We start from the raw sequence: 144,179 nt of genomic DNA, 5'->3' as shown, positions 1-144,179 counted from the left end.
AACGCTCTGTATTCTCTAGTTCCTAAGTGCCAGAATTCCTGTCCATCCCATCCAAGCCACCTCAGTGCTTACTAGGATACGAAACTATTATTTTGAAAACACAAGAATCAAATAAAAAATTAAACATATATAGCAGTGTTTAAACTGAAATGTAAGAAAATGATTGAGGATAAAGTATCTTTGCTCCCGAACTGAAAGTCTATGAGAAAAAAAGTAATATATTTAAAATGCATGAAGAGAAAATATGAATGATTTCTGCCCTGATACACATCTAACCTTTCCTACAAAAAGTTTTCTTTAAATTCTCTATCCCAAGCTCTAATGCTCTACTAAATATTATAGAAATATAGAATATGAAATATCTGTTTCCTTTATATTCTATTAGAAGAGCAGGAGACATACATCACTTGGTAAAAGTATGCTTTAAGACTTGAAATAGATGCCCAGAATCCCTGAAGTAATCACATACTTGGGGGACAATACCATGGCTCAATGATAAAAATGTCTTGCCATCCTTCATCAGTTTCATCACTAAGTTACAGCTCAGAAAACAACACAGTGAATGGTATAAAATAAACTCCTAAACTTTATCATCGGACCCACCCATGTGCATTATGGCATGTAACAAAACATTTCACACACCTTTCAAAAAAAAGGTAATAAATGGAAAGGAAATGCTGAGCATAGTGGTTTCTACTTGTAATTCCACTGAGGAGGGGGCAGAATTAAAAGAATCCCTGGGAATTATGGGTCACCAACACAGGCCGAATTGGTTAGCTCCAGGTTCCAATGAGAACCTGGTCTCAGAAGACATTAGCATGTCTTCTGATGAAGAATAGTGAAAGTTCACCTATAGACTCCACATGGATGCAGCCACACATAAAAGCACACCTACACAAAGGCATGCCCCTGTGTACACACAAACAGAAACAAACACATCTGGAGACACAGCCACTCTAATACACAAACAGAAAAACCCCCACATACACAAACCCATACACGCACATTAAATTCTCTCAGGAGAATAAAAATAATGTTACATACACAGTGAGCATTCAATTACTACTTCAAATTGTCTTGGGATGTACTCATTTGTGACAATGAAAGGTTTTCTCATGTGAATCCACGTGGATTGTAATAATCACTAAAATACATAAATCGATTCCATTTGTGACCCAGGAAGAGCACACAACCCATTTCATAGCAGGAAATACTAAAGTACACAAGCACCCTGACTAGGTTTGGTCCCTGATCCTTACTCACATCCTCGAACTAGAGACACACCACAGCAGAGTAGGAAATTGAAGGCTAGCCTGGGCTATGTATCCATTAGCAGCCATAGAATTAAGAACTGTCAAAAGTCTTTCTTAGAAGTGGGGTGGGCAGGTTTGTTGGTAGAGCCCTTGACTAGCATGCACACAGACCTGAACTTGACTCCCAGTATAGTACAACATCAGGGAAGACAGCAACTGTCTTGCACCCTGGTCATCCTATGCCTGGTGACCCAAAGGAGGACAGCCACAGTACATGAGATCCTGTCTCAACAACAATGTCATGTTCATTAACATCTTTAGGACTTGACTTTCGGTATGTGGCTTTGGGGACATGATTACCTGCTGGTGCTAAGACTATAGTATATCCCCTGGTCGTCTCTGGCTCTGTTCCCTACTATCTGCCTCCTCTGTTCTCCTTGCTTTAGGTTTGGCTATTTTTGTGTCCACCCTTTCTGTAGTCCAGTGCTTTCACTTTGCTCCTCCCTTCACCTGTGTGCTGCTCCTCCCATTTCTATACCCTGCCCACCTTGCACCCCTATTCATCACATTGTGACATTCACATCAACTCCACACCTGGCCTCTGATTTACAGCTGCCCTGGTTAATGTACACAAAGTCCTGTTTGATTATCAGTGAGGCAGGATGGCAGGGAAAAGGCAGGGGATAAGGCACGGGAGCCCAGGGGTAATCATTGAACAGCCAAGTGGCAATCATTTGGAGCATGGGTTGGGGGGACTGGAGTCATTGGCGGGGCAGGGGCTAATCACTGCTTTTACAAACAACAAATGCACCATTCAAACGTTCATTCTGTGTTTTTATGGCACTTCCATAAATATATTGTTAGAAAGCAAGCCCCTGGCTGATGGTGGTAACACAACCTTTTAATCCCAGCACTCGGGAGGCAGAAGCAGGTGGATCTCTGTGAGTTCGAGGCCAGCCTGGTCTACAAAGCCAGTTCCACGACAGGCTCCAAAGCTACACAGAGATACCCCGTCTCACGAAATAAAACAAAATAGAAGTAATAAAAGGTAAGTAGCGCTCATTTCCAGCTGTGTGGTCCCGAGGGTAGAACTTAGCAAAAAACTTCATGTCATTTGGAAATACCCGCCATTTTAGTCCCCGCCCCCTTCAACAATTGTTATTCCCAGTGATGGTTAAGCTTCCCTTCTAGAACGCAGGGCTGCATGTAGAACAACAACGGGCCCAGGACCAGACAGGGTGGAAGGATGTCCTGAGGTGAAGACAACATGAGAACCAGGCACAAAGCCTCTCCCCGAGGCTCAGCACCACCAGGCGCCATTTTATGCAGCCTGTGTGGCGAGGCCGAGGCCTCCACAAAAGGACGCTTCCTGACCAGTGGGGACCCTGAGGACGGTGAGGAGCCCGGAGCAGGGCGCGGGGCCCAGAGGCTACATTCACAGAGACACAACTAGAAAGAACCAGATACCCTCACGATTTGTCGCCACGTTGGCACCACGACCTGGATTCCATGCCATTTCCAAGAGGAATGCACCCCGTGCAGAGGGAGGAGTCTCTTTCTGGACTTTCCTCCCGCTCTCCATGGTTGGCTAATGGCGCCCTCCAATCACCGCCCTTCCTGGCACTGTTGCCAAGGCTCACTGGGCAGACTTTAGAGTGTACAAGTCAGCACCAGGTTTCCAATCAAGAGGGAGGGGCGTGGCAATCCTGCTACAGCATGGCTACCACAGTGCTCTTGGGTGGCAGTTTGCACAAATCTTAGCAGGTAGCAACTCTGCAAGAAGAAAGAATCACACAGTTTTCCTACCAGTTCTTTAAATGTGTTCCCTAGTTTATATTATGGCAATGTCACCATTATTACTTCTCTCCAAATCCTACTTATTTATCTGGTTTTTTCATTATTTTTGTTTCTTTTCCTATTTTACTTTTCAATTTCATTCAAGATCATTTAGTGTCAATCTTTGTTATTTAAGCAAGTGAGTGCCTCATGCCTGTGCAGTCTAGAGGTGGCTTGCCATCCCTGGGAACCTGGAGACTCAGAGAGGTGTGAGTCAAATGGAGCTGAAAATCCATTGCGTGATGAGAGGGAACAGTTCAGTGTTCTTAGTCATGGAGCTGAGACTCCAGCCCCCTATGTAGTGTATGTATGCTCTCAATTCCTTCTGTCTTTCTCTGAACCGTGTGGGATCCAGTGTTGAAACTCAGTTTGCCAAGCTTCTTTAGCATCTGACTCATCTCAGCTACTCTTTATGCTCTTTTCCCTTGTACTTAGAATTCACACATGTGCCGTGTCTGCTTCACAGCCTGTTACCGAGAATGTGCAGAGGGTGTCGGGATTGATGACACAGAGACCAGTTGGTGGTGCAAAGAAAGCTTCAAGAAGGCTTCCCGAAGGCTCCTCAAGAAGGCTTCACTTTATTATTACCCTGGCTGGTTATTCTATGCCCTGACACCAGAGGCAGCAGTGGGTGGGTCAGGAAGAGCAGGTTAGTCATTGGAAAAGGTCAAGGTCAGGGTGTTCCTGTGGGCCAGCTCTTAGCAGGAACTTATTACTCTGGGCACCATGTTGTTTTTAGTAAACAATATGCCAGGCTGATGGGGAAGTTCCCACAATTCCCCTTTTTTATTTTCTAATGAGGCACTCTTAGATCAAGTATGGTCACCCTCCCTTACCCATCTTTGGGGATCTGACGACCCCTGTCTTAGGCAGCAGTTCTCTTCCCCACAGGTTGCTCGTCATCAGATAACCTCAATCATCTGTAACCAGACTTCATGGCTACTGCAATTGCCAGGGGCTAAGCTGAGCAATACTACTTGGTGATGGATCTGTTGCCTATGGAACAAGGCACGTTTGAACTCGGCATAAGGCCAGAATGCCTAATGCCACTGGCACTGTTGGGGTAACCCGAATTGAGGAGGGGTCCCCAAGCTGTATTCGTCACCCCAAGAATCAGGAGTCCACGTGCCAATTGATGCAACACGCAAGAGGCTTTAATTAGGCATCTGCAGATGGGCCTCTCGATCAGCTTTTAGACCGATTGGCCCCGAGGTTCAGTTACAATCAGCTTTTAAAGACAAAAATCACAAGCCTTTGGGAGGGGTCCCTATATTGTGATGGGGGGTACGTGACTACTGACAAGGGGAAGTAGATATCTTCCTGACCTACGCGTTGTAAATTCCTCAAACCTTGGTATGAGTTAATCATCTCTCCCTAAGTAAATGGTGGTTCCCACAAATCTTGTTTGCCCATCTCTGACGCCCTGGTCAGTTCTTCACAGGTGGTCAACAGCCTGGAATTGGCCTTTTGTGGGTTTATAGCCCTTCTGCAATTAAGGTTGCTAAAACATACATTCCATTCTGTGGTTTGGCCAGTTCCTGGGATGGGGTCCTTTGTTCATTTCCCAAGTTCTCTAGTGGGGTGCCCTCCCTGTTTAAGCTTATATTTTATTTCTATAAATTCGGGTTCTTTCAGCACCACTCCCAGGATCCCCATTGACATGGTGTCTCCCCATTGCTGTACCCATACCCCGATCTGGGCCATAGCATTTTACCAGCCTTCCTCTGTTACAAGGGTGACCCGCATATGATTTACAGTTATAGTTTAATGGTCAAAACAGTGACAAAGTTTACAATCATTCCAAGATCCACTAAGGAAAGCATTTAGAAGGCACACTTGCACAGATACATTAGGAATACTCATTGATGTTACACATATAGCATGGTAAAATGTGAACAAGAGGCTTGTTGCACTATCCACAGAGCACCAATTTGTTCCTGTAGTGATGCAGTTTGTTGATTTAACATCAGTAGCTCCAGCTGAATATGTGAATTGAGCGTTTTCTGGGTGGACAGCGCTTCACTAACTCTATCAGCAAGGCTGCTAACAGTCTCTGCTTTGGCGGATGTCTGGGCAATGACAATTCTGGCCAAGGCAGCCACAGTGGATGATATGGCAATAGCTGTGACAACAACGGCCATGGTGCCAAAGTCTCTTTTTTGCTGCATTAGGACAAGTTGCATTTCTCCAGAAAAATGCACTGGCATAGGTGCGATTCCAGAAACAGGAACCACCAAGGCTGATATTTCAAGTGGCCATGTGTCCTGTTCAAATACTGAAAAGGGGCTTTTGCCACCCGTCACGGTCCATACCAGTGTCCAATTGTTTTAAATGGGTCTTTTTCCCCAAAGGGAAAAACTGGCAAAATGAATTCTGTTGTTTCAACGTATGTCAAAGCCAAACTGTTATTCTTCCAGCTCTTGTTTGCATCAGGATGAAAACTCACAGATCTGGGAGGTTGTTGCAGCAGACCTGTTTGCTAATATCTGTTGATGCTGGACTATAACAGTATAAGGATTTATCTACCCTCCTTAGCTAATTATCCAGGTGAATTGGGATCATTATCTAAATTATTAGTAGATCCCCTTTAAAAAGGACATAACCATTTAATATTTCCCCAAAACTTTTGAGAATCATTCAAGGATTGCAAACTATACTATGTCCCAAATAACTTTTGAAAATTATTTGAAGTCTGTGAGCACTCCTTTTCCAATCTAACCAGTAGAGCTCTCCTTAGCTGACAAGGCCAAATTTGCATCTACACAGACACCTTTGGGATGGGGCCTGACTAAGTGGCTGTTCCCTGAAAAAATCGACTGGCTCTGAAGGCTTAAATCTTTTAACTTTTCTGTTAAGACAATAACCAACTGGCTGGATGTTCCTTTTGGCTATATCTAAAGCAATTTAGGTTCGGCGATGGTTGGTCCATCTTTCTCATGGCGAGCATTCCAAGTATCGGGAGCACTATCAGAGTCAACATGCCTGATGCACCCTTCAAGGACCTAAATGGGCTTCTCACTTCCTGGAGGGAAAACGCAAACAGCCCCTTGGACCCTAGCTAATAGGGGAGTAGGTGGCTGCCATTTTCTTATAATCAAATCTGTCTATCTTACCCATCCCAAAGACTGGGAGGGTTTGTTCCAATGTCTCTCCATAGCAGACAAATTATTACTGTCTATGGTCAAAAACTTTAAAATTTAATGTATGGTGGATAACTGAATATTGGGGGAGGTAACATACTCCCCCTTGTTTATTTTCTTAAAATATGGTTTCAGAGTGGCATGGGTGCATTCCACAATGGTCTGTCCCGTGGACTTGTGATGAATACCAAAAGAATGGACAATGTGATGTTCCCTGCAAAAGGCAGCAAAGCAATTGCTGGCACAGGCAGGGCCATTGTCCATTTTTAGGGCATCGGGATTGCCCATGTAGGCAAAGGCCTGCAGGCAATGAGAAATAACATCTTTAATTTTCTCTCCTGAGTGGAGAGAGGCAGAAATCAGTTTAGAATATGTATCCACTGAGACATGCATGTGTTTTAATTTCCCTGCCTGCGGCAGATGAGTGACATCCATTTGCCAGAGATGGTTGACCCTGAGGCCCTGGGGATTTACCCTCTCATTGGGAGAATTATGATAAGGGACAAAATCAGGGCACTGAGAGATAATCTGCGTAGCCATGGATAGGGGGCACTCAGTTTGAAATTTAATGGAATGGGCATTAAGATGATACTGCTCATGAAGCTGGTAGACAAGCTGCTCCTGAGTGAATAAGACCCTAGGGCTGGTCAAGGAGTCAGCAAATTGATTGCCCTGGGCAAGGGGTCCTGGAAGGTTGGTATGTGCCTGAACAAATCCCACATAAGCAGGGTAGATGCGCCGCCAAATAAGATGTTGGAGCTGAACTAATAAAGAACGAACCTGAGAAGTTGGAAGAACATATGGAGAAGTTTCTAAAGGTCTAACAATGTTGGCAACATAAACACTATCAGTATACAAATTAAAGGGCTTCCACTCAAACATTTGGAAGGCCATCAAGCAGGCAAACAATTTGGCGGCTTGTGCTGACATCTGCCCTATTGGTACCCTCTTCTGCACCTGAGAAGTATCCACCACCATGAAACCCTTGGAGGGGCTGTCTGTAAAGACTGAGCGAGCTCCAAATAGAGGGTTCTCCTTTAAAGCCTTGGGAAAAATCACAGGATGTTGTTTTAAAAAGGACATCAAGGAACTATTGGGATAATGGTTATAGAACTTGGCCCCTGTAGATGTAATAAACAGGGTCCACCCAACATGGAAGGTCTATAGATGTTCCATCTCCTCCTTATCATAAGGAAGAATAATTTTATCAGGACTCTTTCCAAATATTTGTATGCTAAACTTGCATGCATTCCACAATTGCAAAATTAGATCATAGTAGGGGGCCACTACCTTCTTAGGGGAGGTTGACAAAAGTATCCAATGAATAGAACCAGTCTGCCAAAACACGGCAGTGGGCGAAAAGCTAGATGAAAGTACAACCAGAACAAGGGGCTGCCCATAATCTATACGCAAAAGGTGGGCTTGCTATATACTTTTTAACAACAATTGTAGGGCATCCCTGGCCTATGGGTTAATCTGTCTAGGGGAAGTCAGAGCAGGATCCCCGGGAGGAATATCATAAAGGGTTTTAAGGGCTGCTGTTTTAATAGAAAGAGAAGGGTGAATCCACTTCACCTCTCCCAAAAATCTCTGCCAGTGATGAAGCGTTTTCAAACTTGAACAAGCAATTTGGAATCTTTGGGGTCGGAGGCCAGTTTGTTGAATTTGATGACCCAAATAAGTATAAGGGGGTCTCTTTTGAATCTTTTTGGGAGCTAAAATAAATCCGCAGGCCTCCAGGAGCTCCTGTAGATCTGCAAAGGCTATGTAACACTGCCTTTCTTTGGCTGCGGGCAAAAGAATATCATCCATGTAGTATATAATGTAGAGATCAGAGAATTTGGGCCTGAGAGGATCTAAACAGGCAGCTACATAAATCTGGCATATAGTTGGACTGTTAGCCATACTGTGGGGGAGCACCACCCATTGGAAGCAAAGGGCGGGCTCCCTGAAGTTAATAGCAGGAATGCTAAACACAAACAGAGAACTATCTTGAGAATGCAGGGTAACTGAAAAGAAGCAATCTTTCAAATCAATGACAATCAAATGTTAATCTCTACCAATTGCCAAAGGCGAGGACAAGCCAGGCTGGTGTGCCCCTATAGGCTGCATGGTCACATTCACGGCCCTCAGGTCTTGTAGTAACATCCATTTCCCTGAAGATTTTTTAATTACAAATATTGGGGTATTCCAGGGGGACGTGGAGGGGACCAAATGACCTGCCTCCAATTGTTCTTCAACTAGCTGGTGAGCCGCCCAAAGTTTCTCTGCCGGTAAGGGCCACTGGTCCACCCATACCGGATCATCCGATAATCATGTGATGTGTATAGGGGCTGGTGGTGCAACAGTGAGCCCTCATCAGAAATGGCCAAAGTCCTTCCTATCCCCTGGGGCCCTGGTATCCAAAGGGATGCCACCGTGCAAAATTCTCCCCGTTTTAGTTTACCTAGTCCCCTCCCCTGACTCCAGCCCAACCCTTGCACCATCTGGGGGGCCCTGCTTTTGAACTTGGGTGCCTGAATGGTGAGGACCACTCCCATTTCTTGCAGGAGGTCCCACGCCCAGAGGTTAGTAGGGAGGCCAGACAAAATATATCTTTGAAAAAGCCCTGTGTGGCCCTCAGATTCTTGCCATTTTAGAATTCTGAGGCTTTTTTGTGGCACAGCCTGTCCTATTCCCTGGAGGGTCGCTGTCCCTTCCTGTTTAGGCCAGGCAGAAGGCCATAATTTGTCTGAGAAGACAGAAACATCTACTCCAGAATCTGAAATGCCTTTGAAGGACTTGCCTTCTATCCTTAATGTAAGTTGGGGGCGATTCGCCATGGTGTCTAGCCAAAATACTGCTGGGCCGGTACTTACAAAACCTTGGTTACCGTTTTTCTCTTTAATTTATTGAGCCTCACAAGGAGCTGTAGGGAGAAGGAGGAACTGAGCAATCTGCTCTCCTGCTGGGATGGCATCAACTCCACTGGCCACTGATGTCGTTATTTTAATCTCGCTATCCTGGTCTACAACACCGGGATGTACTTGGATGCCTCGAAGGCTATTACTGGACGGTCCCATGAGTAGTCCAACCGTGCCTAGGGTCAATGGTCCATGTACCCCAGTAGGGAGGGCCTGGATCCCCATCTCGGGTGTTAGGACTGCCCAGGCGGAGGGACTGAGGTCCAATCCTGCATTCCCTGAAGTGGCTCTGAAGAGTTCTGAGAGATGAAGGGGTTGCTCTTAGGGAGAAAACGATTCCTTCCACTGCCCGGAACAGGGGTCATTGCTCTGTACTCGTTGGTTTTGGGGCCCTGGAGTGGGGCGTTCTTCCAGTTTCCCTGATTATTATTAGCAGGAAGGAAATTGCCCTCCAGGTCAGTTTTAGAGTGGCAGTCATTGGCCCAAGGATATCCCATTTTGTAGCAGGGGCATAAACCAGGTCTCTTGAGACTGGCAGTACTGTTTTGAGGACACACTCTACAGAAGTGTCCTTACCTACTGCAGCGAAACATGTTTTTCTCTCTACCTGATTAGGTCTTTGTTTCCCCACTTGGGGTTGAATAGCAGCAGCTAACACTTGGCCTTGGATGAAGTTACCGTCAATGTCCCTACAGATCTGGATGTAGTTATTTAGACTTTTTTTCAATAGGGACAAATGACCTCCTTAAAGTACTTATTTGCATTTTTGAAAGCCATCTGCTTGATGACTGGCATCGCAGGCCCAATGTCCCCAAATATTCTTTCTGCTACCTGACTGAGGCGATTTATGAAGTCTTGAAAAGTTTCGGAGTGTCCTTGAAGGACTTTGGACAGGTGATCCCCTCCTTCCTTGGAAGGCAATGCTGTTCAAGCACTTTGGGCCACTGCTGCCACTTGGGAATAGACTGTGATATCATATTGCATTTTTTATTGAGTGGTGGTGTATTGACCACTCCCAGTAAGCATCTCTACATTTCTCTGGGGCTGTCCGGACTGTGAATTTCTTTGGGCTGTCTGGCTGCATCTTTCTTGAAACCTACCTCTCCACATCAAATAATCTCCCCCAGAGAGAGCCACTAGGCAAAGCTGCTGCCAATCACTAGGTATCAAGTTAAGAGACGCAAAAGATTCCCTTAAGGAAAGTGTAAAGGGAGCCTGCACTCTATAATTTGGAGTTGTCTCTTTAAGTTGTTTTATGTCTTTGAAATTTAAAGGGTCATGATGCCAAATGACCTGTCCAGGATTGTTCGGGTCTAGAACTTCCATTACCGGGGCCACCAACGGGTAGCATTGGACCCCTCCTCTGGGTCTTCCCTCAAGGTCCAAGTAGGATTGGGTCATATCATAGGAGGACTCCCTTTTTTCAGAGTATGGAGGAGGGTTTCTCTCCCTATCCTGTCTTTTCTTAATTCAAGTCTTTTTTTAGTGCTTTTGTAAGTGCTGCGACCTCAGCAAGTAACCATACCTTCTCAAACTCTGAGTCCAAGCTACTTCCATTTTCTACGTCTGACAGAAAAGGATATAACCGATTCTGACCAGAGTCCTTCTTCTTGGTTACTCCCTGAGATCTCTACCCTTTTTTTGTTGTTGTTGTTGCTAAGAGACTCCTCCTTATCCTCACAAACTATGGAGCCTCTAGCTTTGGGCAGGTTCTCTTCAGATGACTCATCCTCACTCCTTGCCTCTGAACACAGGGAGGCTTGAGTCTCAGTCTCTTGTAACTCTGAAAACGCCTTTTTGTGGCCTGGACTACCTGGCAGTCTGGCAGTGGTAAACCTTATCTGTCAAAAGTACACCCCTCACTAATCTCCATAAGGAGAATGTGGATGGGGGGGGGCAAGGACTCAGGTCCCTCTTTTTGTAAAAGTTGATGAAGATCACGGCAAATCTCCTAATTTGGGATATTTAAGCCTCCCCCAGTAATGAACCACGGACTTGCTTGTTAGATCGAATTTAGAAAGCCTTCCAGGGTTTTAGCCTTGACTGTAGTCCTCTGTCCTTTAAGTAACTTTTTTACTTGATACTATAATTCAAGCTTCCCGGAACTATTCCTCATCATTTCTTATCATATTTTCCCCAATCCATCCCTGGCCTGCAAAAGGGAAGACCCTGTCCATTTATCTCGCTTTCACATCTTGGTGAGACTTCCAATTGTTGTGCCTGCTGCAACAGCCTGTGTCTGAGAATGTGCAGAGGGTGTTGGGATTGATGACACAGAGAAGCAAAGAAAGCTTCAAGAAGGCTTGCAGAAGGCTCCTCAAGATGGCTTCACTGTATTCTTACCCTGGCTGGTTATTATATGCCCTGATACCAGAGGCGGTGGTGGGTGGGTCAGGAAGAGTAGGGTTAGTCATTGGAAAAGGTCAAGGTCAAGGTGTTCCTGTAGGCCAGTCCTTATCAGGAACTTATTGCTCCAGGCACCATATTGCTTTTAGTAAACATGTTTTTAGTAAACATTGCCTTACAGCTGCCTGCTCCCAGGCTGATGGGGAAGTGGGCCTCTGACCAAGGTTTGTTGTTCCCACACACATGATATCAGTTTATGACTTCCGGTTTCATAATGTAAACAGCAATAAAAATTGACAGAGTAGGTAAATTTGTCTAAGATGTACTTCAGATGCAAAAGGGGAAGGAAACAGAGAAATAGTTATATAATCGAAGCACATTGTTCATTTCATTAAAAAATGATTCCTTGATTTTGTTTGTGAAGCAATATTACAGCTATCTTAACACTCAAAAAGTTAAGAGGAAGTATTTCTTTTTTTTAGATACACTCTGAGGTGTGCTGGAGAGACAGATCTGTAGGTAAAGCACTTTCTAAGCAAGTGTTAGATCCTCAATTGTATACCGAGTTCCTAGACAACATATTCTCCTATGTGCCAGCCAGCCTGATGGCTCAGTGGTTAAATGTACTTGTTGCCATGCCTGAATGAATAAGATTAATCCCTGCGAATAACATCGTGAAAGGAGGGGATTAATAACCATCAATTATTCTCTGACCTCCACACATGCATTATAGTTGGCCATAGAACCCCTGAACCTACACAAATTAAATAATAACTTTAAAAATATTTGAACCATATGGCTGTGTACCTGTAACACATTATCAAGGTTCAGAAAAAGATTGGAGAATCCTTGAGACTTACTGGCCAGACAATCTCGCCTAATGGATAAAACCCAGGCCCCAGTGAGAGACTTATAACGAAAAACATGTGGATGGCTCCTGTAGAAGATCACTCAAGACTAGCCTCCAGGTTATGCACAAACTTGTATAAGAATGCTTACATGTATAAGTGCTACTCTGTATACACAAAGAAACTTATGCACCTGTGATGATGGACCTGTACTTGTAATAATGCATCATGTACTGATGGACCTGTATTTATAGTGATGCATCATTTATGATTAATTAAAGTTTGCCTGAGGATTCAGAAAGCAAAGTCAGCTACAAGCCATAAATGTCAGCCATACAACTTTAATCCCAGCAGCCAGAAACTAGGAGGTGGTGGTATACACTATTAATCCTAGGACTCAGGGTTAAGAGATAGACAGATCTCTGTGAGTCCAAGGCTACTCAGATCTACACAAGAGTGAATCAGTGTAAAAGAGTAATATAGCTTACACCTTTAATCCCAACATTAAGGATACATACAAGACAGAAGCAAGGTCAGTATGAGGCATTCATTCCCCAGCCACCCTGTGGGGAATTTATAGCCTGAGGTTTGGTGAGTGCTCCTGGAGACATGAGCAGCCCATTCAGCCTGAGCTAGAGGTGAAAGCTAGTGGCTGGCTGCTTCGCTTTTCTGATATTCAGCTTGAAGCTTGAACCCCAGTATCAATCTCTGGGTCTTTTATTTTTTGTGCAACATGTACACACATTGACTCTCTTAGGAAAACAGCAAAAGAAAATTTTCTCAGGTACACAGTGTGTAATTAATTACTACATTTAATTGAATTGGAATGCAATCGTTTTCTTCCAGGAAAAGTTTTTCTCAGGTGTTTCCATGCCCTGTCACAAGTTCTCACTGGATTCTATTTGTGGCCCAGGAACAATGAAGCCCAACCCATTCCATAAAGGAAAAAGCAATGTAAAGCACCAAAGCTACCCTGCCTGGATTGGAGACCCACAATAATAAATCCTGGCAGTAGAGGGCAGCAAAGGCAGACTAGGAAATTGAAGGTCAACCTGTGGACAACAATGAGAACAGTCAAAGGGCTGCTTTTGAAAAATGTTGTTTAGAAGTGGGGAGGTCACCTTAGCTTTCAGAGTGCTTGACTCCCATGTACACAAACTCAGTTTGACCCTCAACACAGCAGAACATCCGGAGAGACAGCAACTGCCTTGGATCCCAGTCATCCTGGCTGCATCACCCAATGGAGAACAGATTTGGGTTGGCAGGATGCTGTTTCAAAACCTTATCATATTCACTAAAACACCTTATTTTTAAAAGGTTTTGCACATTGTTTTTGACACAAGGTTTCACCTTCTTGATCATAGTTCCCTAGAAAAAGAAAGAAAGGAAAGAAGGGAGGGAGGAAGGAAGGAGGGAGGGAGGGAGGGAGGGAGGGAGGGAAGGAAGGAAGGAAGGAAGGAAGGAAGGAAGGAAGGAAGGAAGGAAAAACCCTGCTTAACTTGTCTCCCTCCTCTGGATACAGGTGTGAGCCTCCATTCAATGCTTCATATTAAGAATTGAGGAAAAATGTGTCTGTTTACCTGAATTATCAAAGCTAACTTCATTTTGTTTTGTTTTGTAGAGACAAGGTTTCTGTGTGAAACAGTACAGGCTGTCCTGGAACTCATTCTTTAGGCCAGATTGGCCTTGAACTCACAGATATCTGTTTGCTTTTGCCTCCCAAGTGCTGGGATTAAAGGAGTGTTACCACCACCACCTTCCAGGCAAACCCAGTATCTTATGAATACCAAATAGTTTGTGTTGCATTGAGGCATACAACCTTATTTTTTAATATTTGAGGGAGGGGATTATAGACATGTACCACCCATCCAGTTTATAGAGTCTGGGAACCGAAACCAGGCCCTTTTCTGTGGTAGGCAAGTAATCTATCAACTGAAAAACGTTTTCAGTTCTGTACTCTCTTTTTTTTAGACAGAAAAATATGAGATTTTGTAATTTAATTCTCATATATACCTTAATATTTTCAACTGAAAGCATTTCTTATAATAATATTTTCTAGCTACAAAAATTTAAAACAGACAAGTTTCATACACATTGAATCACAAATCTAAAAGTATTTTAAATAGTAGACACCTCAAAGAATGTGATAGTGGAGGTATAGGTATAATTCAGCTACTGCGTGTGGGAGACCTTGGGTTTTAACACCAACAGTGGGTGGAGGTCAATTATTTGACATGTTCTTCACTTTCTGGGGGTTTCCAACTATACACACTTTTAGAATCCATAACACAATGGAAATTTTACACATTTGCTTAGTGCCCTAATTAGTTGGATATTTGAGAAGTTGCCATTGCTTTTTTATTAAAGTACAGAGTACACACTCCATTAATACTTGTGTATTTACACTCAAGCACATTTGCAATGAACACATTGTGACCAAAGTATCTCCAGGAGGAATGGGTTTATTTGGTGCTCTTCCACAGCATTGTTTCATCGCTGGAGGAAGTCAGGATAGGAACTCAAGCAGAGTAGGAACCAGAAGGCAGGAGCTGATGCAGAGACCGTGGAGTGGTGCTGCTTACTGGCCTGCTCATCATGGCTTGCTGAGCCTGCTTTCTTGTAGAATCCAGAACCACCAGCCGAGGCATGATGTTACTTTTAATGGGCTGGTTCCTCCTCCCCTATCAATCACTAATTGAGAAAATGTCCTACATATTGTTGTTACAGAGGCAACTTCTCGATTGAGGATCCAGCTTCTCTGATGACTCTAACATGTGTCAAATTGACATTAAAAACTAACCAATATAACTGATCCCTACAGGCCACGACCTTCAGCTGCTAATAGGGCTGCACCTTCACTCATGGCTTCTCCTGGTTTCTCACAGTGCCAAGCCTCAGATGCTTTCCATGACCCCCTTATGCTTTCAAAACCAGTACTACTTGGGTGACACTTAGCCTACCAAGTTCAGTTGCCAGCACAAGGTTCAGCCTTGGCCATCACTGGAACACAGCTTCTTTATGCTTTCAGGAAACACTTCCCAAAATGGTTCACCTGAACATTGCTGGCCTTTTCTTTTTTTCAGTTTTCCTGGTGTCTATGTGTAAAGACTGTTTCTTTTTTTATTTTATCTTCCAGTTTAAATTTAGATAAGAAACAAGGTTGCTTCACAAGTCAGTTCCAGGTCCCTCTCCCTTTCCTTCCCCTCCTCCCGTGCCCTCCCCCCAACTCCCCCCCCCCCCGTATCCCCTCATTCCCCCAGGGAGGGTGAGGCCCTCCATGGGTGTGCCCATAGTCTGTCATTTTATATAGGGCAGGGCCTAGACCCTTCCCCAAGAGTTCAGGGTGAGAGTGCACCTCACATTGTTCTATGGGAGTCCAAAGTCCGTGTGTATACCTGGCATGGGTACTGATCTGCTGCCCAAGGCTCAATAGATTACCTAGGCCTCCTCACTGACACCCAGATTCAGGGGGTCTTGATCAGTTCCATGCTGGATTCCCAGGCTGATGAATGCTGGCCTTTTCTTAACCACTGCTCATTTCTCAACTCTAGTTATTGCCCTGCATCGAATATTCCCTTTAGTATTTATGGCATCTTGTTAATCACATCTGGTCCTTCAGCAGCAGCTAGCCAGAACCACAGAATCTAAATAAGAAACGGTTCAGATAGTCTTTTAAACTTCCCTCTGAAGTTTCACAAGCCAGGCCCCATCTTCTGCATTGCCAGCAACATTCTTATCTTCTAAGCTCCTACAGAACAGCCCACTCAGCATTAAATACTCCATGGCATTTCTTTCTGAGATTTCCAAGTCCCTCCACATCCTCCCCAAAACAGTGTGGTCAGGTCTGTCACAGCAATATCCCACCACATTCCAGGAATCAAGGGTTGAAAAAGTGAATAGTTCCATTCACTATCACCCCTAATGACCACTAGGAGTGTTTTTGCTTCTTGTCCCTGGGACCTTAAGCTCTGCTGGCCTAGAAGTTCTGGTTTCAGAGGGGAGAGAGCTCTTGCCAGGAGCCACATTAAACATTCCATTGAACTGGAAGCTCACCAGCACAAAATAATTTTTGGTGGACTTTTAAAACATAGTTTTAACTAGTTGGACATTCTTACATGTAGATCTGACAAATATCCCAAAATTCACATATATCCAAGAATCAGTTAACCACCATTGCCATTCTCCTGTCTTACCCTCTTTCATGATCACCCCATCTCCTATCTTCTGTAATATGAACTATTAAAGAAGCCTCCTATCCCTCTGACTCTAGATTGTTCCCACTACAAATCTTCATTTACATTCCTTTCAAAGCTTGTATTGAGGCACACAATGCCACCACTTTTTAAGTAAGAATTTACTATCAGGAAGTTAGTGTTGTTCAACACACAGACATAAAAGTACACAATATATAAGAATACAACTATGTGAACACTCTGAGTTGGGCATGTGGCACATTCCTAAGATCTCAGCATTCAGGAGGTGCAAGGCGGGAGCATCAGATGTTCCAAGGGTGAAAGAATTCGGAAGGTGGCATGTGAATGTAACACACAGAGTTCAGGAGGTGGAGTGTGAAATGGAGCAGGGGCCCAAGATAAACATGGGCAGACTTCTCTCGGTTTGCCTCCAAGTTCTATAACCTCTAGATTAAATCATTTTCTCCACTTGCATTTCTTCGACTGCCCTTTCTTCAATTAGCCTAAAACATGAATAGGTTTTGTAGGGGTTTGTTTCACCATTTCTGAAGTCTCTTGACCTTTCTGTCCTTAAACCTGTCTAATAGAGATATGTGATGCTTCTGATGGAGACGAACAGTATCACTACTGTCTTCTATCATTTGACTGTCTTCTATCATTTGACTGGGTCGTTAGCCCTTTTCTGAGCCCTGAGTATGCTTCCTGTCATAGATCTCACACCCAGCATAGCTGTACTTTTTTTGTTCCTTCAGTCAAATCTAGTAATAACAGTTTCTAGAAATGTTGACAGTCTGCAATATCAAAAATGTAAAAAGTCTGTATTTCATTGGATAGAATGAAAGTTTGCATGAAAATGAAAAATATAACAAATACCACATTCTAAATATTTATTACTTATTACTTAACAGTTTCATATATTTTCAGGGTTTCTTTTTTCTTTCTTGAACACACACACACACACACACACACACACACATTTCCACTTACTGCTTTTTATGTTTAAACATATATCTAAGTTTGGCATAGTTAGAAAAACAGATTTTTGTTACAAAGAATATATAAGGCATTAAGATGATATTTAAAAATTGAAGTTACCCAAAGTTGTTAGTGTCGCATGCCTTTAAATCCAGCACTGGGGAAGCAGAGGCAGGTGGATCTCTGTGAGTTCAAGACTAGCCTGGTCTACAAGAGCTAGTTCCAGGACAGCCTCCAAAGCCACAGAGAAACCATGCCTAGACAACCAAAACCAAAACCAAAAAAAACAGGGAGGATCTTTGTAGATCAGGTGTAATTTTGTCATATAATACAATTAAATTAGTACCGTTTGTGAGCTATTATTTTTTGGTCAACATAATTTTTTTTGGCCTTACTGGGATAAATAAATAGACATGATGTTTTTCTGTGTGCAGATTTAAAGATTATGATTTCTTTTACTTTGTTTAATTTGAGTTAAAAACCATGTATTTTAAAGCATAACTTTTAGGTAATATTATCCTTTATGATATGAATCAGGAGATCAATTAAGTGCTGGGGAGAGGGTTAATTAAGTGATTTAAAATCATGATGGCAGAATTCAGATTCCCAGAACTTATGTAAAGAGCTGGACATGGCAGCACCCGACTATAATCTCAACCCCTAGAGGGAGAGACAGGAGGGACCTGTGGGTTTCCTGGCCAGACTGTCCAGCAAATCTATGACCTCCATTTTCTGTGAAAGGATCTGACTCAAAAACTAAAGTGGAGATTAATAGAGGAAGTCATTCAGTGTCAAATTCTGGCCTCCACACATGTACACATGCATTTATCACATTAGTGATAAATTCAGTAGCCAACAATGTTTCACTGTCACATTAAGGAAAGAAATCAAAGCAATTCCCCTCAAAGTCATTTAGCGGTGACTGAGCCCAGATTTGATTTATCTACTTTTCATTCCCAGAATCCTCTTCTGTCTTTGTTCATCTGTTGTATGGGTTTGAATCTATGCCTGCCTGAAGGCTGTCCTGTGAATCTGTCCCTGTGTTTTTATCTGTGTCTGTTTCTCTTCCTGGCAAAGGGCTTTTCCCTGTCTGTATTGAGCAACACAGAGAGCATCACATGGAGAAGGAATGAGGGATACTTTACAGAAACCTTTAACAGAGTTTCACAAGGGATTAAGTCGCTGACTCCAACTGACCCCAACTAGACTGATAACATACCATATTGCAAACATCATCATTTATCAAGCAATATCCAAATGATGTGTTCAACATATACAGTGGATATTCATGCTAAAAAAATATTGCTTTTAACCTCTGTATATGCTATTTTTAGAAAGTGATACACATGTATAACTCCGAGTCAGGGGTGTAAAACAATACCTAACTTAAGATTAGAGTTATGCATTAGCTTAAGTTGTAAAATTTGATTACATGAAAAATCAAAGGCAAATAAGGTTATCTAACAGTGTTCTCTTAAAGACAGGTTTAAACAAACAGGCTGAATACATGGTAGGATAGCAGTCTTAAGTGATTTATTGTCCTATGTGAGGTCCAGTCCCTTAGAAGGTAAAAATTCTTTTTTATATTATTGCAACACATACACAAACACAAGAAATTCATTAGTCTTGAAGACAATTCTGTATACTATTGTTGAAATCAGTTGTATGAGTTTTCTTCTTTTCTCTCTTCTCCTTTGTTCCTTCCCCCCCCCTTTCTTTCTTTCCACAGTGTCTCATGTAGCCCAGAGAGGCCTCACATTTGCTGCACACAGACGAATCTGGCTTTGAATACTCAGTTTTCTTGCCTATAGCTTTCAAATTACCATTATAGGAAGTGTGAGCTACAGCTGGGTGATGGTGGCTCATGCCTTTAATTCCAGCACTTGGGAGTAAGAGACAGGTGAATTTCAGTGAGTTCAAGGCCAGCATGGTCTACAAATCGAGTTGGAGTTCCAGGACAGCCAGGACTGCCACATAGAAAAAAGCTTGTCTTGCAAAACCAAAATAAAGAAATAATTAAACAAGTGTGATCAACTACTTTGTTTATGCAGATATATCTCTAATGTGGCCATGAAACATCAACTTCTAAATTTAAAATGTTAGGTATAGTAATACACACCTGTAAAGGTAGGACTCAGGATATTAAGTGTGGCTATTTCAAAGAAAATCGCCCCCGAATGGTGTGGCACTACTAGGAGGCATGGTCTTGTTGGAGTAGGTGTGGCCTTTTTAGAGGAAGTGTGTCACTGTGAAGATGGGCTTTGAGGTCTTATATATGCTCAAGGCACATCCAGTGTCTCAGATCACTTCCTGTAGCCTGTAAGTAAAGATTTAATAACTCTTAGCTCCTTCTCTATCACCATGTTTGCCTTCATGCTGCCTTCTTTCCCACCATGATGGGATTGTAAGAGAGCCAGCACAATTAAATGTTTTCCTTTATAATAGTTGCCATGGTCATGGTGTCTCTTCACAGCAATAGAAACTCTAAGATACTATAGAAATCCTATCTAGTGTGGGAGTATCAGTAGCCTGAAGGTCAGTTTGGGTTATATAGCAATTTCTGGGCCACACCCATCACCATCCTGTCTCAAACAAACAAAACTCCAAAGAAAACAATCAAAATAAATAAACACATAGATCCAATTGGATAATTTAAAGAAATCAACTTGGCTTTAAACATCATTTTGGATTTAATACTTGAGACACTGAATAATATACAGTGTGATAATATAGTACATAGGCATCATAATTGAACAATACACACAACTCTAGGCCTGTGAGACATTGAAAATGTTCCTTTGCTGGAAACCTGGAGTAGGATTCTGCACTGAATAGGACTACAAATTAACATCTAATTTGCCTTCTATGTGTATTTGACTTTTCTTTTCTTTTGCATGCTGGACAGTTAATCCAAGTCCTGTGACTACATAATGCTTTACCCAGAGTAACATCTCAACTTCCTCTGCGTATTTAAATGTTGTGCTATACTTTTAAAAGAAGTGATCACTTAGGAATCTGTTTTAATTTAAATTCCCTCCAAAAAGAGTTGTACTGAATGCTTTTGGGGTTTTTTTGTTTTTGTTTTTGTTTTTTGAGACAAGATTTCTCTGTGTATCTTTGGAGCCTGTCCTGGAATTTGCTCTATAGACCAGGCTGGTCTCTAACTCACAGAGATACGCCTGCCTCTGCCTCCCAAGTGCTAGGATTAAAGGTGTGTGCCAACACCACCTGGTTACTGAATGTTGCTTTTTTTTTTGGTTTTACAAGACAGGGTTTCTCTGTATTGTTTTGGAGGCTGTCAGTCGAGCCTGGCCTCGAACTCACAGAGATCTGCCTGCCTCTGCCTCCCGAGTGCTGGGATTAAAGGCATGCACCACCACTGCCCGGCCTGAATGTTGTTTTAATCACACCGCAAAATGATGTAATTATACACTACAATGTGAGTCTTAAGAAACCATGTCATTTAATTTATGTGAATTTGGATAACTCAAGTTTTTTTTTCTCAAATTTTTTAAAATTTTATTTTCCAGTTTAAATTTAGATAAGAAACAAGGTTGCTTCACAAGTCAGTTCCAGGTCCCTCTCCCTTTCCCTCCCCTCCTCCCATGCCTACCCCCAACCCCCCCCCCCCGTTATCCCCTCATTCCCCCAGGGAGGGTGAGGCCCTCCATGGGGGTGTCCATAGTCTGTCATTTCATATAGGGCAGGGCCTAGTAACTCAAGTTTTAAATTTGTATTCTTCACTAAAACTAATTTTGGTTTCTTTCTTTTTTTTTCTTTGATTTTTCAAGACAAGGTTTCTCTGTGTAGCTTTGTACACCAGGCTGGCCTCAAACTCACAGAGATCAGCTTGTTTCTGCCTCTTGAGTGCTGGGATTAAAGACATGTGTCACCACAGAATGGTCTAATTTTGGTTTCTAAAGCTTCTTTTCTTTCATTTCTCCATTGGTCTATGTAAAGTAGGCCTTACTTATAAATAAAAATAATAATTATAAAATGGTAGAAAATTTTACCATGGAAAAGCAAGCCAAGCATAGTTTAATCCAACTCTGCCACTTTAAGAATTTAAAACATGGCTTCATATCTAAATTTCAGTCTTCTCTGCCTGAGGGCTATCTACATATTGGTAGAAAGGTCAGGAGAGCAGCTGTGTCTTTGCAGGAATGTTCCTCAAGGGGCTTTAGCTTCTACATTATCTACTGAGTTAAAACAATAACATGTACAGTTTTGGTTTTTCTTGAGAATACATTAATTTCAGACAGAAGTATGCAAACATGAGACACAAAATAGCTACTATCCAAGAAATGTCTAAGAAAGATATACGCCCATAGTATAATAGTGATTACCCTTAAGAGGAAGGGAAAGGGTGTAATGAGGAAGGGATACACAGCTGACTTCAAATGTGTTGATAACATTTAATTTCCTTAGTTTTGATTTGACCTTTTTCTTCTCTCCTCCATACCCTATCCTGTACTCTTTTTTTCGAAATCTTTTTCCTTTCCTTTCCCTTTCCACTTCCCTTTCCCCTTTCCTTCATATTACCTTCTTGATAGAGTTTTACTACCCAAAATAATCTGGATTCAAAATTACTATGTGAATTTAAAAATGAAATAAAGGGAAGAGGACATGACTACTCCTCCAGTACAGAGAAGTTTTTTTATTGTAGATGTAAGGGAGAAAACATGTAGAGGTAGGGGTCCAGGCTGAACATGGCCAGCAGACTGAACCTCATTGAGAGGAGTGAGGGAAAGCAAAAGAGTAAGTAGCCTCTGACAAAGTAGGCCCTACCAGGGCCTAGAGGCCAAGAGATCATACAGCCAAAATGGCTGAGTTATATGGGGATCAAGCTTGGGAAAGGGAAAACAGAACTCAGCCCCTTGGAAGGAGAAGTTTAGGGTCTGAGCAAGGTGAGAAGGCTGGGAGGAGCCACAGGCACTGAGTGATGCTAGTAGAGCTAGGAGGAGCCACTGGTACAGATTGAATGATGCTGGGACAGCTGGCGTGCTCTGCTTTGATATGTTAAATAGGCCCCTCAGTTAGCCATTTGCCTCTGGTTTATAAGACCTAACACTATGTATTTTTGGCTGGCCTTGAAGCTTCTATGATTCTCCTGTCTCAGTTTCACCAGGGCTGTGATTACAAGCATATAGCACTATTTCCTAATTTACCATTTTTCTTCAACATATTGTTCGTGTGCCTGATTCAATACAAAATAAATACTTTTTTTCCTTTAAAAAGGTGAGCCAAAGAAAATCAAAGAAACAGTACCAAAGATTGGGTAGAGCAAGACAAGAGCACTGATTTCCTGAGTAACATTAAATTGCCTTTCAAAGAATCCTTGGGGGATAAAGATGATTTGATTGGCTATTTTAACTTTTTAATTCAATTAACTTTTAAAGCATATTCCAAGCATCTTAAAATTTATAAGATATGTCTAAGGAATTTCACATTGGAGTGAGAAATTTGCTATGATTTTGGACTATGCACCCTGAAATAAATGAGAGTGAGCATAAATAAATGTATAAAAACATGAAATAGGGCAAACAACCACTTGGGATTTTTAAATTATCTTTTATGTTGATTTTGGACATTAAAATACGCACATCTAAGACTTGGCCTAAAGCTGTCATGATCATCGTGCTTCACGTGTTCTTCCTATATTCCCCCCAAATCCCTCCTCTTCCCAACCCCCCCATACATGTTCTTATCTGTTTCCAGCTTATTGTCTTTGAGTCTTTTCTATTTCCACTACATTGGACAGCACTCTAACCCTTCACTTTCTCCAACTACCCCCACCCTACCAAGCCTCTTTTTTCCTTTTTTCTCATTAGGATTGCCAGTTTAATAGGTTCCATTACCTAAGCATATACAGAGAGAACAGATGTAATTGAGGTCCCTCTTAAAGAGTGCTCCTTCATCTTTTTCATAAAATGAGTAAGAACAGTTTGTGGCAGATCCCACTGTTTTCCTACCCTCTGATACACAGCTGGGGAATTGTTTAGCTCTCAGCTTGTAGCCTGACATGCATAAACTACTAGACCCCAGATCTGCTGCACAGTTTCTATTGTAGCTGTGAACAGAAAACTCACACAGCTTAATGTGGACATTGAGAAGAAAGGTAAAAATGCTTCACTATGACATATTGCAGTTTTTATGAATTCCTTATTAGATTACTTTATTTGTGGGAAATATTACAGTCCAAGTATCCACTTAACTCAGACTGCTGTTCCATTAATCAATTAATGAATTAAATTAGTCTTCTTGGAAGAGAATATAAAATATCACAGTAAACTTATTTTTGAACATTTAAAAAACTGTTGATAACATGATCAAACATGTACATATTTTTTCATCTTCTATAAATAGGCTACTGGAGGGTGATAATTTGTTGAACATGATAATATGAAAATGTACCACATGTTCATATGTCAAGAAAGCTTTAATTTTGGTGCACACATCAATCCAGCAAAGAAAATAATACTCCTTAGAATATTTTTATTTAATAAAAATTTGAGCAAAAGTAATTTAGCAGAGTCTATATTTAAAAAAAACCTATTTGATTAAACATCTTATTCTCTGAGTGTTCATCTTAGTGTTTTGCAATGTATTATGTATCTTAAAATTCCCACTAGATGTGGTATTTAAACAATTTTATTTGTGTTAAATTGAAGAAACAATTTTGAATAGTACAGGTAATATTTAGTTCCATCATATTTTTTATTGTGATATCAAACATCTTCTGCTTTGTGGGTTGAAAAATAAGCACACATTCAGTTAGAGAGTTACAGTCCTTGTTACTGTGATCACTGCATTATCCAGGATGAATACTGTCTATTTCTCTCATAGACAGATATTCAAGTAAATTCTCTACTTTCCTCAATGAGGCCTTAACATCTGTATATCAAGGACTGATATTTTCTTAAGACTATATGAATTCTCAACTTGTTAAGACCTTCTGCAAAAAACCAAGAAGGAACACTTTGCTGTTTCCCTGCTTTTATATAAAGAACCACATAATAATCATAACAACTATCTTCTTTCTTTCATTAAACATCCCACTGAAAATCCATTCATGCTCAAGTGCTTTTTGTTAAGTAAAATTACCATTTGTTCTGATTTTTGGTACAAGGATTTTGCCGTAATTACAGTCTTGTATATTGAGCTGATATTTTCCAATAGGCAAGGCAATTGCTGATTTTTGTATTCCAAACCCATAAAAAGAAGTAAAAATAAATGAACAAAGCATGTTTAAAATAAAGCAAATGTATGCCTGTACCTTTAGCTTTTGAATTTCATGATCAGGTCCCTTGGCTTGACCCTTTTCTTTTGAATGTACTGGTGCTTGCTTGTACCCCACATATTGCCATCTCTCCAGGCTTATGAGCCAATAATTTGGCAGTATTATATGTATTGCTCTCCAAGTATAGACGTCAGTAATGTTACTTGCATACAGAAAATTAACGCCTTTCACCTGGAAAATTTCAGGCAGCTTTTCCTTTCCCCCTAAACCTGATAAAGTGTTTATAGCTACCTCAGTTGATTTTGTGCAGAAGTCAGGGAATATATTTAACTCTATGTGAGTTTGACCTGTCTATGAATCATATGCTCAACTTGAAATTGAGTGTTTCTTTTGTGTACAAATAAAAAGCCTCTGCCATGTATACACATGCACCACATCTGTGTACATCAAGTTTTTCAGTGAAAGAACTGTATACCCAATGAACAGAAGTTGTACTTTGTGTCATTTGAAGTTTTCATCAGTGTCAAAATAACCCATGTAAATAACTTCAGAGGATGGAATCCATAGCCATTTGGTCCATGGGCTTTGACAGAATATTATGTTGCTGGAAGCAAGATACAGAAAGAGAGGGTGCCCGTTCTCTGAAACTTTACCTTTCCCTCTGGCAGTGAAACCAGTGTTTTTCTCTAGTGCATGGACTTTGGGAGCCCATTTTCCATGGAGGGATACTCTCTCAGGATAGACACATGGGAGGCCTCACCCTCCCTGGAGAGTGAATGGAGGTGGAAAAAGGGGTCGTTGGGGGGCATGGGAGGATGGGAGGGAGAGGGAACAGGGATTGGTATGTAAAATAATATTCTTTTTAATTTAATAAAAATAAAAAGCATTAAAAAAAGCATTGACTCACATTCCCCTGAAGGTCCAGGTGCAAAATTATTTTGCAAAAATATAATCATGCAGTTTATTTAATATGTTATTGCTATATAAAAGTAAAATGCATGAGCATCTAGTGCAACATAGATGAAAGCATGCAGATTTCTACCAGGAGCAAATGCTTTAACTGAGTGATCACTGTACTTAGTGTCTAATTATTATTTCAATCTCTGGCTGCATTTGTTGTAAATGTTTGGGTCATTTTCAGGAATATGTTTAAGAACAATGCTTGATGCATCTCAAGCAGGGTGTATGCTTAATACATGGGAAGTTCTGGATACAACTCGTGGCACCAAGATGGTGGAAAATTTTAATGCATTTTGGCAAATATCAAGAATAATCTAGAAAGTGTTAGCTCCATAAAATGTAGCAAATCATTTAAATATACACACATGTGTATATATATATGCATGCATACACACATATGGAAGAGAGATTTCACATGCATTTATACTATGTTTCTGGCTAGAAGCATCATCCCATGTGTCTCATTCATTTAGGTTCTGGGTCATGTGGGTACTGCATTGACTAAAGAAGAAAAAAACATTCCTCCTGGACCTTTCATTGTAAATAGAAGAGACAAATTATAAATAAAATAATAGTATATAAAGATAAGTACTGTGTAAAAAATAGCAGTGAAGGGGGAAAAGAAGACACGTGTGTTGTAGAGAGGTTGTATTCTTAAATAGGATGGTCAGAAAAGACCTTGATGAGGAGTAACATTTGAAAATACTGATGAGTACATCGACTATGGAGAAATATGGTAGAAGAGTATCACCAAGGGGACATACAGCCACTGCTGTGTGACACTATTCCCAAGAAGATACTAATAAGCGATTAGTCACACAGAAGGGAATCAAAAACAGGTGAAAGACAAACCACCATCAAAGTTCAACTGAGAGAGAGACACAATGAATTTTAATTTTTGGTTTTTTACAGGAATATTAGTGACAATTACTCCAAGACTTCACTTTATACATAGCCATTCCAGCATGAGTGAAGGCTCACTGCATGGATTTCAGGCAGCTCAACAAGTTAGGGAGTGCCTTTTTCAAGGAGCTCAGCAGGTCTGATTGTGTTCTAGGCAACCAAGCTTGTCACAGAGTATCTATAAACTGTCCTTAGAGCTTATATATATTTGGGAAGTGAGAGGCCTAGTAAATCTGGTCAGTTTCAGGGACTCCTTGAACCTTTGGAACTGTTACTTCCTGAGATCAAGATCTTTCCTGCAGATATACTATTCTGCCTCCCTGTAGACTACTGTATATCTTCATGGTGTCCCTCAATGTTGTAATTTTTTTCTCAGAGGAAACTGCCATATACCAACCACATGCAATCCTTGAGATTGGGAGAATAGTCAGTATGTTAGAAGAATTAAATAGCCTGAGACCTGTGAGGAGTCAGAAAGAGGGGCATGAGGTCATAAATTTAAGTGGGAAAAGAAATATTTAGGGTTGTCATGAGGTTTAAAATATATAAACTTTATTTATTTATTTGCTAATTCATTGTTTGTAGGTTATAAGTGTGTGACATAGCATACCCGTGGAAGTTAGAGGATAACCTGTGGAATCAGTTCTCTATTTGCATGATATGGGTCTTTGGGGACTAAACCCAAGTTGTCAAGCTACTGTTAGATGCTGAGTCATCATGCCAGCCCCATCAACAAGGACAAACAGAGAAGTGACATGGTTTATCTTCTTTTATTTAGTTTGTCATTTTTCTGACACAGTGTTTTACTATGTTGCTCAGGCTGGCTGACCTCAAGCTTTCAGTCTGCCTCAGCTTCCTGTGTACAGAGGAACACAGATAAGTAGCTTAGACTTGTGTTGCATTTTATTATTTAATGTAGCTTTATCATGCTGAAGGGAGAATCTAGGCCTTTGTGCATACCAGGAAGTCTCTCTATCACTGAGCTATACACCCAACCTTGTGTCTTTCTTAAGTGAATTATTCTGATGGAAGTTTTGAGAACAAAGTGTAGCAGACAAGAGTGGTCGTACAATGTAGGTCAGTTATGCACCATTTCAATATGCAGGCAACAAAGAAGCTAAAACTACACAATGGAAAAAGAAAGCATCTTCAACAAATGGTGCTGGCATAACTGGGTACTGGTATGCAGAAGACTGCAGATAGATCCATGTTTATCGCCTTGTACAAAACTTAAGTCCAAATGGATCAAAGATCCCAACATAAATCCAGCCACACTGAAACTTATAGAAGATAAAGTGGGAGATACTCTTCAGCGAGTTGGTACAGGAGACCACTTCCTAAACATAACACCAGTGGCACAAACACTGAGATCGACAATTAACAAATAGGACCTCCTGAAACTAAAAAGCTTCTGTAAGGCAAAGGACAGAGTCAACAAGAGAAAAAGGCAGTCCACAGAATGGGAAAAGATATTCACTAACCCCACATCTGACAGAGGGCTAATCTCCAAAATTTATAAAGAACTCAGGAAACAAGTCTCCAAAACACCAAAGGATCCAATTAAAATGTGGGGTACAGAACTAAATAGAAAATTCTCAATAGAGGAGGCTAAAATGGCCAAGAGACACTTAAGAAAGTGCTCAACATCCTTAGTCATCAGGGAAATGCAAATCAAAACAACTCTGAGATACCATCTTACTCCTGTCAGAATGGCTAAAATCAAAAACACCGAAGACAATTTATGCTGGAGAGGATGTGGAGAGAGGGGAACACTCCTCCACTGCTGGTGGGAGTGCCAACTCGTACAGCCACTTTGGAAATCAGTATGGAGATTCCTCAGGAAAATGAGAATCAATCTACCACAAGACCGAGCAATTCCACTCTTAGGCATATATCCAAATGAGGCAAATTCATAAAACAAGGGCATCTGCTCCACTATGCTCATAGTAGCATTATTTGTAATAGCCAGAACCTGGAAGCAACCTAGATGCTCCTCAACTGAAGAGTGGATAGAGAAAATGTGGTACATTTACACAATGGAGTATTACTCAGCAGAAAAAAAAACAATGGAATCTTGAAATTCGCAGGTGAATGGATAGCACGGGAAGAAACCATTCTGAGTGAAGTAACCTAGTCGCAAAAAGACAAACATGGTATGTACTCACTCACATATGGATTTTAGACATGGATCAGTATAGTGCCAGTCTGCACTTCCACTGATAGAGAGTCTGGGAAACAGGAAATAACCTAAAAGATATGCATAGTACCCAAGAGAAGAGGATTGAGACAAGATCCTCTGAATGGATGGGGAACACGGTGAGGGGTGGGGGGAGTGGGAGCTGGGAAGAAGAGAGGGGGAGAAGAGGAAGAGAGAGTAGGTCATTGGGGAACAGGAAGTTTGAGTGGGGGGGGTAGAAAGGAGGAAGAGTGAATCATAGGTTAGAAGACAGATCAGGCACCAGAGTGACCTCTAGTGATCTAAAGGGATGACACCAACTGGCAAGCTAAGCAATAATGGAGAGACCACCTCGAACGCCCATTCCTGATAATGAACTTGATGTCTATAACCATCCGGGAGCCTTCATCCAGTGACTGATGGAAGCAGAGGCAAACATACACAATTAAGCACTGAACTGAACCCAATGAACCCAGTGACAGAGAGAGGAGTGATGAGCAAATTGGCAAAGAATGGGCTGGCAAAACCAGCAGAGACAGCTGATCCAAACAGGGGAGAGCTCTTGGACCCCAGACCGACAGCGGGGAGGCCAGCATGGGACTGATCTGGACCCCCCGAATGTGAGTGTCAGTGAGAAGGCCTGGGTAACCAATGGGGCCCTGAGCAGTGGATCAGTGTCTATCCCTGGAATACAAGCAGTCATCGTGTGCCCATAGCACAAAGAGGGATGCTCTCTCAGCCTGGACTCTTAGGGGAGTGCCTGGACCTTACCCTGAGTGAAATGACAGACTCTAGGTATCCCCTATGTGGAAGGAATTGGTAATAGGGTGGGAGGATAGGGGGTATGGGGGAGTGCGGGAGGAGGGGAGAGAGAGGGAACTGGGATTGACATGTAAAACAAGCTATTTAAAATTAAAATAGAAAAATCAAAAAAATAAAATGAAGAAACACTATATGCTAAAAAAAAGAGATGGTGGGAATTTGGAAACAATGAGCAGTGGTTTAATGTAGTGTATTTTGAAGAAGCACAATTGAATGCAGAACTTCACAAAAAACATCTAGATTATCAAATGTTTTGTCTATCTATCTACCCATCCATCCACATTTTATTTTTAAGTGTGTGTGTGTGTGTGTGTGTGTGTGTGTGTGTGTGTGTGTGTGATAGTGTGCATGTGATTTCGGGTGCCCCCGGAGGCCAGAAGAGGGCGTCAGATTTCCTGGAGCTAGAGTTACAGGTGATTGTAAGTTGCTTACTGAGTTGGTCAGGGGAGACAAACTTAGGTCCTTCCTTTGCAAGAGATTTACACACTGTTAACTTCAAAATCATGTCTCCAGTTCACTCTGTTATAATTTTAAGGCTATTCTTTAAGAATTAGAGACATTTTTCAAAAAGTATTTATAACTGACTCACACCTAAAGCTCACCAAACTCACTCACATATAAGAGAAACACAGTGAATCCACCCATACAAAGGTTTAAAAATAACACGTCTACTTTCTAATTCCCGTGTTCTCTGTGCCAGTTTTTATACATTTCGCAGTTTTCTAAACAGAAAAGGGCTGTTTTTACATAAAATCTTCTTGATTTCTGCAATATTTTTGTAAAGCAAATTATTACAAGAGAGACTATCACAGTTGCCAGTTGTCTCAGACTGGCCTTGAATTCATGGTCCTCCTGTTTCAGCCTCTTGAATAGTTGGGATTATAGACACACACTACGCCGTGATGCCAGGTCAGGAACATTTCTGAAAAAGGAATTATAGAAGTCTGTAATTGGTGATAGTGTAACACATAAAATATATTTGTATTTTATATAAAATGACATGCAGAGAGTCTGGCTGGTTGCTTCTGCTGAAACATATAGGAAGTTAGTCACAAAACACACAGAGTATATTCATCAGAAATTTTGGTATCAATGTTCACAGTGAAAAATATTACTTGTAGGAAAACAATCTCCCTTACTTCAGACACAGGATAGTGTACTATATGATCTTAATGGGCTGTTGCAATCCAACTATAATTAGATGCATCCACTGCCTCTGATGGAGCTTCCAGGAACAGAATCCTTTCTCTTTCATATCAATGAAGAAAAAGGACAAATTGTTACTTTCAGTCCCTTGAAAACAGCTCTCAATCAGTCATCAAAACTATCTTTTTCCATTTGGATTCTCCATCATTTGTGTTTATTACAGACCATTGCTAGAGTTAAAAGGGATACATTCTTTTGAAGGCAGTGCTTCTGACCTACAGAATCCATAGTTCATTGGTAGCATACTTGGAAATCATGCCTTACAAATTGGCTAGTTTCCTGGGAATATTTGGCCAGAGGATTATTTTTCTTTGACTTGTCTTTTTTTTAAGTGCACAGCCTCATATGTCTCAGTCTGGCCTCCAACGAGCTTAGAAACTTGCTGAGGATGACCTTGACTTTAGATGCCCCCGTCTCTACATTCTGGTGCTAGGCAAGTGTTCTGCCAACTGAGCTGTTATACATTTCCAGCCCTCCATTTGTGTTTGGTGCTTTTCATTTTCAAGTTCAGACTGTGATATTTCCTGACCCCACCTAAAAATTCTGAAGATACATTGTATTTTGAGGCTATGACTTTGTTGACTGAGTATAATTTACATGGAGACATTTATTCTTTCAATATCTGTACAAGATTAATTTGAAACCACTAGATGATTGAGAGTTTCACATTTTCAATTTGACCTAAATGTATTCAGAATTTCTGCCAGGTCTCACCCACATGAAGGTATATTCAAAAACTGTTCATCTGGGATTAGTCTCATCTCACTGACTTTACTTACTGATTAACAAATGTGTAAGAGCCAGTTGCTTTAAGGCAACCAATCAGGTCTTTCTATGCATTTAACCAGTTTCTTAAATCATTAATATGAAATCTGCCAAAGAAGGATTTTAAATAGGAACCAAAATAGGTTTCTTTGGTTTCAACCCACTAAATTAAATCTTGTTCTACCCCTGTCTAGCCATTTTCTTATTGCTGAAAGGGTAACCAAAAACATGTTAGCAACATTCATCTAAAAATACTGCAATACTGCTACTCAAAGATACCAGCAATTCTTTCCCACTTACCTATAGTCATACTTTTTGTGATTACAATATGAGATATACTGATATGCTTTGAGAGCATTTTGCAAATGCTTTCAAGTTCTTCATTTTATGGTATAATTTCTTTGTAGAACTAAATAATTAAACAGCTGTGGATTAACTTATTTTGGCTAGCTTATATGTATAAAAATTCTCTGACAATATGTTGCTAAAATGTGAATTGGTTTAAACTTGTTTGGCAGTTCAGAAACCTAGCATTGCCCAAGTAAGTGGTTGGTCCCCCATTATATTTTAATGTACGAGCCTTTTAATGATGAATCTCCTAGCCGCTCTATGGGAGTTACCATGGACACTAAGAGGCACTCTACAGCCAAATCATGTGGAGAGAAAAACATGGTTTTTTTCATATATTTCAGGTATCTGCAGATTTTCAGAAGTGGTTCTATCACTAAATACATGGCATTTAGCTTTAATTTAGTAGAGTATTTTTCTGAGAGCATTTCAGCTACAGCTTTTTGTTTTGTTCTCTTCTGTACTGGACTGCATTTCATCTCTGTGAAAGACCTTACAGTGCAGACACATGATAATTTTAGATGTTAGTTAGCTCTGGCAGTAAAGCCTGTATGGGACTGATTGGACTGGCAGATAAGGAGAGATTTGCGTAAGGCTGTCACCCCCTCAGCAAGATCCATTAAGTCTAGAGGAGAAAGATTTATTTCTGTCTACACCCTTTCATTTGGTAAGTATAATCTTGCTTGTGTTTTTCTTGCATTTTGTGGTTGTAGCTATACATACTTTAAAGCAGTTCTTGGGAAGATCTTCTTTAGTAGGAATTATTGTGCTCCTGTTGATAGACTTTTGAGAGAGGGCTGTTTTTCTACGAGAGATTTAATGTACTGGGGAGATAGGATTATGTATTTACTATAACAATATTTTATCCTCTAAAATCTTTTAAGTAAAGGGTATTGTGAGTCCACTTTTAAGGAGAGGGCAGCATTAAGGTTAGTGCTTTAAAATTTTACAATAATTTCATATGTTTTTGTATTTCTTAAACATCTATGTAAATTTATCTTCATGTGCTACAATTTTGCATATTTAATAGACTTCTACAGTTGCTCTAGGTCATTGACTAACAAGATATTTTTAAAAATTAAAATACATCTTTTTCTATTTGTAGCCATATATATCCTTACCTTTGAGCGAATTAAAATTTTTACCATTAGAAGGCTTACACAAATTAAAGCCCCCTCCACACAACCTTCTCTATGTCTTTTTAAGGTTTTTCATTAAATATACATAACCAGCAAAATGTTGTATGATATTATCCTTTTCCTACTATATTAATTAACTTTATGCAAGCCACTTGTTTATAATTCCACCTACATTGGCAAGACTATTATTTGTTTTTATCTCTAGAAGAAATGCCCAACAGATACATTAGGAAAGTAGGTAGACAGCTGGTAAACAGACTGATTCTCTGCCTCAGGGCTTGCAAAGCATTTCACCAAATCCATCTTTCCCTCATTCATTTCCTACCATTCCAACTTGTAAATTGTCTGCTTTTGCCTTCTAAGCCCTTGAATGGCTGGAGTGTTGAAAGAAGATGGATGAAATCAAACTTGCTCTTCATCAGCTTTCACACCAGTCAATAGGTTTTCTTTTACTGTGTTCTGTAGCACATTTAAAAAATTATTGAATTGGAAAAATTGTAACTGACAACAGTTTCAAGTTTACAGAGAACAATATAAGGATATTTTCATTTATGTATATATTTTGTTATGTCTGAACCATGTTGAATAATATACCTATTATCTCATTCTTACACTATTTTTTGGTGAGATCATTTAAAAGCCACTAAAATTTGATTTCTTTACCTTTTTAATTTTAATAACATAATTTTGAAACACTTGTATTTGCTACCACACTGAATTATTATTTTTAGCATTTAATTTCAGTATAATTTTGGAATGACTTTTCTGGGTATTCCTCCCTTGGACACTCTCCCACTTTTGGGATTTAATTCTCACTTTTCCATAATAAATCTATATTTATTCTGCTAAAACTATTAATATTTGGAGATAAGGTGATATTCTTGAATAAAAAATATAAAATGCCATGAGGATCAAGATGGCCCCTCTTTGTGGGCCCTCATTGCATTCTAGGCACTGCATGTGGGGAGTAAACAGGATTTCAAGGCACTGCTGGAAGTTGGAGCAAGTGACTTATATACATCAGAGAAATTATCAGAAAAAACTATTTGTTTTCTTAAGCTAAACTCCTTGGCCACATAACAAGGTTCTGCTAGAATCATAAGCTTGAAATCCAGTTTTCATTCTGGCTCCCATTGACTGTTATGTGTAATCTGTTACTAAGTTCTATTAATGACAGCATTTTAATATTTTTCAGGTAATTTTCTTCTCTCAATCTTTAATGTCCTTCCATATACAGTTTTTAGAATTTGAAAATTTGATGATTATATTTTCTTATACACCTTCAGTGAAGACCAGGCACGGTGGTACATACATGCCATACCAGCACTTGGGAGGTTGAGGCAGAATGATCAGGAGTTTAAGACTGACATTTGTACATAGTGATTTGGATGTCTGTCTGGGGTAAATGAGACCCTGTCTGAAAAAAAAATCAACAAACCATCCCAAACACATTTACAGGAACCAAATGTGGTGTCATAAATGTGTAATGCCAATATTTGGAAGGTTAAGTCAGGAGGATAGTGAGTTCCAATTCTCTCTCTCCCTCCCTCCCTCTCTCCCTCCCTCCCTCCCTCCCTCCCTCCCTCCCTCTCTCTCTCTCTCTCTCTCTCTCTCTCTCTCTCTCACACACACACAAATAAATAAACTAATTCTTCATTTTGGTCTCCATTGCTAAGGGAGATTTTTCATACTTTTTTTTTTAACCATTTTGACCTCATTTTGTGTATCCCAGCACTTTCCTTCTGGCTATTTGTTGGGAACTTCCTTTGTTTATTTGAACGAGTGTGCTTGTCTGGAGCCTTTGCTCAAGCAACTCACTCTTTTTGTCCTGCTATCACTTGCTAATATTTTAGCTCCCAGTGTAGATAATTCCTTTCTCAAGAGCTTTCTCTGACTCCAAGTCTAGCTAGGTCAGCCCCTCTCTGTATTCCCTTCTATTTTCTCAACAATTCCTAGCATTCTGCAGTCGTACTTAGCCCATTTTCCTCATTGCACTATGAATTCTCTGATGACAGGAACACTATTGTTACCTGCTGACCATTGTTTCTCAGTCACTTTCACAGAGTTTAGCACAGCATAGTTACATAGGAATGTGTGCTAATTAAAGAAAATATTGATTAAACAAGAACATAAGTTTGAAAGTTATGGAACAATTTATCAATGGAAAAATTTGAGGATAAATTGGTTAGATATAAATGCTAAGAAGACTTCAAGAAACCAGTTGGACTAAACTCCCATATCATGTTAGAATCCGTACTGTATCTCTCCCCATGAAGCCTTCTATGTTCTCTTTATGAAAACTGCAAAGAAAAATTTTAAGACACTTTGGTTGTCTCGATATTATTATGTATTTATTTTTGTGCTGTAGTTAAATATTGGGACTTGTGTTTGTTGAATCTATGTTAAACCACTGTGTTGTATCCCACACTTATATATATATATATATGTTATGTATGTTTATGTATATATGTATACATGTGTATGCATTAAAATGTCTTCCTTGAATTTGAATCAGTTACTATTATAACTTTCATCCAGTTTTTATCTTTCTGACTTTCATCCAAGCTTGGCCTTCTTGAGCAAGGCAAAAACCAATGTTTTTTCCCCTTTACATAAAAGCATGCTCTCAAATGAGAATTGTATCCTTAAGTACTTCCTAAACAATAAGTTCTTTAGTTGCAGCAGCAGTTTTTAAGGAATACGTTCATGTAGACTTCTTGTGTCATCCCCTGAAACTCTGAGTCCATAATCGTCGTGGGGTTGATTATATGGATCAGCAATGATAACAGGAACCCTAGAAAATTTTGATGCAGTAATCCATGGACTGCATGTCAGAAAAAATGCTGTGCAAAAATAGTTTTAAGTCACTCAATTAATGGTATTTATAAAATCTGACTCTCAGCGTTCCCAGCTGTCTGTGGTTTCTTTAGTGTAGTCTTTGCAAAGGAGTGCAATATCCAGGGTTTAGTTGTTGTGACTTATTTTCTGGACAGTCCCATGAATCTAAAGCTGGCTTTGAATTCAACTGAGCCTAGACTTGAATTCCAGATCCTTTTGTTTTCATTTCCCAAGACCTGGAATTACAGGTGTGGGCTAACCTACCTAGCTTCAGTAAAATTTTAAATAATGTAAAGTGGAAATATGCCATGTCATTTAGCCTTATTTATGTTCCACAGACATTTTACACAATTGTTTCTCCAGTTTTTAGGAGACATCATTGACTCTGTGTCTCTGTTTCTGTCTCTTTGTCTGTCTGTCTCTGTCTCTGTCTGTCTGTCTGTCTGTCTCTCTCTCTCTCTCTCTCTCTCTGTGTGTGTGTGTGTGTGTGTGTGTGTGTGTGTGTGTGTGTGTGTGTGTTTGGCATTCAGGACTGAATCCAGGGCTTTATATGGTAAAAACCCCAGCTCTGTGATTGTGTTGTTAAGTAAAACCCGTTTGAGCAAGAATAAATGATGGGAAAGCCTTGAACCCAAGCTTACAGATAAGCAAGCAAGAACAAATGGGCTGAGATAACAGTACATGAAGGCATATCTTCAAAAGGAGTAGCGATGTGTCCCAGACCTACAATGTAATCTTTTTAGTATCTCATTGTCCCTGACTCACAACCAAAGGGAGTTTTCCCATTACTATTCATTTGTGAGAAGTGCTGCTCACTGTCACCTATTAATCTGCTTCATCCCGTATTAGGAAGCTGGTAAACCTTCTGTCTGTCCCCTTAACTCACAATAAGAATCAGCATTCTGTAACCATCATTTCCTACTTCAGATGATAGAAGCCTGGCATACTTCTTTGAAAATGTTTTTGTTCTTCAACAGATGACTGAGGGTAATCTGAAACTCTGAAAATAGTTACTAGCACAATCCTTCCACATGCATACAATTTGAATAGGTCTGGCAAGATTTATTTAAGTTCATTAAAGTGTCACTGAGTGTTATGAATTGACTTTACATGCCTCAGTACAGCCAGTGTACAGATTAGCACTTTCTATTATGACACCCAGACTCTGCCCTTGACTACAAACAGCAGGAAAAATTTATGAGCCAGGAAAACTTTCTTGGATTTTGCCTTAGGGAAGGAAAGAATGAAATTAATTTGCTCATAGTATGGGAGCATAAATCTCTGAAGAATCGGGGGTGGGGGATAGGGCAGTCACACTGGTTGAAAATATAGTTGATGAAATTAGTTCTTAATATCTTTAGATGTAATTACCAGTGTGGAGAAGAGAGTCAAGGTGGTAAATAAAACTTTGAAATTTAGCAGCTTTGTATTCAATTAAGGGATGGAGTGATGGTCTCAGCTATTATGTAGACCAGGGATGGTTTAGAATGTGATACTGAGAAACAAGGAATAATACTTCAGTGCAATGTAGAGTTAAATGAGTTCAGTTTTTGCATGCACAAATGCGTAACTCAAATGCTGTCTCTAGGAACAAAATATAGAAGGAGGCAATGTGGGGGCTTAGATAGCAATCACCATTGCATTTCTGTTTAACAGGACTATATTTTTTCAGTATCTTGTATGTAACAGAATATAAAAAATACATTTGATGCTGTCTCTGTCTTTCACGATTCCCACTAAAGTGAGAGCAAACAAGGCAGAAAGCAAGTGGTAATAGTGGGGTGTGGTGGCACTCACTGTAAACCTAGCACTTTAGAGGCAGAATCAACAGAATCACAAATTTATGGCCAGCTATGCTACACTAGGTGACCCTGTTTCAACAAAACTAAAAAGGATAGTGATAAGATCTGGCAGAGATAAGCCCAGATTACTTTTAAGAACTCACTGAATTTGAGGGCAGCCAACTGATGAGAATGTCATCACAGGCTTTTTTTTTTTTTGAAGTAGTCATGACTTGAATCCTGAAGGACCCTGCAGAGTTCCCTAACTGAAAGAATCTGGGGGAAGCCATCTGGATTAAGAGGAATAATAGGATATGTAATCAGTGTGGTATAGTGCTATCTGGAAGGAGATACAAGCAGACATGTGGTAGATGAAAGTGGAGAAATGGACCTCGACAGCATAGAAAGGCCCACATGCCTCGCTCAGGTAGCCAGGCGTTTTAAGCAGTAGTAAGAAGAATAAGACACTGTTTCTGGTGAGTCTCTTGGCAGCAGCATGGAGAATGGAAGTAGGCACTACCAAAAGAAGGGGAACTAATTAAAAGCTCTTTAATAATCAGGAGGGAGACTGAAATGTCCTCAACAAAGGCAGTAGAAGGAAGATGGCAGCATAGAATGGATTTGAGACTACTGGGGAACATTGTTCTTTTTGGTCATTATTTTGCATTGTTTTAATTCAAAGTTTATTTTCCCAGGAATTCTAAATGGTTGGTATGATAGCATCTGAAATAGGGGTATCAAAAACCTTGGAATGGTTGTATGGGGCCCTAATCCTAGCTCTTGGGAGGGCAAAAAAAGAAACTATAAGTGTGAGGTCAACTTAGGCTACATAGTGAATTTTAGGAAAGACGGAACTACACTGATATATATATTTTAAGCATACACAGTGGACTTTTATTCAGTCATAAGGAACAATGAAATTTGCAGAAAATAATGATGGATCTAGAAATGTTACATGAGGTAACCCAAACTCAGTAGGACAATACTGCAAGTTCTCACTCATATGCACATTCTAGCATGTGTGTATGAGAGAGACAGGGTGGGAAAGAGAGAGAACATATGTGCCTATGTGTACTAAATATTGTTCTGGAGGTTGTTCTTATATTCACTAACTTAGAGCTTCCCAATATCCCTCAAAGAAGTAATATTATTTATGTATTCATGTATGTGAGTGTATGCATGCACACAATTGTGTGTGTGTGTTTTCTTTGTGTGTGTGTGTGTGTGTGTGTGTGTGTGTGTGAAAAGGCAAGGAGAGGTCATGAAATGTCATCTTTTGTAACACAAAGATTATTCCTTTAAGGCCAAGCCTCTCCATGAACTTGTGGTTCTTGTTTTGTTTTCTTGGGTGGACTAGAAACCAGAAATGTTTAATGCCTCCCCCCAAAAAAATGATTCTTAGCAAGGTTATGGTAAGAAGTATCTGAGAACACATAGGTCAAGCAGTATATGGGTATGTGACATATTATATATACTGTATGTGTTTTTGATATTAGTAAAGTATACGTAACATTTAAGATGATTGTTTATATGCTATTGTAAAATATATATGAGTATTTTAAATAAAATTAATGAATATAATAAAACTTAATATCAATGGGAAAACCTGAAAGCAAATACATAAAAATATTACAGGTAAGTATTTGCCTTTGATTGTAACTGAGAAAAGATTATAGATAAGTCTTAATCAAAAGAAAAGAGCCTTTATTTATACACAGTTAACTGTTGCTAGGAAAAGCAAAAGACAATTTTCTTTCTTTTTTTGCTTACTAGTGAATTTAGAGTTTCTTTCTCCATCCTATCCTTCTTTATTACAGAAATTCTCAACTGATCCTCCGTTTGATTTGAAATATAAGGAATGAGAATTATAAAATGCAGTCTTTCTTTGTGATAGAAGTTCATTTTATTTATTTGGAAGAAAACAAGTTTACTGAGTACACTTCTTGGGATGGCAGTCTGTGCAGAGATACAGTAAAACCGGAAATTTAAAAAGGGGAGGGGCTGTTTGGGGTTCTTTTTGGTCCAGTATTGGTTACCAAACCCAGGGTCTTGCACTTGCTAGGCAAATGCTCTATATTGAGCTAAATCCCCACATCTTACCATTGTGCTTAATAAATCATTTTTATATGCTAATTCCCAGTATAAAAGTTTAGTTTCAGGCCTGTTCTTTTTGTGCTTCATGTACAAAATGAGTGCAGTTTCTCTTAGCATAATCATTCAAATTAACCCTCTATGGCCACAAAGTCATCCCGAGGAATTGCTTTTCTTCCTGCATTGTTTTTCAAAGTACCATCTATGGCAGATCAATTTTCTTGTGACAGAGATTCCTTTGAGACTGTGTGGTACACTGTTCAAATTCAAAGGTGTGACTGACACACACACACAAATGTTGAAATTAGTGATAAAGGACCATGCCAAAGCATTCTGGTTGTTTTCCCCAGTAACTTCATTGAGTATTAGTGAAAGGAGTTTAAAGACTCCTTGGGAGATGGTCATATAGTGGAAACTGGAGCAGCAGCTTAAAGGGCTCACTACTTAGCTGCCTAAATAGATTGGGTCAGATTATGGAGGCCCCAAGCCACCTCATAAATGACTTTCAGCTTTCCTTGGCTTCTACACTAGACGTCTATTTAAGTTGTAAGAAGGAACTCCTAAACCCCAAGATTGATTGACTTCAATTCCCAGCATTAAATCGTCAGAATTCCACTTAAATCAAACCTGTATCCCCCCAAAATACTTTCTAAGATTATTTGATGATCAAAGCGCTTTTTATCATACAATACTGACATGATGAGAAGAAACTGGACATATTTTGGAGTTGTTGGAACAACTTCAAAGAGTAAGAGTGCAGAATGTGGAGAGCTCTTCTTCCATGTTTGGAAGGCAGCGCATTGGCTGAGATTCTCTGTGAGGAGAAGCTGCCTTGAGAACATCTAAGGTCTTTCCCTACTTTGGGCTTCTAATGGATAGCGGGATTCACCTATGCCTCATTCTCCCTGCTTTACTCATAATTCTTCCCAATGCTTCTATTAGTATATTAGCATGGAAAGATGATTCCTGAGGCATATGTAGTAAGTTTCTCAGACGGTTGCCTCGCAATCCTCCCAAGAGCTGTTTCAATACATCTTGAAAGGAGTCTATTTATCCCCACCTCACACTTTTTGTTCGTTTTTTGTTTTGCAGAACGAGAAGAGGAAGCAATCTGAGAGATTTGGGTGCAGGGGGAGAAGGCACAGAGCCCAAGCGACCTCCCATTAGCCTGGTACCTCTTTGCTCAGACTTTGGTACCCAAAGCAAAGGACTCTGGATTTGGCATCCTTCCTTGTATCCTCGGTTTTCTTTAAACAAACGTTGAACACATTCCAAAGTCCTCTGTGTGTGCGCGCGACACCTCCTAGCCACTGGCCCAGGGCTCCTTCCCACTATCTCTCTCACCCCCGCTTCCACCCCCAGCCTGCGCATGCGTCCTAAGAACCCCCTCCACTCGCGGCCCAGACTCCGAGTATTGTCGGGGGCTATTCTCTCTCCCAGGAACATGGCGGCGAGTCAGGGAGGCGGTGGGAACAGTGCGGGCAACGGCTGCGGTGGAGGTGGAAGTGGCGGTGGCGGCGGAGGTGGCACGGCTGGAGGAGGAGGTGGTGGTGGTGGAGGAGGAGGTGGCGGGGCCGGGGCGGGAGGCGGTGGCGGCTGTGGCGGGACCGTGGCGGTGCCCATCCCGGTACCGACTCTTTTCGGTCAGCCTTTCCCCAATGGGCCGCAGTGGCACCCGGGGATCTTGCAGCCTCAGCACACGGTGAGGAGCCTGGACCGGGCCCTGGAGGAGGCGGGGAACTCTGGCATCCTAAGCCTCAGTGGCAGGAAACTCCGAGACTTCTCAGGCAGTGGCTACGACCTGACGGACACCACCCAAGCAGGTGACAGGCTGGGGGGAGGGGAAGTGGGGCCTGGAAGGAGGATGGGGAGTGGGTAGCTCCGTGGCTGCCTTGTTGGACTCTGTTGGGTCGGCGCGCAGAGGCGGCGGGAGTCCCCGAATCCTAGAGCCTCCTCTGACTGTGAGGGGCAATGCAGGCAGCCTGAAAGAGAGGCGCCAGCAGACCAGGGATGATGGAGAAGCTGGCTGGGATGTTGGGGCATTATTGTTAAGGAGTGTTGCACCCAGGCAGAAGGCACTTAGTGAAACCTTCCCTAATACACTTCCTTCAACTCTTCCTCCTGTCATTCCCCAGCTCAACCGTGAATAGGTGGGAAGGGGTGAGGGGAGTTGGAGAAGAGACAATGCAGAAAATCATAATCTCTACATATTCCTTGAAGGTATCCATGCCTGCAAGAATGGCATAGTCCTTTTCAGAATGAGGCTTGCTGTTTGTCTGTGTTCTTATGGTGGATTTGTTTAATCATCTTAAGATATTTTTGTCTTCTATTTTTTCTCACCTATGCCTTATAGAGTGACTTTTATTTTATTTTATTTTCCATTTTCCTGGTGTTGAGAGGTGATGTGGTTAGATTAGTGTATGTTGCACTAGCAAATTAAATCATCATTTATGTGTTTGTTACTGGGTGAAAGGTAGTCCAGTTTTGAGTGATGGTAGTTTTTATCTTTGTAGCAGAAAACTAAAATAAAAATGTATGGCAATTTTTGAGAAAAACTCCATTTCTTATGGAGTTGATGGTTAATGGATTATCCTATACTCTGTGTTAGTCTTTGTTGTGGCTGGAATTTTGTTGTTGTGAATTCACTCTCCTTCTAAACCAGTGTTTCTTATTTTTAGCTTTGTTTATGTTTGCTGAAAGTTTTCTTTTTACAATCTTTAATTTTTGTTTATGTGTCTCATCTCCTCTACTGAAATAAATTATTCACCAAAATATTCGAATTGAGGTAGTGATTTTGAAGCAGCATAAATTCGTGCATAGGGAGAAGTAGTAAACGCCTTATTTATAAACAAGACAATTTTAGTGCATTTAATTTCTAGACATCAAATCAGGATCAATAGGAGGAAAAAGTCTAAAATTGAAGCTTCCTATTCAGTAATTCTCTTAGGCAGTATCCAAATATCTATGAATGCATAATCAATACCTGATTTTGGATTGTGGAAAGCAGGTTTGAATATTTGCACCTTTAGTGAGAACAGATTTCCCAAACACACTAATCACAAACTCATGCGTAGATATTGGCCAGATGTGCGCCTTGGTGTGTACTTCAAAACCTTCAAGAAAAAATGGCTCCAGGATGCTTCATTGTAGGAGTATTTTTTCCTTATTCTTCTTTATAATCCATAAAGGTTCCTTCTACCTGTAGGCCAAAGTTTAAAAATCGGAGCTAGACATTTCAGGCTGTCACTGTCTGGCCCCAGGTTAATTACTGCAACCTTATCTCCACAAATGTTCGTACACTCTCTTGCAACTAGGCCGGCTTCCTGCCCCTCACATAAATATTTTGTGTAAGTTTGCCTCTTCTTTGTGCAAGGCTGTCTGCATACATGAGATTTTCCAAGAAGCTCTTTCTATAGGCCATAGCAGTCTTCTGTTTCTTTGAATTCCCATGGTACTTAATGTCTTTACCACTTATTTGACACTGCTGGCTTTGTTTTCCTTTTATGTTGTGCCTTGCTCCCCACCAGGATATGGAGAGCAACTTTAAAGGCATATACTTGTTCAGTGTTCCCATTCTATATTTCTTTTTTTTTGTATAATGATGCTTCTCACAAGCATGATCATCATTTTATTCAGTTCTAACCATTTGCTTTTAAACCTCCCTTGGGTTGGTTTTCTGAGGCAAACTTTAGCACAACCCAGAACCATATTTGTTCTTGCTAAACAGTTACTCACCACAATCTTTTTGTTGGTGGTGGTGCACATGCCGTTCAAGAACTCTGCATACCCAGACCCCTCCCATCTTAATCTTACTAGTGTTTATATGGCATATCTTTTGGAATGTGTACTTGTGTGTGTGCCAGTGTACATATGCGTGAGGGTGCATATGTAAATGTGTACCTTGAGTGCGGAGGTCAGAGGTCAACGTAGGGTGCAGTACACTTTTTTAATGGGGTCTCTTAACTGCTCTGAAGTTGTCAAGTAGGCTAGGCTGGTTGATTTGAGAACATTGGGAATCCATCTGTCTTCCTCTCTAGAGCACTGGGCTTACAAATAAACAACCATGACCAGGTTTTTACTTTCTTACATAGATTCTGGGGATTAACTTTAGATACTCATGCTTGCCTGACCAACATATTACCTACTGAGGAAGGTGTTTTTGTTTGTGAGTTTACTTCCTTCCCTTTTTCATTCTTCCCCTGCTTCCTCCTTTGTGTGTGATACTCATTTGCACAAACATGCACATATGAATGCAAGCACATGGATGCTATGACTAGCTTGTGGTGGTCTGAGGAGTACCTTGTGCATCAGTTCTTACCTTCTACCTTAAGATAGGGTCTCCTGGCCTTTGAGTATCCCGGGCTAGCTGGCCCACGAGCAACCTGGGATTCTGCTGTCTCTTCTATCTCCCTAAAGGAGAGCTGGGATTACAAACACCTGAGCTACTGTGTCTGTGCTTTATATAGGTTCTGGGGATCTGAACTCCAGTTATGCTGTTGACAAGACTTTACCCACCATGTGCTGCTCTCCCCACCCATGTTTTTTTTAAACATAGTCTGTGTTTCAGGCTAGAACTCAATTCACTTTGTATCCCTGGTTGGCCTTGAACTTCAGATAATCCTCCTGACTCCGTCTCACCGAATTAAAGGCATGAGCAATCACTTTGTAGGATTTCTCAAAATTACTCAGCTTTATTATAAGCTATGGTACACTTTGAGGGAGGATATGCAGATTTTCTTTCTGAGTTTGGGCTCTCATGTTTAATATTATGCTTTTCAAGTCCGCTACTTTGCCTGCAACTTTCATTTTTCTGAACAGCTGAATAACATTCTATCGTGTATGTGTACCACATTTTCATTATCTATTCATTTGTAATTGGACATCTAAGGTTTGTTTCATTTCATTGGTATTGTATATACAGCAGCAATAAACATGGATGTACAACTCTTTACATGTTACAGAATCCTTTGCGTATACACCCATGAATGGTATAGCTGGGTCATGTGGTTGGGTTTTTGTTTGTTTTAATTCCTGAGGAAATTCCAAGCAAATCTCCATAACTGCTTCGTTACTTTGAATTCTACCAGCACTGAATAAGGGTTACTCCCTGCATCCCTACAAACCTGTCGTCTTCAACATTTGCTCTTAAATTACTGGATGATAGCCATTGTCACTGGGGTAAAGTGAAGTCTCAAAGTATTTGAATTTGCATTTCCTGAATGAATATGGCTGTTAAGCACTTTAAAAAATACATGCCATTTGTGTCTCTTCTTTTAAAAACAGTTTCTGTTGATTTACTTAGCCTATTTGTTGACTAGCAGTTTTATTTCCTAGCCTACAATGTGTATGTATGTATATGTATATATATATGTATATATATATATGTTAACTGCTGTAAATATGGGTAGAGTTGTAGCATTAAGAAGGGTGACAAAGGCTAATATTGGGTGATGAGGAAGGATGGAATGCAGGTAAAAGGAAACATGGGTCATGAAAGAGGATATAAACACATTTTTTTCTGTTCTCATTTCAATTCTCTCATAGTTTTGCAGTTTTTTTGGTGTCCAGGTGAATAAAAATATAATTGATAATAAAAGTATAAATCCCTAAGTTAAGCTCTGTCACTTAAGAATGGCCATTCCAACTGTATGGCAGTTCACTGAGAAGGACAGGTTTTGAGACTGGGAAGTGTTTGAGTGGCTTCCTTAAATCAGCTGTGTTTATAAAAAATTAAAGTTTTTATTTGTGAGGTAATTAGAACAAGGTGATTTTATTTAAAATAGATAAAATGACAAATTAAAAAGGAAAGGAAAGTCAATCATTTAATATTTTTGTCATTCAAATGCATGCTCTTTTCGAGACCATATCAAGATCAGATAGAGTAAAGTAGATTTGTGGTATTACTGTATTTCATTTAAATGGTGTCAATACATGAGTCAGTTGTCCTTTGTTTTGAGAAAATGTATCCACGAAGTATTTAGGAGCAATATTTCTGAATACAGATATCATGCTCATTTTATGTAAATGAAAATAGGCACCTCAGATATGAAGAAAACTGAGTATATTTGAGGCATGCACACATACACAAAATATACATAACAATAGAAGCTATCTTCTTCAAGATAATTCTGTTTGATGGCATTGTTACACTGTATTTACAATGACTCTTAGTGGGTTAACGTTGCAGAACCAAGCTGATTATTTAGACAAGAAAGAGGTGGTTTATTGAATGGAGAAGAGACATGCAGAAGGGAAAATAGAAGAGATGCTATTCTGCTAATTAATCGGTAGTTGGAAAATGAGCTAAAAATAACTGAGATGCTATTCTGCTAATTGAGCAGTGGTTGGAAAATGAACTAAAACAATATTGACTTAAGGGAAATAGACAAGTTTCAAAGGAAGAAGGGGGGGTTTCTGCGTCATTTTACTGTCCCTATTACATGCATAATGTGGAATAGACCAGTGTTCCCTGCCTTGGCTAGACATTAAAATCCCAAAGGATTTAAAAAAAAATTTTAATGCCAACTCCTTATCCCCAGACCAATTAAATCAGGGTCTCAGTGGCCAAGAGACTTAAACAAAATCTCCCCAGGTGAGTACAATGTACAGTCAAGGTCACATAAATGTAAATACTTTCTGTTTGAGTGAGTGAAAATACAGACAGAAATTTAGTGATTTACCTAAGGTTCAAAACCCAAACTAGGAAGTGTTCAAGTTCTAATGCAGTGTTATTTTGTATCTATTTATCACAGTGTATGATATAAGCTTCCTAGGAACCTATGATTTTTTTTGATATCCCTGGCTTATAGCTCATCCAGTTTGTAAACTTTGAACAGGCTTCCCAAAATGTGTAGCCACAAAGCCTAGCTGCTTCTAACTGGTTTGCAGAGGAAAAAATGGAGAAAAGACAGCTGTTGTCAGAGTGGATGGATCTTTGGTGTCCTTTTACATTTTTCTCTGCATTTATGGTGTGTGTTCTACACTTATCTCTTGGTCTCTTTTCTCGATTCTCCTTTCAACCTCAGGTTCACCTTCCTCTATTACTGGGATGGATTTGATTACAATTTAAGAGGAGTTTCCACCTTTACTTGGTATCAGTTGGGGGTTTGTCCTCATGATTTTTTGAGTATATTCACTTGCTCAACTCTCCTTCATCAAAATTCTCACTCACAAAAGGGTATAAAAAGAAGGATCTGAAAGTTGTTTTCCTGTTTTGGGAAAGCCGCTTATTCTCTGTGTAATGTCTTCTTTCAGGCTCTCTGCTTACAGACATGTTATGAGCTTTTTGGATACTGTGATAATTTGTTGTTTTAGGGGAGGAGGGGAGGGAGAGTGAGCTGGGATTGACATGTGAATCAAACTTGTTCCTAAATTAATAAAAAAGGAAAAAATGAATTTATTGAGCGAGGCAGTGGTGGTGGCACATGCCTTTAAACCCAGCACTGGGAGGCAGAGGCAGAGGCAGGCTGATTTCTGAGTTTGAGGCCAGGCTGGTCTGGAAAGTGAGTTTCAGGACAGCCAGGTCTACACAGAAAAACCTGCCACAAAAACACAAACTAAAAAAAAAGAATTTGCTGGTTATTCAAGCAAATCTTGATCATTTTCACAGCTTCCTCTTTCACCATTGCTACAACTAAGTTGATGTGTCTGAGCCTATTTGCAGCTGCTCCATCTGATGCATTTTACAGTAACTTTTATGTGCATGAGCAGTAGGTCTGTAAAACAGATTTAGGAGTTCTTTTGCCAGATTGTGCTGTGTCCTGGATAATCACATGGTTTCCTGTAAACCAGGAATTGACTCTAGGATTTCCTACATGTGTTGGCTCACCTCTTCAACTGTAGGATATGGTACATTGTATTCGATTGTAAAAATGAAGACAGATAAACATAGCATCTGACTTGGTTTCATAGTTGAAAGTCCTGCCAGAGTATTTACTGGAACAAGCTTGCGATTTAATTTTTTGACCTGAATCAAGTATCTGCCTTTCTTCATTGAGTAACTGTCTTTATGATGCACATTTTTCAGAGTTGACTCATTCTAATAGCTTTAGATTATATTTTTGAGTTGCTGAACCTTGAACTGATTTACTCTGGAATGAATCCTATCATGATTCCTTAATTTCTTTCTTTTGTATGTTTGCAATTTAAATAAAATTTAGCTTGATTTGGAAGGTACAGTCATTGTTAGGCTAATATCCTTCATGTAGCTCTTCATATATAATACTCTATTTTATCCTAGGAAAAAAATCCTTTGATATTGGTAGAGTATATAATAAGTCCTTCTTGTGTTTGAGAGAGGTTCAGTGATTGCTAGGGAGGAGGGCATAGCAGAGCATCGGTTAGGATGTATCACTAGCCCAGAGATGTATACACTGTGAATGGTTTCCTCTTATTATAAAATTGTTAATGCAAGCATTAAATAAGTTACTTCTTGTGACAGAAAATACTTAGCTTCATGGATCATCACTGTCATGCTATGTTTTATTTACTTGCATAAACTTTCATGCCTTTATACGTGAAAACTGTAGAATAGAATAAAAAATCATTCTTAGAACTCTAACTTTGGTAATACAGCCAATAGACTAGAAAAAGACTAGCCTAGTATGTATGTAGATGTACATCTCAAATCCTAGACTTCTGAAGGCTAAGAGAGTAATATATTCTTTGTTCTTTTTTTGAGATTATAATATATTTACATCTCTTCCTTCCCTTTACTCTCTCCATACCCTCCTCTCTTTTAAATTCGTGACCTCCTTTTCACTATTATTATTATTGCATATATATATTTCAAAATATAATCTGTTCAATCCACATAATGTTACTTGTAGAAGTTGGGATGACATTTGATTGAGCTATTGGAATATCACAGGACGCTTTAGAAAGAATATGCAAGTTTGGCTTAGAAAGGGGATTACATAGCTCTGCATAGATGGAGGGGCCTCACTGAATATTGACATCCCAGAATTTCCTCAAACTCAGCTTATCAGATAATTACCTCCTGATGCTGACATTGGGCCTTATTCCCATCTCTACCCTTTCTCTCAGCATCACTACCAGTTGGAACCTGGTGCCTGTTCACTCTGGCTTTCAGATGTGTTTCCTTCCTGTCTGTCCTCTCTGCAATTTTTTTCAGGTTCCTGTCTTTCTCACCTTGAACTGGACCTTCAACAGTTTCTGATCTTTGTGCCTCAGCTTTCCTTCAATTTCAGTTTTTCCTCCACACTAGTTAGACCATGCTTTGCATTGTGTAATTATGATTTGTCGATTGTTACTAAAACTCATTTAAGTCCATAGGTTGTTTCCTAACAAAACATTTCAAAGTTTCATTGTCTTATTCTTTGTTTCAAAGCTTAAGAACATGAAACCTGATATTAAACTATGTTTCCTTTAACTATAGTAATTTTTATATTTTCTTACCCAGTAATAAGTTGCTAAGATTCATCTAATTTTTTGAGTGAAGCTGCAATTCATTTTTGGGTGGTAGCTACACTATTATTCACCTTATTTTTTAATCCACTTTCTATCTGATGACTATTTTTATGCTACCCCTATTTTCTTTTAAAAACAATTTCCCTTTTAACATTAAAAATCTCTTGTATATGCATAAAACTACTTCTTTTGTATACTTTGAATTCATATTTCTATGGATATCTCGTGTTTGTGTGTGTGTGTGTGTGTATTTGTCCATGTTTCTGTGTCCACAGTGTTCCAGGACATGAAGCTAGATGGATTCCCAGGAGTACATTGTGTAGTTGGCCAAGCCTAAATTGTAAGTTTTTGGTCCAGCCCCTATCTTAAAAAAGGTAGAGAGTGATAGATGAAAATACCTGATAGCTGATAGCCTCCTGTGGCCTCTGTATGTACACTCATGGGCCTACATCTGTGCATGTTTGTTAGACCATGTGTAAGTTGGATGACAACTTCACTCCTTTCATCATTTTGGTTCTATGGATTAAATTCGCTGTATCATTTGGTTAAGTGGCAGGAAACTTTATTTTCTTAACTAACTTACTGACTTGTGATTTATTATTTATTTGAGACAAAGTCTCTCTATACATCCATGGATTGCCACAAAGTCAGGTTCCTTCTGCTTCTGCCTTAAAAGTGGTTGCCTTACAGATGTATGCCATCATTCCTGGTTCATTTAGTACCAGTTACTGCAAAATAAATTTTCAGCCAGTTGTCTTGTCACTCTTGAAAATCAGTGGAAGATGACTATAAAAGTTTATTTTTGGACACTTAATTCTACTATCTATCTATATCTATATCTATATCTATATCTATATCTATATCTATATCTATATCTATATCTATATCTATATCTATATCTATATCTATGTGCCCTTACCCACGTAACGTATTATCTTGACTTTTGTAGGTATATAAATCTATGAAATTCTCTGTGCCTAGAGATTCGAGTGTTTCAACACTACTCTTTTATTTCTTTTTTGGGGTTATTCTGGAACTGCTAAATTCCCACTGAATTTTAGATCAACTTATCACATCCTGAGAAATTTCTAACTGTGATTATGATAAAGATTGTGTTAATTTGTATGCCAACTGGAGAGAATTTTTCATCTTTTAAAAATGTTTTGTACATTGATGTTTTTTCCTGCATGCATGTCTGTATGAGGGCATTGGATTGCCTAGGACCAGAGTGACACATGGTTGTGAACTGCCACATGGGTGCTGGGAATTGAACCCCAGTCCTCTGAAAGAGCAGCCAGTGCTCTTAACTGTTGTACCATCTCCAGGCCTCTGAAAAATTTCCTTCTTAATAATATTAAGTTATCTAATCCATGAATCAGGGATGTCTTTTATTTATTAATTTATATCTCAAATTCTTACGAAATATTTTGTAGTTTTCAAAAGAATTATTGAGGCTATTTTGACTAATGTTTTTCCCTTAATTTCACTGATATTTCGTTTGTTGTCAGTACATAGATGAGCAATTGATTTTATTACATAGTGATCTGTAACCTTCCATCTTGTTCTAAGAATTATTCATTTATTTGTTTGTAGTGCTGGGTATCCATGCCGGAGTAGCATTGAGATAAATGCTCTGCTACTGAACAACAGTCCAGTCATTTGTAATAGTCTTCTATTACAAATGCAAATAGTTTTTTTCTCTACAAGATTATGAAATCTGAAAGTTGAGATGTTTTTATTGTTTCATTCATTTTATTATTTGAGAACACTACCTTTATGTTTTGTGGTAGTTTGAATGTATTTGGCCCCATAAGCTCATAGGGAGTGGTACTATTAGCTGGCATGGCCTTGTTGGAGTAAGGATGGTCTTGCTGGAAGAGACTGGATGACTCATGCCTTCTTTAATCTGGAACTCGACGCTGGACAGACCACCTTCAATCTGGGCCACACCTTCTATTGGAAATGAGTCACTGTTGGGGCATCTTAGAATTTTTTTCTTCTCAAGCTTCACTCAGTGTCACAGTCAGTCAACTTCTTGCTGCTTTCTGGTCAAGATATAGCACTCTCAGCTCCAGCACCATGTCTGCCTTCATGCCACCATGTTGCCTGGCATGAATCCTCTGAACTCTAAGCAAGTCACCACAATTAAATGTTTTCTTTGTAATAGTTGCCATGGTCATGGTGTCTTTTCACAGCAATAGAAACCCTAATTAAGACACTTGCCAACTTCATTTCCTCTTTTTGTTTTAACCCAGAGTCTACTTAGTGCTGTCTGTATCTATTTGGGTGCAGGACCATTTACTGAAGCGTGGATGGCTTCTCAGAGGCTGCATCACGGAAGAAAACTTACTTGTTTTTGAATTAGGATGCCTTTTATTTCTGTTTCTTGCCTAGTGGTCCTGATTAGAACTTCTAGTACAATACTTAGTAGATATTGTGATAAAGGGCCATTCTTGTTTGTGTTTGGAAGGGGAATACTTTCAGTGGTTTTACCAGTAGATACGATGTTAACTTTGGTTTCTTATAAAAGACTTTTTCTGGTGTCTTAGTTAATTTTCTGTTGCTGTGAAGAGACACCATGACCAAGCCAAGTCTTATAAAAGAAATCATCTAATTGGAGCTGGCTTACTTACAGTTTCATATATTGAGTCCATTATTGTCACGGTGGGGGGGGGGGCAAATGGCAGCGTGCATGCAGACATGGTATTAGAGAAACTGAGCATTTTACATTGGATCCGCAGCAACAGGAAGAGTGAAAGACAGAGAGACAGACAGAGAGATATGGAGAGACAGACCACCTAGCTTGGGCTCTTGAAATCTCAAAGACCACTCCTAGTGACATACTTCCCCTAATAAGGCTGCTCCTACTCCAACAAGACCACATATCCCAATTCTCCTAAGTAGCACCACTCCTTGATGACTCATCATTTGAATATATGAACCTTCAGAGGTCATTCTTACTCAAACCACCACATCAGATTAAAGAAATTCTTTTGTATACTACGTGTTATAATATTTTAACCTTAAAAAGCATTGGATTTTGTCAAATGCTTTTTCTATTCATTGAAATAATTTTATTTTTGTTTTTATTGCACTTAACATGATGTAATATATTGATTTATTTTTTATTCACCTTGTATTCCTGGAGTCCCACACTTTTATTTAGTTTTAGTCTACCTAACTATGTTTTTTCTCAATATATGTTTTTATTTAAATATATGCTTCACATGTCGATCACAGCTCCCTCTCCCACCCCTCCTCCCTTGTCCTTACACCCCCCCCAACCCCATCCAATCCCCACATCATTCCCCAGGGAGGATGAGGCCCTCCTTGGGGGTATCTCCAGAGTCTGTCATTTCATCCAGGGCAGGACCTAGGTCCTTCCCTATGTGTCCAGGCTGAGAGAGCATCCCTCCATGTGGAATGGGCTCCCAAAGTTCTTTCGTATACCATGGTGAACACTGATCTACTACCCAATGCCCCTGAGATTTCTGAGGCCTCCTCACTGACACTACATCCATGGAGTCTGGATTAGTCCCTGTTGGCCTCTCAGCCATCAGTCTGGGGATCAAGAGCTCCCTATTGCCCGGTCAACTGTCTTTGTGGGTTGAACACTTTCTTAAGTGTCTCTCAGCCATTTTAGACTCCTATATTGAGAATTCTCTATTTAGTTCAGTCCCCCACTTTTTAATTGGATCCTTTGTTATTTTGGAAACTTGCTTCTTGAGTTCTTTGTAAATTTTGGAGATCAGCCTCTGTCAGATGTGGGGTTAGTGAATATCTTTTCCCAACCTGTGGGTTACCTTTTTGTCTTGATGACTGTGTCCTTTGCCTTCCAGAAGCTACTCAGTTTCAACTGTCTATCTTTCCATGTTTCTTTTTCAGTATTTCTTTTTTCCATGTTTCTTTTTCTATAGTCACTCTCTACTGACCAATCTATCAGGCATCATGACATTTCATCCTTCACATACAGTGATTACTTTAGGTCCTTTTTACAGCAGCTGTAATATTTTACTGCAATTAGTAGCTTTCTTCCATTGTACAGTTTAGGAACGTCATTATCTTTTGAGGCAGGGTCTTGTTTTATAGCTCAAGCAGATCTGGTACTCAGTGTATACGTCAAGTTAGCATTAAACTTCCAGTGAACCTCCTGCTTCCTGAGTGCTAAAATTGTAAGGGTGTGCCATCACAAAGAGCTTTATTTTTTTATTTTTTAATTTTTATTTGGTTTTTATGAGACAGGGTTTCTCTGTATTGTTTTGGAGGCTATCGGTCCAGCCAGGCCTTGAACTCACAGAGATCTGCCTGCCTCTGCCTCCCGAGTGCTTGGAGTAAAGGCGTGCGCCACCACCGCCCTGCCACAAAGAGCTTTATATTTCTCCTTTTTGCCTTTATATTTTCTTCTCTCATATAATATACTTTGACTGTGCTGTCCCCTTTCTCCACATCTCCCAGTATTTTCCCTCACCCAAATGCATTGCTCCTCCATTTCCCTTCAGTAAAGAGAAGATCTCCCTAATGATATCAACCTAATATGACATAAAAATGTGCAATAAGACTAGACACAGACTCTCATTTCACACTGGGCACAAGGCAGCCCAGTAGGAGGGAAAAGGTCCCAAGAGCAGGCAAAGAATTCAGAGACAGCCCGACTCCCACTGTTAGGCATCTCACAAACACCCCAAGTTAGACAACCACAACATGTGTGCAGAGGCCCTAGTGCAGACCCATGCAGGCTCAGTGATTGCTGCTTCAGTCTCAGTGAGCCCCTAAAGCTGGCTGGTCTAGTGCATACCTGCACTTCTAGAACTCTTAGGTGAGATGGAGGCCCAGACAAGAGAATTCCCAGGATCTTACAGGGCAGATACCTGGAGTAAAGAACCACAAGTGATCTTGTCTCAAATAAGAGGAAAAGTGTGACCCAACACCTGAAGTTGTCCTGTGACCTACACTCACACACACACACACACACACACAAACACACACAGGCAATGTGACACATATTTGCTTGAAATCACATGAAAATGTACACACACACATACACACACACACATACACACACATACACACACATACACAATCGCGCGTGCTTACACCAAAAATATAAAAACAGGTAAAAAGTGCTAGAAAACCCTAGTGGTAGTTTCATACACCCTTAATCCCGAAACTCAGAAGGCAAAGGCTGGTGTATCTATTAGGCCAGCCTGTTCTACAGAGTGAGTTCAAAGATAGTCAAAGATATACAGAGAAAGCCTGTGTGGGAAATAAAAACAAGCAAAGAATACTGAACTATAATTCCCAAGAGAAAAGGTAATAATAACCACGAAAGGTCTCAAATGTAACAAGGAGAAACATTACTAATAATAATGTTTTATTAAGATAATTTAAATAATGTTAATGCACTACTTTCATAATATATTATGTTCTTTTCCTTTCAAAAATGTTGTTACAAAGTAATAGTATAAACCCCTGTTGGATTTTAATTAACTTTATATTCATAAGCCATTATCTTAATATATTCCATTTTGTTTACAAAAAAAGACAGTTAAAATTACAGGAATTATTATTCTAACTGAATGGAATTAAAACAAAGCGTAACAAAGTAGAAATTAAACCTCTAACTATGACATAAACCTTAATTAAGTAAATCTGGTTCTAGGGTATTTTCCTATTCTAAATTTGTATAAATAAACTTCCTTTTAAAGCATTGGGTGACAGAGTAACATCACCAAAAGATACTATAACCACGGAAGGAAGCATAGGAAGTAAGGCAAAATAATTTATGCCTTAATTTTGTGAACTATTTCACAGTAACCCCATGTCACGTTTACCCTGAAAAGAATGAATTTAAACTTACAGAGATGTAATACATAAAACTAAATTGATTTAAAATTTTTATCTTGTGGTATACATGTAATAAAAGAGCTGTATAACGTTAAAATTATTTAATCACAATTGGCACTCAGGAAACTGGAATAACATAATAATGACTGTATGATTATACATTAAGCTGGTGTTTCAAACAGAGTTCCAGTAAAACAAATAAAAAGATAAATAAAGATTTCACCAAGAGCCGGAAAACAAACGAGTAATATATTCCTTAATGAGATTCGTTTCACAACAGTTTCAACATGTACCTCCTCAGGGAACAATAGAGACTTGGGAAAAGACAATTATAAAATTGTTCATGTTTTCATGATTAAAACTCATCATCTTTCTATTGTGAACTGAATGGTGTCCCTCATACCTAGTTAGGTCCAGTTACAGAACCTGTGTTTCGTTATATGTTAAATATTTTGCAAATATAATTAAGATCCTTGCCATATGGACATTACTTGGATCATCTAGGTGAGCCCTGTATGATATTACCTGTTTCTTTGTAAGAAAAAAGGCAGAGCATGCAGAGATCAATGGTACATACCTGTAATTCCAGCATTCTAAAGTTGGAAACAGGAGGATATCATGTTTGAGACCATTCTGAACACTGCAACTCACAGAAATGGGAAAGGGGAAAGGCAGAGGGAAATTAGACTGATACGTGGGAGGGAAAGACACATGAAGAGAGAGGTCATTATTGGAGTATTGTGTGCAGATAGGTTCAGCAGTCCCCTGAAGTTAGAAAAGACAAGACATGAAGTGTCTCCTCCAGCCTCCAGAGGGAGAATGGCCTTGCTGAAACCTTGGTTTTTATCATTAAATTCGCTTCAGAATTTTGTGATTCCCCAAACTATAGTAGACTCAGGTTATACTACTATGAACCATTAAGTTTATGATAATTTTTATAGAAACCACAGGAAACTAATAGATTCCACATTAATCATTTACTATTACTATTGAATGAATGCCTTTAAAATTTTTAAATGGCTGTGCACTGAGGTCTTTGGCAGCACATACACTAAAAAATTTACTGTGCATTCTTTCTTGTGCATCAGGGTGACACTTCATTTAATTAATATCCTTAGGAACAATCACACTTAAACAACTATACAGTTTTCCCTTTGTCTTGTTTCTAAACATAAATCATATCAACCATTATTGGCCCTGCATCAGCAGCAGACAGATTGTAGTTTACTGTTTTCTTCCTTTCTTATGAGACACTCCTTATAAAATGCTGGCAGCCTTTTAGAGATGTTAATAGACGCTCTGAAATAATCCGATGGAAATGGTGTTCTGTATCACTGCTGAGCTTCAAAGAACAAGGAAATTGGGGAAAGGAGGAGTAAGTCAGATGGAATGGAAGTCTGTTAGCTGCCTTCCAAGCTGTAGCCACAAGTGCCACAGATGGGTCCATCTGCTGCCCACTGTAATGCCTGGCTCATCAGCAACAGTTTTGCCAAAGTACAGAAAAAGATCTTCAGAAATTCTACTAACACTGTACTAATTATACTACTTATATTCTGATCTTATTCAGTGTATGAAAGAGTGTGATGTTTCTTCTGGAAGGGTTGTACAAATTTCCAAACTGTAAACTAGGAGAAATAATCATCTTTTAGTCAATTAATATTTAATAATACAGATTACCATGGTCCCTTATTTTTTAAAATCTATTAATATATGAAGCCCCGAACATTTTCTCTAGTAATAGTTCTAATATTTATGTAAATTGTTGGAACATATCTTCATCATTAATAGATATAAACATATCATCATAGATTTTCAGCTTATAAGGTATTTGAGACAAACCCAAATAAAACAATGGCATGAGACAGACAGAAAGAGGAGGAGGGTGGAAGAAAGAAAATAATTTTCTGCTTAAAGGAAAATAAACCATTTGAAATCAGAATTCAAAATTCTTATCAATGGGGCTGAAACACACACACACACACACACACACACACACGCACGCACACACACCATACATTAGATCAGAATCCATCCACTTGCCACAAAGTATTTCTAATCCTTATGTTAATTTTATGTGGTATTTATCATTCCTTTTTATACTTATGAAGTAAAGAATGCTTGAATGACATGTGCAATATAGGAAAAAACAACACTGACAACATTGGGGTTCTGAACTCAAATGGGACTTCAAAGCCCATGCTCTCTGTGTAATTTTCCTCTCCTCCACTAATAAGACTTCTTGTCTCACATTTCAAATATTCTGTCTCTTTCCAAACCACAAACCAGGGTCAGAGAAATGATAACTCTTCTAACCATATACATACCAAAGACTGCTTCTTGTAACAGGAAACTGAACACAAATATAAGTCCCAAATTCAGGCTCAGAAATTAATCAAAAGTATTATAAAGCCCTCAGCTGTTCCTGATTTTACCAATACACAACTGTTTGCTCTGAGATAAGATAAAGCCTTCTTAGCTATTAAAAGAATGAGCACTTAGTAACGTTTCAAAATTTTTAATCAATTCATTAAACAAGGATTAATGAAAACTAAGTAAACCAATTTATTCTATAGGAGGATAGCACAATAGACAAAACCATTGAATTTGTGTACAGGACTCCAAGGGATCTGAAATTTTTCCCTACTTGTAAGCCTGTGTATTAGCTTAAAGATGTTGCATGGATGCTAGCACAAGGCATGAGACTCTTGCGTGAAAAAGAAAAGATTTTAGAACTCATATCTCACATCTTGGAATGAACAGAATATTTGTATTTGTTCTACTTGCCCCTAAAATCCTGCTGGGCCAATGTAGATGTGTGTACTCAAGTTCATTATAGGAGATGAGTACCTACATCATTTACAGTAGTAAACGTAACTGCCCCATGAGTTAGTATATATGCTTATTTTACTGGACAGTAAGTGTGACTGTGTATTGCCCTAAAGACACAACAGCATTCTTCTTCGAAGGATGCAATCAGCCTAACCTTTTTTACTGAAGGAAAATATTGTGCTTATTTTGCAAGGCTGCTCACCACACAAACATCCTTGAAAAGAGTATAGAACACTAAGTACTTAATGCCTCCCATGGAAGATGTATGAAAACCAGTAGAGAACTGCCTCCAAATAATATCTTTCCACATTCCAGCAAGGTTTAGAAGTTGAAGCCTTCCGGGCAGTGGTGGCACATGCCTTTAGTCCCAGCACTCGGGAGGCAGAGGCAGGCAGATCGAGTGCCAGGATAAGGCTCCAAAGCTACACAAAGAAACACTTTCTCAAAAAAAAAAAGAAGTTGAAGTCTATAAACTGGGAATGTAGGTCGAAGGCAGAACAGTTATCTAACATGTATGAGCCCCTGGGTTCTGTCCATAGTACCAAAGGGAAAATGGTTGCAGCATAGCCAAGCCAGTAGTGCAAATTAATAACTAAATATTGTAACCATCAAGTCCTCTGTCGGCATTTAAGAAGATTCTGATAATCACCTTCCAAGACTTATTCTCCTATTTTCCAGGTAACCTCTTGAGTTGACTGACTGTCATTCATGTAACTGACTTCATTAAACATTAAGTAGGAATGAGGAACTAATTGTTAAGGTAAATACAAAGCTCAGGCACCAGCTACAGGCAATGCCAATTCTTGGTCCAACTCCAGCATCAAATGCCAACTTAGATAGTACTTGGAGTAATAAAAAATAATTCTCATTTATCACAAATAAAATTGTCTTTATAAAGGTCTTCTCATTGAACCATATGCTATCTTTCTTAGGGTGTACTTTCTGGGGGTGTACATTAAATGTCATAAAAGTTGTAGGAACTAAAATGGAAAGGTAACCTTCTTAGAGGAAAGCAACAGACTAGATCAGAACTCCCTTTTTGACTTGGTAGGAGACTGCCAACATTGCTTAACTCCTCACTATTTTAGTGCTACTGAAAATGAGTAGACAGCCTATAAAATCCCTAGAAAATATAAAGAGTAGAAACAAAAGGCAATTCATCAATCTGTACATAATGAATGGAAAATAAAGTTTATGTAGATACAAAAGAAAATAATAGAAGCTAGACTACTATGTTTGTTTTTGTGAATTGCATTGCATATAACAAAATTATGCTATAGGATAGTACGTAAAAATGAAGTTTCTTATTTTCTAACATGAAAATAAAAATAAAATTTTTACTATTTTTCAGGAACTGCCATTGATCACATGCAAGTACAGTTGCATTATGTAAAATCTGGTCAATATGCACTCAGACTTTCTTATCTATTTTTCCATCTAAAAGAACTGTCACAACTAGAAACAAAACCCAATGAGAAAACAGGAGGCAGCGCAGCTGCAAGACTGGAAAGTGTCTTTGAAATATTAGAGATTGATGCTGGAGCCTGATGGGAAATGACAACCCCATGGCTCTGGCATCTGTTTCCAACACATGCCCTCTCCAAAGACAGGTGATTTCTTGATTCAGTATTCTCTAAGAGTGTTGGGCTGCCATTCAGGACAAGATAGTAAACAGTTTAGTAGGTCTAAGCCTTGTTGAATGAGCAGAAGGCATGAGTCAGAGAACTTCTAATCTATTCCATGATTAAATAAAATGTGAACTATAGTGTAGTGGAGGGAAAGCAGTAACTTGACAAAAATGAAGAAGAGCTTCTTTAAAGCCAAAAATTACTAGAATCAATATGAAGCATCTAGGTTCACTGAATAACAAGAAACAGTGATGGAAGACTCATTCTACGACAGGCATGTTGAGAAGCAGTGGTGCAAACAAAAGCAGACACTGTAAGAAGAAACCACAGCTGCTAACTGGAGGGGCAGATTACATGCGTGCCCTGTGAGGGCAAGACTGTGAATCATGCATCAGTTAAATAACATGGAAGGACAAGACTTTATTAAATGTGGAGAGGGGGGCCGGGCGTTGGTGACGCATACCTTTAATCCCAGCACTCGGGAGGCAGAGACAGGCGGATCTTTGTGAGTTCGAGACCAGCCTGGTCTATAAGAGCTAGTTCCAGGACAGCCTCCAAAGCCACAGAGAAACCCTGTTTGGAAAAACCAAAAAAAAATGTGGAGAGGGGGCTCCATGCAACATTCTTCAGTTTCATCAAGAAGCAACGCTTAATGAATCAGAGTAATGACATCGAGCACCCAAGTGATGTTTAATAATGGCACTAGCCTTCAACTCATGTAAATTACATAGATGGTGAATTTGGCATTTTGAACTAGTGTAGTGAAATTTATGAAGTGGCTGTTGGATTAGCTTTGTATTTTTAAAAGACAAGAGATATAACTTCATGACATAACTTTCTAAAATCCACATGAAAAGAAACAATAAGAATGAAAACCACTTTGGAATTTTAGAATGGGGAAAGGCTTTTAAAGTATCACATAAAAATAAATCACTAACAAATGGATTCTAGATTTAGACCCATCTGAAGAAAAGTATCAGTATATTAAGAAACAACAACTATTATTTGTAATAGCCAGAACTTGGAAGCAATCTAGATGCCCCTCAACCGAAGAGTGGATAGAGAAAATGTGGTACATTTACACAATGGAGTACTGTTCAGCATAAAAAAAATGGAATCCTGAAATTTGCAGGCAAATGGATGGCACTAGAAGAAACCATCCTGAGTGAGGTAAGCCAGTCACAAAAAGACAAGCATGGCATGTACTCTCTCATATATGGATTTTAGACATAGATCTGGGGAGTGCCACTCTACAGTCTCATGGCCAGAGAGTCTGGGAAACAGAACCTTCATTCAGTGGCTTATGGAAGCAGAGGCCGACTCCCACAGCTAAACACTGAGCTGAACTCAAGGAATCCAGTGACAGAGAGGGAGGACTGATGAGCAAAGGGGTTAAGACTGGGCTGGTTTAACCCCCAGACAGCTGACCTGATAAGGGTTAGCTCTTGAACTCCAGACTGATGGCTGCTAATCAGTCATGGGACTGATCCAGACACCCTGAATGTGTGTGCCAGTGAGGAAGCCTAGGCAATCTATGGGGCCTTGGGTAGTAGATCAGTATTTATCCCGGGTATACAAATGGACTTTGGGTGCCCATCCAACAATGAGAGATGTACTCTCACCCTGGACTCTCAGGGGAGGGTCTAGGCCCTGCCCTGGATGAAATGACAGACTATGGACACCCCCATGGAGGGCCTCACTCTCCCTGGGGAAATGAAGGGATATTGGAGGGGCTGGTGGGAGGGCATGGGAGGAGGGGAGGGAAACGGAGAGGGACCTGGAATTGACATGTGAAGCAACCTTGTTTCTAATTTAAACTTAAAATTAAAAATAAAAACAAAAACAATGTCCATTAAAAAGAAACAATAACTAATATACACTAATAAAAATAACATGACTCCATCAATTATATCACAAATTCAAAAATGAAATTTATCAATAATAAGCATTCACATAACAAATTCAAATAATTTTTAAAGGGTTTAAACTGAAGTGTCCTTCGTAGATGAATAATGATGCTCCCAAAAGACATAGGTTATTAAATAAAAATCCAAGTTCCAGATATGGGATGCCTCCCTTAAGACTTGTTGGACCAGGAGGCCCCAAAAGCCCCATTCCCAAAGAAAACCCACCACAAATGATTGCAATTGCTCATTGGTAACCCCTATAACTAGATGGCAAGACCCTACTGATGAAGACACTACACACTTTAATTGCAGAACAAGAGAAATTAAAATATATCTGAACTGAAACTTTGCTCCTTGTTGGTTAGATTTTATAGTGTGGGAAGGTTCTATGTATGCTGCTTGGGAAAGCCATTAATGAGCCCTGCAAGTCACAATAACAACATACCAAGCAAGATGGGTCCCATGTACAATGATGACAAGTCTGGTATTGGGAAACAAATTGCTTTCTGATTGGGGTTGAGACCCATCTCACAGGAGGAGAATCTATGCCTGGTATGGTAAACCTAGTCAAAGGCATTTGGTTGACTATGTCATAGGCTCTATGGCTGAACCTTCTACTGCTATTTTGTTGAATGGACATGGGGTAAAATTTCCATCTAAATGTTTATGTTTATATCCATAGATTAGTGCTACTCTCAGTCTTTGTCAGAGAAGCTTCTGCTTGCAGATGTCAAGAGTTTTGTTTTGTTTTGTTTTGTTTTTGTTTTTACCAGACAGCATTTCTCTGTATTGTTTTGGAGGCTATCGGTCCAGCCTGGACTCGAACCTCCCGAGTACTGGGATTAAAGGCGTGTGCCACGACCGCCCGGCAGTTGTCAAGAGTTAATGCAGGGATACAATGGTCAAACTGTTGAGAATAAATAGAAGGATGATTGTTGTGGAATATTGCCCTATGTAAAGATGTATTACATTTGTTTATGTTGTAGAATATTATTTTAACTAAGCAAAGATGTGTTACACTTGTTTATGCTGCATTTGTTTAATCATGTGAAGATGTGTTTCTGTTTCACCTTGCCTGTCTAAGGCATCTGATTGGTCTAATTAAATGCTGAATGGCCAATAGCTAGGCAGTAGAGGGATAGGTGGGGCTTGAGGGCAGACAGAATAAGTATGAGAAGAGAAAAGGAGAGAGAGAGAATGAGAGAACAGAAGAGACCTGAAGGAGGGAAAAAGATGGGGAGATGCCCGGGACCAGATAGGCATAAAGCTACCAGCCAACTAGATGAGGAGTATGTACAGAAGGAAGAAAGGTAAAAAGCCTTGAGGCAAAATGTAGGTAAAGAGAAACAGGTTAAATTACAAGAGCTAGCAAGAAATGATCATAAGATAAGGCCGAGAATTCATAACTAATAACACGTCTCTGTGTCGATTTGGGAGCTGGTTGGTGATATAAAAGAAATTTGGGCACAGATGATTAATCAGACTGTTTTGGAAAGAAAAAATGACTTCATACTGTTTTAGATGTGCAGTTACTTCTTATTTCTCATGCACCAAAAGTCCTAGCATTAGTTTTGTCCAGTATTTCAATGAATTAACCGTCAGGGACACAAGGCTTAGTGTTCATGGAAGGAGTCTTTACACCCCCTTCAAATGGACTCCAAAAGACTGTGGATGCTATTCTGTAGTCTCCTAATATTTAGGACCTAGATGTTCTGTTGCAAGTGACCTGGTCTTTATTCAAACTGGATGACTAGCAGGTCTGGCCTGAAAAATGCTTCTTTTAATCACAGTGTCTTCTTCCATCTGTCTTTACTACCACCTATATGGAAACTAGTCTTCTATTCCCTTATTTAGGGATTCTTCAAAATTTTCAAGTATGATATTAATTGCTCCACTTGCAGGCCCTTCTTTCAACTCAATTCATCTCCCTTTTGCATTCAACTTCTGCTGACCTCCACTCTCGCTCTGATTATGCTTGTCAGGTGCCCCTGCATTCCAATCCTAAACCACTTCTTACCCCTAATCTGGAGATCATTCCAGTCTCCTAGCTTCCCCTATACCATACCCACTCTGGCCACCCCTTTCAGGCTACTGACTTTGGAACCACCTGCTTCTCTAAGAGGTACCTGGAGCCAAAAGTATTGTCCATATCTGTGTGTCTTTTCACGTCTGTGCTTTGTCAAATAGAAAGCAAATTAATAGTCAATCTCTACAATTCTTTCACAATTTACAAAAGAATTTGAGTTCTTGATAATTTCTTATGATATAGCTTGGATATATGTACACACACACACACATACACACACAAACACACACACACACACACCATCCAAATGAAAACCTTGTCCTTTTGCTTACCCTACCTTCATAAACTCTTCAAAAACACACTAGTCTTTACTTCATCCAGATTTAGCATACGCTAATCCTAGTGATGCACTGCATCCCTCCGTCAGCACCAATTACTAGAAAGAATTAGAAAGTGCTAGGAAAGTCAGCACAAAGTAAAATCTTATACATAGTCTTTGGGAGATTTACGAATCAGCATGCACATGAGAGGGAAGCCAAAAGATCAAGTCCACGAGAAGAGCCAAGATGGAAAGCAAGCTTATCAACCTTTTGCCTCTGCTATTAGTAGAGCACTTGGTGGGGGTCTCTTAGTTCCTGTTTTAGGTATAGTCAGCCTGGCCATTGAGTAAAATTGCCCCCAATAAGAGGCTTCCACCTAGTCTATCTTGACAAGCCTGTGAAAAGGTCTGACATAAGAACAATTATCCCCCCCCCAAATGAAGTGGGTGTCACACTCACCAAAATCTGACTAAGGCTTAAGGGAGTGGACACTTCTACAGTGGTGGATCTTCTGGGCTTCATGCAGGAGACTGACTGACACAAGCCTGCACCAAAATAGACCCCATTTTAGACTATCCAGTTGCCTTAGCCCATTGTAGCTCTCACTTTTCAAACAAGGACGCAACTTTTCTCTTAGATATGGACCCTGAATGTTCAAGCCCTGTTTTTCTGGTTTCTATGTTGGTGGATGAAGTTGATGCCATTTCTTCAACCAATAGCCACCCCTCTTTTGTCCTGTTTTCTTTTTTCACACTTGCTTTTGTATTTAATCGTTGTGTCTGTCACATCATGCATCCCAGTCCCTTGCATTCACCCTCTGCCCCTGCAGCTTCTCCCCCACCAAAATTTTTTTAAATTAAAAAGGAAAAAAAATGAAGGAAGAAAAGGAAAATCTTGTCATGGAAGCTGCAGTGTGATACATTGAGTTATGCAGTAAAACCCTTTATGCATACATCTTTATATGGCGTGTTTATTGCAAAGAATCATTGGTTTGGTTTGAGACCCCTGGTCTCTGCTACACTCTTGGCAATGGACCCTCACTGGAACTTTTCTTGGACATTCCATTGCTACCCTGTGTTGTGGTGATCCTGTAGTCCTGGGTCCACAGGACAGCCCCCCCCCCAACTTATGCTCCAGAAAATCACAGATGGGGTGAATGTTGGGGTGGGCCAACACATAGCCCTGGTTCAGGGCTTGGCTAGTTGCAGGGTTGGTCAGCCTGACATCCCTCCCCTCTCTTCACCACCAAGGTGAGTTCTCCAGCATTGTCCTGCCTAGTTCACCCCTTGCAGCAATAAACAAGGGATGAGATCAGTTTTCCGGTTTTCACATCCTCAGAGTCGGTTGCGCTACATCTACATCTTCAGGACGAATTCTATTGTGTTGCCCAGTTGAAGTGTGGGGGCCACTCTCCTGAGTGCTGCAGCTGGTGAGGGACAAGGACAGCTCTCCTGCTCTTATGACCTCAGGGCCAGCTCTCCCATCTGAGGTTGGGGACATTTCTCCCCTGCCCATGTTGCCACATGACAGATCATTACTGGGGACAGTTCTCCCACACTCATTATTCCGGGGCTGGTTCACCCACACCTCTGTCAACAGAGTTGAATCTGTTGTGAGCCCGGACCTGTGGTGCAGCTGGTGAGGGGCAGGGGCAGCTCTCCTGCTCTTAGGACCTCAGGGTCAACTCTCCCACCTGCCTCAGGCGTTGATGGGGGTGGGCATGTCTCACCTGCCCATGTTGCCATATGGTAGATAAGGGATGGGACCAGGTCTCCCTACGTTCACATTCTCAGTGCTAACTCACCTGTACCCTCATCAACAGGGCCAGCTCTTTTGTGTTGCCCAAAAAGGTGCAGGACCTGCTTTCCTGAATGTTACAGCTGCTAGAGGGGTCAACTCCATAGTCAACTGAAGGTGGTAGGGGAAAAGGTGAGATCATCTCTCCCACATCCCCTCCATCATATTGAAGAGAAGGGAGGCAGTACCAGATACGCCTTTCTCATGACCTCAGAGCTAGCTTACTCACATCCCTGTCTACAGGGTCAACTCTACTGTGCTGCCCAGGTGAGGAGCAGGGCCTGTTCTCCCAAGTGCTGCAGCTGTTGAGGGTTTGGGTCAGGTCCTCCACCTGTTGGAGATGTCAAGAGGTGAGGGGAGGAGGCCAGCACATGGTAGACAAGAGGGGTGCAACCTGCTCTCCCACCCTTATGCCCTCAGGGTCAGCTTACCCATGCCCCTGCTAACAGGTTCAGCTCTACTGTGCTGGCCAGGTGAAATGTAGAGTCCTCTCTCCTGAGTGCTTCAGTCGGTGAGGGGCAGTATCTGTTTTCCCTAGTGTTGCAGCTAGTGAGGGGCAGGACCAACTCTCTACAGCCCTATTCCCTCTCACTTTTGTGGTATCAAGGGCATTGGACATCAACACAGACTGTTGCTGTGTAAGGGCCATGAGCCACCAACAGCCCAGACCCAGACACCACTGTGTCACTGAGTAACAATCAGCCCGCTCCTCAACGCCATATGACTACAAGAAATGACCCCCCATAAAATAGTGTACATTTGCTCACCATAACAGTGCCACATTTCCAGGTGCCGTGGGCCCATGTTTTCTCCTCACAGACTTCTGTGGGCTTTCTTGTGGGTCTCATGGCACTGGGCAGGAGCATTCTAACACATTATTACAAGTTCCTGAATGCTAGTATCTTTAGCCCCATTGTCCCTATCTCAGTATAAGTACATTTTCATGTGATTTCAGGCACACATGTGTTACAGTGCATGTATATGTAGGTCACTGGACAACCTTAGTTGTTGGGTCACACTTTTTCCCTTATTTTAGGGTTTCCCCAGCATGGTCTTGACCCCTTTGCTTATCACCCCTCCCTGTCTGCAACTGGATTCCAGGAGTTCAGCTCAGTGTTTAGCTGGATAAAGGCTCTAGGATGGCATTTAAAATAGTCATCAATCTCATTATAGGGGAAGGACTTTTTTTATTTTATTTATTTTCTTTTTAATTTTTTTTAAATTTTATTTTCCAGTTTAAATTTAGATAAGAATCAAGGTTGCTTCACAAGTCAGTTCCAGGTCCCTCTCCCATTCCCTCCCTTCCTCCCGTGCCCTCCCCCCCGTTATCCCCTCATTTCTCCAGGGAGGGTGAGGCCCTCCATGGGGGTGTCCATAGTATGTCATTTCATATAGGGCAGGGCCTAGACCCTTTCCCAAGAGTTCAGGGTGAGAGTGCACCTCACATTGTTCTAAGGACTTTTAAGGTAGCCTCTTCACTATTGCTTAGATTCTTATTTGAGACAAGATCACTTGTGGTTCTTTACTCCAGGGTATCTGCCCTGTAAGATCCTGGGAATTCTCTTGTCTGGGCCTCCATCTCACCTAAGAGTTCTAGAAGTGCAGGTATGCACTAGACCAGCCAGCTTTAGGGGCTCACTGAGACTGAAGCAGCAATCACTGAGCCTGCATGGGTCTGCACTAGGGCCTCTGCACACATGTTGTGGTTGTCTAACTTGGGGTGTTTGTGAGATGCCTAACAGTGGGAGTGGGACTATCTCTGAATCTTTTGCCTGCTCTTGGGACCTTTTCCCTCCTACTGGGCTGCCTTGTGCCCAGTGTGAAATGAGAGTCTGTGTCTAGTCTTATTGCATCTTGTCATGCCATGCTATGCCATGGTGCTATTAAATGTGTGCACCCCCACTGCCTAGCTGACAGCCATTTTTGATATTTCTAAGTACTCTGCGCTTAAATGATATTTTCTGGCTCTATGATACTGTAGCACTAACTATATTCCTATAACTTCTCATTTTATTTATTCATCTGAGAGATCACCTTTGAGATTAATAATCATCAGATAAAGTTAATTACATATTTTGTATCCATATGTATTAGTACATACATATTAATGCTCTGAAGAGGGAATTCACTCTGTCGATGAATAAATAGGTCTCTTTCCTAACAGTGAAGTTGTTGAAAACTATTGATAGGAGATTTTTTTTTCTACCAAGAACAGAACAGATCGGTGGGCCAGGCTGGAATGTAAATATTTTCCCTGATACAGGTAATCCTTTTCTGAAGATTCTTATCCTTTAAATCAATTAAGTATAATAAGCTAGTACAATGATATTTCCATAAGGTACTATATTTGAGAATTACTTAGGTAGTTGAGAACCACTTGTATTTTATGTTTTGTTGTTGTTTTGTTTGTTTGGCAGTCAGCGATAGAGAGTGGATAACTACATTTATAGTGCTCAACATAATCTTGAACAACAGGTATTTATCCAAAAGTGTCTATTGTATTGATGTGGAGAAATGATATGTTTCTGGGTATTTTTTAGTCCATCATGAGATTCCCTAGTATTTTTCAAATTTTTATTCAACAAATAAACATCCAATAAAAGAAAAATGGTGAGATGATAGTATCACAGTTTTATTTTCATGAAAACTCAGTTAGAGAATATTTGTATATGGTTACAGAAATTAAGGAAAGAAAAAAGTGTGAAAATGAAGTTTCTTGCTTGATCAAACTTAACTAGTGGTTGTTGGTGACTGTGTGTGAAAGTAAAGAAGTAGGGTATAGAAAAATATCATCAGTTTAGATTTTTTTTGGTTTTTTCGAGACTGGATTTCTCTGTATTGTTTTGGAGGCTGTCCTGGAATTCGCTCTATAGACCAGGCTGGTTTCAAACTCACAGAGATACACCTGCCTCTGCCTCCCGAGTGGGATTAAAGGCGTGTGCCATCAACACCCAGCTTCAGTTTAGATTTTATGCTTTCAGAATTAGAGGTGCTTGAAAGATATCAAAACAAATCCTCAACATTAAAACACTGCTATTTAAAAAGAACTTTGTGGTACACACCCGTAATCCGGGATCGAGGAGATAGATCAAGGAGCATCATGACTTGAAGTATAGGCTGAACTACATAATGAGGCCTAGTTCCAAAAGAGTTCTTTGACCATACCTCATCTTTAAAAATACAACACAACAAAACAAAGTAGCAAAAAAGTTATCCAGATACTTTTAATTTGTTTCTTTTTCTTTTTTGGTTTTTCGAGACAGGGTTTCTCTGTATTGTTTGAAGGCTGTCCTGGAACTCGCTCTGTAGATCAGACTGGCCTTGACCTCACAGAGATCCGCCTGCCTCTGCCTCGAGAGTGCTGGGATTAAAGGCATGTGCCATCAACGCCCGGCTCCGACATCTTTAATTTGTAATTTGCCACTATATACATGTAATTTGGCCAACTCTCCCAGAAAGATTTTTATCTTAAGAAGGCAAGAGTGCTTTGTGTGATTGCTCTCAGGAAGTCCAATATTCATGATTCAGGTAGAAAATATCCAGCCAAAGAACCTAAGACACGAGACACATTAGTGGACTTTCAGAAAGGAATGGAAATGTTCCCAGATGTATGGAAATGTCAATGGCATGGAGGCAGTTGTTAACCTCGGAGCATGTGAGAATGAGTAGAAACCCAGGAGTGGGTTTGAAAGCCCATGGTGAATTTAGTTCTATAGTAGGTTTCTGTAAATTTAGCCATGAAGGAGAAAGAGAGAAATGGAAAGTTGTGTGCATTCAGAGTTTGGATAGGGTTTCTTTTTTCTTTTTTTAATTATTTTTATTTTAGAAGCACTCTTACAAATTAATCTTCCCATTCCTTCACCCTCCTATCCTCTCATGCTTCCCACCGACTCTCCAACCCACTCCCTACCCACACCCCAGAGATAGTGAGGCCCTCCACGGGAGACCATCAAAGTCCATCACATCATTTGGGGAGGGCCCAGGCCCTCCTTCCCATATCTTGGCTGCAATAGTATCCCTTCATAGGGAATGGGCTCCCAAAGTCCACTTGTGCTCTAGGGATGAACACTGGCTCCACTGTTAGAGGTTCCATAGACTGCCCAGGCCTCCTAGCTGGCACCCACATTCAGAGGGCTTGGTTCGGTCCAATGCTGGTTACCCAGCTTTACGACTAGTGTCTCTGTGCTTTCACTAGGTTAGGTCAACTGTTTCTCTGGGTTTCTCCATCACCGTCTTGGCTCCTTTGCTTATCCCTCCTCACTCTCCCCAACTGGATTCCAGGAGTATGGCTCAGTGTTTAGCTGTGGGTGCCTGTTTCTGCTTCGATCAGAAACTGGATAAAGACTCTAGGAATGGCAATCAAGGTAGTCATCAGTCTCATTATAGGGGAAGACCATCAAAAGCAGCCTCTCAACTACTGTCTAGATTCTTAGTTGGGTCATTCCTGTGGATCCCCTAACATTTCCCCTGTACCAGACCTCTCTCCAAACCTATACTGGCTCCCTCTATCAAGACATCTACTTTCTTGCCCTCCCCTATTCCACCCCTGTCTCTGTCCTCCTGTTCTTCCCCCCCCCATGCTCCCAATTTGCTCAGGGGTTCTTGTACCCCTCCCTTCTTCAGGGGACCATGCGTTCTTCTCTTAGGGTCCTCCTTGTTTCCTAGTTTCTCTGATGGTGTGGATTGTAGACTGGTAGTCCTTTGCTGTATGTCTAATATCCACATATGAGTTAGTACATACCATGTTTGTCTTTCTGTAATTGGGTTACCTCACTCAGGATGGTTTCTTCCAGTTCCATCCATTTGCCTGCAAATTTCAAGATTTCATTGTTTTTTTTTTCCAGAAGAAAAATATCTCAGAAGAGTAATACTCCATTATGTAAATGTAGCACATTTTCTCCATCCATTCTTCAGTTGGGGGGAATCTAGGTTGCTTCCAGAATATGGCTATTACAAACAACACTGCTATGAACATAGTTGAGGTAGGCTGATTCCCATTTTCCTAAGAAATTGCCATATTGATTTCCAAAGTGGTCATACAAGTTTGCACTCTCACCAGCACTGGAGGAGTGGTTTGCTTTCCCCAATCCTTTCCAGCATACTGTCATTGGTGTTGCTGATTTTAGCCATTCTGGCCGGTGTAAAATGGTATCTCAGAGTTGTTTTGAGTTGCATTTTCCTGATGCCTAAGGATGTTGAGCACTTTCTTAAGTGTCTTTCAACTATTTTAGATTCCTATAGTGAGAATTCTCTATTTATGCACCCCACTTTTTAATTGAATTGTTTGGTGTTTTGGTGGCCAGGTTCTTGTGTTCATTGTATATTTCAGAAATCTGCCCTCTGTCTGATGTGGGGTTTGTGAAGGAAGATCTTTTCACATACTGTGGGCTGCTGTATGTGACTGTGTCTTTTACCTTACAGAAGCTTCTCAGTTTCAAGAGGTCCCATTTATTAATTGTATATCTCAATGTCTATGCTACTGGTGTTACGTTCAGGAAGCCGTCTCCAGTACCGGTTTGTTTAAGGTACCTTCCAATTTCTCTTCTAAGAGTTTCAGTGTGGCTGGAATTTTGTTGAGGTATTTGATCCTTTTGGACTTAAGTTCTGGATCTATCTGCAGTCTTCTACATGGCAGCATCCAGTTATGCCAGCACCATTTGTTGAAGATGCTTTCTTTTTTCCACTGTATAATTTTAGCTTCTTTGTCAAAAATCAGGTGTTTGTCTGTGTGTGGGTTAATATCAGGGTTTTCAATTAGATTCCATTGGTCTACTTGTCTATTTTTGTGCCAATACCAAGCTGTTTTCAGTACTATAGTTCTATAGTAGATCTGGAAGTCAGAGATGGTGATGCCTCTGGAAGCTCCTTTACTGTACAGGGTGTTTTTGGCTATCCTGTTTTTTTTGTTTTTCCATATAAAGTTGATTATTGTTCTTTCAAGGTCTGTGAAGAATTGTGCCAGTATTTTGATAGGGATTGCATTGAATCTGTAGATTGCTTTTGGCAAGATTATCTTTTTGAGATAATCTTGTATCCTGCCACTTTTCTGAAGGTGTTTATCAGCTGTAAGAGTTCAGTGGTAGAGGTTTTTGGGTCACTTATGTAAACTATCATATCATCTGCAAAGAGTGAAAGTTTCACCTCTTCCTTTCCAATTTGTATCCCCTTGATCTCCTTTTGTTGTCGTATGGCTCTAGCTAGAACTTCAAGTACAATACTCAAGAGATATGGAGAGAGAGTAAAGCCTTGTCTTGTTCCTGATTTTAGTTTCTCTCCATTTAGTTTGATGGTGGCTGTTGTTTACTGTATATTGCTTTTATTATGTTCAGGTGTGTTCCTCTTATCCCTGATCTCTCCAGGACCTTTATCATGAAGGGGTGTTGGATGTTGTCAAAGGCTTTTCAGCATCAAGTGAGATGATCATGTGGTTTTTCCTTTTCAGTTTGTTTATATGGTGGATTACATTGATAGATTTTCATATGTTGAACTATCCCTGTATCCCTGGGATGAAGCCTACTTGATTATAGTGTATGATTTTTCTGGTGGGTTCTTTGATCTGATTTGCTAGTATTTTGTTGAGTATTTTCACATCAATGTTCATGAGCAATATTAGTCTGTAGTTCTCTGTCTTATTCTTTGTGTGGCTTGGGTACCAAGATAATTGTAGCCTTGTAAAAAGAGTTTGGCAATGAACCTCCTGCTTCTATTTTGTGGGACACTTTAAGGAGTATTGGAATTAGCTCTTCTTTAAATTTCTGGTGGAATTATGCACTGAAGCCATCTTGGCCTTGGCTTTGTTTTAGTTGGGAGAATTTGATGACTGCTTCTATTTCATTAGGAGTTATAGGTGTGCTTAAATTGCTTATCTGTCCTTTATTTAATTTTGGTAAGTGATATATATCCAGAATATTGTCCATTTCCTTTAAATTTTTGAAATTTGTAGAGTACAAGTTTTCAAAGTATGACCTGTAGATTCTCTGGATTTCCTCTGTGTCCATTGTTATGTCCCCCCTTTCATTCCTGCTTTTGTTAATTTTCACGTTCTGTCTCTGCCTTTTGGTTAGTTTGGATAAAGGTTTGCCTATCTTGTTGATTTTCTCAAAGAACCAACTCTTTGTTACATTGATTCTTTGAATTGTTTTCTTTGTTTAAACTTTATTGCTTCCAGCCCTCAAGTTGATTATTTCCTGGCATCTACTCCTCTGGGGTGAGTCTGTTCTTTTTGTTCTAGATCTTCCAGTTGTGCTGTTAATTCTCTAGTGTTACTACTCTCCAGTTTCTTCACATGAGCTCTTAGTGCTATGAACTTTCCTCTTAATACTGCTTTGAAAGTGTCCCATAAGTTTGGGTATGTTGTGTCTTCATTTTCATTGAATTCTAGGAAGTCTTTAATTTCTTTCTTTATTTCTTCCTTGACCCGGGAATGGTGCAATTGGGCATTGTTAAATTTCCATGAGTTTGTAGGGTTTCTGCAATTTGTGTTTTTCTTGAATTCACACTTTAAAACATGGCCTGATAAGATACAGGGTGTTATTTCAATTTTTTTTACATGTTGAGTTTTGGTTATGTTGCCAAGTATTTGATCAATTTTAGAGAAGGTCCCATGTGGTATTGAGTAGGTATATTCTTTTGTGTTTGGATGGAATGTACTATAAATGTCTGTTAAACTCAATTGGGTCATCACTTCTGTTAGTTCCTTTGTTTCTTTGTTAAGTTTCTGTCTGGTGGTCCTGTCTAGTGGTGAGAGTGGGCTGTTGAAGTTTCCCACTATAACTGTGTGAGGTTTCATGTGTGATTTGAGTTTTAGTAATGTTTCTTTTATGAACGTGGGTGCCTTTGTATTTGGGACATAGATGTTCATAATTGATACTTCTTCCCGATGGTTTTTTTCTGTGATGAATATGAAATGACCTTCTTCATCTCTTTTAATTGATTTTAGTTTGAAGTCTAATTTGTTTGATGCTAGGATAGCTACAGCAGCTTCTTTCTTTGGTTCCTTAGATTGGAAAAATATTGAGGGAGATTAAGGACCATTGAGTGTTAATTTTTGCTTGATTTGTTCTTGGTGGTGCTATTATTTGTGGATTTACTCCACTTTTATCTATTGCCTTTGTTTTTATGAGTGTAGTTACCTTCCTTTGGTGGTAGTTTTCCTTATGGTACTTTCTGTGGGGCTGGATTAGTGGATATGTATTGTTTAAATCTGGTTTTGTCATGGAATAACTTGTATTCTCCATCTATAGTGGTTGAAAGCTTTGCTGGGCATAGTAGTTTGGGCTGGCATCCATGGTCTCTTAGTGTTGGTAGAATATCTATCCAGGACTTTCTGGCTTTCAGAGTTTCCATGGAGAAGTCAGGTGTAATTCTGATATGTTTGACTGTATATGTTACTTGGCATTTTTCCTTTGCTGCTCTTAATATTCTTTCTTTATTCTGTATGTTTGGGATTTTGATTATTATGTGGTGAGGGGACTTCCTTTTGTGGTCCACTCTATTTGGTGTTCTATAGGCTTCTTGTACTTTCGTTAGCATGTGTTTCTTTAGGTTGGGAAAGTTTTCTTCTATGATTTATTAAATACATTTTCTGCATCTTTGAGTTGGGTTTCTTCACCTTCCTCTATCCCTATTATTCTTAGATTTGACCTTTTCACAGAGTCCCATATTTCCTGGACATTTTGTTTTAGGGGTTTGTTCGAGATAAGATTTTTTGCCGATGAATCTATTTCTCCTGGTGAATCTTCCATGCCTGAGGTTCTCTCTTCCAACTCTTGTATTCTGTTACTTATGCTTGCATCTGTAGTTCCTGATCATTTACTCAGCTTTTCTAATTCCAGTATTCCTTCATACTGTGTTTTTTTCACCATAAGTATAAAATTTATTATAACTCTTGTAAGTTACATGCCATTTTAGAATATTTTATTTTTATTTTTATATATTTTTATTTTTAAATTTAAATTTGAATTAGAAACATGTCCATTCCAGGTCCCTCTCTGTTTCCCTCCTCTCCTCCCGTGCCCTCCCACCAACAACCCCAATATCCCCTCATGTCCCCAGGGAGGGTGAGGGCCTCCATAGGGGTGTCCATAGTCTGTCATTTCATACAGGGCATGGCCTAGAACCTCCCCCAAGAGTTCAGGGTGAGAGTGCATCTCTCATTGTTGGATGGGAGTCCAAAGTCCATTTGTATACCCGGGATAAATATTGATCTACTACCCAAGGCTCAATAGATTACCTAGGCCTCCTCACTGACACCCACATTCAGGAGATCTTGATTAGTCCCATGCTGGATTCCCAGGCATCACATACTGTTTTATTTAATTGTCTCTATTTCAGCTTTTGAATCTTGCACTTTTTGAATTTTTTCTTGCAAGTTTTGGTTTGTCTTTTCTTCCATTTATTTAAAGAGTTTTTCTCATTTACTCTTTTAGTGTCTCTATCATCTTCATGAAGCTGTTTTTAATGTCATTCTCTTCTGCTTCATCTGTGTTAGGATGTTCAGGTCTTGCTGGTGTACAGTCCCTAGACTCTGGTGGTGCCATATTGGTTTTTCTGTTGTTGAATGTGTTCTTATATTGTTGTCTTCCCATCCCTTCTTCCAGTGAGTACAGGTGCTGTGTCTTCCTTTCCTGGTGGGTAGGAGTCCAAGGTTTTCTTCTGGTGGGTGCAAGCAGGTCTAATACTCTGATGGGTCTCATGATGGGTGTAGGTGGGTCTGAGGTACTCCCTCTCCTGGTGGGTGGTAGCTGGATTAGCACAGTGCTATCAGCCAACTGGAGGTTGCTTAGTCAAGCTGGCTGCAGTCCCCAGGCCAGGAGATCCCAGAGACAGTGTGTTCTTACACTGTAGTCTTCCCATCCCTTCTTCGAGTGGGAACAGTTGGGGTCTCTCCCTCTTCTCTAGTCTCCTGGTGGCAAATGCTGGCCAAGACTTCAGTGTTTGCAGCTATGGATGATGTGGCCTCTCCTGGCATTCTCCTCACTGAAGCAGAGGGCATGTGGCAGGGCAAGACTCAAGTGGAGGTTGAAAGGTGGAGGGCAGAGAGGGGTCAAGAGTGAGATCTCACCAGACTCAGAGTGGTCTTACCTACAGGGGCTGTTCCACTCTACTCAACGAACAGGTCCAGGAAGATCCAAGGAGGTGAATGTTGGAGTTGGGACCTGATCAGGGCACACATTCACCTCAAGCTGAGGGTGGAGGGCAGAGGGGGCTTCTTATTTTTAAAGATCAGAGAGGATTTCTTTCCTCATTTTTTGTATGTGGTGTGTGTATGTGTTTATATACTGCAGGGGATAGAGCCCATGGAATTCTGCATACTAAAATGTATTCTCCCACTAAACTATACCTCCCATTATTGGTATATTTAAAGATAAATAACACACTTGTATTTTCTAGACATTTAGAAGCATATTTTGTTAAAATTATTTTAAAGTAAATTTATGTTTATATCACTATATTAGAATATTTCTCAAGATATTAGTGAATAATATTTTAAAATATATTCAATAGTTGCTTAGTGTCTGAGTGAAAATGATTCTGTTCATTGCTGTATGCACATGTTGTATAATTGTTACTCAAACTTTGTTTTTGTTTTTCAGATCTTTCCAGAAATCGTTTTACAGAAATTCCTTCAGATGTGTGGTTATTTGCACCACTTGAAACATTAAACTTATATCATAATTGTATCAAAACCATTCCTGAAGCCATTAAGAATTTGCAGATGTTAACATACCTTAACATTAGGTAAGCAAACAATTTTTTAAAATAAATATTTTCAGGGTCTCTAAAGATGACTCAGCAGTTAATAGAATAGGTCGATGGTTTCAGAGCACAAGTTTGGATTCCAGCACCCTCATGTTGGATGATAATCATCTTTAACTACAGTTTCCCAGGATCCAATGAAGTGTTCTGACCTCCTCAGGTACCAGGAATACACATGATGCACATAAATGAATGCTGGCAAAACACAATATAAATGTTTAATAAACAAAACTTTTTTGGGCTTTCTTAAATCTTTAACCACTTTTTATAGAAAAAGTAAGTTTATGCTCAATTGTTTTGTTCATTTTTTGTCTTGTTCTTTAAGGCAGTGTTTTTTTTTAGTTTCGTACACAGTAATTGGGGATCCTGTTAGGTCTGCTGAGGTACCTACATTTTCTAAAAGGTCCCTTGGTAATTTATATGCATGTGTGCTGGTCATTAGAGCTCACTTTGAGAGGAAGACTTTAGAAAATAAATATTTTCTTCATTTGTTGCCCACTTCTGAATTCACTTATATGGCACTCAAGTTACAGTCAAACATTATAATGAAACACATTTTATGTAAAGTTTTATTGCTTGTGATATTGCTAGTTTAAGAATGGGCAAGGTGGAATGGAAAGTTGGAAAGTTTGGAAGTAGATGACAGAAAATCTTTATGCTAAACATGTCTTTGCTTCTTTCAGTTATGGGGATCAGCTGGTGATATTGTGCATGCTAGGCGAGCATTTTATCACTGAGTGACAGCCCTAGTCATTTTGTGTTTAATATAGGCTTACTATGTGGGAGAATGACATTCCCCCAGAATAGTAAAGTATATCAATATTTAATCAATATTCAGTTTCCTTACATAAAAATTCATAGTGTGTGGAGGATTGTGATTGAGACATAGGACATTAGGCATTTTAGAAGTCCTTTGAGGATTCCTAATTGAAGAGCATTGACTTTCCGTTTTTACCCCTTTTGTTTTACACACACACACACACACACACACACACACCTTTAAAGCCAGCCTAATATCTCTGGAAATTCTCTGCAGAGATAAGATTTGGTGAAAGATATTGTCTCCCATTCCTATTCTTACTTGAATAACATAGATATTTTGTCCCTATACATTGCATAAAACCCTAGGTATGGGCCTCTAAATGCTAATTTGAAAAATAGGAAAACAATGATAGCTTATTGTTTCTCAGTGTTTGCTAGTATATAATTTGAATGCTGTCTTCTCTGTATTTTTTGATTCTGAAATATTTTGCGCAGTCTGTTTGAATTTGACATTTGATATATAACATGAAGGGTAAGGACACCAAAGCCAAATTGACTGGGTTTCAACTCAGGCTCTTCTGTTTACCAACTGTGTAACTTCGGAAAATTTCACTTACTCTCATTGTGATTTAGTTTCCTTTTTAAAATGGGGCTTGTGATGAGTGATTTCTTAAAGTAGGTTCTGTGGACAGGTGAGTTAATTCAATTGAGTTATTATGAACTTTTCCTGGCATACAGTAAGTAAAATGTTAGTTGTTATGCATTTAAATGTACTCTAGGGAATTTTCCATTAATGTTAAGCTGATGTAAAGTGCTACCAGGTGTTTTGCTGAAAACTATCTAAAAATGACTGTTACTTTTAAAGATTTATTTTATTTTTAATTGAATGTATGGCTGTGTCTGTCTGTGTGGGTGTGTGCATATGAATGCTATGCTTGTGGAGGCCAGAAGATGGTGTCCGGTTCCTTGGAGCCAGAGTTACAGGAGATGTGAATTGCCCCATGCAGGTGTTAGGAATGAAATTTCGGTACATTGCAACAGCAGTCCACGTCCCTAACTGCTCAGCCATCTCTCCACTCTCCAAGTTACTGGTATTTGAGAAGATAGATTTCTTACATCATTATAAGCACAATGTCAGCAAATTCACCTCCGGTCCTTTCCATGGTTAGACTTATGAAGGTATTGAATGTGCTAAAATTATGTTCCAGAGGAAGGTTTTGACATTCCCTAGCTCTGAAAAATCCTGAATTATTATTGCGTGGGTGTCATGTGAGCAGTACCATATGTAACAACAGGCTTGTGTTTGAATATGTGCTATAATAGGTAAGTCACCTAGTGAACTTTGGCCTTCGTTTTTCACATTTTATATTGAAGCTAATATTTTCTTTCTTGGGTTAATGTGAAGATCCGATAGTGAATGAAAAGAAGTTACATGTGCTTGTTCGAAAAGAAACAGTCAGTAAGTGGTACTTGGTGGTAAAGGCTTATGATTGAGGTGCTTTGTGCTTTTTTAGCCTAACATCAAGATTCGGACGTATTTTTCCATAATGAGGATCTCTTATTTTTTTCAGTCGAAATCTTTTATCAACATTGCCAAAATATCTATTTGACCTTCCTCTTAAAGTTTTGGTTGTCAGCAATAATAAACTGGTATCTATTCCAGAAGAAATTGGAAAATTAAAAGATTTGATGGAGCTGGTAAGTATTGTATAAAATTATATATGCCATGAATAGTATGTAAGTTTTCAGTTTGGAATTGGGTACTTATTTCTTTGTGGTATTTCACTGTAATTTAAAAAAGGATAACTTAGTATATGTCTAAATTCGATTGGGTAGCAATTTCAGCAGCACTTACCTATGTCTGATTTTAACTCCCAGCCAACAACAGAAGTTTGGTAGCTCTTCGGTCTTGGACACTTTAGGAAGCTTTGTTACGATCTTTCAGACATAGGTTTCAAGTGAATAGCTATTTGTTCATTTACTTTGTGGACAGAGATGTTCTTAAAGAACTTAGATTTTTTCTGATGTTTTATGGAGGTGATGAGGAGATTTAGAACAGATTGGTAAAAGGAGAGAATGCAGCCTTGTGTGCTAGTGGCGCATGCTCTTTTTCTCAGCTCCTCCAGGAGAAGGTAAGATGATCATTTGAGGTTAGCAGTTTTTACATCAAGCCAGCCAACATATTGAGACTCCCATTTCATCACAACAAACAAATGAACAAATAATCAGTTTTTAAAAGGTAAAGCACAGGCTGCTGGCAAACAGAAATACTATTAACAAAATAACTTTCTGCAACTAATATGCTCATATGACTTTATAACACTTTTAGGACCAAAGTACATGTAAAGAGGCAATTACATGCAATCGATTGTGGAAATTGTTATAATACCTCTGAATAATACCATTTTAGATTTTAAAGGCTATTGAACTTCCAGATCAAAATATATAGTGCTCAAGCACTGAAGTCTTTTCATGTGTTTGTGTTACTTCAGTTATACACTGTGCTGTGCTGTTTATTCTTATCTTCTGTTTTGTATTGAGGTAAAGCTTTCCCAATAAATTGGTCCTCTGGGAATTTTCTAAAGTTGGACTTTATTATCTTTCAAGAACCAGAAAGTTTATTTTTAAAAACTTACTTACAATTTTATAATGGGAACATATTGTCATAACAATGTACAATAATCAGAAATGTCAGGATTGATGTACTTCCGAAGGAATCACTTCATGTCCAATTTCTCTTTAATGCTTTAGAGATGTAGAAGTTTGGGATTAGAAAAGATCTTAGAAATGATCAGATACACTCACTTCTTGTAGGAATCCGATAAGTCTACCGGTACATTTCCAAGATGGACAGTTCTCTGTGTATATTTGAACCTCTCTTAATTCTCTTTTTTAGAATTCTATTTTTACTAATTTTTATTACTTTTAACAAAATAATGTTCCTGTTAGCTTTATCTTTTGAGCTTGGCTACTGTGTGAAGAAATGTGCAACTTCTCTTCCCTCAAATACTTGTAATCTACTGAAAATTTTAAGTCCTGATTTTTTAAAAGGTGAAATACTCTTATTTTCTTTACTTGTTTCAATGACTTTTCTGTTTTTCTTTGTTTCAGTTACTTAAATTGAACTGTGTTGATTTATTAGTGTGGTTAAATATTAACAGGTACTTAATTCCACAGCCTGCATAATTTTCTTTTTAATCATACTTACCAGTTCTTTGAAAATTTCATACAGTGTATTTTGATAATATTCACTACTTCTCCCAACTCTCCCTGACCCCCCAAATTCACCCAGCTTCCCTACCCACTGAGTACTGTGTCCTTGTTAAAAAAAGTAAAAAAACCCATCCAGTTCAGTTTGTCCTGTATATATATTCTTGGATTAGTGGCCTTCTATTGGAGCACAGTTGACCACACTCTTTAAAACAAACAACAAGGAACCCCCAAACATTTAGTAAGTATACTCAGATAAGGAAGTTTCAGTGTAACAGAAATGAAAAATTAGAAATATATATACAATAAAATGACTATAATTAGCTAACACTATGGAAATTTTCAGTTAAACATTAATACAAATATATTCATATTTTTTATTTGATAATGTATGGTGTCTAATAGGAACGTTGTTGGCCTATTATTGCCTGACTTCATTTTAATTGTTTTTATACAGACATGTGAATTTATCTTTATCTATCTATATTTCAAGAAGCTTTACAGTAGTAGGCTTTCATATGATCTTCCCCCCCCAAAAAATGTTAGATAATTGTCCTTTAAATCAGGGTTGTATTTTTTTTATAACCTGGAGAGACTTCAGATTCTGATTGCTTTGGATATCTTTCAGTAGGGTTGGACCATATGTGCTTGTAACTGTTTCATTGTCTTAGATCTCTTGTAGAGAGTAATTTAAAGTTATTATGGCTATGTTGTCTGTTTCTCTAACTCACATCTCTAAGTCCTTGACTTTCTCAAGGCTTTTATCCTCCTAAATTAGCTGAAATCAAGCATGATAATTGGCAGATTACTTAAATTCATTAATATTTTTCTATACTGCTTTATGTCTTTTGGAACATTGGCTCATTATTCTAACTTCAGTGGACAAAGTTGTTCTTTACCTGAGAGTTTTCCTTATGCATTTATTAAATCTAATCTCAAATTGTTGCATAGATTTTTTATTGTCTTGTGGTATATCGACGTATGCCCTAATACAAATAAAGATCTGCCAGGAAAGGACATTAGAATTAATGTTTGTTGCTAACAATTTGTCCTTTTTTCCATATTCTTAAAATTTAAAATTGAAAGTATATTTGTATTTCTCAATTTGATATCATATCATTTTACTTTCTTGTTTTATTTAGGACATTAGCTGCAATGAAATTCAGGTCCTTCCCCAACAAATGGGAAAATTACATTCACTTAAAGAGCTAAATATAAGAAGAAATAATCTTCATGCTTTGCCACATGGTAAGATATTCATTCTTTTCACTTACTTGAGTAAGCAAGTAACCATACAACCTTTAACTTTTTTTTTCATTTCTGAACAGAACTAGGAGATCTCCCCTTAGTCAAATTGGATTTCTCCTGTAATAAAGTGACCGAAATTCCTGTTTGCTATAGGAAGCTGCATCATTTACAAGTAATAATTTTGGATAACAATCCATTGCAAGTACCGCCCGCACAGGTTTGTAATAAGCATATGATACTTCTTTCTTTTCAGTTTTATTATGATTTTATGTTTATTAAATTGAAAAACAGTATCATATGAGTCCATTTTGTCTTTTACATAGCATTATCTAGAGTTTTTCTAAGAACTCATATTTTTGTTTTGTTTTATTTTAAGATTATCTCATGTAATTTTTTTGCCGTTTTGAGAACAGGGTTTCTCTGTGTAGCATTAGAGTCTGGCCTGGCACTCGCTTAGTAGATCAGGTGGGCCTTGAACTCATATAGGTCTGCTTGCCTCTGCCTCCCCACCTCCAGGTGCTGGCACTAAAGGCGCGTGCTACCATCGGCCAGCAAGATTTCACGCATTTTTATGCTGGCATTGGCTATATCATACATTGTTTGGGGATCCTTTTGATGTCCTTAATGAGAAACTTGAAAAGAAGTTTCCCAGGCTTGGTATTGGGTTTTTGTTAGATAGTCGGGGCTTTTGTGGGGAGCATTGTCACCCCTATTTGTATAACTTTAATTAACCAGCCACACTTACATATAGTCCAAAGTTCATGTAATATCAAAAAGTATATTCATAAGAATTCAAGGAACTTTCTAAAATCTTAAATTCTCTTCTAATAATGTATCTGTGTCAAGTCAGATATTCTTTATATATTTCTTTTTTTTGTTTTTTTCAAGGCAGGGTTTCTCTGTATTGTTTTGGAGACTGTCCTAGAACTTGTTCGGTAGACGGAGCCACCATGTGGTTGCCGGGAATTGAACTCAGGACCTGTGGAAGAACAGTCAGTTCTCTTAACCGCTGAGCCATCTCTCCAGCCTAAAATACCTCATTATTAACAAAGAAAAAAATAGAAATATAGAAACCTTTTTCTGTTAAAATGATAGATTTTTATTTGTTATCACTATTGTCATAATTTTCTTCCTTGTTCCCCACATATAACTCATTAAAATATACAAACAACCAAGGTTATGATAGCTCAGCCTAATTTTTGATCATTTCAAATTATAAATAACATGATAGTGTTCCTTTATGTTTGCAATTAGGGGGCAGAGAGACGGTTCAGCAGTTAAGTGCACTCTGTTCTTAAAGAGGATCTGGCCGGGCAGTGGTGGCGCACGCCTTTAATCCCAGCACTCGGGAGGCAGAGGCAGGCGGATCTCTGTGAGTTCGAGGCTGGGCTGGACCGATAGCCTCCAAAACAATACAGAGAAACCCTGTCTCGAAAAACCAAAAAAAAAAAAAAAAGAGGATCTGAATTTATTTCTGAGCACCCACATGATGGCTCATAACCATGTATAATTCTGATTCTAGGGAATCCCATGTCTTCTTCTGGCCTCTGCCATGTGGCAAGCACAAGGTGCACATACATATAAGCAAAACACGCATACACTTAAACTTATCTATTTTGGAGTTATTACTAAATTCACTTCATTTTTAATTTACAGATATGCTTAAAGGGTAGAGTCCACATATTTAAGTACTTAAATATACAAGCATGTTGTAGAATGGATAAGAAACCAGATTCCCTGGATCTTCCATCACTGAGTAAAAGAATGCCTTCCCAGCCTCTCACAGACAGGTAATGTTGTAAATAGCCTACAGCTTCACTTGATGATTCTCCGATGTTGTTAGAAAAGAAGTTTACCACTCTTGGGTATACTTGAATGGATTTTGACCTATTACGTCAGTGTTTAAAAAATGTATTTGGTTGACCGCCATTGGTCATTGAATAACTTTTGGAATACTGAACTAACGAGAGATTTTTTAGATAGCATTATTTTAGCACAGACAATACTTTTATAGCATATTAAAAGCATTGATTTCCTGACTGTGACAGTGGTTAGCTTACTTTTTGATCATTGCTTTAATGCTTGTACCAGCAAGTAGAAATTGATTTTGAACTGAAGTGGATGGAAGAGGAAGACAATTTGGAGGTGCCTTTCTTCCTTTTCTCAATGTTCTTTTCTTTTTCCGATGTTGAGTGTAAACATCCGAGTCTTCAGTGTAAATAAGTGCTCTATCACTGACTACAACTCCAGCCCTTTTGTAATGCATTCTCTTTCTTTTTGCAGTGCTGGGAGTTGAATGCAGAGCCTGTTGTATACTAGACAAGGGCTCTATCATTCAGGTGTAACTATCTCCTGGTTTAAAATGAGGAATATTTGATATTGTTTGATTGTGATGTCCTCTATGACATTTTGCTATGGTGGGTATGTTATTCTTTTTTAATTCAAACCTTCAAGATGTAGATTGGCCAGAAAGGCTTTTTGAAAATAGAATTCCACTTAGAAATATGGAAAATAACTTGGAATGGGGTAAGACTACAGCAAAGGAGATTATGACCACCTAAAGGTTTGTCTTTGATTTATATGGTAAATTTTAGATTGTTTTGGATGTGGTTGTAGTAAGTACTATTGTTAACAGTGTGCACTCTTGAGTTCCCAAATAGGATTTTCTCATGAATTTCCTCTTGCTTTCACAAAATATTTAAGTATTATATTTAGTTCCTAAGGTGCATTTTGTTTGATATTAGCAATAAAGCAACATTACAATTCTATTAAAGTTACAATTAATATCTATGGTAATCTCAATTAATATGCTTTTTTTGCAAGTGAGATTACTTTAGTAATGGTATTCATTGTTTTCAGTCATTGTTGATATACATAGATTTTGAATACCTACTGTTAAATTCCTGGAGTAATTTGTTGAATGCTGTACATGTTTGTTTGGCAACTACTGGAACTCACAGGCTAGGTGGAACAGGGAACCATATAAATAAGATTTCAATCCATTTTGTACTGCTATAACAGAATACCTGAGATGACATAATTTTAAGTAATAGAAATTCTTGTGGCTCATAGCTTTGGAAACTGATTAAGTCAAATATATGAGGGACACATTCAGTGAGGGCCCTATTACTGCACCACAACATGTCAAAAAGGTAACTGATAAGAAAAAGAAAGCAAGAGATGTGAACAGGGTGTCAAATTTACTACTGTAACAAATCTATTTCCAGGACAAAACTAACTCTTACAATAGAGGTTAATGTCTTCAAAGACTAAGTAAACTCTTACCACCCAAACCCCTACAAGACTCCACATGCCAATGCTTTTGCGTTGGGAATTAAGTTTACAACACATTCATTCTCTCTCTCTGTCTCTCTTTCTGTCTCTGTCTCTCTGTCTCTCTCTCTCCCTCTCTCTCTCTGTCTCTCTCTCTCTCTCTCACACACACACACACACATACACACACAGAGTCACACATGATGATTGGCATATGATTGTTCATGTTGCCATTTTTGAAGTTTTTCATGGTGCTTAAGCTACATGCAGTCAGTGGAAACCATACTTCATTTGTGAATTTTCATCTTTTCTGAGGGTTGTCAATATGTAGTGTGAGCATACCTTTGTGCTGCGGTGCAGTGATAATGAGCTGTTGCTGGACCACAGAGACAGACATGCCACACCCTACAATGGTCTGTGTGTTGCTAAAGTATGATGTTCAACATGGGTGGTAAATGAAATTTTTTGGGTTTTTTGAGACAGGGTTTCTCTGTTTTGGAGGCTGTCCTGGAACTCGCTCTGTAAACAGGCTCACACAGATCTGCCTGCCTCTGCCTCCTGCATGCTGGGATTAAAGGCGTGCGCCACCAATGCTTGGCAGTAAATGCATTTTTATTTGAAATATTTTCAACTTGCGATGAGTTTATTGGAACCTTTTTACATGTATTAAAGTTTTAAATTGTATCACACACTTTGAAATAAATATTTATTGTCATATTCCAAGACTTTGGTTAAGGATTATCTCTTTGGGAAGTTGAAGACTTTTAGCATTTTGTTTTGTTATTTTTGAGACAAGGTCTTATTGTGGAGTTCTGTCTGGAATTCACTTATATATACCAGTACTGTCTGGTACCTATGCCTATGTCTCTTCCTGCCTGTCTTCCAAGTCACAGGCTTGTACCACCAGACCTGCCACCATGCATTATGTGAAGGTGAAGTTTTAATTCAAGGACCACACTAAGAAAATCCAGTTATGTGAACAGGGTTGGGGTGGGGTGGAGTGAATATCAGGAAGGTTGTCCAGAGCTGGTGGCACATGCTTGTAACTTCAGAAGTCAGGAGGCTGAAGCAGGAGCATGGGAAATTTCAGGTAAGCTTGGGCTACATAATAGCAAGTTCCAGGCAGCTAGGGTTAAGGTGACACCCTCTCTCACAGAAAAGAAAGAAAAAAAAAGCCTCAGATCAGGAAGCTCTTGAGGAATTATAGCATAGTGCTGAAATCAAAGACTGTCAGGCTAGGTAAAACCCGAGGACCATATTTAAAACAACATGCAAATTATATATGTAAATTGCAATACTTTGCCTGCCTGTAAAATAAAAAAAATCACCAACCATTTTTTAATTAGACCCTTTCATGAACTATATATTCCATTGTCCTGAAAGCACCAAGTTTAGTACCTATTAATACTGGGTAGTTACTGCACAGTGTGCAATAAACACCTTGCTGTCTGGATGGCATAATTTGTAAGATACAAATGTATAAGGACAGCTCTAGTCTCACATAAAACCAGTTCTATATTCAGCACATTGCAGACAGTGTGTACGTGTGTGTTCCCTTTTCTTAATTATTAAGTGTACTAATGCTTGTTAATCTTCACTCTGGAAGTGATAATAGAAGCAATTGTCTACAATGGAAGTGAGTCTTTTCTCTTGCTGTGTGGATTTTCCATTTCATAGAGCTTTGAACTGGAGGCACTTGTACACATTTGACATTATACACATTATTTATATCTAACACATGTTTTAACAGCCAACAAGAGGGAAATTGTGTAATGTTAAAAAATACCCAAACTGAATAATGTCTTTATCAAAATGATTTTCTGGCAGGACAGTCTATTTTTCTTTCTTTTCAATTTCTCAGGAGAATTACTCATATCAACAACCATATAACAGAGAACATAAAAGAAAAATACTGCTTAAATGACATGAGTAAAATAGGTTATAGGAAATTTTCTGTTATTTCCCACTTTAAGAATGCTAGACATCAGAGGTATGCATTTAGCATTGTCTAGGGTGTTTTAGCTCAAGTGTGCATTGTGGATTTATGAGCAAAATTCTAACTGCTTTTAGGATTTCTCTTTCTGTAGTATGGAAGATTTTTATCCAAATAAAAATCATGGACCTGACTCTGGAATTGGAAGTGATAATGGAGAGAAGCGATTGTCTACAACGGAAGTGAGTCTTTTCTGTTGCTGTTCTGTGCTGTTTTGCTATTTCTTAGAGCTTTGAAAAAGGCATTTGACCACATTTAATTTTTGTATGCAGCTATGATTTTTCTTATATTCTTTGACTTCAAAAGGAGACGTGTCTATTGATTTTAAAAGCAGAATATTCATCACAACATGGATTTTTGGTTGGAAATAAGAGATGGAAATCAGATATGTTGTAATTTCTGTTTAATCAAAGAAGCATAAACTTTGTTATGTGTTTCAAATGCCTCATTTATACTGTATGCTTGTTCCTTTCAGCCATCAGATGATGACACAATCAGCCTTCACTCTCAAGTCTCAGAATCTAATAGAGATCAAACATCAAGAAATGACAGTCATGTAATAGGAAGTAAGCCTGATTCTCAGAAAGGTAATTCATGTGATATCTGCTAGTTTTATTTCATGTACACAACCCATATTAATGTTTAGATTTTTTATTTAAAATTGACTTTAAAAATCTAGAATATTTTAAGATATTTCTTATATTAAGAATGCTGAACTTTTATCTTAATCACTAAATATTAGAACATTTATTGTATTTTATAATATTAATCTGAACCTAGACCAGGAAGTCTATGATTTTATTGATCCCAATACAGAAGATGTAGCAGTTCCTGAGCAAGGAGATACACATATTGGATCATTTGTCTCTTTTCTTAAGGTAAACAAAACTGAATAAAACATTAATAATATTCACTTCTTCCTGATTATGCAAAGGTGTACCATGCAATTTAAAATGATAACTTTCCTTTTTATAAGGGGAAAGAAAAGTGCTCTGAAAAATCTCAGAAGAATGAAGAACTGGGAAATGAAAAAAAGTAAGTATACACTAATTCGCAAAATGTTATTTATGAGTTTTTAGACTATTCATTATACATTCCTACTTGATAGCACTTGAAAGAATTTGTTTCATATGCCTTTTCCCCCATGCCATGTTTAGGTAGTTAACATTCAAGTACTTGCAATTCCTTAATTAAATTCATAATTATCATAGATATTTACTTTCCCCTTGCAATAGCATAATATGTGCATTATTTTGTTACCAAAGAGGACTGTGTTTTCATGAATAGTGCTTCATTTGAGGTATATAAATGCCATCAATATCATTTTATCAGTAAGGAAGCTGAGACCTAGAGTTCAGAGTTTCTGCAACTTGGGCTTTGTTTCTTTTAACATACTTTCCATTTGCTTGGCTGGTTATGGAAATTTTAATGTACTTATTTTCATGTTTTATTGCAGTAACTGAGATTTCTATCTTTTCTTAGTATTTCATCTCACACAATGGTGGAGTCATCCCTTTAGGTTGTTTTTATAGTTTTACTAACCACATATTAGGACTAACACTGTGATTTTCCATGTTTATAATTGGCTGTAGAGGCTCCAGCATGCTAGACAAGTATTCTATAGCCTATGTCCTACTTTTAAATTAATGAGTTTTTAGGCAATTTTGTACATGTACATGAGGCATATATGCATTCTCATCCCCCTTCTCACTATGTCCCTTGTTAGCTCCACTTTCTGTAGATTTTTCTCTCATGTTGTTCCTGTCTTTTCATTTTGCTTTTGGGCCCACTAATATTATCCAGGGCTGTCTGTTTCAACCAATGGTTTACAAACAACTCTTGGAACCTCCTGGCTCAGCAGTGGACATATGACTAAGCACACTGGTTCACCCTCTCCCAGAGTCTATCAATATCCAGTATTTTAGAATTGATGGGTAGACCTTCATGAATTCGCCATTTCCTTGACTTATTGCTGATGGGCCCTGTTTTGTGTGGGCCAAATGAGGCTATGTTTCTTTTTGTAAAGTAACTATTGGAGTTGTTAAACATTGTGTAGAGCATTAGTTCTCAACATGTGGGTTGTGACTTCTTTGACAAACCTGTCCCCGATAATATTTGCGTTGCAATTCAGTAGCAAAATTACAGTTATGAAGTAGCAACAGAAATAATTTTGTGGTGTGTGCCGTGGCCCAGCCTGTATTAGTCCTATACTGCAGGGGACATCTATTCCGGACTGATGTCTTTGGGGCTTTGATCAGAACCAGGCAAACAACGTTGGGTCCGACCCTGAGGGAGCAAGTGGAGATGAGAGAAAGCCTAGCTACCCAACGAGGTTAAGGATGAGACAGAGACATCTGGCCATCTCAGGAGGGCTCTCAGTCAATACTGGAGACCCCATTTTATTCCAAAATCTTCTTAAATAACTTTCCAAAAATGGGGGTAATGGCAGAAGACATCTATTATCATGTATAACAAACTGGATGGGAAACATTTCCTTTAATTCTATTATACTCCTGAGCTGCGTGCAGTCAAGCCTTCAGACACTCCATGATGTCACATTTCTGTAACCCTGAGCTGCCTTGAACTTGTGATTGGCTAGCCTCAGGCTCCAATGTAGCTGAGGTTGTGGACCTGTGACAGCATTTTACTATATTCCTTAGATTTCATTTTTCTATTAATTTCTTACCTCATCAAATGAGAAGGGTTGCCTAAGTTTGAGCATCACCAGTGTCTGTAAGATGTGATAATAATGCAATATTGTTATTGCTATCATTGTTATTTATGGTTCTTATTAAATGAAGCACTTTTGACATAAAATTCTTAGAATTTGGAGAATAACTTATTTTTAATCTAGTTTGTAATGTTAGAATATATTTTGGTAATTCTGGAAATTTTGAAAATCTCATTTGATCCTTTTTACCATTCACCCTATTTAAACTATTTTCTTTGTTTACAAAGAGATTTTTAAAACCAAAACAAATAAATTTTTATAAATAGTGTGGCAAAATGAAAAATTTTGACATTAGTTTTTCTTTATTTCTAAAATTAGCCATTTGGAAGAGCTTTGCAGTCAAATTTTATTTTACATTTTTTATTCATTTTACATACCAACCACAGTTCTTCCTCCCTCCCCTCCTTCCATTCCTCCCACTTTCTCCTCACTCCACCCCCATCCACTCCTCAGAAATGGTAAGACCTCCCATAAGGAGTCAACAAAGCCATGCACATCTAGTAGAGGCAAGACCAAGCCTCTCCCACTGCATCAAGGTTGAGCAAGTCATCCTACTATAGGGAGTGGGCTCCAAAAAACCAGATTGTGTACCAGGGATAGATCCCGGTCCCATTGTTAGGGGCCCCATAAACAGACCAAGCCACACAACTCTCACCCACATGTAGAGGGCCTAGTTCAGTCTCCTACAGGTTCTTTAGCTGTCTAGAGTACATGAACTCCCATGAGATCAGATTGACTATCTCTGCAGGTTTTCTATCTTAACTCCCTTGCTCATATAATCCCTCCTACCTCTCTTCAACTGGACTCCTGGAGCTTGGTTCATTGCTTGGCTGTAGATCTTTGTATCTGCTTTGATCAGTTACTGGATGTAGGTTCTATGATGACAATTAGTCACTAATCTGATTACATGGGAAGGTCAGTTCAGGCACCCTCTCCACTATTGCTTATATTCTTAGTTGGGATCATCCTTGTGGATTCCTGGGAATTTCCCTAGCTCCAGGTTTCTCTCTAACTCTATATTGGCTCCCTCTGTCAAGATGTCTCCTTCTTTGCTCTCCATCTCTGTCCCTCTCCCAACTCAACCATCCTGTTCTCTTATGCTCTCAGGGCTCAGCACTTAAGAGCATTAACTGCTCTTCCAGATGACCCTGGGTCAATTCCCAGAACCCACATGGCAGCTCAAAGCTGCCTGTAACTCCTGTTCCAGGGAATCTGACATCCTCACATGGATATACATGCAGGCAAAACACAGATTCCTTTTCTGTATCCAAGACTGAGCAGTGTGTATTGTTAACTTGTGACCATTATACATTTCAAAAATTTTAATGGTTTATACTTCATCATCACTTGTTAGCTATAGTTATATTGAATAGAAAAATGAAGATGTATTTTGCTAAATATTTCTTATTTTCCACTTTCATATTTTAAATATAAAGGTGTAAGGATTTTAGCTCACATGGAATTAAAAATGACAAGTTTCCATATCCAGATGTTGACAAAGACAGTTGGCCTTACTTTTTGAATAATTGTGTTTGTTTCAGACTTGACAAAGAACAGGTACTTCCAGAAGAAGAAGATGGTGATTTGAAAGAAGTAACTGATTTGAGGAAGATAGCTGCTCAGTTATTGAAGCAAGAGCAGAAGAACAGGTATTCTTTTCAGTAATGAGATTTGAATAGGCAAATTTTATAATCAGTAAAAGATTATCAGCTCAAGGAAATGAAGTTGCAAGTAAACAATTTGGGTCTTTAAATATACATGTTCAAGAGATTAGCTGCTAAGAGACAGTAGGAAATACTTAGAAGAGAAATATGAAATTGCATGTATAAGTAATAAAATGTGCACGAATTGGCTCTCCCTATTTTTGTGGTGCTGGTGATCAAACTCTGGGATTCATCCATTCTAGGAAAAATCTCTGCTCTTGTGTTACACACCAGCCTTAGTTAATGTACTTAAAATTTCTACTTCTGTGCTAAATCATAATATCTGTTTTATTTGACCTTATTCATTTTTAGTTCACAGTAGTATTATTTGCAATGTAAGCACTTCTTTCTGAGTATGTATTATACTGGTAAAATTTATTTAATAGATTTTTATCAGAGTCTCAATTATTTGGGATATACAGTTTCCCTAGAATCGAGGTGAATTATATAATTGTTTCTTAAATCAGTGTGAAGATTTAAGTATCCCAAGTTCATAATTGTCTGTTTCTGGAGTGAGCAACTCTCCCCCACCACCATTCAGCTTTCTCCAAGTGCGTGTCTTTGCCAACATGACATGAGCATGAGTATAGAATCAAGTTAAGTCCATTTGTCCATTTAAATTTGTGTGTTTGTGTGTGTGTGTGTGTGGAAAGAGAGAGAGAGAGAGAGAGAGAGAGAGAGAGAGAGAGAGAGAGAGAGAGAGAGAGAGAGAGAATAGCTATGGGTGTACTCATGGAGGTTAGAGGTCTATGTAAGGTGTCTTTCTCATTTGCTTTTCACAATTAATTTGAAACACAGTCTCCCACTAAACCTAGTACTCTCTGATTGGCTAGAGTTGCTGACTATTGAGTCTCCAGGAACAAGTACCCTCACCAGATTAGATTTTCAGATGGATGCAGACATCCCTGGGTTTCAATGCGGATGCTGAAAATCTGAATGCAAGTCCTTATGCTTATATAGCAGACACTTTGCCCCTTGAGCCCAAAGTTCATTTTTCATAGAAGAAATGGGCCATGTGCTACTCTCATTGTTATGCATTTTCTAAGGGAATCTTACATTTATAATTTTGAAATAGACTGAATGTTTTTTCTTTTTCATGAAACAATTAGTAGGATAATTTTGGTATACTTAGGATGAATAAGTAGTATTTAATTTCACTTATTCAAAATAAATGTTTATGATTAACATGGTGACCATATCTTGAGAAGTTTAATATTTAATCATATTGGCATTTGTTTTAAAAATATCATTAAAGCTTAGCATCTGGCAGCTGAATTGATGTATAGTTCAGAGTTAGGAGCACTTTTTGCTTTTCCTGAAGATGGAGGTTTTCCCCAGAACCAAAGGTGGTTGGCTCCTGTCACTCTACCTCCCTAGAGTTTGATCCCTAGAACCCCATATAGTAGAAGAAGAGAACCAACTCCCACAAGGTGTCTTCTGAGTTTCACACAAAAGCTGAGGTATGTGTGCACACACCAAATAAATACATGTGTAAACACAAAAAGACAAAACAAGCAAGCTTATCAAATGAGGAGTATAGGATCTGCTTTTGGGGACAAACTGGCCAATGGATAATATGATAAATGTCATGTATTACCAATTTTTGGACAGCTACCACAAATTTCTCTTAAAAATATCATACTAGAAAATATCACTTATCTGTCTATATAATTTCTTTATCTAATGAATTCTCATTCTATGTTTTCTTTTTCTGGTGTCACTGCTTTCTGTAAATGTTTCCATATTACTTATCATTTAATATTTTCTAGTACTTCATTTCTAATGTGCCATTTTATAATGACTTAATTTTTAAGATTATAATGTGATTATGTAATTTCCCCATTCATCTTTCTTCCTCCACACTATCCTACATAACTCTGCACTTCATTCTTTCAAATTCATGGAATTTTAAAAAATTGTTGTCATATATATGCATGCATATATGTATGTTTTACATATGTATTATATATAAATATATATGTAGGCATATATATATATATTCCCAAATACATACATACAATCTGCTCAGTCTCTATATATTGTATGCATGTTTTGAGGGCTGACCATTTGATACTGGATAACCAACTGGTATACTATATCTAATATGCCTTCTTCAACTGGTTACAGTAAGGTTATATGTAGTCTATGTGTTTATTTCCTTCTGAGCTGTTAGAAGTTAAAAATATTTGAGTTTATGTTTCCTTTATTTAGCAAAAATTATATTTATTTTTCATTATGAAAAGAGAATAGTGATGTTTTAAAGACTCTACAATAATATCCATTCTCTATTTGAGAGTTTAATTATAGACTCAACATTGCCATATATATTTTTCCTATATTGCCATATATACTATTATTTATTAATTTTTTCTATCTATGTTTCTTAAATTATTCTTTGTTAAGTATCACCTGAGTAGGTCATCTTTTATAGGGTTTGCTTTGCCAATACCTTTGTAACTAGTACAAAATGGTGCCTAGCATTGTGCCTTCTACATAGTAACACAGAGGTCCCAGTGTTATGCTATTGTTTGTTAATTGAATTCTTGAAACATGTCATATTTAAAGTTAATAGAAGTCATCAATTCAGCTAAAATTTTTATATTCTCCATAAAACATTTCTTTTATTCCTCCAGATATATACAAAGCTAATTTTGTCTTCATTTGATTTTCTTATGTGTTAAGAATTATTTAGGTGAAGTATTACTATGTACTGACTTGTCTGATTTTTGAAGGCATTAAGTATGTTTGAGGCACTCATTATTTTATTCTTCATTATAAGGGAAATACCCAGCATTGTAGTCTTTAAAAATGGTAATCTTTTCCCATAGTAAGTACCTGCTACTTAAAGGAGAAAGAAATTCACTTTTTAAAAGTTCTACAGGGAAGATGTAAAATCTATGTGTTAGGTTTTAATTCAATTATTATAGTTTTGTGTTTCTTTTGTTTATTGCCATTCCAATTTGAAAGTAATTTATATAGTATAAGATCAATCCCAAGTACCAGAAAATGCTTCCTCCCCCCAGAATTCCTACTTTGACTATATACTGAACGGTTCTTTTGCTATTGTTGTTTAAAAATAAACATGTTTTTAGGTCTAGTCTAAAAGACGTGATGATAATGCTCTCAAATTAGAGTTGACTGGAGCAATGCCCATGTTGAGCTCAGTGACAACTTTGTCAGTTGTTTTGCTACTTGTTTAGCTTTTATTTTGCTAGTGAGTAAGATTTTTTTGTTAAGGAAATTTATATTATGATTTGGTGAGTGATATTGTCCTAGGAAAGTAACAGAAGGCAAAATTATTGATTGAAAGCATTAGGGAAAGTGGTCAGTGAATAAAGCATAGTGTAGCCAGCTCACAAGGCTTTGTATTATGAAGACAAGATGTTTATAATGTAGCCTTTATTTCTCTGATGTACAGGGTACGCTTCTGTGAAGCTAACACAGTGCTGCATGTCTGCTTTCTAATTTCCTGGGGGCAGTGCTTAGAGGTTATCTTGAGCCCATGGGTTGTGGAGCATATCCCTATGGAGAATGAGGCTGAAAGGATAGAAACTCACAATCCCCAAGAGAAAATTCAAATGAAAAGAATATTTTTAAAAACTTGTATCTTAAAAATAATTTTGTGAGATGAAATAATTTTTTAGATTTCTGTTTATAACATTGTGCCTCTAGTTAACCATGAACATCACACTTGAATATAAGTCCAGAGTAGATATCATGTTAATTTTTTATTTAAATTTTGTGTTATATTACGGGGGTCAGTCTGAGACTTTATGCATACTATTAGACATTTTAATCACAATGAAATTAAATTTAGAAAAACAGTAGGTTTTACTGATTTAGGAATAAAATTGAAAAAGGACTTGAGAATGCCAGTATTAGAGTATTTTTGTATGTGTATGCATGACTTATAATAATATTATGCTTAATATTGACTTGAGAAAAATGAAGGAAATTCTGCTAAAACATTTTAATGATATTTTATAAATTATTGATCCATTTCTCCATATTTTAATCAGTCCTATTTATATATGTTAGCATTAGAAAAATGATTTCTGTGCTTTGCCTCTTGCTGATTTTATATGTCATGATAAGTGGGTATTTAGCTAGCTTCTTAATATTTGGTTATTAGCCAAAAGATTTTTGTATATGTGAACTTTACAATAGTTTTAGCTAACTGATTCCAAATCAATATTTACTCTATACTATTTTGTTATGTCTTATGTTTTCATAAGTATTTTATTTGCTTTTAGGTATGTCCTGAGAGCTTTTCTTTATTGTGGAAGAATGTGCTTCAATACTGTGTGACATAGCTAGCTAACAAAAAAAACAATTATTAAAGGATAAATAACTGAAGTACAACTGTCAAAGAAATAAAAACAGGTTTTGAGAAGTTTATGGATTGGGCTTAGTATTATAAAATGTATTATGACATGTTTCTTGTGAGTTTTATCTAATCCGTACTTCAGTTTGAGGAGCATTGTGTTAACCTCTAGTTTGTTATAACTGCTTGGATAGTTCTTTTTTAACCCTTGAAACCTACCCATTCTTTCTTTTCTGTTTCCTTTACTAATGACTTCCTTGTCTCTCCAAATACATCTCCTTCTCCCATCTTTTGATTTGGTTGATATATGTGAAATGTGAATATAGATGGAGGCCTTTAAGTTATAGAACATCATTCAGTGACAAACTCTTCCAGAGGACCAGAGCAGCAGGACGGAAATCAAGGTATCTAGAGTTGGTGGAAGCCATAAGTATTAAGGGGCCAGGCTTATGTAGCTTAACTGTGTTAGCATTTTGCTTAAAATAAGTACTGGGAATGGTGTTAGGGAAGCCTATTAATAATCTCAAGCAGACATTTAGGTAAAATAGATGTTTAGTTTTTCTTCATCACAGAGTAAAAAAAATAAAGTATCAATGTATATTCCAGAATTCTAAATAGTTGAATTTTCAAATACATAATACACATTTTACATGTCAGTTGGCTTCACCTATTTTTCTTTCTACTACAGTATGATACTATCATACTAGTAAGTGTGGTGTGAAGAGTCATCATTTTTACCATGGTGAAGGTCATAATAGCTTGACCAGTTCCCCCTAAAAACAATTCTGACTTTTCTTCCTAAGTAGTACTTATTTATCGTTTCTCTCTTTTATTTTTTAAAATCTCCTTTTTAAAGTCTATTTTCTTTGATATTTCATTACCATAAGTTTGTATTTTGGGATTTAAGGAAATTTTAGCACATGTACATAGGAAAAAATTTAAGTTTACTTAATTCTGTGATTGTTTGGACCAGAAATATAGTGCTTTGTCTCAACACTTGACCTTTTGACATCACTGAATCTACTTAATGAGGCTATGCTCAGAGCCAAGCTAGTGAGGAAAAACCTGGCACCAACTGACTGTTCTATATTCACCAGAGAGCTGTATTACCAATGTGTATTTAGTTCATATGCAACTCATTTCAGTTCTTTTCTATAGTCTTTGGTGATGTCTAAAGAATTCTTTTAAAAAGTAGATTCTTTTAATTCATTGTAGCACTATTTCTAAAATTAAGTTACATTTATATGTACAATAATGATTTTTGAATATGTACAATTCTCTATTTTAATGAAAGATAGTAAATTACCACTTTTGACATTGAGATTAATACTTAGAATTAGATAAAGCCATGAAAAAATAGTTTTCTTTTATAGGAAATCATTATTTTTGTTCTAATACACTTTCCTATTCAAGGTATTAGAATTTTGTAATTTAAAAAATGACCTTAAACACTGATTTTTGCATTTATAATTAAAACATATAATTTGGCTTTTGTAAAAAATGATTATAAACCATCAACATAACTCCTGTTATTTTCTGTCCTGGGAAAAAGGAAATGACTCAAAATGGTGCCTAAAATATTTCATTATGTTCTGTGTAAATCAGAATTAGATATGCACAGAGTAATCCTGCAATGGCTAGAACATATCCAAACTTGGAGAATTGTTTCTAAAACAAGATCCAAGACATATTTTGTGAACTTCATTTATAAATGATGTGCTGATGGGCATCTCAGTCTAAATAGTACGGAAATATTTCCTAGAAAAGATCTTCATGACTTAGATGCAGTTTATTTAGGACATATATACCATATATGTGCAATGTTCTCTTCAGTATAGTTTGTAATTAATATATTGATTTACTTCTAGGATTCTTAATCATTCAACTTCTGTCATGAGAAATAAGCTGAAACAAACTGTGGAATGTGAAAAGAGGTATAAACATATCTTAGTCCTTATATTTGGTATTTTAGAATGAGACATAATACTCTTATAGTAATTTTCCTCAAAAGGTGTTAACTGGATGTATGATGCAGATGTCTTATAAGCAGATAATTTAATGATAAAATGTATCACAATATGAGTTCAAATGAGTTTTCTATAAATAAACATCCTGATTCTGATTCTTTTTTGTTTATAATTTGTGTTTGTCTTGATTCATTCACAAATGTTTATGTTATTGATATCACGACAAGGAATACTGTATGTCTTCATCACTTGTTATGGCCATTCTTTGTTATTGTTTTCATTTTAATTTCTTTTGCTTGGGTTTACTAAAGTATTTGTTTAATGACCTAGGTTCACAGACATGAGTTTCAGAGAAATAGAAGATCTGAAAATTTCTATTTATTGTCCTCCTTGGTTTCAAATTTGTTTTTTCTAACTCCTGGATCAAGCCTCGGGTAGTCTACATTTTCAAAGATATTGGTACAGATACATACACTGAATCATCATTTGTTGGTTGCTAGATATATGTGCACTGTTCTTAGTTCTGTAAAGGACTGTCTTATTCAACCATCACAATAAAATTTTGAAGTTGTTAGTGTTGCTATCCTCATTTTACATACTAGCAAACTGAAACTCAGAAATTATCATAGCTAGCTCAAGATCACATTGTAAGTGGGAGAGTCATGATTCAAACTTAGATTCCTCTTATTAGAGAACCTAAAGTTTTAATGTACAGTAACAATAACCTTACTTCAGATCCTCACATCTCACTGGATATATTCCATAGATAGTGCAGATTTGTGTCTCCAAATGCACCTGTATCCTTTACACTAGTGAATGTCCAACTACTTATGTAGGCCCCCAAGTCAGCAACTTTGGAAACACCTCACTGTTTCTTTACCTTTCTCCTAATATAGTCAACCATGCAAAATTAATATCACCTTAACCCTATTTCCATCTTCTCCATTACTATTCTTGCTATGCTGGTTCAACTTCAATTGTTTTTTCCATCTGAGTTACTGTGATGGTCTCCCCACATGACTCCATTCTTTTCTGTATTATTAAAGAGTAGAGGTTGTAAAACTTAAATCTGACAATGCAACCACTGTTTCTCATCTTTTAAGATTTTTGTACCTTTTATACCATCTAAGGTATTTATACCTTTTATGATAAAGGGTAAAATGTTGAGATTAACCATAAAGTTGAAATAGGCTCCAATCTCAGATCAGAGCCTCATCTTTGTGCTCTCTAGAGCGGTAGCCTTTCAGTTTAGGAGCACAATACTTTTATTTATTTCAGCATGATTTCCTATCTCTGCATTCTGGATCTTGATCACTCTTTCACGTTACCCATGTTTCTTCCTTTCTTTGCATGATCTTTTAGAATTCAGCTCAGTTCTTCATGGTCGTGGTGAGGGCTTCATTGCAGACAGCATCACAGTGGAGGAAGAGGTCATGCAGTAAGATAGATACAAAGCCTGAGAGATTTAATAATTAAGTTCACTTTTAGTTTTTTATGTTATGCAACTTATTCTCATAAGAACAACTGGAGCTCCTAGAAAATTCCATTAATCCCTTCCAATGACAGGCTCTCCAATGACCATATTGTATTGTACTAAGCTTTACTCCTATAGATTTTGCCACGTCTACACTCTGAGCTTCAAGCTCGTAATAAATATGAACCTTTGTGGGAACATACTGTTTTCAAGCTATAACATACCCTTTTCTGTATGTGCATGTGAATATTTGCATTTGTTTATATATATAGGTTTATACAGCAGTATATAAAATAGTTTTTATATAAGGACTGTGCATTGATACATACCACAGTGTTTATATTGTTCATATACAAGTGGACATCAATATATATTACAGTGATACTTTATATGCAAGTTGTATGCATATGACAGTGTGTATTTATATAAGTTGTATGTTGATATATACCACAGAATGGTAGAATTTGTTGTTTACTTGCATTGCCACTTACATGTAGAGTAGAAATATCTAATTTCCAGAAATCCTACTCGTATTCACTTTTGCTGCACACTCAAAAATGCTTCTTCTGGATTTTCCCCCATTTCAGAAAGTGCTAATTCCATTTTCATTGCACAATGCCTGAAAAAGCTTCATCCTCAGTTTGTCATTCTCTCTCAAACTCTGTAGCTAATTAATCCATTGCCAAATCATGTCGGTGGGGATATTTCCAGAACTTGATCACATCTTACCAACTCCACTTATGCCACCCTTGCCCTCTGCACACCCAGTTGTGCACAGGTGTAAGTTGGAAAATTGGATTTCCCCCAAGAATTTAGCTGGGTAATACAGTTTTGCCTTATTGTAAAGGTACTCAGAATTATTGTAGGCCAGATAAGTCTATATTCCTTTGTTCCTGAAAGAATTAGGAGTACATTTGAATAGCAATTGTCCTAGTTTTGATAGTCAGTAGGAGAGTAGAATGGTATTCCATTGTTCAGAGAGGGCTCCATATGTAGTTTGATTCAGGGGAGGGGATTATAGATTGTTAGGTGGCTCATCCAGAGAGGTGGTGTGCATAGTATGGTGTGGGAAAGTGAAAGAGCTGGGCTGGTAAGCCCTTTATTAGAAGAGTCGTGCGTGGTCTTTCTCTCTCTCCCCTCTCTCTGTTTGTGTGTGTATATTTGTTTGTGTATGTGTGTATTTGTGTGTGTGTGTGTGTGTTTGTATGTGTGCATAAGCAAATCACATAGAGTTCCCAGTTGCTATTCTACGTGCTTACCTACTTCATTATTATACTATCCTGTATATTATATATGCCCCTTTTTCTTTGACTCAGTTTTTTTTCCACTTCTAAATGTAGGGACTGTCTGGATGCTGCCTTGATTCTTTCTCCCTGGTCTTTGGCATGGAAATGCTCTCCATGTAGCAACATGGGCTAAACATGACATACATTTTTCATTATCCATTCCTAGGATTCTTTATTTACATTTAAAAGAAATTTATTTAATTGATAGATTTCTATATTTGATAAGAGAGAAGGAATCTAGGCTTTTTGCCTTCCTCTCTACCCTTCCTCCTCTTTCTTACTCATCCCTTTCTGCTGTTTCTTTCTTTCTGTATTTTTACAAGAAGTCATTCAGTTGTTCATATATTACTTGTTACACAGTCTCCAATTTTTATACCTTTAAATGCCATTTGTACCATAAGTTGCTGTACTAAACATTTTGTACTCTATCTTACATTGAAAAAAATCTATAAATTCTGGAATTTTTGTTCCTGTATTTTCATATTTGTGTGTATTTACTTCCTAGGGATAGGGATGTATGCTAAAATCTTTATTATTTTCTCTCTTCTTATTCTTACTTCTCCTGTTCCTTCTCTCCATCCTCTCTCTGTCTGTTTGAAACAAGTTCTTACTCTGTGGCCTAGGCTGATCTTTACCTTAACTGTGTATCCAATCAGGTTTCCAAGTCATGATGATACTTCAGCCTTGTGAGTGCTGAGATGACCAGCGTGAGCCACCACGCTCAGCTTTACCTCCACCTCCCCCGTGACATTTAGATTTTTAAACTTTTTTAATGTGTTTCTCTGTGTGTGTGTGTGTGTGTGTGTGTGTGTCTGTGTGTGTGTGTCTGTGTGTCTGTGTGAGTGTATACCATATGTGTGTGTGTGTGCCCATGGATGCCAGAAGAGCATGTTGGATCCCTTGGAGCTAGAAGAAGCATGTGTCAGTCTTGAACTCAGCTCCTCTGTAGCCAATGGTTTCTCACAACTGAATCTCACAATCTGTAATTCGATAGGAAATAACGTATTTGTCCTCTGAGTTGTTTGGCATTTAGATGAAGGAATTTATGTATTACTTATTTGCTTGTTTGTTTATTATGTGTGTGTGCATGCATATGCATGCGCATGTGTGCCATGGCACAGGTGTGGATGTCAGAGGCCAACTCTGAAGGATTCAGGGGTTTGGTTCTCCCCTTGTACTATGTGAATCTCATGGATCTAACTCAGGTTGCAGGCTTGTTGGGAAGCTAGTATCTTTACATGTTCACTCACCTCACTGATATTATTACTTGATTTTAAAAAAGGGCACCTTGTTTTCTATAATATTCCGTTTATTTCCTGTTTTGGCCTTTACAAAATAGGGTTGGCTTATGCAAATGGTTAATATAAAATAAACCCATTTTTGTGTTTCTTGTGGAGCAATAGTTAGTAGGCACTCATTATTGGTTGTTTTCATCAACTTTAATTTATATAATATTAGTAAGCCATGTGGTGGTTAATACCTGCCATTGCAGTCCTTGGGAGGCTTGCTGCAGTAGTGAGTACCACACCATCCAGAACTACATAGCAAAACCCAGTCTCAACAGAACACAGCACAACATAACATAAAACAACACAACAAAAGGAAACATATAGGTTTGGATAGTCTTTATATTGCTGCCTTAAAATAATGAAAAGACAAATTTGTCATCTTTAAAGTATGTGAAAAGATTTAAAAATACCTTAATAAATACTAAAGCATCTTTAATTTTTTAGTGTCTCAGCAGATGAAGGGAATTCACCATTATCACCCCTTGCATGGCAGGTAAGAAGCAATAAAATTAATAACACATGTACTATTTTGCTGTTATTTGTCCAGTTAAAAGAATAACTTTTCTCATTAAAGCCATTAGAAAATCAGAAAGATCAAATAGAACAACAGTGGCCAGAATCTCACCCTATAATCTGGCAAAATGAAGAAAGGAGACGGAGCAAGCAGATCAGAAAAGAATATTTCAAGGTACCGTATTAAATTTGACATTTTGCTTTATATCCATTACTTTTTATTCTTAACAGTTTCATTTTAAATTAATAACAAATGACTCTCCAGTGAAATGTCACAGCTGTGTTCATGTTGATTGCCCATAGGTGTAGGATAATGAATGGTATGCTATATAAGTATAGCCATAAAATTTCATTAATTCAAATTAATTAAGAGTACATCAGTATACGACATGATTTTTCAAATAGTTAAAAGAAAGACTGCAAATTGTGGCAATTAATCTTGTGAGTTTTTTGCTACAGCCCAGGTTAGCCTTAAATCACTATCCCCACACCTCTGTCTCCCATATGCTGGGACTGCAGAAGTGAATGACCAGGCCTGGTTCTGAAAAAGGTTTTCATTGTATTTGTTTCAATAAATAGTTCAGAACTATTTTCAGTTAGCATTTAACCATGTCTATGCAAATAAATAATGGAAGATTAGTCCATTTTTTGTTATATTAGTAGATTTTTTTCTTTTCATTTTTCTAGTTTTCTTTAGACAGGGTCTCAGTTTGTAGCTTTGGCTGTCCTGGAACTCTCTGTGTAGACCTGGCTGGCCTAGAACTCACAGAGATCCACCTGCCTCTAAGGTGTGCATCACTACACATGGTCAGTAGATTTCTTAAGATGATCTTTCAGTAAAGCTAAATTAAAATACTAGAGGATGTGAATTACTCCAAATTTCTGTTACCTCATTATTTATTTGTACTTCACGTCTGTTATATTTGCAGGGGACTGTCATCAAAATTTAGAATAATTTTTAATATTAGTCAGCATTTATTCTTGGAATTGACTCAGATGTGCAGTACAAACTTGGTCCTCAGTCCTGAATAGCAAACTGAGTTGTTCCATACCTTCCCCACACCTCTACTCATCAAATAACAATCATTTTTCTCTACACATGTAGTACTCAGTTACCTTACACATTGTTTCAAGTTCATGCCAATAATCAGTAGGATTTATTTTTTCATTTTGTGTTTGGCAGAAGCTGGTCTTTCAATCTATAATTTTCTATTTCCATATATTGGAAAACAACATGTGTTTGAAAGTGGCATATAATCAAAATAAAAATTCTGTATGTCTTAGCAAATATGCAATCTCCTCAAACCTTGAACAAATAATTACTATGTATAACCCCTGGATTCTGAGTTAATTGGACAATATGAAAAAGCACATAGGAAGGAAAAGTACAGGGCACTCCAATAAGACTCTTTCATCAGAGACCTTTGCATCTCTGTAGTTAAATTTATATCCTGGCATTTTTCTTAGCTTCCCCTTTTAAGTCATGTGAACTTAAAATTAAAGTATTGAATAAAAATGTTTGTGGGTCAATCTTGATGAATGACTTATGATGTAATATTTCTAAGTAACAACTTGACACATTTTTATTTCTTTTATGCCAATGTAATATAGTCACAGTGATTATATTTACCAAAACACTTGTATTGGAATTATTTGGTGCCAGACATGGTCATAAACCTTTACAAATGCAGTTATCCTTTCTATTTTACATACAGGGATATTAAAGGCCAGGAAGTCAAGTAGTGTGCTAATCACATAGTTGAGAATAGAGTTCAGAGCCTTTACAATGTTGCTTCTTTATGTTGTGGATAGCTTGATATAAAATGAACAAACACTAAAATTAATACAGTTTCATTTAAAAATATTTTGCAATAATTCAAGTGAACTTAATGTAGGGCTAGTGAGTCTTTATTATAGTTAACTATTACTTAGTTTAAAAGCATCATTTGTTCATTCAATGTTTTAGTATTTATGGCTTATATGATTCTCCTACTGTATCAGTTATATTATAAAGTTGCTAAATGATAACATAGTACATTATATGAAATGACAGTTTTATAACCATCACTGTAAATGTTCATTTCTTTCATACATGATAAAGTGAGTGTAAACATAGTCTTCAGTCACGGGGAAATGTTTTAAGGACATGTGTAGTTCTTCTCAATTGTCAGAAGATGTCAGTGTTAGGACAGTGTGTAAAACTGAGTACCAAATTATTCCTATGATGTCAGGAAAATGTAAAATGTATAGGACTGTGGTGTAGCTCATAGATAACAACACTTGCTTAGTATGCTCAAGGCTGTTGGGCATCATCACAACAAGAAAAATATAAAATGGAACTAATGGTGCATTAATCACAGCTATAAAATATAGTAGAGGAATATGTCTCATATCTGTAATTCCTAATACAGCTCAGTTTGTGACTGACATACTCCACAAGTTATTTCCAAGTGATATGGTAGACAGAGTCACATAAAGGGTACAATTAAATAGAATCATGAATATCAGACAAAAAAGTTTGGGACACGATCTGAGAACTAGTACTTTTAAAAATAGAATTTCTATGAACACCTGTTTGGTTATACTGTTTTGTAGAAGTCACTGTATTTTTTGCAAGGAATCCAAAAATAAGTATTTTAATGATTGTCACACTATATTCCCTTGATTCTAAGAATCTTTTGTCACACATTAAAATTCATTTTGTTGAACAAGCTATCTGTATGTCACTATAAATCAGGGATAATAGTACTGATGTTGTATAAATATTAAAGAACGTCATATAATGCACTTCAGTCATTACTACTGTATTGTAAATGGTAGTTCTAAATGTTAGCTCTTAGCACTATTGCTATTATTATGTAGTTGGCATATACATTTAATGTAGTCTCTTTTGAGGCTGAAATCTGTAGATTACTTCTTTGTGGTGCTGAGAATTGAACCCAGAGTTTCGTAGGTGGTAGGAAAGTGTGCTATCAGTGAAACACATCTCCAGTCCTGTTTTGTAAAAGAGTTGCTACTGTCTTAGTATAGTGAAATTACAAACCATGTGAGAGATTGTAAGATTTCTGGACAGGGTGGTGGTTCTAAGTATTCAGAAGACGTAAGTCTAAGAGACTTCTAAAAAAAGTTAACTTGAAGACTTATTGAATGCAGTGAACTAAGAAAAAGGAAGACTCTTAAGACAGTAGTTCGTGACTTTTCTAATGTTGTGTCCCTTTGATAGAGTTCATGTTGTGTGACCCACAACTATAAAATTATTTTCGCTCCTCCTTCATAACTGTAATTTTCCTATGGCTACGATATACAATGTCAATATCTGATACACATGCTCTCTGTATATGCGGCCCTCGTGAAAGGGTCATTTGACCCTGAAAATGTGTTGCAACCCACCAATTGTGAACCACTGTTTCAGACTGAAAACCTGAAAGAATGGGAAATCGGTCTGGCTTAGGAAAAAATGTTATTTGACATATTTAGAGGGTTTGGAATAGTGTTACTCACAACATTGTATGTATGAATAGGAGGCCTGTTTAAACTGTGTGCTTTAGTTTAATATCAGACAATTTAATAAAAGCCCCAATATAGTAACTAATAAGCCTCACATGTAATTTTGAACAAAAATCACATTTAAGGAAAAATAAAGTATGCACTTAAAATGTTTTTCAGTATAAATCAACAAGGAAGAATTCAAGTGGCAACGAAAATGAGGAGGTGAGACAAAGGGTGATATTGATTTGAATTCTTTACTTTCATATTTATTTGGCTTAGTGAGAGTTAATGCAGTCCTGCTGTCAATTTCATTGTTACTGAGCATGATTTTTGTACAATAATGAAAACTTCTGAGGATTGCCATATAATTACTAACTTAATCATTTCTTTTCTAGTGTTTGTTAGAACACAATTTCTAATAGTTTTAGAGGTTTATCATTTGTCTTGAATCTGTAGCTTATATTTGTTATCATTTCCCACCTTTACTTTCCCAAACAGCATGACAGTCAGTTGAGATTTCATATTTTTCAAAACTGTATTGCCATTGTGTGCATGTGTGTGCATGATGTGTGTGCACAGGTGTGATTTTATTTGCTCCAGGCCGTGCAAGTGGAGGTAAGAGAACAGACTCCTAATGGCTTCACTTACAGATACTGAACTTGAAGTCAAGGTGTCAGATTTTTGGGGAAAATGCTTTCACTGTTGAGAGATGGTATCTATCCAAGATATTTTATTATTATTATTTTCATTTTAAATAGCTTGTTTTACATATCAATCCCAGTTCCCTCCCCTCCCCTCCTCCCGCACCCCCCACAATCCCCCCAGCCTCCCATCCTACCGCCATTTCCTTCCACATAGGGGATATCTAGAGTCTGTCATTTCACTCATCCATGCAAGATTTTTAAGAAACTTTCTTCATAGATCCTGTTTAGGGGTTTAAAATTTAAAATTGTACTTACAGTTTGCATTACTGTAAATGTTTCTGTTGCTCCAGGCTAAGCAAACAGCAGTCCACTCCTACAGAAACATGTCATCACTGCAAACCCCAAGTTTTGTGTGTATGTGGTTGGGGAAATTGGTAGTTAATTTGATGTTTACTAATTGACAGGGCATCCAAAAAACAAATTTATTTCTTGGAAATATAATTACACTGGGCAAAGTAAGTAAGCTACATGAATTATCTTTGCCTAAGCCACATGATGTTTTCTTTTCCTGCCATATCAAATAGTATTTATCGAGACCCCCACCCCCAAAAGACAATTGTTTCCACAGCTTCCTGTCATTTCCTTGTTAGTATCTGCAGTAAATCATGAAAGCAGGTATGTTTGCTAATGTTTATCGGCTAATGGCTGCAGTCCATTCCTCTGTACCTGCTGCTGGCTTTCAGTTGCACTTTTCAATACCTGTTTGACCCTTAAATTTTATTCACCCCATATCATAACCCACTGTATGGACTCTAAAGTGCTGATGTCAGTGCTCAGAGTTTTGGTAAGTAGTACCAATGTACCAGATGATAGCTCTTAGTTTATGTCTCTAGTCCATACTTTACCATTGAGCCTTAGGCTTTTGTAGTTAGTTCATACTTTACCATTGAGCCTTATGATTTTGGAGTAATGTGTCCTCCTTCTTAGTTGTTTGGAATCTTTTTTTCATCCACGATTCAGCACGTTCATCTTTTTTCCATACTTCAAACACATTTAATTTTGAACTGATGAAATGCCTTTTTAAACCTAGGTTGCACGTTGAAAACTCAGAATATCTGGATTTTACTCACAGACATTCAGATTTAATTGGTGTGTGTGTGTGTGTGTGTGTGTGTGTGTGTGTGTGTGTGTGTGTGTGTGTTGATATGGTTGAGAGTTTTCCATTTGAGTTTACTGTGCAGGCAAAGCTGATAACTTCTTTATGACAAAGCAGAAGTTGACAAAGTGGCCCTGAATGAAACCTGGCCCACTTGCTGTGTTTGTAAGTGATATGTAAACATAAAAGAGTTGCAAACATTAGTCTACGCATGCTTTTGCATTCTCATGGCAAAGTTACTGCTGAGACCATGTGGTCCACAAAAACCTGAAATGTTTACAATCTAGCCTTTAACAGAAAACATTCTTTGAACTCCCAGTTAGAGGTTCACATTGGGTGTCCTCTCTGCCTCCTCATAGCCACTTTCCTCCAATCTGTTTCAAAGTCTAATCCATTAAGAAAACCTACTAATTCACTTGCTTACTTTTGGGCACTGAATTATTTTGTCTATATCACCATCTTTTCTATCTTTGCTTCCCTGGCATAGGTCTTCAGTCTTTGTTGCTTTGATTACTACAGTAGCTTCCTTGCTTTTCTGTATTTATATTATCTTTCTGTCTGTCGATCTGTCTGTGTGTCTGCCTGTCTATCATCTATCTATATAGTATGTGTGTGTGCCACACATGCACACATATGGGCGCATCCTTTGTCCAATTCCATTTTCTTCCTTAGTCCTTTCAACCTCATTTTTTGAAACAGAGTCTCTTACTGAATCTGCCCCCCCCCCCACAGCTGGGGTTCCTGATCTGTGCACTCAAAGGATCTACCTCTCTCTGCAATCTCTTTGCTAGTACCACAGAGACATGCCATCATGTTTGTTATGGTATGTGGATCCTGGGCGTCCCAATTCAAGTCCCTATGCTTACACTACAAGCACTTTACCCACTGTAATGTCTCCATCACCCCTCTTCTCTTTAGTGTATTTTCTCCACTGCTTTCAGAATTCAAGTACAATAAGGCCACTACTTTGCTTAGAAACCTTGAGTTTCACACCATGCCTTAAAAGGTAAATTTCTCAGTCTTCTTTTGATCAAGGCCCTGGTAGCCATATCAGCATAAGCTCACAACTTGCCCTGCTTTAATTTCTTTTACCCTTTAGAATTCAGAATTGCTTTAAAGTTATCTTTTTTAAACTTTATTGCTGCTATGTCTTTGTTCTTCTCTTTTCACTTTACCTGGGTTTTACTGACATTTTACTTCTCAAGGAAATTCTGTCTTTTTCCACCACCCCTTCTTTTCCTCTGCAGTCTCTTTGTAAACTCTACTATGCCACACATAGACAGGGAATGTTATATTAATTTTACATATGAATCTATCTCCCCTCTAGACAACTGAGACACCTTTAAGAATGATATTTTAAAATTTCCTTATTCTTGGTGTCTAGAACAGTTTCTGACATAGTAGGTGGTCAATAATCATTGCTTTCAAATGAATACATGTTTTATGTTGTATTCATTTTCCAAGTTAAAAATGCATTTTCATTTGGGTGTCATTAGAACATTCACCCATAAACTATGAACTCTTTGTTTTTATTCACTTAAATTTGTAGCTATTTCTTTACTTACACTAATACACATAAACTTTCAGGTAGTTTCTTATTTACCATGATGATCTTTTGCCAGTCTTCATTGATGCGTCTCAGGGCCTAATACATCTTCCTATTGTGCCTACATTGTACTTTTGAGTCTTTAAGATTCCTATGAATCACTAGGGAATCTTAAGTAGAATCTGCTTTATTGTTAGTTGGGGCCAGGAATCACTTACGTCTAACAAGCTCCCAGAGGATACCTGTACTGTGGTTCACCAACAGCATTTAAGTGGCAAGGTTCTAGGTTGTACGCTGCCAATTCCTCCTTTGATAGTGGATCGAAACGATTTCCCATTGTCCTTTTGTATGTTAAAATCATCATTGTGTATTTTAATTTCATCTTTCATGTTTTTATTTTTGTATTTTAGCAAGAGAGTGATAATGCTCATATGTCACCACAGTCTCCAGTATCATCCGAGGTACAAGTTGTTTTAATGCTTTGTATCTTTTCTGTGTTTTATGAAGAGTTCTTCCTTGCCTCCTTTCTGAAAGCTCCTCTTTTTTTTTTACAAAGGAATTTATTCACTCCTGTTTGAAATCTGTGGTTGATTACTTTGTACAAGTCCTGTCCGTAAAAAAATTAAATAGCATTCCTTTGTATGAATATCCCTAGTGAATTCCACTAACTTATGGTTTTCTGTGGAACTTATTTCTACTTCACTTTATGAGATGTATGCCTTCTTATTCCTTTGCATTTTAAAATAAGTGGTGGGTCTTAATTGCAGCTTTGGAGTGTTAATTTTAAAAATTCCCTTGAGCATTGTGCAATGGCCTTTGGTTTTCCTTGTAACCAGATAGGTCTGAAAGCAATGCAAGAGAAATGTCCTTTTTCCACGAGAAACAATCCTGCAGTGGGTTGTTCCTATCGACAGGAGGTCACACATTTCCTGGCATCTTATATCTAAAGAATAATGGGAAAGATGGTATATGAAAGTCATCATTTTTCAAGTTTTTTTTTCAAGTACTATGGTGGTTTGAATGACCAGTTCACATAACTTAATCTGCTGCTTTACCACAAGAATTTTAAGTATTTTAAGTAGTATTTCATTTAGCTTTGGTTACTTTTAGTATTCGAAAGTCCATATTTAATGGCAGGAAAATGATCATTCATTTAGTGAATTTAGGTTTTAAAATGCTTGATTGATCTGAACTTATTATATAAATTTGATTATATAGATTTTATCTCATTATATGTAAATGGATTTATTTTCAGCAATCTGAGATTCTTTCTTGCTTTGGGTTAGTTTTATAAATGTTAATAAAACATTTCTATTACGGCCATGTGCATGAGTTCAATAAAAATGATTCTAAATTATATGTAAAATACAATTACATATATATACATATATGTATATATGGTGTTAGAGAATATTTTAAATATCCTAAAATCAGTCATAATTGTGTGTTTTTCTTTGTAAGTTATAACAAAGTAAGGATAGACATGACTGTCAGTTGGTTTGCATAGTTGCTTTGTGGTTTCATGGCCTGTTTCTACCAGGATGTGTATTAAAGTCAATTATTCAGGTAAGTTCTATTGCTTTTATAGTTTTTGCTTGTATTTGAGTGAGTGGAATTTTTGTTCAGTAATTTATAATAATTTAAACAAAATAACGGAGACAACACATAAGACTATAGATGGGTAAGATGATGAACATGTGTTCTCATTGCTCCACTATCATTCCCATTGAACTGCCTAGCACATCTAGACAACATTAAGACACCCTACAGAATTCTCACTGCTTTAGTTTCATGGGAATAGAACATGGTAAACCTGTTAGTGTATGACATTCTCAGTCTTCCTGCTTCATTTGAAAATAAATATCGTCCCATTTTATGTGCCTTTATAATTTGTAGCGGAAAAGAGCCTAGTCAGTAAATGGCAGAGAAGTAACTAAAGCTATGGCTCTACCTGCTTCCAAGAGTTGTCACCAAGAGAAATAAGGTGCTGACACGATTATATTATATTCATTTATTTTTATAAATTATAAAAAATTTAAAGCACTTTAAGTTATTACATTTAGTTTTTCCAACAATCTCATTTGAATTGCCTGGACTTAATAACATTAAAATGAGATGTTTACACACATATACTTTAGGCTATTTACTCTGATCAGGGATTTATTCAGTGTTATATGTATTTTTCCATAGGTCACCATGGCTTGCAGAAGCACTTTAAAATAATGTGTGTTCAGATGGAAGAGATAATCATTTACTCTCATATGTTATTCTAAAACTCCTGTAGTTGTGGATTTGCCTCAAATTTCCCACTGATAATTGTCAAGTCAATGGTATATACAGTCTTTGCTGGTTAATCTTGTAATATTTTGGAGACCTTAACTTGATTCTTATTTTAAAAAATCTATCACACCTTATTAATGATCTTCCTTTTCAGTTTTTTTATACTTTAAGAAAATATTCTGGGCTGGCAAGATACTTCCCTGGGTAAAGTCTTTTGCCACCAAGCCTGACCAACTCAGTTTGATCACAAGAACCCATATGAAGGAGAAAAATTACTCCCCCAAGTTGTCCTCTGACTTCCACATCTCCTTCTCTGTCTTCTCCCTTACACACACACACACACACACACACACACACACACAAACACACACACACACACAATTTACTTTTAAAAATGAAATAAGATTTAAAATTGCATACCCAGGTAAATGAGGATTATCTATTGAGTTTTAATGTGAGACACAACAACTTGAGTTGAAATCTAGGTTGACTTCCACTATTCAAGTAAACAGTGGAAATAAATATTTCTCAAAATTGGAGTGGATGTGAAAATATGCCTTGATGAATTTGTAACAAGTGTTATGCTTTTTTGTTTTTAGGAATATGACAGGACTGATGGCTTTTCACATGGTCCCTTTGGCTTGAAACCCAGATCAGGTGAATATATCATATAGTCTTTACATAAAATTTGTTGTCTTTGTTTAATATAGAGTTTCCCAGCTTAAGGTAGTTGGAATCCATCATTTTATGTACTCAAAGATTATTTTCCTTCTTCTAAAAGCAATTTTCTCTTGATTTTATATGTCTTTACCATTACCATTTCTTTTTTGCCCATTACCTTCAAGCTCCTGTAACCTTAGTGTTGTGCCTTAGGTATCCTGCAGTCTTATTTCTCCACTGCTGTGACTGCTATTAGAATGATCCCTCTGCCAGCTGACAAAACTGTTTGAAATTATAGCACTCCATTATATTGTGGTTTAAAACAGGGATCTTTTTGCATTTGGCATACCCCAAAGAAAATGGATCCATTTTACTTGGCAAGGTATTGAATTATGGCCTTATTCCGGAATAACCACCTTGACCTTCGAGAATAATTTCCTTCTTTTTCTCTAAAGCTAGAAGACTGTCATATGTTCAATCATCATTTATAACCTGGGTCATAAGTTTCTCACAACATATGGTTAAATAAGAACATATGTAAGTGGTAGAAATCATTGCCCTTGTATTACCTGCTGCTTTTCAACCATGTAGCTAATGACCATTTACGTGTAATTAAAAACATTTGGAATGCATTATTAATAACATCTTCTGTAATTCTATATTTTTATCATTTCTTTTTCTCCATGGCTGGCTGTTCTTCTTAATGTCTTTATAAAAAGTTAAGGGATATCTGTTTCTATACAGCTTTTAGTCGTGCATCTCGGCAAGAGTATGGGGCAGCAGATCCAGGATTTACAATGAGAAGAAAGATGGAGCATTTACGGGAAGAGCGTGAACAGATACGGCAGCTTCGCAATGTAAGTCATGTTGAATTGCACAGCTGCTTTACAGAAATAGGTTTCATTTGACAAATGTGTATAGTGATTTTGTTTTTAATGCTTTTTCATATTGTGATTGTATAATTAGTAATATGAATGCATACCATATGTTTAGGTAAGACATTTGCAGTTTATCCTCATGTCTTTCTAGAATCTTGAATCCAGATTAAAAGTAATTCTGCCTGATGACATAGGAGCTGCACTGATGGATGGGGTTGTTCTTTGCCATTTGGCCAATCACATAAGGCCACGCTCTGTAGCTAGTATTCATGTACCATCACCAGCAGTGGTAAGTTGTGTTAACAGATTACTGTTTTTCCTAAGGAAAATACGAATTTTAAAAACTGTCTTTAACTAATGCCCTCAAGCAAATACATTTTCAATATCATCTAAGTTATGCATAAAAGTACTTGAAATTTATATCTTTCTCCTCTTTACAGCCCAAGCTGAGCATGGCAAAATGTCGAAGAAATGTAGAAAATTTTCTTGATGCTTGCAAAAAGTTGGGTGTCTCACAGGTAATTATCTGAAAAAAATCAGCATTTGCTTATTAAACTGTTACATGGCAAATAGAATCAGTAGATCATCTTCATAGCAAGGGATGAGGAATGTTTTGTGAATACAAACCAGTACATTTTCTTTGTCCCTCTACTATGTTCCTACATGTAATTGTAGCACTTATCTAGAAAGTGTTTTTTTTTTAACTTTGAAAGAAGTCCTTTATAGGGGGCTGGAGAGAGGTCCTGAATTTATAGGGCTCTTCCAGCACTCCTTAGTTCAATTCCCAGCAACCACATGGTGACTCACAACCATCTGTAATGCGGTTTGGCGCCCTCTGGCATGCAGACAGAACACCGTTAAACATAAATAGATCTTTAAAAAACAAAAAGATTAAGTCCTTTATAAAGCATCAGCTTGTGCGAAAAATGTCTACTGGTCATAGATATCACTGAGTAAGCAGAATGTAGTGATGAGAACTCAAGCTTGATTTTGACAGCATTTCTGTTTATTTATTTATTTCTGCTGGAGTACGTTTCGACTCCTTTGTTGTTGTTCTTTACTGTCATGCTGGAAATTGAACCCAAGACCTCATACATGCTAGACACACATTCTACCACTGCACTGTACTCAAGCTCTCCTTTGTAACTTCACAAATAGATCTTGAATTGAAGATTTACATTAGTATAACTGTATTTGAAGCAATGAGACTGTCAAATTAAAAATCTTGGTACAGGACTGGAGAGATGGCCTAGCAGTTAAAAGCACCGGTTGTTCTTCCAGTAGACTCAGGCTCAATTCCCAGCACCCATATGGCATCTGACAAGTGGAACTTCAGTTCCAGGGGATCTAACACCCTCACCTAGACACACACACAGGCAAAGCACCAATGCACATAAAATAAAAATAAGTAAACCATTACAAGATAAGTAAAAAATAAAAATATATAAAAAATAAAAATCTTAGTACTATGTATGATAACATTTGTAATGGACAAACTTTGAAATGAGCATGAATTGGCTTGCGTTTTACATAATAGTTTCAGTAATGCAAAATAAAATTCAGTACTGTCAATAGATTAATATGTATACTAAAAATGTTGGCCGTTTTGAAGACTTCATAAATCTAATGTGACTGCTGAGAGAAATTGCTTCCTTAGATCACAATAATTTTGTGTTAATCTCTTTTTTTTTAAAAAGCTCTTTTTTAAAAGGTAACATTATCAACTAGTTGTCAAATCCAACTTCACCAATTTCCTCAACTGAATAGGCACTGTTTTTTAAAGAAGCAGGGAATTCACATTTACGATATTTACTACTTGCTGTCTTTTTCTTATTATCTGCAATTGAAATATGGTGTCTTAAAAATTTATTTCTTAAAATGTTTATTTTTGTGTGCTCATAGTTTCTTAGGAAATTGAAAATCGGGAAGTTTCCCCCTAGCTGTTATTACATGCTTTTGTTTTTGCCATTTTTGTTTTTATGAGTTTTATATTTAGTTTCTGTGTGTTTTCTCGTGAATTTGCCAGTAATAATGTGTAATTATTTTATTATCTCTTTGCTCTAGGACACTGTCTGATTTTTTGAACATCTTTATGGGGTGATGCCAATATATAATAAGAAACACAGAAATAAAAGTCTAAAATTTGATGATTTTATACTTAAAAAACATTCTGGCCAAGTGATGACACAAGCCTTTAACCTCAGCACTCGGGAGGTGGTGGTAGTTAAATCTGTGAGCTCTAGAACAACTTGGTCTATAGAGTGAGTTCCAGGACAACCAGAGTTGTTACACAGAGAGACTCTGTTTTGAAAAATCAGGAAAATATTGTTTTTGTTTGATGGAGTGCAGTCCCAGTTTTCCTCTCTCTGTAGTTTTCATGTCATATCTAAAAAAAGCTTTGCCTAGTACAAGGTCGTAAGTGTTTATTTATACCTGTATGTTCTTAGAAAAGTTTTTCAGTGTTATATAGGTGTAGGCTTCGTTTTGAATTTCAGTTTTATGTATGGTGTGTGATAGGGTTATAAATGTATTCTCCTACATACCAGGGTCTACTTTCCCCAGCACCAGGTGTTGGTAAGACTCATCCTTCTCCAACAAATTGTCTTGACAAAAATCACTTGTTTGGAAATGGAAGTTTTCACTTCTATGTTCCTTCTTTTACACATTGATTTCTTTATGGCAGTAACACCATTTCTGACTCTAGCTTGGAGGCACATTTTGAAGATAGTGTGTATGTGTCTGTTTTATTCGATTTTAAGGTTATTTTAGCTGTAGTGATTCCCTTGCATTTTCATGTCAATATATCAATTTTAGTGTTAGCTTGACAAGTTTGGCAAAACAGTCAGCTTAAATTTTGCTTTAGATTATGCTGAGTTTATAGAATAATTTGCAGAATATTGTTTTCTCTACAATTTCATTCTTTTAATCCAGGAACATAAGATGTTTCATTAATTGATATCTTTTAAAATCAATATAAACAGTGTATGATAGTTTTCAGCATATGAGGACATTGCCTCTTAGGTTAAATTAAGTCTTTAGCATTTTATTCTTTTATTTTACTATAATATTATTACTATCTTAATATTTTCAGATTTTTTCTAATATGTAGAGACACACCTGATTGTTTATTCTACTATCTCACCAAATTCACTTCTAGTAGATATGTTTGTATCACTTAGAATGTTCTCTATATGAAGCCACGGATCACAAACAGGTTGCATTTTTGTAACCTAAGTGAAATGTTTTCAGTTTGGGCGTTTTTCATTTGTCTAAATATTTTGTCTGGAATCCCTCTTATAAGGAACACTGGTAGTGAGTGTCATCGGAAGTCTTTTCTTTCTGTATTTCAGGGAAAACATTAAGTTCTTCCTCTCCTAGTATATAACTAGGTCTTTCATACCTGCCCTTCCAGTGTCTTGATGCATTTCCCCCAAGTTAGTTTCTTACAGTTGTTCACTATCTTGCATGAAAATAAATTTTCTCTGCATTCAATTGCCTTTCTTCTATATCACAGGGTATTTGTGTATTTGTCTGTGAATCAATTTTTGTTTACTTATTTGCTCTCATTAACTCTTTTTGCTTAATAATTGCCTTGATAAATAACTGTTGCTCTTTGTAGATTTTTGAAGCCATGTAGTATTAGCTATTCTGAGTCCTTTGCATTTCCATATAGTTTTAGAGTAATTTATCAACTTATATAGAGAAAGGAAAAGCTGATTAGATTACAGTTAATAGAACTATATCTAATTAAACAATATTTTTCTTTTTTTTTTTTTTTTGTCTTTACGAGACAGGGTTTCTCTCTGTTGTTTTGGAGGCTATCGGTCCAGCCCGGCCTCGAAATCACAGAGATCCGTCTGCCTCTGCCTCCCGAGTGCTGGGATTAAAGGCATGCGCCACCACCGCCTGGCCAATATTTTTCTTTTTTTAAAGATTTATTTATTATATATACAGTGTTCTGCTTACATGTGTCCCTGCAGGCCAGAGGAGGGCACCAGATCTCATTACAGGTTGTTGTGAGCCACCATGTGGGTGCTGGAAATTTATTTAAACAATATTTTTCTTAACTTTTGTGAACAATGCATGTACTTACTAGAATCTTCTTAAATTTTATTCACAATTAATTTGGATATTAATTTAATATCTGGTCCTTTATTGCTAACATATATTGATCTCTGTGTTCACAATCTTGCTAAATAGTTTTCCCACTCCCTTTCCTCCAATCATGTTTTCTATGAACAGAAATAACCTCTTCTTCCACTGTGATCAGGTTGACTTTATTTTTGTTGTTGTTTGTTTGTTTCTTGTTTTGTTTTGAAGACAGGGTTTCTCTGTATAGCCCTGGCTGTCTTGGACTTCACAAGCCATTCTGGTCTCAAACTCACAGAAATCTGCCTGCCTCTGTTTCCCAAGTGCTGGAATTAAAGGTGTGCACAACCCACCACATGGTGTTCTGTTATTTTATGAATTAGAATTGTGGTTTAACATATATATCTTAGTATAGGCTTAAAAATGAGGGATTTAAGATGCAAAGTACTCAGAACAAAATAAGACACGTAGAGGATGGGTATAAGCTTCTTAAGAAGGGTCTTAGAAAGGACGACATACCCAAGGGTGGGTAGGATTTCTTCAAGGGAAAGTCAACTTTGGTCTATTCTGTATTTTCTTCCTTGATAAATTTGAAGGATTAATTTCACAGTATTGTAAGTGTAGTCTTCCTTACTAGTCTCCTGGGCCCTGCCGCTCTGTCTGAACCCCCAAATAACACACAAGACACTATATTAATTATGAAACTGTTGGTTGTTTGCTTGTTTCTTACTAGATAGCTCTGACTTAAGAATTTAACCCATAATTGTTAATGTAAGTATTTCTCTTACCGGAGAAAAGAGTCCGGACCTCTTACTCCTCTGGCCGCCTAAATGGTGTATCCTGTGTCTCTCTTTCCCAGGAGCAGACATTATCATTGTCAAAAAAAACCTAAACCATTTTAAATGCCTTTTTCTGAAGGTCTTTGAAAGTTTTGAAGACTATCTGTCTCAAATACATCTCTATATCTAGAAAACTTAACTTACCTAACTATAAGTTTTGACTATTATAAGTAGCTATCTACAGTCTGTATTTAATTATATATTTCTTTTTTTCTGAGACAGGGTTTCTCTTTATTGTTTTGGAAGCTGTCCTGGAACTCACTCTGTAGACCAGGCTGACCTCAAACTCACAGAGTTCCGCCTGCCTCTGCTTCCTGAGTGCTGGCATTAAAGGCATGTGCCACCATTGCCCGGCATATATTATGTTTTAAAACATTAGTATAAACACAATTCTTAAACAAGAGGAGAAATATACATATCACAAAATTGACCTTGAATTTGTATCAATAAATGATAAGCCATACCAATACAAAGTATTCATTTCCATACCATATCCCCCTTTTACCTTTAAAAAGAGATTTGTTGTGATCACTAACCAATTATAAGCAATCCCATTCAAATGAAAACAAAGATTTATAAACAATATGGGAATTTGGACGTTGTTCATTCCAAACTGCTTCCTGCTAGATGGGGGCGCTGTTCATACCATTGGGATCATGACAAAACTCAGAAACCTGGCTAAGTCATTGTATTTGTAAGGTTGCATCATCTTAGTTGTTTTAGATGTTGAATCACCTGGGCCTGGAAGGAATCCACAGCTTTCCAAAGTAACATATCCTTATACTTAAATTTTGAAGTCAAGGCATTTTCAGAAGATATAAGTAGAATTAATTCAGCAGCATTTATAATAATGTGTTCCTTCTTTAGCAATCAAAAAACTGAAAAACACAATAACATACTGTAATCCAGACACTCTGTGCATTTTCCATCTTTACATGGCATATATTACTCTATTTCTTTTACTTTATATCCACGCTTCTCTGCTTACACTACACCACTCCTTGGTATTTTATCTAATAATTTTAACTCTCACTTCCACCCTGAATTCCAAATCTTTATTTCCACTAAAAGTACATCAAGCAAATGCCGGTTAGTCATGATCTACAGATACATCAAAATCAACATGTCCACGACAGAACTGCTTCAACAAATGAGCTTATCTTTTGGACTTTGTATCTTGGTCATTTTACACTGATGCAAAAATAGGAAGTGTAATAGCTTCCTCCTTTGTATTTACTTCTAACCAAATAAGTACTACTAAATACTACCGGATATATCTAAAGAAGCCTCAAAAACATTTGCATCTCAATTTTCATTGCTATATTTGATGCTTTTCTAGTATTTTACTTAAAATTTCAAAAATCAATTAATATAAAAAGAAGTCTCAAAGCAAAGACTACAAAAAGAACAAATTAAACCAATGCCAAACAACTAGGCACTCTGCATATATGTTACAGTTGTGTACTTTGGTCTTCATGTGGGATTCCTAACAGCGGGAACAGGGGCTGTCTCCAACTCTTTACTGACTTATGAAACCCTACTCCTCATACTAGGATTCCTTGTCCAGCCTCAACACATGGGGAGTTGCTTAGTCTTACAGAAACTTGATATGCCATGTTTGGTTGATACTCTTGGGAGACCTGTCCATTCCTGAACGGAAACGGAAGTACAATAGATGGGGGGAGGGGATTGGGACTGGGAGGAGAGAAGCAAAGAGGAAATGTGACCGGGATGTAAAATAAATAAATTAACAAATGAATAAATTTGAAATAAAGAAGGAAATAACCAAGAACTGAGAAAAATGTACCAAATATAGAAAGCGATAGAAGAAAGTACAAGAAAGACAGATCATTAATTTCTTAAAAATTCATACACCTCTAGCTAGGCAAAAGAGAACATAAAAATTACCATTATCAAAAGAAACATCACAAGATATTTTGCAAGTAGTAAATGAACAAGGTAGTATCATAAACAGTATTATGGAAATAAGTTTCATAAACTATAAGAGAAAAATTTTGAAAGATAAAACATACTGAAACTCATGCAAAGACAATAAATAATAGCTAGAATATCCTATATCTGTTTTATAAGTTAGTTGTGTCTTGAAATCTTTGGAGAAAGAAGACCCTTGTCTATATTGGTTATTAATAAACTTGGTGAAATATTTTACAGATAAATAACAAATTCAGTACAATTGTCTGAGAAAAGAGGAAGGGCTACAAATACAAGGGGCATGTCCATACTGTCTAATAGACTAATAGATGAAGTCATTAAAAACCAAAAACTAACTTCCTCATAAACATCAATGTGAAAAATCTAAGTAAAAATTTTAAAAATTGAATCAAACAACAAAAAAACACAATAACAACAAAATGCATCATAATCAGGAGGAATTGGCCCCTGGATTTCAAGATTGACTTAGTATCTAGAAAATTAATCAGTATGACTCAGATTATTAAAAAACTGAAAACAACTTAATCACACCAACTGATACAGAAAAATCATTTCATAAAACTCATCATCATTTCCTGATAAAAAGTTAAGCAAATTACAATAGATGAGAACTCCCTCAATTGATACAGGTTATCTATGTAAAACACACAGATAAATCAGACTTTAAAGGTGGAAAATTAAAGTCTTCTTTAAAACTGCAGAAGAAAACAAGGATGTACACTGGGGATACTTATCTCCAAGATTATACTGTGATGGGAAAGTCCTGTGTATATGCCAATAAAGCACTGTTGGCCAATAGGGAAGTAAGGTAGATGGAAATAGGAGTTGACGAGGATTCTGGGAAAGAAAGACACAGGAGATATCATGTAGGTGGCCAGAGGAGTAAGATGTCCAGATCCTTTTCTCCGGTAAGAGAAATACTTAGATTATCAATTATGGGTTAAATTCTTAAGCCAGAGCTAGCCATTAAGAAACAAGCAAATGGCAAACAGCTTCATAATTAATATAGTGTCTTGTGTGTTATTTGGGGGTTCAGACAGAGCGCAGGGCCCAGGAGACTGGTAAAGAAGACTACACTCTACCAATGGGGTCAGGTGTGAGATTGAATTTCCATGTAGATTGACAAAAGGTTAAAAGGGATTTTAGAAACCAAAGAACAGAGAGAAGCACAGCTTCTTGGTAGCAGCATTTTTCTCAGGTAAGCTCTGTTTTGCTGGAGACAAGCACAGTCATGTGGCTCACTTAAGGGAGTCTTCTTGACTCAGCATAAGCAAAAAAATGAAATGGTGCAGTTATAATCTCAAAAATAAAATAAATAATTTAATAAACAAAATTTTAAAGTCTGTTCCAGACTTAAACTTTTTCCAGCTACTAAAAAATGAACATTCAAAATCCTTTTCTCTTTCCCCAGGAGAGACTCTGCTTGCCTCACCACATTTTGGAAGAACGAGGTCTTGTGAAAGTTGGTGTTACAGTTCAGGCTCTCCTTGAATTGCCTACCACCAAGGCATCTCAGCTTTCTATGGCTTGATGTGACAATTAAAAAATATATGTGTATAATTTACTGTATTTGAAATGATTCCAGATATCTCAAGATCATGAAGAAGAATGTCCAGTAAAAATAGTTTGCCCTAGGTTTCTTTTTGCAAAATTACATTAAGATCTCAAAATTTAAACTTTGAGTTGTCCAAAACATTTTGGAATAAAATTGGATTAATTTAATAGGAGTTTTGGATCAATTAAAATTCTCCCTTTTTATGTCACTCAAGAACCTTGACTGGTTTTCAAAATGCAAAGTGATACAAAATTTAAAACTTGCTTTCAATTTAAAAATCACATTAAGTTGAATTTTTTATGTCACTGTATACTTGTAAACATCTGGGTAAAAGTGATCATATTTTAGGAGAACGATTCTATATTTGAGTTATTTCATATACTTCTAGTTTGTACACAATCTCTTCAATATTTTGTCTTTGTTTCCTAGGAAAAATGAACAGAATAAAAACAAAACCCTGGCATTATTCAGTTCTTTTAGTATTATCAGTTGGTGCCAAAACATTTTCATTTATATTGTAGGTTGTTTACATGTGAAGTGCCTGTGTAATTGATGAATCTCAAATAGTCTTAAGCATTTTTGCAATTTCTTTTTATGTATTAATAGAATCAATGGAATTTTTAAATATTTTGGTAGGTTTTGTACGGTCAGTAATATGTGAGGATTTAAATGTACCTCACATTGGTGGTTTCTTAGTTAACCCATTGCAGCTTTCCTTAAATTGATTCTTTCATGTTGTCAAAATGTTAATATGCTTAATTTATGCTATTTAATTTTGCAAAAGCATAATCATCTTTTAAATTGTTTTATCTGAAGAGTATTTTATTTCTGTGTTGGGAACATTACACAAAGCAGTAAGACTTTGGAGGGCCAGTGAAGTACTAATTGTCAAGGACATTTTTGATACAACATTAAGTATATCAGCGCTGCCTTCCACATTCAAAGAGCGCCCATTGAGAATCAGGTTTTGATTCAAAATTTGGCATTTCTGGATCATGTATACCTTATGATCCTCATGTAACTTGATCTTGAATTAAACACAGTCTCTTTCATGAAATAGTGTGTTCAGTAATGTCCTTGCTTGATTTGAAGATGGATAAACTTATGGTGATTGTAGTGCAGGAATTTTCCAAAAACATTACTGTGATGAATAACTCCGTTTCCTATAGGAGAGCCTTCATACTCACTTTTGTAGTAGCCAAGCAAGTATCATTTCTTAACTGTGTGATTATTTGCACTTGTTACCTCTTTATATGGATGCAACTTAATAAAAATGTTGGCCTGGATATTTCAAAGGACATTTATAAATGTAAAATGTCACGTGCCAAATACTATGGTAAGGATTGATTTTAGAACTATTTCTACATTTTGTGGATCAGTTGTCATGAAGCAATATTTTTGAATTTTGGCTTCACAGTATAGATTTGTTCTTTTCATTCCCCATGAGTCAAATTGGAGCTATTGATGAGTAAAAGCTTTTTATTACTGTAAGTTGTAATAATTAAATTATTAATAATTTATTATTTAAATAATTGATCTAATTAGATATGACTAAATAGTTGAATATGAAAATATCCCCATTGACATAATGAAACTCCTTAGTGAAAATTTTATAATATAGGTAACTTAGTATGTACCTTAGCTCACGAACTTTTAATTTAGACCAGTTGACGGATTTACAAATTTAAAACATTTTAACAACCAATCATTCATACTTGTATCATGGTTACTGTGCTATAGAATTCCTCTTATTAATTAGTTTTGTTTTATTTTTCAAGTTTTTTGTGCTTTGTTATTATTGAAATAGTTGTGAATCTTCAGGCAATTCCTTTACTACATTTCACTTGTCAGTTAACAATTGCGTTATGGAGAAAACACATCAGAACGTCAGTGCTCATTCTTTATTGCAAATAAATATTCTTTTAAAGATGTTCAATTATTATTGTGCCAAAAGGCAATACCAATATCACTTCTAATGTAGTTTCAGCATAGTCCACAATGACAACCTTATACTAGGACCCTGACATATTTCTGTTAGTAGTTTTTTAGTATAAATTTTATTCTAAATGTTTTCTATGACTTATTAAATATTTACCTAATTAGTTATTGAATTAAGAATGATTATCATTATTTGAATGATTTTGTGATTTGAGGAGGATTGAATAATCAAAGAATAGTATATTTGGCCCCAAATATCATTAGATAGCTACTTCTGTTAAATTTTATGACCGTATGGCACAAGAAAGAAGTGATGTTGCATATGTTTCAACTGAAATGAGTAAAAATGCATAACCATTTGTTTAATACTTATCTTTATAGAATGCTAGTTTAATGACTTTTCTAACTGAATTTTTTGAAGAATTCAGAAATGTTTGTATTAGTCACAGATTTATCATAATTGATTTTCTGATGCATTTAAAATAAATGGAACATTAAATGTATATTACCGATGCAAACTGTGGATAAAGTTGAATGAAAAAAATCTAAGCTGGAACTCCTTTCTTCCTTTCAGTCGTATTCCTCCCTATCAATATCTGCCCCTTTTTGGTCAATATTTGATAGTTTGTGTCTGTAGTCCCCACTGTGGATGAATATTTAAGCGTTGTGTTGCTCAGTGAGTGACAGTGCTTGCTGTGAAGGCGGTCAACCTGAGTTTGACTATCAGTACTCACACGGAGGAAGAAGATAACTGAAACCTGAAAATTGTCCTTTGATTGTGTGTCCCCTTGTTTCTAAGCTTCCCAAGTAGACCTTTCTTTTGACCCACACAAAACAAACAAATACTTTGATAAGATAGACACTCAGAGTAGTTGGGCTTTTAGTTGGGCATGGTGGTACACCTAAAATCTTGCTTCCTAGAGAGTCTGAAGTGAGAACAAGTTTTGAAACCAGCAGTTTATGACTAGCCTGACAAACAGTGAGATTTGGTCTCAGAAAATAAAGGACAACAGCAACAAATGCAACAAAAGCTGAAGCAGATTGTTGTAAGAGTCCTGATTGCTTTTATGCCATATTATTTTCAAGACAATTTTGCTTTAAAAAGTTGTAAGTTTTTACATGTAAAAAAGATATTTAAAATTAAAATAAAAATGATATAAAAAAGTTGTAAGTTTTTAAGCTATCTTTACAATCTAATGTTTTAATGTATGACAGAAAGAGAAAACTTTATTTAAACAAGCATATAGAATAGGCCAATATGTGTTTGTTTTGTTGTACTTTTTAGTGCTTCATATATGACAAAATTGTAAGGAATCTATTCTTTCACTTTCAACTATAATTTTTCTAAGCATGCTCGTATTTTTCAACTATTTTTAATTTAAATTAGAAACATGCATGCTTCAAATGTCAATCCCAGCCTGCCCCTTGTCCCTCCACCAGCTCCCCCCACCCCACCCCTAGCCCAATCCCCACATCATTCCCCAGGGAGGGTGGGGCCCTCCTTAGGGGGATTTCCAGAGTCTGTCATTTCATCCAGAGCAGGACATAGGCCCTTCTCCATGTGTCCAGGCTGAGAGAGCATCCCTCTGTGTGGAATGGGCTCCCAAAGTTCATTCACACGCCATGTTGAACACAAATCTACTACCCAAGGCCCCCGAGATATCTGAGGCACTATATTCATGGAGTCTGGATCAGTCCCCTGTTGGTCTCTTAGCCATCAGTCTGGGGTGACATGCTCATATTTAATTGTGAATTGTGACTCACCATTATAATGCACTCAGGAAAGGAGGGTTACAGTGAGTTTGGGAATAGCCATCACTACGTAATGAATTATCTTCTCAAAGAATAAATCCCTAAAGCACATACTTTATTAAAGTAACTATTATTTGTTTATAATTTTTTGATCCTAATAGTAGAATATTTATATATTGGCAAATACTGTTGAAGAGAATGTTGTTATAGTTACCTTAAAGCTACACATTTACATGAGTACTTAAGTGAATATCTATTTGATAAAAGGTGTTTAAATGTAGTCCAAGTTTATTGCAGAATTTTCAGTGATCTTTAGCAAGCACCAGACTTGCTTTCTGCTGTAATAAATCTATAGTTTTCATATTCTCAATTGGATGGCCCTAGAATAAATTCTCTGGCAATCAATACCAGTGTATGGTGAACTCCAAAGGCAATGAATTATTGTACATAAGATTATTATTAAACATAAGATTTATTTGTGAGTGCCAAGATAGCTGCTGTAATTGATGGAAATTATCAAACTTATGTGTTTAAAGCTATCATATCTTCTATTTCTCTATTTTAAACACGAAAATTTTTCTTATACTTAACATTTTAAATGACTTAGTCTTTCCACAATAGAGTGTACATATGTGTTTAATGTAAGGCCCAGGGTCAACGTTTTGTAGCATAATAAAATCTTGTTGTTTTAGAATGAGAATTCTATATATGAACAACTTATAAGTTATGGCAATTCTAACAAAAATAGTTAAAAGACAGAAATTTGATAGTTGAGTCATCTGAAAGTTACTAAAAGGAAATGTATTCTTTAAAATGTGATTATTATAAAATATTAAATCGGTCCATCATATTTTGTGTTTCTCACATATATAAATTTGATTACTCTGCCACTTAATGTTACAAAATTAATTTATTTTCACCGTATTCTACTGATACACAGTTATTACATGTCTACAAATGTAGTTGAGAAATACATAGGATTGTACATATTTAAATACATGAACACGTATTTTCAAAAATAGATTGAATTTGCTGAAAGTCCTTACTTAGATCTCTCATTAATTTCTAATACAAACAAATGTAAAATAATGCAATATAATTTATGATACAGTAATTAAAGTTATACCTTGCAGCTGTGATGCATAAGCTTGAATATGTATATGGGGTTTTTATTTGTTGACTTACTTTGCCTTGTAGGGTCAATGGCATCCTGTTGTAGGGTAATTCCATTTATATTCTTTTTACACAATGTGTATATATGTATTTTAGGAAGCTTCTACAACATTAACTTCTCATATGAGTTATTTTCAAGGTCTTTAGTGCTGTTTATCTCTCTGCTTTCACATTACATTGCCTACTCCAGTTTATCTGTTTCCTGATCCATTATTCTGGTTTAACTATTTATACCACCATGTTCCATTTACAGTCAATTTAATTTTCCTCCATGATGTTTTACTGATTAATTGAACTCTGTGAGTATTCCAAATTAAACATATGCTTGAAGATTAAAAGCTAACATTTATAAATGAGAGAAAACATGACATTTTTCTTTGTGGGTTAGGGTAAACTCACTCACAATGATTGTTTGGAACTCCATCCATTTACTAAGATCCACATGATTGACAGTTTGAGAAAAGACAGCATCTTCAACAAGTCGTGCTTGCTAAACTGGGTGGCTACATGTAGAAGTACACAACTAAATCAAATATGGTGAGATCACCAGCAGTATTATTTTTGCTCAGGATTGTTTCCATGTGGATTTTAAATATTTGTTATATCTGTGAAAAGTATTGAAAAAGGGAATGTGTTTATGAGAGCACATATGATGGAACAGTTATTTCTGTGTACCTGGTGGAGGGTGGGGGCTGTGGAGGAAATGGTTGGAAAGCTGAGGGTCAAAGGGGAAACTTATGTGCTGGATCTTAAGCCTGGGTTGAATATGATGAGAAAAAGCATGAGGAGAAAACAGAAGACAATCCAATCAGAAACACTATCCTTCAGCTATGAAAAATGAAGCTTGGTTATTTTACTAGAGAAGCGAAATTGAAAACAATTTTCAGAGATGAAGCTGAAAATGTTGACCATATTAGGTTGTAATAAATGATAATGGAAGATTCCACTGAAAGGTCATTTAGATTATGCTTCCAGACAGATGAGTAGACAGCAGTGAGGCAGATAGGTTGAAGAGGGAAGAGACAAATGAAACCTGAGACACTAATTAAGTGTTTTAGTAATGAGTTAGGTTAAGGATTGAAGCAGGAGATTTTCAAAGGGAATATTCCTAGATCTATACAGGTTAGCTTTAGACATCAAGAATATTCTGCCAATCCTACCAGGTAATCAGTAGCCTAACTGCTGGTCTTCATGTCTTCATCCTGTCCTCCAAATCCAATCCCCTAGTCTTACTCCCATCTCTGGCAAATCAACTTCTGCAGCCTTACCCTTTCCTCTACTCCCATCTCCAATGGATTACACAGATCTCCAAACTTCCCCCAATTTATTGTCTTATCCAAGCACCCAACCCCACCAGGCATTCCCTGGGAACATACCATCCAAGAATTCCAGAGAGGCAAGCAGAGCAACAAAGCAGGTAGATGAACTTCAGATCCCCACACTTCATTCTCTCCTCAAAATTCAGCTCTGTAGCAAACTGACTATTGTGACTTCTCTTTACTCTCTGCCCCAATTCTCAGGGGACTAAGCAGATCCTGATGGAATGCACTGCTTTCCTCCCTCCAATTGGACCCCTTAGACTCCATCTTAGACCATCCCCATTGGTAAGTGTCAGCTCCCAATACCTAGAAATGTATTTTACCAGAAAACCCCAGTGATCATACCTGGCAGTATCCCAGTAGAATTCCCTACTAGATAACATACAGCCACCAAAATCCCCTAAGGACTAGAGAGGGCAACAGAAAGCAAAGAACAAAACACCCACCAGAGGAAGAGACCAGATATCAGCATATAGATTTACTCTTGTCCTAAACCCAGATGAATAGATGCTAGCATAAAAACCCAATTGATAACAGCTAGGACAGTGTGTCTTCACTCGAGCCCAGCAACCCTACCACAGCAGGCCCTGAGAGCTGTAACATAGCTGAAGCTCAAGACAAAGTCCTTATAATAGACTTTATGGATATGATAGAGGTCCTTAAAGAGGAAATGAATAAATCTCTCAAAGAAATCTATCAAAACCAAACAAGCAGTGGAAGGAAATGAGTAAAACAACTCAAGATCTGAAAGTGAAAATAGAATCAATAAAGAAAACCCAAAGTTAGTGAAATCTGAAAATGAAAAATTTAGAAACTCAAATAGGAACCTCAGAAGCAACACTCATCAACAGAATATACAGGAGATGGAAGAGATAATCTCAGACACTGAAGACATAGCAGAAGAAATGAATATCTCTGTCAAAAATGTTAAATCTAAAAAGAATCCTGGCACAAATCATCCAGGATATCCAAGACTATATGAAACGTCCAAATCTATAAATAATAGCAATAGAGGAAGAAGAAGAAACCTAGGTCAAAGGCACAGAAATTGTTTTCTACCAAGTCATAGAAGGAAATTTCCTTAACCTAAAGAGGGACATGCCTATTAAGGTACAAGAAGCATGCAGAACACCAAATAGATGGCCCAGAAAAGCAAGACCTCTTCCCATGTAATAATCAAAGTACCAAATGTGTACGACAAAGAAAGAACACTAAAAGCTTCAAGAGACAAAGACCTACATATAAAAGCAGACATGTTAGAATAATATCTGATTCTCATTGGAGACTCTAAAAGTCAGAAGGGCCTGGGCAGACATTCTTCAAATTTTAAAACACTACAGATGCCAGCCCAGACTACTACACAAAGCAAAACTTTCAATAACAATAGACAGAGAAAACCTGATAAAACCAAATTTAAGCAGTCAGCGTCTGTCTACACACCCAGCTCTACAGAAGGCATTAAGAAAAACAGACACATTGATTAATGACATCAAATCCAAGACCCAAATGTGAGTCCACACAGTAGAAGTTTCCTTATACATATATATATATATATGTATGTATAGGAAATAGTTCTAAATGAAATTGTCAAATAACAAGGGCTACAGAGCCCCAACTGGACATCTCTTGTCACCAAATGAAGCTTCTAGTACTAGGATTGGGTTACATCTAATTGAGATGATTGCCAAAAGGGTCTCACGGGAATCCCCAAACAACCCAGGCTGTTGTCCCCATCGCTAACCCAGAAGCTATCTTGGAAGGAGTCTCACTGGGGAAACAAACTACTTTTAAGGGTTGGCAGCATGTCTAGCAACAGATATCCAATAGAAAATGAAATGAACTTGGTGATTTCTTTTTTCATAATGTTATGTTAGGGCCTTTTGGGGGTATTTTATTGTTTTATTAGATATACACGAATTAAGAATATTTAGTGAGGTATATTCCCTCCTCTCTTTTACCACACAGGCCCTTTTGCATAAATATTTCGGCTTCCAGTTCTGTGTTTTTAGGGGATTACTGTGTGGATGAGTGAGTCTCTGCATTTATGTTTCTTGTGCCCTTTCTTGGGCTTTTATCCTTCTGCCTGTCATGCTCTATTATGTTGGGTCTTATTTTACATTAACATATTTTATTTCACTGTGTCATTATGCCTTAAAAACCCATTTATTGCCCGGCGGTGGTGGCACACACCTTTAATCCCAGCACTCGGGAGGCAGAGGCAGGCGGATCTCTGTGAGTTTGAGGCCGGGCTGGACCGACAGCCTCCAAAACAATTCCGAGAAACCCTGTCTCATAAAAACCAAAAAAAAAAAAAAAACATTTGTTTTCTGGTGAGAGACAGAGAGTGGGCAGGTAGATCTGGATGGGAGGGGAAGTGAGAAAGAACTTGAGGGAATAGAAGGAGGAGAAACCATAATCAGGACATATTATATGAGGAAAAATCTATTTTCAATGAAAGGGAAAAAGAGTATTCTGCAATGTTTTATCGGAACTACATTAATGGTGAAAAACAATAAGTAAAATAAGGAAACATTCCATGTACCATTTTCTTATGTACTTGGATCAAAGATAGTAGAATGGTATGAGAAACACACAAATTCCAGTCCGGGGGTGATAGCAAATACAACCTAAATTCCCAATAGCCAGGAACTTTCTGGGTTACAGTTTGACAGTTTGTCTTCAAAATATCTGAGCAACAGTATGTCAAAATTCAAAGGAAGATTGGTCCCAGTTAAACTTGTATATTTATGTTGTGAGTTGACTTGACCAACTTCACTTCTTTTTTTTTTTTTTTTTGGTATTTCAGTCCATCATATTGGGAACATGGCTGCATTCAGGTAGACATGGTGCTGGAGTTGAGAGTCCTACATCTTCACTCTGAGGCAACAGGACATCAACTACTTCATTTCTTAATCAAATAAATACAGTCTACCCACCAGTTATCTCCAAGGTTGTAAGGATTTGCAAGGGCTAATTAGGTAGGATGATTGTCTTTCTGTAGAAACCCATATTTTCTTAAAGTAGTTCCAATAATAATAAAGAATTTTCTTCAATGTCTTTGTTTCCATGTCAAAGCTGCTTTTATTTATTATATCTAATTCCACTGAAATCTCTAATTTCAATTGATTCTAAAAATAAATTCTCTGGTGGAGAAAAACATAATAAGGAACAAGAGAGAAAATAGCCAACAATATGACAAGGAGCAGCATGTACAACTGGCTACATACTAATAAACAACACCCAAGGAAACTGGGTTCTGAGGAACATTTCCTAAATTATGGTCACCATCTGTTATTTCCAAGAATTATACAATATGTACAGCATTTTGACAAAGCTAGAGAAGACGTCAGTAACAAGATCTGTATGTTCATTAGGGTTCTTCAAGTCAGGAAACATAAATAAAGCTGTCTATTTTGCAGATTCCTAGGAAAGTGGCGAAAATTTTAAGCTACAATGTGTTGATTATTTTGAACGATTTTTTGGTTTTTACAGATGATAAGATCATGAATATTAAAACTTCAAGAGCTCTAGGATATTCTGGAGTTTAAAGAAGTTCCTTCTTTTAGAAATTGCATTGTCTAGTTCCACTGTTTAGATTGTGGAATAGCCATGGTTGGTAGCACAAATGCTAGGTGCTGTCATTTATGTGTTTTCCCTTATACTACCACCTTGTTTTCCCCTGTTGTACAACATCTCTAGTGTAATGTTGATTTTGAACACTGATTTAGTTATAAAGCAAGTGTGCCACGAGGAAGAGACACAACATCTCTTTATCTGCATTTTGTTTCCTTAAGATTTGCCTTTACACACTCACTTATATACCTCTCCTATTAAGGTCCTGATAAATATTGCTGATTCGATATCTTAGACATCTTTTTTAATCTGCAAGTCATCCTTGAATATGGATCAGGAGTCAAGGAATCTATAACAAGTATAGCAAGCATAACATGAGGAAGCTGCAGAAAAACAGAAAGAAAGAAAAGGAAGGAAGAAAAGAAGGGAGGAAGGAAGAGAAAAAGAAATAGAAAGAGAAAAAAGAAAAAGTTAGAAACCCAGATATGGATGCAGATCCCATAAAATTCAAGGAGATACCAATTATACACTCTTAAACACACACACACACACACACACACACACACACACACACACAAATAAAGCCAAACAAACGAACAAAAATACAAAACAAACAAACAAACAAAAAACAGCTAGAGCCTCTTGCTACATTTTCCAGGCTTGTCTTTATCTTGCAATCCTGCTGACCAGTCTTCCATGAGCTGGGAAGACTGGCATAGGCTATCGTATCCTACTTAATATCTTGTCCTTTGACCTTTTGTTCTTCAGCCTCTTCCTACCTGTCTCATCCCACTAAAGCTCCTTTCTCTCTTTTCTCTGTTTCAGGCCAAGCTTTCTTTTTCCCTTAAGTGGTCTTTTCTTTCTAAACTATTTTCTTAATAGTCTTCTTAACTATTTTCTCAATAGTCTTCTTAACTATTTTCTCTAACACACTAAATAGAAGGCTTATCTAAAAATTCCTGCCCTCCCCTAAAAGGGCATTTGAAGCTTTCTGAAATTCTATCAGAGACTGGAATGCTTTTTAGGTCTGACAAATTAATTCCTAATGGTTTAATGGAATGTGCTTCACCAAGTTCACAAGGGTGATCTTTGTGCCAACCTCCAGACTTCTCACTCTCATATCTGCTTCCTTCTCAAGCGTTATTCTGCCAGCTCAGCCCTTGTTTGTGGCAGTCCCTTTGTAGAAGAGGGCAGTGCTTTCACCAGGACAGCCAAGTAATAAGTGTTAGATATATCCAGTGAGGGGAATGTCCAAATAGATGGACATTACTCTGCTTTTAGGGAAAGAGGATTTCTCTTTCTGTTTGTGGAAATTCTTCCCGTATCTGTGATCATTTGATTGGTAGCATACATTCAAACGTTTTTCAGAGAAATATGATAATTAGATCAATAAAACAAACTTGAAAATAGCCTTTTATTTTCTGAAAAAGAGTTCTACCAAATATTCAGCAGTCTCCCTTTGTGTGTGTGTGTGTGTGTGCGCGCGCATATGGGAGCACTCGTGTGTGTTTTCCCTAAGAATCAGCTCTTCTCCACTTTGCAAGGAAATGGTATATATTTCTGGTGCAGGCTTCTCTGTCTGGTTGCTATATCGACTATGGGCAGCACCAAGATAACTTTGGAAAATATTAGAGCACTGAGAGAACATAAATTTCTGATATGCAGGTGGTCTTAGGTGACTCCTGTGAAGGGGTCATTTGATTCCTAAATAGTCGAGAGTCACAGGTTGAGAACCACTGGTGTAGATCCTAGAAATGCTAGGGGCAGGAATTCCATTTTGTAGGTACATCAAAGCCCTAACCCCTGCTAAGTAAAGACTTTCCAAGTGTGATCTTCTGAGTGACTGTCCTTTGAGCCAAACAACCGTCATGTTGAAACATTTGGCCATGACGGCTTTTCAAAATTCTTCCCAGCTGGGATTGTTTGAGATTATGTCTCCATCCCCCTTCTCTCCTAATATACAACTACTGAGTACCAAGTGGTAACTCTGCAGGTGACTTGGGGAAGGGATTATATATAGACCAGACATTCTCCATTTTTGCTGCTACAGGCAGGTCTTCATCTCTGCTGGGTAAGGCTTTTCACCTTAGTTGGTTGAAAGAGGAGTTTCCACACCCCTGTAAGAAACCCCTTGCCTAGTTCAGTAAGGAACCCAATTAACTCCTTATTTCTCCAGAGACAACTTTTGTAGGAATTGTGCCTCTCTATGTTGTTGGGACCTTAAAGGGGTAGGTGTTGCTTGAATTCCACCCAGGGAAGGAATTTTAGCATCACTGCCCTAATCTGGGAGAGGGGAAGAAGAGAAGAGAGGGGGGGAGAAAGTGAGAGACTTTGGCAGACCACAATGAAAGAAAGCATCTGTTTTAGTGTGAGATTCTTCTCTGATACCATTAGGTTAGTCATTTGACTGACCTTGCTCCAATTTAAGGCAATAGAAGTTATGATTCTTATTGATTTGCTTACGGGACTCCCAAACATGCATCCAAGCTTCACTTGCTACCTGATGGGAAGGAATGGTGACACCTGAAGCAACACTGGAAACTTAGTGGCTACCTGTTAACATCAGCATATACCTTAACTTCAACATGAACAAAAATTTGCCCACTGTTTCATTTGGTGCAGTAGTTGACACTTCTATCTTTCTTCCTGAGTGCAGTATATTACCGAAAATATGTAGCACAATGTTCAGCATAAATCAGTAAAATAATAATAATAAAACAATAAAATTAACCAATAGTCAAATAATTACTATAATAGATCATTGATGGAAGACCTCCATTATAATATAACTCCAAATCACAACATTTCTCCATTTCTTTTATTTCTTTCTTTTTTCTTTTTGTCGAGACAGTGTTCTCTGTGTAGCTTTGTAGACCAGGTTGGCCTCAAACTCACAGAGATTTGCATACCTCCTTCAACCAAGTGCTGGAATTAAAGCTACTGCCACAGCTCAACATTTCTCCATTTATACATAATTGTATTCTTCTACATTTTTGAGATGGGGCTCTCAGTAGACCAAACTGACTTCAAGTACTTTTTGTAACCAAGAATGCCCTTTATACTGGTGGTCCTCTCAGGTGCTGTGATTACAGGCCATGTGTATCACCACAGTCTGTTTATGAGTTGAGTTTGCTTAAGACCTTAAACATGATAGGTAGAAACTCTGCCAAGGGAGAAAAGTCCCCAGCAAACTCCACTCTTTTAAATGATAATTGCCATCACTTATTAAACACCTAGACTGTTACATACTTTTTTATGTGAAAAATCCAACAAGGTAGATGATATTCTCTTCAAACAACATAAAATAGAAATGGAGATTGAGAGGGTAAAGCCACCTTCCTATGCCTATAGTTTCTAAGTAACTAGGTCAGGATTCAAAGTGAAGCCGGCTTGACTTTAAGACTTTCTAAACCAGTTTCCTGCTGTACAACGATGTTTTGTTCATAACACCCATGCTCTACTAGCCACCTGGCTAAGGCTCCTTTTATCACTAGCACCATGGTACCTTTTTACTTTGATGATTTCTGTAGGGAACCCGGAAAAATTGTGTAGGTGTATGTGTGTGTGTGTGTGTGTGTTTGTGTATTTAACTGGAAAAGAGAAAGACCAATATGGAAGGATAGGGAGGAGAGATAAATAACAATAAGAATCTTTGTGAAATATTATATATATTAAATCAGGTAATGCATTTGCCATCATACTGCTTTCCCCAAGGTTCATAGACTAGTTAACAAAAATCACAATGGAAGGCATGACAAACTTCCATTTGGGATGTTGGTTAGAGAAACCTAAGAGACTCCTGAAATAATATAGTCTATTGATGTTGAGCCACTGCACACTTTGTTCACAGTATTTCAAAGAAACAAGTTGGTACTGATCGGGAAGAGTCTTCCACAAAGACTGGATCACACAGTATTAAGATGCTATGCAAGCCGCCAATGGAGAAAAGCAATTAACAGTCTGACCCATCTATAAAGCCTATGAACTTCAACAGTGACCCCTTGGCAAGGTATTCCCAAGGGTACAACAGTGATTCTTATATCTTGGGGGTAACCACCAGCCACCTAATTGTACTTAAGGCTCATTCAATAGGAGAGCATTAATTTCTGGTACTGTAAACACAGTTAGCCATGCATGGTTATTGAGGCCCTGGATCCTGGAGGAGAGTGTAGTACTGCCACTTTAATAAATCAGTATGATTAGAAACTGTATTTTAAATTCTTAACCTCTACTCATAAATCTCTACTCATAGATCATTGTAGCCATACCCCTCATCAAATAAACACCTTTTTGCAGCATTCAGAGATCATCACAGAGAGACACAACTGGTCAAAATGCAGAGAACTGATCATGGTGTGCCCAGTCCCCATTGGTAAATCTACATTACAACCCCTACATATAAGGTTCTTGGGGCAGAAAGATTTTAAGAGCAAGAAGGTCAGGTCATATGTTGTGAGATAGTTTATCCTATGTATGAAAGGAAACTCCACCCATGAAAACTCAAGTAATTTAAAGAAGAGGTCATGAATTTGAGAGGGCATGGGAGGCAAAGGAAGGGTTGAATATGAGAGATTCATGAATTTATGGCAATAAATTACTCATGCACGATATTTTCACAAAAATTAAACTAAACTGTTTTCTTTAATATGTAATGTTTGTTGTTCAGATTGCTAAGCTTGAGGCTATGAATCAGAGCAAAGTGAAGTCCCTTGAAACTGAGTAAATTTCTCAATAAAGTTACACAGGACCTATGTAATAGTAGTCAAATTGGAACCATGTCATTAGTCTATCTAAGTTCCTGATTAAGGACCAGAAAGTAATAGAAACCAGCATCTGTCCATCTATCTATCTATCTATCTATCTATCTATCTATCTATCTATCTATCTATCTATCTATCTATCTCTCTATCTCTCTATCTCTCTATCTCTCTATCTCTCTATCTCTCTATCCATTCATTTAGGTTGTGTGTGTATAAGAGGACAATATTAAAGGTCTCCTATTGCTCTTTTAATTTCTGAAACGGGATCTTATGGTGAATCTGGATCATAGTGATTTGATTAAGCTTTCTGGCTATTCATTGTCAAGGGTTTGTCTCTCTAGTGCTCAGGTTACCATTGTGTCCCCACCCTGTTTCTTCCGTGTGTGCTGGGGATTTCAACTTATGACCTCATGTTATGGTGGTCACTGCAGTGTTAGAGGTGGAACCCAGGTTTTTATATATGCTAAACAAGGAATTTATAAATGCACTCCACTCTTAATTCAGTTATAACTTTTTAAGAAAAAAATTTTAAAAATTCTTAAAATTGTATTCTGACCATTGGGCAAACTGATGCAATGATGTCCAAACTTACACAATTGTGCTCTAAGGCATTTTGTAGATGGACAAGGACATTTTAAATAGAATAAAAGAATTTCTGATTGTATTGTTTTTATGAATACAATGAATTCAAGGTTTATAAACATAATTAAATATGCATTATAACTATATATATATGTATATATGGTTACCACCATGTGATTTGTAAGTTGCCAGAAGATCACATGGAATATTGACAGTGTTATCAATAAGGTAAGCACAAATGGACAACCAATTGACAGCATTCTTGGCCAGCTACATTATTAGGGTAAATTCAAACCACAATGATTCAGTCTTTTCTGCTAAAATTTCATACAAATTAAAAAGTTTCCAAGAATTGTTTAATGTTTATACTGTATCTTCTTTTAATTGCTGTGATGAAACCATAACCAAAAGCAACTTATGGAAGAAATAATTTATTTGACTTTCACTTCCCTACAGTTGTTCATCATCAAGGAAGTCAAGACGGTTCAGGAACCCAAATAGGGCACTCTGCTGCAGGTAGGAGCTGATGCAGAGGTCATGGAGTGGTGTTGCTTGCTGACTTGTTTTCCATGGCTTCCTCAATTTGCTTTCTTGTAGAACACAGGACCAGCAGTCCAGGTGTTCTGGGATCTCCCTCAGCAATTACTAATTAATAAAATACCTTAGAGGTCTACATACAACCTGATCTTATGAAGGTATTGTCTTAATTGAGGTTCCCATCTCTTAGATGACTTTAGCTTGTGTAATTTTAATGTAAATCTATCCATCACACTCTGTATAATAATGGTAGATTCACCCTGTTTTTTATTTTGTTTTTTGAAACAGGATTTCTCTGTGTAGCTTATCAACAGACTTAGCTGTCCTGGAAGTAGCTCTGTAGATCAGGCTGGCCATGAACTCAAAGAAATCTGCCTCTCTCTGCCCTGCGAGTGCTGGGATTAAAGGCGTACACCACCACTTCACGGCCACCTTAAGTTTTTTTTTATGGCTAAAGGTATTATTTTATTATGAGGAAATTCATGCATATAATTTATAAACTAGCATGGCTCTCCTGCAAGAATATGTTTAAAATAACAAACATGGTATGATAAATTATTGAAAATTTGGATAGCACTGTATTAAATAGAGCCCTTTATTGTGATGTAATTTATATTTCAGTTTCTCTTCTCTGTTCACACACATACACACACACCAGGTGAGAGAAACTGTCTTTGTTTCTAGAGAAAATAGCTCTTGATTTGCTTGCAGTAATTGCTTCTCTTGTATATAGGAGGTGCATGTATAAATTCCTAGGCAATTTTAAAAACATACTAAGGAGTAGGATATTCAGAATTACTTTGCAAAGAACAATTTGGAGGAATGTTTCATTCCACCCTCCCCAGCTTGGTTATGTACTTTCGAAAAATGTACTTTATTTTCCTTATCATATTGAGGCAATTTGAGCTTGTCCAGTGATTTCTTTGAAACTCACAAATACAAATGTAAATACAAAACTTAAGATCTGTCTTTGTGACATGCATATTTACAGCACATTAACACTTTAATATTTTCCAAATATAAATTATTTGGGAAGCATGGTATCATAAAAAATCAAACAAGAAAAGAAAATCACAGGGGAGAAAGTGCTGGGTGTGTCCTGGATATTAACATAAGTAACTTTTGGCAAGTTTGGCCTGTAGATTGCTGACACTTTCCTCCAATTGTTCAAAAAACATAAATTATTTCCATGAATGTGCTGTGTTACATGGTTTTCCAAAAGGGGGAGACAGTAAGATGTAGACATTTCTAAGTGTTTCTTACAGTCCAAGTGTCAGCATTCTCTTTGTTCTTTCAGTCAATTATACTTAAAAGGAACTCCCTCGCTGATAAGAAATGAGAGAGAAAAACATTTTCAGGGAATGCAATGGGGCAGCTCCTTGTCTCTGTGTGGCTCATTTCCCAAGAAGTCAAAGCTGATACCCAGGAGAGCTTGAGTCTCCTGCTCCATTTCTATTTTAAGTAAAGTGTCTGAACACCTTTTCCCTGTTTTAGTTTCAGGAAATGCACGCTAACAGTTGTATAAAGCCCAAGGCACATGGAGCCTTGGGAGACATGTTCGTGTTAGTGGATGGGAATCTGAGGAACAGGAATACAAGGAATGAAGAGTGACTTAAGTGAGGCTGAGCTACTGTACCAGGTCAAAGTTAAGGCACAGTAGAGAGATCCAGGTGAGATGTTTCCCCAAAGCCTTTTATGTCAACTTTCATTTCTTTTCCTAGATTGCTTTATACTCTTATCAGTTCTCCATCAGCCACTTGTACTCCTAACACTCCACAAAACAACTCACAGCTTTTCCATTTTATTCGCGTTTTCCTTCTGTGGTTTTCCTCTTCGCTTTATATCTTTGCTTCTGGTATGCATGTTCTGCTTGTAAATTATACATGTATGGTCATATATATGAATAGATGATAGTAATGCGCAGCTTGTAAACAGTGAATTACAATTTTAAATGAATACACAAATGAAAATGCTACCCTGTAGGAACATGTAACTGAATCAATTGTAAATGCATTATTAGCTTACTAACTTTAGCAGTGAAATTTGGATTCACTAGCTTAGAGAAATGAAACATGTTACAGTGTCAAGCAAATATTCTTGGTATCCTCCGTAGTGACTTTTGATTCATTAATTCACTTAAAACGTATTTACAAAGCAGTTGATCTATTTTAGGCATTTGAGATTTAATTAGAAAGTACAACTATCTACTACATAGAGATGAGAATATTGAAGAGGGAGACAGGAAACAAATTACAAACAGACAATAAGTAGTTACATATCAGATATTAAGAAGAATATTTTTCTAAAACGTATAAATAGAAGGAATTTGTTAGAACAGCTGCTAACAGAAATACAAAAAATAATGACTGCTGTGTAGGTACTGGAGGAAATTGAACTCTTATACTCTCTTTATAGGAATGCAAACTAGTACAGCTATTGTAGAAAACAGTGTGGAAACATCTCAAAATTTAGAGATAGGACTACCATGGAATACAGCAACATCCTGACTGGATGTTTATTCAAATAAAAATCTTTCAATATTCTAAAGAGGCACATAAATACCAATATTTATTGTGACACTATTCATAATTACCAATAAATGTAAACAATATAAGTGTCAACTAATGGATATATGACAAAAATGTGGTATATTTTCACCATGGAACACTATTCAGTCCCCAAATGAAGAAAGAACTAATGTCATTTATGATAACATGGGCTGTGCTAAAGGATATTATGTTAAATAAAATAAACCAGACATAGAAGGATAAGTACTTCATGTCCTCACTTGTATTTGAAATCTAAAATGGTTTAAGAATAGAAATTAGAATGGTAGATTCCAGGGAACCATGAGATGTTGGTCAAAGGATTCAAAAATTCAGTTAAATAGTAGCAATAAACTTATAAGATCTATCATGTAACATGATGACTACAGTTATGATGTTTTCTTGAAAAACTATGAAGAGAGTACATTTTCAGCTTTCTTAATACAAAATTGTAAGTATGTGAAGTAATACATTATGTTATGTAACTTCATTTATCCATTATATGGTACATATGTATTTGAAATGAACTTAATTTGTACAGTCAATAAACACATTTTTCATTTGTCAATTAAAAATTAAATCTGGTCTGTCAAGACGGCTCAGTGGACAAAGTCATTTTCTGTTAAGAAAAATGTTCTTTATTTTCCTTATCATTTTGAGGCATTTTGAGCTTGTCCAAGTCCCCTAGAAGGAAAGAATCATCTTTCAAAAATTGTCAGCTGGCTTTATACACATAAAACCTACATGCACACATATAAATAACATGTAATTCAATTTTAAAAATTAAGTCTAATGAGGAGAAATTGTAGTTGTAATGGGAGCCATGGGGATGGTAGTCAGCTTGTGTTTCGGATTCATTCTTCAATTTTAAGCCATATCAAAATTAAGTACAGCAAACACCATTCCCCTCTCTTGCTGAATCTGATTCAGCAATGGAAGACAGAAGCTTTAGAGAGGCACTCATTCTCTTTTATTCAGTAATATGGAAGAAGACAGCTTTATAAATTCTAAAAGGTCAAATTTCAAATGTATAACACATGACAAGCTAACCATGCAAATACAGCTCGCAGTGCCCTGTGAAATTCTCCAAAGACTATAACTTTACGAGCTGCAGTGGACTGGAAATGAGGACGAGGATCAAATACTTGGCCAAAATACTTTTCTGGTGACATAATAATTGGGGAGCCAAGAAGCACATCACCACTCCAGCTTTCTGGCTTCTTCCCAGGAGTCTAAACATTTGTTTCCTGAGAAATACCACTTGAATAATTTCTTGGCCTCTGGACAGAATACCACAAGGCTAAAATCGCAGTGCTCTTGTTTTTGTTTGTAAGCCGGAGCCAGGAATTTTTAATGTTTTAATGTGTATTTCTTAAAATCTGGTAATGCAATTACAATTCAGATCATCTCACCAAAGTTCTTAATATTATCCTGACAGAGAAAACTGCTAGGGAAAGAGCAGTTCTTTAGATTACATTAAAGTTCTAAACGCTGAGCTAAAAATCGCCAGCGTTTCTCCAGATGCTTAAATCAAATCATGGCAGATCTTACTAGAGTCCTTGAAGTAAGGCATAGTTATACACACATAGATCAGTTACAGAATACAATGTGGGTCTTCAAAGCAGATTGCTGAAGGGTTCTATTCATTGACACAGAAAAAGAAAAGCTTATAGCTAACCTAATCATTGTCATCAAATGTGCTGATGACTCAGAAGCAGAAGACAGTCAATCAGTCCTCTCTTTATTCTTGGATGATGCAATGGACTCAAGAAGAACCTTGAGAGATTTGTGGCAGACTTAAGCAGGAATCTTTATTGTGAAATATTGGAAATGTTTCCCGAGGAAAATTGCAGAATCTTTTCACAAGGCGGGATTATAAATAGGAGAGTCTTATATGCTGATGGTATGAGAATAGCAGCAAGACCTAGTGACCCTGAAGTTTTTTTTGTAGGACTGGATTTTGTGCACTAGCTCTTTGGGAATTGTGCTGTCTTCATATAATGCTACATTGTACTGGCATGATTTCTATTTTATTGGCTGGTTGTAAAATGTATATATTTCTTTAAATGTATTTTCTGTAAAAAATAGTATTACAGCTATACTAATATGTTTCATGTATTTCTTTAATTATTGTCTCATCAGTGATGAATAGTATTAGTATAGTCATTCTGTTTTGGAAGAAGAGTATACAATATGAACTATTCCAGTTACAGACATTCTGTTATCTTAAACATTTTTGTTAAAACCCCCCAACATTTATTTGAGTAATCACCCTTTTACAGACATCAGGAAGTTAACAGATTAAAAATATTGTTCTTGTTAGCTTTACTAATATTAATAGCTTTCCACAAGGCTTCTAGAGACACTTTCCAAGAAGTTTCTGGATCCCACGCACATTTTGACAGGTAGGTTTACATTTTATTAAAACTGTAAAAGAATGTGTAAGATAGCTACTCTTATAACAAAGATAAAGATTATTTAATGAAAATTTCTGGAGTAGTTGGCGTTGACTATGATGTTCAGCATTGTTCCTTCAGTAGTTACACCATTGATGTGCTGAAGAAAAGAAAGTTGTGTTCAGACTTTAAGTGGTGGTAGCACTTGGTCCAAAACTCAGGTCCCATACCTCACAACATTCATCAATGTGTCTTGCTTTGTTTTGTTATTAATCATGAGTTTGTGCATGTCAGCTAAGTCTAAGAAACTATTGGTATATTAATTTGTACCAGTCATGATGAAATGAGACAGATTTGTTGTTTTTTTAAGTGAAAGATGCAGGAAGGACACCATGTGATATATCCTAATATTTATTATTAGTTATAATACCTTAATATTTCATATTACTTAAAAGACAGCCCTTTCATCCTGAAATTCTAGGATTGGGGGTGGGTGTTGATTTACCATGCATGAGAATATAAAAAATTGGTTGCTATAGTGGGAAATTTCCTTAAATGTCATTGACCATAGCTAAGAAATTATCACCGGGCAGTGGTGGTGCATGCCTTTAATCTCAGCAGTCAGTAGACAGAATAGGTGAACCTCTATGAGTTCAAGGCCGGCCTGGTCTACAGAGTGAGTTCCAGGATAGGCTCCAAAGCTTCAGAGAACCCTGTCTTGCAAAACCAAGAGACAGAGTAAAGAAACTAAGTAGGGTAATTATTGGCTGTAAGAAAATCCCAATAAATCTTACTAAAAATCGTGTTTATAGCTATTGAGTTCTCCAAAATGACCATAGTAAGCAACATTTGTGTAACTTGTAATTGACGTCGTGTCTTTTTCATCAGGTATCTTTTTTTTTTTTTTTTGGTTTTACGAGACAGGGTTTCTCTGTTTTGGAGGCTGTCGGTCCAGCCTGGCCTCGAACTCACAGAGATCCGCCTGCCTCTGCCTCCCGAGTGCTGGGATTAAAGGTGTGCGCCACCAACGCCCGGCTCATCAAGTATCTTAATAACATAGCTAGTGAGAATTGTCAGGCACTGTGGCAGTCTGAAAGACCCATGATATTGTAAAAGGTCAACATCACTGATGACTAAATGTGAACAAAGCCCGTAAGCCAAGCTAGTAAGTTTTCCTTCGTCTGGCACATCTTTGTATCTTCAGCAGATATGCACTGCAAGAGCACAAAGATAAATAAAATATAAGTCTTGTATCCCAGTTCAGGAGGTAGAGCAGTAAGTACACATCATGAAGCAATCTATTTGGATAATAGACAACATTTTTTATTGAAAAAATTTTTGAAAATCGATCTGTGGATATCTAAGCTATGGATCTCTCGAAGGGAATGACATCTTTGTGATAAATAAGAAGATCCTGTTATATCTCCTATTTTGATGCCTTTAAGTATTACCTATGGACTTATTATTAGCTTGTTTGTATTCCTACATTTTTAGGAAGAGTCTAATTCAACATAACTCATCATAAGAAAAGACAATTTAATACTCATTAATATGTTGGAAGGATACTGAAGTCATTATAGATATTTTAACATGTTGCATTACTGTATTGAAATTAGCCAGGCTTTCCTTTATTGCCCTGTTTTCCTAGTTTAGCTTATCAAAATTTTATAAATAATTGAAAATGCTGGCTGCTTCTATCTTATTTTATTTTATGGAAATCTGTGGTTCTGCCATCCACTCTGGCATATAGACCTGATATCCCAGAGAAAAGATCACTTACTATTTATTATGTGGAATTTAGGAGTTTCAATGATCTGTGGATATCTATCCTAGGATACTTTCTGATCTATTTTATTGAGAAGAGGAAACTTGTGTTTTGGCAATGAAACTGGAAGAAGTTCTGGCAACTATTTACAGAAATTGGTTTCTTTATTTATAAAAACAACTGAGGAAGCTTCAGCACCGTCAATTGTAAGGTCTTTGGCCATTTAATTGTTCAGAATTGCTTTAATCTATCTTTTGAGAATTGTTCCTTCACTGCCATATTCAGACATTGCTCCTCATACTTCATAAAAATTTAGCTATCAGTGTTTCCATATATTATACCACATTTAAGAAAAATTAGTCACACTATATAAACATGCAAACTGAAACAATTCAACATAGCTGCTCCTTCTCCATGTAGCAGTTCTTCTGGAGTTCTTCATGTGAATTTCTGATCTTCCTGCTGGTCCTCTAAAGTTCTGGGATTACAGGTGTATATCATCATGCCAAGTACACAGGGTGCTTGGAATTGAACCTGGGGTTTCATACATGCTAGGTAAGCACTCTGTGAACTGTGCCCTAACCACAACCTAAATAGTTGGGATTTATTAGAACAAATATTTCCTGTTTTGACAGCTAAGTATGTCAATATTGGCAATTTAGCTTCCAAAGTGGT

At 37.6% G+C, this 144,179-nt stretch overlaps 1 protein-coding gene and 1 non-coding gene across 4 annotated transcripts; both read left to right on the top strand.

Annotated features, from left to right (window-relative positions):
• The first annotated feature begins 41,119 nt into the window (after positions 1-41,119).
• On the top strand, positions 41,120-123,650 carry Lrch2 (leucine rich repeats and calponin homology domain containing 2). 3 transcript variants are annotated; one of them, XM_040744529.1, is made up of 21 exons: positions 41,120-41,586; positions 76,139-76,283; positions 78,635-78,761; positions 81,416-81,521; positions 81,602-81,738; positions 83,178-83,311; positions 86,882-86,969; positions 87,263-87,374; positions 87,568-87,665; positions 87,764-87,822; positions 91,060-91,167; positions 97,414-97,479; positions 102,006-102,054; positions 102,136-102,249; positions 105,741-105,785; positions 109,320-109,370; positions 111,789-111,846; positions 112,594-112,706; positions 112,879-113,016; positions 113,168-113,245; positions 121,020-123,650. In XM_040744529.1, exons 1-21 carry the CDS (start codon positions 41,133-41,135, stop codon positions 121,137-121,139), a joined length of 2,400 nt encoding a protein of 799 aa, XP_040600463.1. In that variant the 5' UTR covers positions 41,120-41,132; the 3' UTR covers positions 121,140-123,650. The 3 variants fall into 3 exon arrangements, with proteins under 3 accessions (XP_040600463.1, XP_040600462.1, XP_040600464.1); XM_040744528.1 differs by lacking the exon at positions 109,320-109,370 and adding an exon at positions 95,872-95,949 and having other exon boundaries at positions 41,121-41,586; XM_040744530.1 differs by lacking the exon at positions 109,320-109,370 and having other exon boundaries at positions 41,121-41,586.
• LOC121140108 lies at positions 109,707-109,835 on the top strand. The gene has a single exon (XR_005876939.1). It is a non-coding gene; the product is annotated as a small nucleolar RNA SNORA35 (small nucleolar RNA).
• Positions 123,651-144,179: the final 20,529 nt, after the last annotated feature.

The sequence above is a fragment of the Mesocricetus auratus genome, unplaced genomic scaffold, assembly GCF_017639785.1.
Source record: "Mesocricetus auratus isolate SY011 unplaced genomic scaffold, BCM_Maur_2.0 Super-Scaffold_100003, whole genome shotgun sequence".
In the NCBI taxonomy this organism is placed as follows: domain Eukaryota; kingdom Metazoa; phylum Chordata; class Mammalia; order Rodentia; family Cricetidae; genus Mesocricetus; species Mesocricetus auratus.
The sequence above is the reverse complement of the archived record's forward strand: the minus strand, read 5'-3'. Positions and strand labels throughout refer to the sequence as shown.

Bases quoted from the DNA above. Each gene is read 5' to 3' on its own strand.
- Lrch2 (XM_040744528.1), top strand. From the start codon at position 41,133: ATGCGTCCTAAGAACCCCCTCCACTCGCGGCCCAGACTCCGAGTATTG. The intron at 97,480-102,005 runs GTATAAACATAT...TTAATTTTTTAG, and splicing joins ACTGTGGAATGTGAAAAGAG to TGTCTCAGCAGATGAAGGGA. The intron at 113,017-113,167 runs GTAAGTTGTGTT...TCCTCTTTACAG, and splicing joins ATGTACCATCACCAGCAGTG to CCCAAGCTGAGCATGGCAAA.